This window comes from Pithys albifrons, chromosome 2, assembly GCF_047495875.1.
Source record: "Pithys albifrons albifrons isolate INPA30051 chromosome 2, PitAlb_v1, whole genome shotgun sequence".
NCBI lineage: Eukaryota > Metazoa > Chordata > Aves > Passeriformes > Thamnophilidae > Pithys > Pithys albifrons.
This window is the reverse complement of record NC_092459.1, coordinates 97,300,872-97,445,050: the sequence shown is the minus strand read 5'-3', so window position 1 is coordinate 97,445,050 and position 144,179 is coordinate 97,300,872. Positions and strand designations below refer to the sequence as shown.

General features: G+C 40.5%; 1 protein-coding gene across 1 annotated transcript; it reads right to left on the bottom strand.

The window, feature by feature from the left end:
* Window positions 1–73,508: 73,508 nt before the first annotated feature.
* Window positions 73,509–134,862, bottom strand: TGFB2 (transforming growth factor beta 2). The gene is made up of 7 exons (XM_071578943.1): window positions 134,112–134,862; window positions 95,705–95,868; window positions 81,503–81,635; window positions 81,280–81,390; window positions 79,391–79,565; window positions 78,657–78,810; window positions 73,509–77,008 (listed from the first exon to the last, which is right to left on the bottom strand). The coding sequence occupies exons 1-7, from the start codon at window positions 134,452–134,454 to the stop codon at window positions 76,850–76,852; spliced, it is 1,239 nt and encodes a 412-aa protein (XP_071435044.1). The 5' UTR covers window positions 134,455–134,862; the 3' UTR covers window positions 73,509–76,849.
* Between the last annotated feature and the right edge of the window lie 9,317 nt (window positions 134,863–144,179).

Below are 144,179 nucleotides of genomic sequence, written 5' to 3'. Positions count from 1 at the left end.
CCCTTTTTTTTTTCTTCTTTTTAGCACAGCTGTGCAATTGGCTGCTGGCTTCAATTATTTTTCTATTTTTCCACAATAACTCCCAGGTCTTTTTCCAGAGAATGGTGCTAGATGACTATTTAATTCAGCACATGCAATAGTTCTTGCATCAGTTTCTTGCTTGCAGACAAATTACTTGATGTGTGCTAATATTGAACTACATTTACCACCTGCTGGCTCAGATCATCTCAAATGATCCAAAGACTCTTGAATTCAGTTCCACTGTTTCCTGTATTCTGTCCACTCCTAATAGTAGTATTATAATCCACTCCAAAGGTTTATTTTTAGGATATCTCTGCCAAATTGTTTACACATGTTAGTTCCCTTAACGTTTCCTCATTTTCAACCACTTTTGACCCCAGGGACAAACTGACAGCCTCTGTACATTAGATCTGAATGGTTTGTAACTATGACAAAGTAGAAGTGTGAGTACAGGGCAGGCCATACAAAGGTTCTCCCTTTTGTAAAATTAAAAATGGAGAGGGCACAATTTTCAAAAGGTCTTAAAACCCAGTAAGATGAGTAAGAACAACTGTGAATAACTGCTGAGAGCATGCTGCCCAGTGGTCTCACTGGGAATCCACTTTGTCCGAGTCATTAGGAATAAATGATTCTGGAAGTGTTGGTACATAAAGGCAATCTATGCACGGTTCACTTCTAATGTATTTTGAAATTATAACAGTCTGTTTAAGTACTCTGAAAACTACAGCATTACTCAAATGTTTTCACATGCTAGAGGAATGTTTTTGACAGTTCCTACCCCTTCTTATAACAGTTTATAGTGAAATCAGATCTTATCAGGATGTGACTGTAAAGAGGATGACAGTGGGTCAAAGCAGAAGCACTCTGATAGAAGAGTCATGATCCTTTTTCTCTAGCACACCTGATTTCAAGGCAGCTGATATCAGGACTACATATAAACCCCTTCTGAGTGGTATTTGGCCCTTCTTCAAAAGCTAAAAGTCCCTGTTTGGTTTTGCTTCAAAACAGAACAAGCCAGAATAAGATTTTCAAAATGCCTAAAGTCTGACAGAAGAAGCACCAAGACCAGAGATACAAAACATTCAGTCAGAATGGGGAAATTTATTTTCTAGAATTACCTGGCTGAAAATAAATTTGCCATTTGAGTCAAGGGTCAGTGTTTTAAAAGGTTATGAAGAAACAGCAATCTGTGACTTTAATATCTCAGCCTGTTAGACCTTTTCTGGCAGTGCTGTGAAAACATTTCCTACATACTTTCAGCCTTATCATGCAAAGTCAGACAGCTCAGGATCACATGGGTTGATAAGTTTTCAACCAAATAAGAGACAGAAATGTAAAAGAAAAACACCCTGGGAAAGTTTCCTCCGGCTCACATATATGAGAGAATATAGTGCATTCCCCTGTCCAGCCTATAATTAAGATGAAAGGCATATTTCCATATAATTTGTGATTCAGTGGCATGGTTTGCATTCCATGTGGGCTGCATCATCTTGATTCTTCTAATGCAATAAAACAAAACAAAAAAATGAAATCGGGCTTAGTATTCAAATAGGGTGCATTACTACAGCTCAGACTATTTTTAAGTCTGAAGAAGCAAAGCTATTTTAAATGCTAGCTTTTCATAGGAATTGAAATGTACAGCCTCTGAAAAGGTGTGACTTCTTCATGTAATACTTGCTTATATCACTTTCTTTCCCTACTGTCAGTTGGTCCAAAAAAGACAAAAGAAAATCAGTAAAGATATCCTTACCCTTCAGGTCTCCAGCTACATTTTAGCTCTTCGTAGTTCTCTGTGGGTCATAACATGGATCTGTGAGATTATCTTGCTGAGCTCTACAAACACACATGCATTTAGCTCTGTGCAGGTCTGATTTACCATGCCTAGTGTCATCAAAGTGAGTTAAAGCATTTTTTTCCGAGGTCAGAAATATATTATGAGTGAAAAACACTTGGAACTCCTGAAAAACTGGAAAAGGTTTAAAAAATTATTCTGTCTCTGCTGCAGTTCCACTGACTTTAATGGAGTTCAGGAAAAACTGAATATTTAAGTAAATCATAAGTAATTTAGGACATCTTGAGAAGTTCTTCCTCTGTGAGATCTCTAGTACTTCCTAATTCCATCTGTGCTAGAAGTGGCATAAGAACAGTCTTTCTCATGGTAAATCAGTATATCCATATTTTTTCTAAACTGGGATGAAGAACAGCAGAAGATACACACATGTAAACAACTTAAAAGAGAAAATAAGCTGAGAACTTCTTTTAACCCCAAACACAGTTCCATTCAAGTTTTGAGCTAAGGCCTGTGCTGATACCTCTTTTTATATAAACTTGCTTGTCCATCATTTTCAGAGTCTGAATCCCAAGGAGATATGTGCTTAAAGTCAGATATCTGGTCACAGATCTACAGGAAATACAAATGTAAGGACACGTGGGAAGTAGAAAATATCAGGAGAAACCACAGAGTCCTTCAAACACTGATTTTTCTATGCAGATGCACCATTTTTACCAGGGGCCCAGCTGAGCCACTGGAAATTTGCCAGTACCTTGAGGGCCAGGCCCATGGCAATTTAGCTTTGCCCCAGTGTCCTTAACTTGGCTTAAAGCAGCACTGAGAGTGAAGAGAAATGAGGGGGCTGCTCTTCAGGCTTCCTCTTGCACAAACAGAGCGAGCACTCAGTGTGCCTTCTCTTGCCTGCACAGCAGCTGTTTTGGAGTTTTAACATTGAATTTTGGCTTGACAGCATCCCCAGCTGAAGATATTCTCGTGGTTTTGTTCTTTATAATAATGCAAGAATTTCCTTCCTGTGCTCCCTCAGTATTCCTTCAACTGCAGCTCCATATCAGTGGTGGTCTATCATCACCAGGAGAAAATGTCCACTCAGTATACAGAAAAGCAAAAATGTTCATAAGAGCTAACGCATCATTTTCTGTTGGGTCTGTTCTCAGTGAGCAATTTCTTGTGGTGCTGATAGACCACCATCCACATCAAAGCACTAAGAAAAGTAGTGGGGGGTGTGCATAATACTCTGGAAATTATGGATAACTAACACATCACCACCTGCTGGATCCCAGTTAAGGGTCAATGTGTGACTGCACAGCTGCAAGACCAGGCCAAAGAATGAAAAATTTTAGCACCTTCAGCTCCTATGTCTTCCTGCTGAGACAGAGCAAGTACTGCATTTCTCCCCTCTTGCTGGCTATTGCGGTCAGCACTCTTGTTCCTCATTTCTTTCCTCTCCCACCATTCTTGTGTTTTTCAGGTTCAGAGGGATTCGTGCAAATGGTTTCTACATGCTCCCCTGTGAACAGCAATTTGGTGGGCTCAGGAAGGAGAGGGCAGGCAGGGATATGGAAACAAAGGAGCTTCCTGAAGAAATCTGGTTCCCCACATGAGACCACTCAGGGCACTGATAGCGCAAGCCTGAGAGCCTGAGTCTCACTTGACACCCTCTGTATATCAGAATAACACTTGCAGTCTCTTTGGACTTTTTATGATAATGGGAAAATGAATGTATGAGCAGAGGGCAGAAGAAGAAATGCTTCCATGCCAGTACACGCATTGCTTTGTTCTGTTTAGATTTTACACCTCAGTGTGTGCAACAGATAAATCTGTGAAATTTCAGAGTTGAGATTCAGGTTGTGTAAGTATTCAAAAGTTTAGATGTTTATCTGAACCATACCTAAACTATGCAAAGTAACTTCTTGAGACTGCTCTGTTGGGCTGGAAATCTTGTAAGAACAGGCTTTCTTGTGACATTTCCAACACTCCTGCTTCCTGTCATGGCAGTGAAAACAGCCATCCTCGTGGCATTTCAACAATTCTTCGAAATAGAAACCAGAAGTGGAAGGGGTAAGGGGGTGTGAAAATATAGGAGACATCTCCAACATTTGGTAATCTGCTACTTGAGTTTCTTTCTAGAAAAAGTTAGGGTTCAAAAGCTTTCAGATTTTTCCCCAAACCTGCTCTGTAGAATACTGAGCACAGGCAAGGAACTGAAAGTGCTACTGAAATAAAAGGGTGAATCAAGCCATCTCCCCTTTTGCATTTTAAAAACCCCAGAGACATTTGATGGAGTGGAAAGATGACATAATTGAAACAAATAAAAGTAAACATTTTTCTACACAGCTTATACTTAACTTCTGTAGCACATGGCCACAGGATATTATTGAGGCCAAAATCTTAACAGGATTTAAGAAGTGATGGGTCATTTATATGGCTAATAAAAATATTCACTGTCATTTCAGATACAGTTATATTAAAATATTTGCAAGGGATATAAACTCATCTGCCTCATTGTATAAGCCAGATTCTAAGCGAAGAGCATTAGGGCAAAAAATGTGCTACAAAATCCCTTCTCATTATAGCTCTACTAATGTATATTAATATGACTTATCTGGTATTAGACAAGAGAGAATATTGGATAAAAAAATCCAGTTGCATGATTTTCTATTGCTTTTCATATAATTTCTTTAAACGTGTTGCATTAGTGGACGAAGACATAGAAACTACCTGTGCCAACACAGGGATGGTTTCTTCTATCAGATGGGAGGTAAGACAAAAACACTTGTTTACAATCAGTATAACACTTACCTCAACAGCTTAGTAAGAACTGGAAATTCTTATGTGTTTAACATAGATTTTTAATACCCTGTGCATTTTAGTTCAACTTAGCTCAGTGCTTTACATGAGATCAAATTAAATTATTATAGCAATATTTTCCAGCCAGTAATATTTCACTCCTTGAAAGGGTACTGCAAAAAAAGTAGTTTTTTTAAACTTCACAATAGCCAGTGAATAAAAATATTATATATTATCCCAGCTATACCTGGGGGAAATGAAACAGAACAATTAATACGTTTATAAAGAGCTGTGTGGTAAATCAAAAGGAAAGCAGAATTACAGCTGTGATATTCAGAATTTCTATACTTATTATACACTGAATCATAGTATCTCTTTTCTGTATCCATGGATGTATATAGGTGTGAACATCTGTAACAACAACTCTCAAAGGGCAAATTTATTTGACAACAAGAACTGGTCAGAGAAACACCATTCCTATATCCAGTGGAAATTGCAGTATTTCAAAACTGGTTTTCATTTGATTCAAAAATAGAAACTAAAATATTTTGTGTTTCTCCGTGAACAAAAGTTTGCTTCAAAATCACTGAAGTGTTTCATTTTGATAGCATCAGCTTCATGTGACATTAATTCCCTTGTTAATACATTTTAAATTAACCATGTTGAAACACTACAGTATATTACATTTTAATAACTCAGGTATTGTACATAGTAGTATATAATTGACTAAACATACTGTGTAGCTTTAATATTAAAATTACAATGCTGATACAATTTTAAAGTCAAGACAAAAATCAAAGTATTGTTCCTTATCTAAATGAAACATTTCCAGATGATGTTCCCTGGAAATATTTAAGGCTGGATGGAGCTCTGATCAAACTGGTCTAGTGAAAGATGTCCCTGTCCGCAGCAGAGGAAGTGGAACTGGATGATCTTAAAGGTCCTTTCCGACCCAGGCCATTCTATGATTCCACAATGTTCAAAATTATACATTCTGAGATTTCTCATCAACACGCAATGATGACACTGAGTTTCCTTACAAAACTTAAAAAAAACCCAAACAAACAAACAAAAAAACCAACTTGTGTATTCCACCAGAAATAATTTCTGTGGAAATTTTTTCACACAGCTTTTCTGAAAGTTCTAAGTCACTTTCCTTATGCAGTCACAACTGATATAATTCAGTGGTGAGGAAAGCTATTGCTCTTGTAATAGAGGCAGTAATGGAGAAGCATTCATTAAAGCAAGAGACAAATGGAAATGATGTTTACAGATAACCTCAGGTTACTGTCTGTAACACAATTTCTCTTTGCACAGTAATGAGGAAACCAGATGTGTCCTATAATGAGGAGAGTAGGAATATGGTTAGCTCAGCAAGGTATTAAGCTGACTTTCAGTTATCTAGAAAGTTTCTGAACAAAAATATCTTTTCCCTAGATCTACCTAATTTAAGAAATCTCTTTAGATTATGTATTAACATATGCAGCAATAATAACACTAATAACATTTTGGGGTTGAATCATGTTCTAATCCCTCCCAAGTGTTGTCTGACTCACAGCTAGTTCTGTCTGGGTGCTGAAAAACCTGTAGCTGATGCAAATCTCTATGCCTCCATCTCTTGTAAACCTATGTGGAAAATAAGTATTTGCACCTGTCTCTCTCCTTTTCCCAGTGAAAGGATGCTTGATATAGAATGGGAAAACAGCAAGCCATTTTGAAGACTCTTCCTCAAACCCAGTTTCTGAGGGGTCCTCCTGAGGCAAGGCACAGTGATTTTGGTCCTGAGCTAATGGTCCTGGTCCTATCCTCATGGATAACTGTGAAGTAGCTGCTGATGTTCCATGACCCTTCAGTCTTTTTGGAGTAACCTGAAGGATGTCTCTGCATGGCATCCTTAGCCCACTCACCTCTGCAGATCCAGAGGTGGTATGGGTTGTCTGAGCAGTGCCAAGCTGGGCTTGCACAAGGAGAGGAAGGAAGTGAGGTCTGTCAGCAGTGAAGGAGTGGGAAGAGGAAAATTCTGGGGCCAGAGTCCCCTGCTGAAGTTACATTTCCTTGTGGTCATGACTCTTTTTGAAAAAAAAGAACTGAGGTCAGAATTATATAAATGGACAAATTGCAGTACTATAGACTATTCTATGTATAGTGCTGCACTGCATCTGTAACAACTTGCACCACAGTGAGCCAGAGCATACCTTAACTAATTGTTTGCTCTGTCTCTAATGCTTTTAATTTCGTACTTACTTTGCCGTATAGCCCTGCCATCTGTCACATCAACTGCCAGCCTTCACACCAACTTTTCCACTTGATTTCCACTGGTGATTCATCTTAAACATGTTGTGCACTTGCCTGCATCTACATTTAAACATTATGCCTTTTGTTAAACCACTGTGTTCTCATAGCAACATTTAAAAAGATAGATGATGACCACTGTATATTTCTGTGTTATGTATTGCACAGTAAAACTAATGTGTATCTGAAAACAGTAAAATCCAAATTGGATGAGGGAATTGCTGTTTGAAAGCCTGTGCATACAGATATGTTTCTTTGGAGTTGAACTGAGTTTTGAAGGTAGTTTGATGGAATTAAGTGGGATATTGTCAAAACGGAAAAGGAAAAAATCTATACTCTTTAAATCTGTTATTTAGCAATAGTAAGGGGAAAAGAGTCTATAGAAATCAACATAATAGTGGGGAGTGGGGGTGTTAATGCTATTCTTTGTTTAAACATTTCAGTGTGATAACTCCATAAATTAAAAGACAAAATAATTGTACCAGTTCTTAAGTCTTCAAGGAGTGAGAGCAAGTTCAAGACTGATCTTTATTATGGCAGTGAATAGAGATTTCACAGTTAGGGTTGAACTTGCAGTCAAAGCAGGAACTAAATCTCAAGAAGCATAAAAATGCAGCATATAGAATATCCACCTCAAAATTATATTATTTGCTCTGACTACTGAAGGAGAATTTTCTGCCATATCTATTAATTTTTCATGAGTTATAAATATTTTTATGACTTTCCATTAAAACTGTGTTAGCCTTTCCAATAGCCTCAAAAAATTCACAGTTATGTATCTTTAAAACATCTCCTGAACTGGAGCAAACTCTGGAGCTTATCTTTCCATTTACTCAGGTAGACAAGACAACTCAGGTTCTCCAGAAGAACTGGATTTTGTTCTTGGCTTGCTGGAGACCAACATCCCAGTTTGTAAAGTGGAATAAATTATCCATATTTGCTCTCTTGAAGTATTAACAATACATAGAGTTCTCAAATGTAATTACCAGGACAGGGTTTTTGCAGTCACTCAACATATTTTTTCCCATAGTTGTCTAAATCTATAGCCATGTCTAATGAGATATGTAAGGCACCAAGGGCATCTCTTGCCTATTTACAGATTAACCTTCCAGTTTAGTTCATCCCTAGAGAGCTGGGGCTGTTTAGCTTGTAGGAGAGTCAGTTTTGAGGGCCTTGACAGCAGTCCCATTACCTATGGGAAAGATGTCAAGAAGAGAGGGTGGGGCTTTTGGCAGTGGTCCTCCTTGCATGACAGAAAGGTTTGTGTTGAAACAGAAGACTTTTTAATTATGAGGACAGGTAAGCAGTGAAACAAGATGCCTAGAAAAGTTACGCAGTCTCCATCTCTGTAGGTTTTGAAGATCCTGTTGAATAAAGCCATGAATAACTCAACTGGACTTAATCAATGACTGCACTGCATACAGGTGGCAGAACCAAGTGATATTCTGATCTCTCCAACCTGAGTTATCCTATGGTAGCATGGCAAAGTCTTTTATATCTCAGAACCATTGCCTCCATTATTTAAGAAAATCATTTTTGTAAACCCAGTGTCATATAAATATCTTTGAATAATATGAGACACAGGAAGAAAAGAGTTTTGCCAAAATAATACTGCCTGAGGGTGGACTACACTTAGACACAATGGGAAGAAGCAGTTTTGAGACTTTTTACAAGGCCTGTTACCTTACCAATCCAAAGTCTGCAGCATTCTTCTTCAAGCTCATCTAGTCCACTGACTATGAAACAGGATGATGTGACTTATAATGTATATATAACAACATGCAGCTAAAAGACGTTGTACAACTACACCATATCGGGCCTCAGGGCATATTGTCAAATGGCCAAATGACTTTATAAGAACAACCAATACAGCAAAAAATCAATCTCCTTTAAGTGTCTTTCTTTTTCTTCCTCTCCTATCTGTCCTATATTATTTTCATCTAACAGATTTCCCTGCACCTTCTGCTCAGTAAAATTATGTTGGCTTTAAGGAATAGTAGGTTTACTTTCTTATGTGCTATTTGGCAACTAGCCTTGACGATGTCACATCAGGCTAAAGCAAAACACACTGCTCTTGTCTACTCAGAACACAAATCCTGGAAAGCATCTGAAAACTCCTCTGGGAAATGAAATTATTGTACTATTTTGACTATGCTGATAATATTTTTAAATATTCATTTATGTAAAAGGAAAAAAAATTAAATATGGAACAAAAGAACATATTTTATTTTGATGTGTTTTACTCACATTTCATTTTTTAAAAATACTTTTGTCCTAAATCCCAGGTAGCTCCCCTGCATTCATATTCCTCTCATACATTCACATAGATGTTTTGCTCACATTTTATACACACTTGTGCATAAAAAGGAATTGCATGAAAAAGATGAAGCCATGTGCTGGTTTTGTAGCCATTTTCTTTACATTCTGTCAGGATCACCTAACCTTTATCTGAAACATCAACCTGTGAAGTCCTAAAGCAGAGCTTTGCAGGAAAATATACTTTGATGGAAAGAATATGGTCCCAGAAGTAGGAATATGCAAATAAAACTGTAAGGTTTTTGAGCTTGCAGAGAACAGAGCATCGTTCAGAAATCAGATCTGTTTTCAGTCATGAATAACTTGTAAAACTGGAGTGAGGTATGTTATCTTCAATCATGTGAAGGTAATGATTTTCTAGTAGTTCTTTCTTCTCAGCTATGGACAGCAAACTTGAAAAAGATATAACAAGAAATAATGAAACATTTTACAAGGAGAGGAGGAGAGTACTTGAAATTTACTCATTCTAGCTGATAGCTTTTCTCTCTGAATATGGAAAGGAAAAATGTCTTTCTTAGGACTTTCCCTGGAGCGTAGCTTTCAGCTAAAATAGACCAAACACTAAACAGTCAGAGTATAATTTATACCGATTGCTTTGTAATGTTGCAGTCTATTTATTTAAGTCTAGATTAATATGAACTTATTGGAAAAAAAAAGATGTTTTATTGTGACTTTTCAAATGGAAACAAAAGAGGACTAATTTTCATTGATTTTTGGAGTGGTCTTATGAAACTACACAGACACCTTAAAGGTGACATACTGAATACTGAGGTAAGTGGGAATTTTTCCATTAGGAATGACAGACATTTGATTTGATGCCTTCTCCATATGCACAACACCAGGAAGAAAAGGAGCCCTCCAGAAGCACTCCTTTTCTATGCTTTACAGCTCAGAGAGAGAGTGTACTCCACAGAAACATCATCCATCATCCCTAAGTTCCTGAGAATCTGCGCAGCTATACCATCTACTCAGAGCTGTGGTTATATGAAAGAGTGGAGGCTAAGAAATTTAAAACTTGACCTTCACCTGGTGTAAATTGACAGATTCTATTGAAATCCATGCCAATTTCTTGCCTATGATTTATTTTTTTGAGGCAGAATGTTTAAGTTTAAATGTGACATGTGAAATTCAGTGTTAACTTTCAGGAGCACCCACCCATATGAAAATGTTTGTGTAAATTAGAAATAAACAACTACGCAAACTTGCATATGTTCTCATCTGTTTGCCTTTCCATCTGTGCATTCTCAAATAAACTCTTTGGGATTTGAGGATTCATTACCAGCTGAGAAAAACTGACACCATGAAGACTGGTCTATTTAATCCAAAATCCATTATCCCAAGAATATTTTTTCTTTGCTTGCGTCTCTGCTAAAAAATTGAGTCTCCATGTCAGAATGGGTGCAATGATTTTGCTGGTGCTGGTTAGATGGTTTCAGTTTACAGAGGGTGTTTCTAGGGAGATAGTGCCCTGTATGCTCGCCAGCAGGCTCATTTGGCTCGTCTAACAGCAATTCACTTAGTTCAGAAGTACAAGATTACAGCAGGGGGTAGTAGCAGAATTTAGTGCAGCACAGGAAAGGAGCCGAACTGACTTGGTACCCTAAGCAACACAAACAACAACAACCAAAGAAGCAGAGCCAGGCAGGAATTGGATTGTCCAGGATACTGTCCTGATGTGGTGCATAGCAATCTTGAGCACTCAGGCAGCAGAACAGTCCTCATGCAACCAGGGGGTAAAAAAATAACCGCTTCTGGAAACTAAAGGGACATGCAGAACTCTCTTTCCCATGGTGAGAACTTCTGCCTGCCACACCCAGCATCAAGTGTTTTGAAACCAAAAACAAAGCCCTGCACAACAAAAGAACCGTAATAACACTAATAGTGCTAAAATAAGAAGAGTTTGGCACCTTCCACTGAGAATCTATACAACATGCAATGAGGCCAAGAAACCGGTTATCTTGGCCAAATTAATTGATGGTAAGACCTGAGTGAGTCTTTTCATCATTTCACAGCAGAACAACTTCTGCCTATATTGGGCTCTTTTGTGTGTGTGCCAGTGGGATGCCAGTCACAGGATTCTCAAACACTATTCTGTCTGAATGTAATTTTGTTACACTATCTATACTAATCAATTTTCCTTTAAATTAGAGTTTTTCTGATGCTAGGCTGCTGGGAGACACTGGATTTTTCAATTCACAAAGTGTGCTGTATAAACATATCTGGAGTTTTTGACATATTAAAAAGTTAGCTGATGCAAATATCCACCTGTGTACGTTTGGAAGACTGGTCAGCTCACACAGCTAGAGGGTCATTCGTGTGCAAGTGAACTGCAAGTAAACACAGATAGATGTGACTGAGTATGAAGTGGATGAATTAAATATACAAATGAATATGTTCAGCACAGCAAAAGAGATACATTCTTATTGAAGTTTAACCAACTGTTTAAATTATTTGTAGAACCAGGGTGGATTTAGACTTAAAGCTAAGCTTATGATTCAGTATTTTACTGAGTCTTGGCCCATTTGCAGGAGCATTTAGGGGGGGACATTTTGCTTTTTAGCCAAGTCTACTTATTAAATTACAGTTTCTTCATGGCCATATTTTTATTTTCTTTATTTTTGGTTCATTTTAAAATGACAGATCATAAAAAAATTCATTTCTCTTCAGAAAAGTCCAAACCCAGCAGCTCTCAGAAGCTGTTGATTTATGGTGTCCTGCCTTCATGATCTTGCAATGAGCATTTGTTCTGATGATGTGATGTTTGTGATTTCATATCCTGCTGTGGAGAATCAGTGTGAGAAGGCGTATTTTGGAACTAAGAGGAACTGGAATGTTGCCTCACCTACTCATGCAGTTTCAGGTCCAATGAATTGATTTAATCTCTTGCTCTTAATAAAAAACAGTTGTTATTTTTCTTACTCTCCACTGGATTTATAGACCACATATACAATGGTATCAAGAAAACAAATATGAAATTCAGTGTGTAAGTGTAATTTTAAGTTCTCTGAGGCCAAACTGGCTTACAACGATGTTTAACTACCAGAATATGAAATAATTTTATTATCTAGTCATATTCATTAATTGCACAGAGCAGTACTGCAACTATAGATGATGTCTACAGCTATCTGGTCAGAATTTCCCTTGTTGCACCTTATGACCACTGGCTCTCAAGCTGTCAGTGTGCTCCTCTTAGAAAAGTTGATCCCTACCTTGCCTGTGTCCTCCCATTTCATAGCCGAAGAGCACAGAACAATATTCAATCACACTTTTCCTGATAAGACAGAATGAATGCAGTTCCCAGCTTCTTCTCATACATCATGTGTTCGAGATCCTTTGTCATCTTGATGACCTCCCCTTGCCTTACTACTGTACATCCCTGTCTCTCTTGCAGGGATAGCATATTTCACACTGTCACTGAACAGTAGAGACTATAAATGAAACAAATTGGGGAACTTGCAGCATTTGTTAGGTTTGATTAAGGAGTACTGGCCCTGGAAGCCTCTTATGTCAATTGTCCAGCTCTTTTCATATACCAATATATTTGCTTAAAATAAATCAGGCTCTTCTTTACTTTGCCATTAAAACAAACGTGTAAAGAAAAAATAAAACTAAGAGACAGCAGTGCCATATGGAGACCTTCATCAATGGATGATTCAAAATCATTCAGTTTCTAATCTCAGATTAATTTACAATGCAAGAATTAACATTTCTACTGTCCCAGTATTTGCCTTGTTCAGTAGGGGTACATATACTACTGTAATTCACTACCTGATCCCTGATATTTTCTGGTATCAGGAATGTGTTGCCAAAGAAATAATGGTGTCAGAGGTACAAATCAGCAAACAAGGAGGTGAGTCTGGTGATCACCAGGGACAGGCAGACTGAAACCCTTTCACAGGGTATGGGTGAGTCTGACTGAGCAAACAAGGGGAAAGGAATGAGCATCCTACTGCAGAAAATGCCTCTGAGAAGCAACAAATAATGGGAACAAAGCGTCTGGAGGTACGTTTTTGCAATCAGTACAGAGTTTTTCTGAGTCATGTCTCTCGTTGAGCCACCAGTGTACTGCACTACAATTCCTTAAGCTTGCAGTGGGAATACTCTTCAGGTCCTGGTCCTCCTGGATCAGATATTACCTTTGCATAGTCTTACTCACCCTATTTGGTGTGTTTAGAAGGGAAATAATAGAAATCCTGTAGGTGCAGAAGCTGGCACCTGCAAAGGATGAAGATGCTGTTCTGAACACCATCATGCCTAGAGACATTCTGATGGAAACAGTAACAACATAAGGTGCTATGGAGTGAGAAGAAAAATTTAGCAACAAAAATAATATCTACACCTTGACATATTCTGATGCTATTCAAGCCAGAACTGAATTCAGAACAGAGCACTACTGACCATCCAGTAAGTGATATTTCCCCACTCTGGGATCTGCCAGTCCTTCTCATTTCACTGTCTGTTTCTCACTACATGTTACACTTTTTACTTACTCTCTTTATTCACACCTTTTCCAAAAATGCACTTGTCTGCATTTGGTGGTTAAAACTCTGCTTTTCATGACATACTAAATAAATTCAGGGTAGAGGAGAAAGCAACAATTGATCAAAAATGGTACATGGTGGACTAACTTCACTGCAAACCCATTCATGGCTTGCGGTGTGGCTCCTTTGCCTACAGGCAGAACCAGTGCTACCTCACAGCTTGCCGGCACTGCTGCCTGGAGCAGGAGCTGGCAAAGGGAAAGAGGTGTATCCACTAGTAATGTGACCACAGTACAAATTTATAGCCATTTTTGTTGTTCTCTCAGGCCTCAGTTGTGAGTGTAGGAGCCTCTGACAGAAAGCAGAGGTGCCTATGCCTCTTGACACCAAAAAGTAGCTGGAGTTCAAACACTGCACCATTCTCACACAACTCTTTCTTTGCATTTTACTGTGGGGAGATTAGGCAAAGGGTAGGCAACCCTGCAGAAATAGCTTGCATCATCTTGAATGGCACAGAATCATGACAGACCTTGTCAAGGACACACATTGAACTCAGTCATGGCTCAGTCACGATTTACTTGCAAAGCACTTTCATATTTGTAGCATTCTAGAGATAATAAAATTATTATTTTAAAAAATTATTATTTTAAAAAATTTTACCAGCAAATGAAGCATTAATCATAAGCTATAAATATCAAATGGTTTCCATAGCATTGTGCAAAGATTTTCATAAAAAACACAGCACACAGCCTACCAGCCTACAGGAGGGAAACTGGAAAAAAAAGTAACATTTACTGTGTTTAACACTCAGTGAGATTATGTGAAGCTTCTCTATTACCATTTCCAGAACACTTGTCTTAAATGATTTTAGGCCAATTTTAAAAGATGTAGATTTGACATACATGAATATTTTGACTAAAAAAATAATTTTTAAAAGTTTTAAAATTTCTTAACAGCTGTGGGTCTAAGGCACATATTTACCCATGTTTATTGCACTTGTTTATCATTTTGAATGAGTTAAATATTGTTTTGTTTTACTCTTCTGTGCAGTATAATGAAATTAAAGAAAATTAAAGTTATATTTTCCTATCCTTCTCTTTCAATTATGCTCTCATTATTCTTTTCTCCTTATACTCTTCTGTCACTTTGAGAGACTTCTTAAGATCTTGTTTGCTCCAGCACAGAACAGATAAGAAAAGCAAATGTTTACATTGTAATTGTATGCTGGGAAAGCAGAACTGCAGAAAGCACACGGAAGATAATGGCATCTGAGCAAGTCTTACCTTATCATTGGAGAAATACTTTTGGTTTCAGTGATAGAAGAAACTGCTTATTTAGTTTATATGAGCTGGGATATAGTACTTCTAAACAGAGCTGTCAGTAGAGAACATTTTCATTATGATTTGAGCTTACAGTTTGAAACACTGCCCATTTTTAAATTTGTCATGAAATGCATAGAAATTGCAATCAGTGCTCCCTTTCTATGAGGTACAAGGTCAGTTTGACACTGTAAATAGTTAAATCATCCTTGGCAAGAGTCTTGCTCTGGCATAAATTCTATAATGAGAAATTCAGATTACTAACATCATTTGAAATATGAGTGCCCAGCACTTAATCTGGTACTATTTGGTTTTGCACTGAATAGTAATGCCTTTATCACAGTCATGAGGGATGCCTATAAGCTTAATTGGTTTGACATTAGATATTTGCCTCTTGATTGTGCCTATTAATATCTGTTCTTTTCAATAAACAGGTAATTGCAAAGTCTTCCTAGGTCTGCTTCTTCAGCTTTTTCAGCTCTGCTGCATAGGCGGGAGAGACTCAGTTCATCTGGCTTTGCACACCAATCAGCAAAAATGCATGAACTGTCCCTAAAGGCCTTAAACCAGATTTCATGGAAGAAAACAGAAACACAAGATCTGGCCCTCTCACTCTTAATGGTCCTTGGATTTTCAGTGATTGCCTAATTTAAGTCTTCAACACTAAGATCATCCTCTGATATTCTGACTTAATAAAACCTTCCTCTGAGAACAAAATTAGAAGTGCCACAAGGGACACTTTATGAAGCAGAATGCTACTGACTATGAGTAAGGGTATTAGTATCTGGCGCTGTGCTGTTTGGGCCACTTTCTCATCTATGACTTGTGGTGCTCTCTGTCTACACCTGCAGCTTTCGACTCAGTCATGGCTCCTGTACTACTGGGGAAAGTGAGTTTCTCTACTGCCTCTGTAGCATCCTTAAAGACAGAAGCATCATGAAGGCAGTTGTGGTCCACCTGGTGTTCCAGGTTTGTTGGGCCAAGAATAGCCCAGTCGTGCTGTATGCTTGTGCCAGGTGACTGTTGCTGCCACAGCACAACCTGTTGTTCCATTTCCCAGTTATTTTTGCCCAGAGCTGAGATAACTCTGTGGGAGCTGTGTCCCCTCTGCACAGAGGAGATGGTATAGGGAAAGGAAAGGCCAAATGGTTCCCCTTATAACTCCACAGCTTTGTGTGTCTGGCTGCATTGCCGTATGTGCATTAATCACTAAGAGTATATGCTGGTATAATTAATGCATTTATTCTCAATTAAAAATGGGGACCTCGAAAGCCTTCTTAGCTATAGAGTCTCTTTATGAAATGTCAACATGCTTTAAAGTTTAGTCAAAGAGACATGAAAAGAGCCAAAAGAGTTTATGTCCACAAAGCAACTTTAGCTTAGCTGTTATCCACATCACACTGATGTACTATCTTGAAATAATTTGTGCTATTTTCTTTGCTCTGTATTTCAAAACACCGCTGTACATATTGTTTGGCTTAATGAATAAAATAATTAAATGTATTTATATACTGATAAAAGACCAGTAAAGAATGCCTTTCATTTTTAATTTGACTCCCAGAAAACAGACGCACTATCATGAAACACTGGTATCTAGACAATTAATTCATTTCTTAGTATATTCTTTTAAGTATATGTCTAAAAGTGTTCGAAAAATGAAGGTAATTGCTGACTAGGTCAGTCCTTCAGTAGGGCAGTTAAATGCCTCCCTGACATCCGATCCCATCAGATCTCGGAAGCTAAGCAGGGTCAGCCCCGGATTAGTACTTGAATGGGAGACCTTCTGGGAAATGCCGGGTGCTGTAGTTTCTAGTCCTGAGGGACTTCACTGCCACTGTCCAAGCTCACTCGGCTGTGGCAGATGAACCTCAGGACTTAAATGGTGGGGCCAGTTCTATCAACGCTGTGCCTCACCTAAAAAATCCACTGCGCAGGCTGGAAGAGCACACCTATGTGGGAGAGCCCTTCCCAAATCTGCGTTCGCAAAGCCAAGCCACACACCACAGTCCTTCAGTGTTAAATTAGTAATGTTTCTCAAATGTATTCTCTGTTCAAATTATACCATTATTTTGGGTTTATGTGGCAAGGTTCTGGTTGCAGGTGGGCTACAGGAGTGAATTCTCTGAGAAGATGACAGAAGCCTTCCCCATGTCTGACAGAACCAATGCCATCCAGCACCAGGATGGACCTGCTGCAGCCAAGGCCAAGCCAATCAACAGGGGTGGTAGCACCTCTGGGATAAGCATTTAAGAAGGGACAGGAGGAGGGAACTGTGTAATGGCAGCTGCAGCAGGAGAGAGCAGTATGTGAGAGAAAGAAGTCTGCAGACACCAAGGTCAGTGAAGAAGGAGGTGCAGTATTGGGGCCACCTCCTAGTCCTGAGCAGGGGCACAGCGTGGATGGCGGTCAGAAGAGCTCAAGCACAGCAGACATCAGAAGGTTTAGTTCAGAAGGCTCACAACTTAGAGAGTTTATTCAAGATAGTTAACAGTTCCTCACAGCTCATAGTGTAGTAGAAGTAGAAGTAGTAGTTAGTTCTAGAAGTTCCTATTACATCATCTCTCTAGTTCCTAGTTGATCTAATTCTCATGCAGTAACATCCACACCTTTTATGCCCTCTCACATCCAACAAGCCACTACATAATTGGTTAACCAACTCACCTTACATACACCACAGCCTCTCATTGGTCACAAGCCACCACATATACTCCAGGTAGCTCTGTCCTCTTTAAGGTAGAACTCCAAACAGCTTTCCTTAAGGGATGCACTCACTGTCACCCCCCACAGTGCAGGAGGTGCTTCAGGCCCCAGCGCTGATATTCCCTGACAGCCTGTGATGAAGACCATGGTGAGGTAGGATGTACATATATTCAGATGCAGCCTCTGGAGGACCCTATGCTGAAGCAAGGGGGTGCCCAAAAGGCTGTGACCCTGTGGGAAGCCCGTGCTGGAGCAGGCTCCGGGCAGGAGCTGCAGACTCCTGAAGAGAGGAGCCCGTGATGGAGCAGGTTTACAGTTTGGACTTGTCGCCCCATGAGGGACTCATGATGAAGCAGTTTGTGAAGAACTACAGCCTAGGGGAATGACTCACACTGAAGAAGTTTATGGAGGACTGTCTTGCATGTGAGGGATCCCACACTGGTGTAGGAGAAGGACTTCTCTCTGTGAGGAGGAAGCAGCAGCACAAACAACATGTGATGAAGTGACAGTAACCCCCATTCCCTGTCTCCCTGTGCTGTTGGGGGAAAGGAGGCAGAGAATTGGGAATAAAGTTAAGCCTGAGAAGAGAGTGGTGGAGGGTGTGACATGGATCTGGCTCTTTGCCTTATCCACCCTTCAATTCCATGCACTAAATGCCCTCTACTACAATTTGTGGGTGGGAGAAAGGGAAACAGCTGGAACAGGATCCAAAAAACAGCAAAAGATTATTATACTCAAGACAGTTGTAGTTTTTAAGGGAACTATTTTTTGTTACTCACCTGGTCCTTAACAAGCTACAATATGGGAAAGGCAATATGTTTCTCAAACTGACTATGCTATACATCAAATAGTGCTGATGAAGCAGAAGGTCTTGGGATAGATGGCCCAAAAGTACTAGAACCATGTAAAAGGTCTGGACATATGTTTTATCAACCCTGAACACACAGACTTCTAAATGCAAAGAGGTGGTGCCAGGGAGTTACTGACCTCTGTGGAGCAGCTAGGAGTAATCACAGAGCAAAAGCAGATATTCCATGTGTGCGAGTTCATACACTGAACTATGATACTTCTCAAACATTGTCATTTGTTTTGTAGGGGTTTTTTTACTGCTTCTGCAACACTATCTTGTGGACATTTTTCTGCTTAATGTCTAAATAAATGTCTTTGCTTTGGTTTTCCACTTCTTCTTGTTAATAAAAATTTTGGTCTGAAAAGTTTCTAATTTTCCAAAGTCTTCAAGTGTGAGTGTGTGTAGCAAAGCTGAAAGACTGTGGTAGCATAGAGAATCTTATGAAAGTTCCCTGTAAAATATGTCTCCTAATTCTGTTGACTGTAATATGTATTAAAATTTTACCATTAATTTGTGACTAAATTAGTTCTTCTGCTCAAAACATCTGACTCTGATTCAAGCAGTAAATTTAAAATGGGAGGTTGTTTAAATTATAAATGGATGCTGTCTGGGGTCTCAGCATCTTGGCCCTGTGAATGCTAGTGATCCCCTTAGCAACAAAGACTAAAAGTCAAGATTTCTCAAAAAAGAACTTTGAAAATATTTCTCAGAATAAGAAATCTCTGTACATCCTTCAGTGAAGATTAAGATTTTGTCACAATTTGCTTCATGGTCTCATCAAAATAGAAAAAATCAGTGGAAGAGGTCAGCTATAGTTAACACAGCCACCCTTTGGTCAGTACACAAAGAAGTGCAGAGTCTCTAAGACTAAAGTACACACTGCAGCGGGTGCTAGAGAGCTCTGTTTTTTAAGAATCAGCAGGACCTTCACATTCCTCTGTGGGCATTTGCACAGCTGGGGAGGTCTTTAAAATATGATTAGCTGTTGAATGAAAGCAATATCTTGACACATTTCCCAGTAGGTACTGGTAAATGATGCCTACCATTCCAGCCCTCTCTTGCCTTGCTCCCCAGCTAGAAGTGCTGGGACAACCCTGGATGCAAGACCCTGACCCATGGAAAGCCCCCTAGTTCTTGTGCCTTGGCCCCAGGATGCCACTGGTCCACACTGTGCCCTATCAGCTTTAATCATACATGTTGCTTTTTTAATCCAAGCTCATCTAAACCAGAGCATTTTCACCTTTTCAGGAGCCACACATGCAGAGAGATTTGCCCTGGCTCTCTCTCTTCCCATCCCTATAGAGCTCTCCCACCTTCCCGTCAGCTGCTCACTCCAAAATGTCCATGTGGAAAACGTCTGGAAAAGGCAATACTGAAAGTACTGGTGTTAATTTAAGCCACCATGTATTGTGATTCCACAGGTGGAAATCGGCATTGCATGCTCAAGGAGCTTCAGGCACTTTTCAAGCTGTAGGTGCTTTTCCATTATTTTGGGTACAATTGCTGTCAAACAGCAGGAGGCAAGATTGGGTTTACTAAGCAGTGCAGTATGTGTTCCTCGTTGGAGAATCTCACAGCACGACAGTGAAAATATGAATATGTTTTAAGTATCATCATCTAATTGATGCTACACATATATTACATATGACAGCAGTGGTGTATAAAGCTACTTAAAATCCTTACTAAGGTGGATTTTGAAGCCATCTCAAAGTATTTGAAGGTCATAAACACCAACACAGAGAGACAAATTACCTAAGGTAATGTAATACATTTATAACAAGGAGAACTAGAATGCAATGGAACAAAGTAAAATTCAGGCTGCATATCAGGAAAATTTTCCTAACAGCAAAGTCTATTAGACTGTGGAATAGCCTCCCAGGGGAAATGGTGGAAGCCCCACAGCCTGAGTCATTTAAAGCTAGACTAGAAAACATTCGAGAATAATCCTGAATTGGCAGAGAGTAATCCTACATTGGCAGGGAGGTGGAAAAGATGACCTAATAGGTCTTTTCCATCTCTAGCTTCTATGATTCAACGAAGGTATGTTGCTGTGTGCTATGTATCAGGGCATGCCCAGCCTAATAACTCCAAGTTCCACTTCAAAGTGGAAATCTTGAAATTTTACTTTGGCTGCAACTGACTTTGCCATTTCAGCAGACAGTGAGAGCTTTGTGTTCCTACAGCATTTGTTCATTTTTAAAGCCTGCATAAAGAATGAGAATACGAACAATAAATTTAGAAAAAGTTGTGGTTTCTTTTAAGCAAGGATATTTTCTGTCTCTTTTTATTTTTTTTTTCCTTTCCAGCATGGCACTAAGAGAGTCAATCCTCTGACAAGCTTCCAGGTCTATCTATATATTTCCACATCTGTTCCCATCATTATCACGTTTGAGTATCTGATGTATAAGGTGTTGCAGGGAGCAGCACTTTGTTCACAAGCAGGTCTGAATCTTGTAAATCGGTGAGCATATGTCGGTACACGAATCTTGTAAATCGGTGAGCATATGTCGGTACACAAATCCACATATATGATTGCCATACTCACAGCTATGCCAGTTAAATACATTGATTCAATGGATTAGACTCTCAGCTTGCTGTAAATCATTGTAGCTGTACCCACTGTGTCATTGACCAGTGTGGTTTTACTGTAATAATGTGACTTTTGATGCACTGCTCTTAAAATCCACTGGAACAGATCCTCTAGCTGGCCAGGTTTATCTTGCATCACTCACACAGCACAATGCCAATGTGATCTGCCCGGAAACTGCTTGTAGGGCATATCCCCTGCCAGGAAAGCTCTATGTTTGCAGAAAACTGGCAGATGCCTCACCACTGTTTCCCTAGCCCTGTGTGGAGTCAGGGAAGAGCCAGGGCCAGGGCCAGGGTTGGCTTCAGCAAGCAGAGCTCCTCTCTGGTAACACTCATGTAGCAATCTGCTGTGGAGCGGTCGGGCAAGGAAGGGGCAGAACACCTAGTCCATAAAGTCCTGTTGTCAAATGTGCTCTGATATTGTAATAAACTACCCCTTTAGCATAAGTTCCTAAGGAGAAGGGTCCAATGCCCAATGCTGATTTCAGCTACCACTCATGATTGGAAGGTGATCTGGTGCCCCATAGACTTGACTGTGTTAAGGTTCTAAGTTTGGCAAAGAAAGAAAAACAAATTCTAATACCGATGCTCTATGCTGGCCTTATTTGACTCAATATAGGACACTTGTTTTTCTTGGTGAGGCCAACTCACCATGGGAAACGCTTATCCAAGTGCTGTGGGTATTACTAAAAATTCCTGACATCAAAACTGGATAGCTTCCTAGTTCAAATTAGAGTTACCTCAAAAGTGTGTCTGCAAGGCTGTCTTATGCTCTCACCCTTGTGGAATCCATGAGCTGTGTGAGTGTGAGGACACTTAGCAATTATTTACAAGATAGAGTGTGTCATGCCAGAGGAGTGAATAGCCCAACGCTTCTCTAAGCATTCAGATCTGCCTTTCACTCTTCTCAACCCATATGTTTAACAAGTGACATCTGGCTCTCCTCATCTTTATAGCACACATTTCTCTTCGTCCCTTTCAAAGGAGGCCCTTATTTTTTTAATAGCTTTACTGAAATCACAGCATTTAAAGATCAAAAAAATATTGCTTCTGATATCACATGAGAGAAAAACGTATGAAAGGGAGGCTAGACCAAATTCAAATAACCTTCCTTTTCAGGAAAAATATGTATCTGCTCAGATCTATGCAAGAGCCTCCTTTTCACTTTCTCCTTGCTTATTTCTTCTGTCACAATCCCTTCTTACTTGCCTGTCAGCTTGCATCAGACTCTTTTTCTTTTTGTAGTAGCAGTCTTCCTTATTAATGGGATGCTTGACACCATTCCAGATCCTCTGTATCTAGACAAGGAGAAGGTAGGAACAACCATCCCAGGCATCTAGTTGAAAACATGTATTTTGCACCTCCTATTGTGTGCTGAATTCAACAGAGAGCCATGTGAGGAGTCCAAGCTCATAAAGAATATTTTAAAATTCAGTACATTGTCTGTGGAACCAGCATAAAAATTATACCTGGCTTCCTGTTTCTTCAAAAGATATTTCAATGGCTGGTAATGATGGGATTTTTTTCAACTTCTACTTTGGCAGTGACTTCAATGGGAGAGGGGTTATTTCAGCACTGAGACCATTTGGAAAATCTCACCTTAAATAATCAAATATAAATTAGATATCCAGAATATTATCTGTCATATCCAACATCAGCTACAAATGGATCAAATTTAAGTCCAAAATAGGAAATAGTAATCTGGAGCACTGCTTGCTCTAAAAGTCAGCTTCAGTGCCAGCCCTTGCCTCAACTCCAATTGCCCACTCAGGAGTGGTAACACAATACCACTTAGGTCTCTGAACTACAGAATAAAAGCTTCTCCATGTGTTAAACTTACGTTAAACTCACTGACTCTGGAAATGAGCACTTCTTAATGTTAGAGTGATAACTTGCAGCTTTTGTATGCAAGGAAGTTTAACAACGCTAGCATTTAGACTTTACACTGTTTCTGTGAACTAACAATGCTTTTGGGTGTGAAGGAACTGCTTGAGTTAGTGCCACAACATATACTTTTAAAGTCTGGAAGTGAAAATTCTACATAGGCCAAGAATCTTTCCTAAACTGAGATTAGTTGCAAATATAGTGTTAGCAGCACTAGATTGGACCCTGATCTTGAAACAGGGTAACACAGATTACTTATAAATAATTTTTGAAAAAACAGAATCAGAACAAGGTTTCATATGTTCTTGCTGACATATATTTGCAAAAAATTTTTTTGCAGAGCATTGTGATCTGACAAGACAACTTAAAGAAGAATGAACATAGAGTGTCTTCATTTTTAATTGCAGGACCTACTGTTAATTAAAAACTGTGAATGGTGGTTTCCATAATACTAATTTATTATAGCATGCCTTTATTAACATAAATATTTCATTGTTCAATGAGGACATAAAAAAATAAATTGACATTTTGGCAGTCATTCAATGTTTTTGGGATCTATTTTATAAGATATTTTACTGATGAAAATGTGTCTTAAAGCCTCAGCAATCTGTTTGGCTTTGGTCTTTGGCAGCAAAAAAGCAGGAATCTGAAAGCCAGAAATGTCCCCAGAGCATGCATCTATATTCCTGCTGTAGGTCTTTAGAGTTCTCCTTTTACAGGCAATTGGAAAAATGTTTCAGTGGCTGTTTTCTGATACATTTTGATTTGCATTTGAGCAAATCTCACATTTCTACTGTCAGACATTCCCATGTTTTATCACATTTTTCTTAAATGATTTTCAAGAAATTACATTAACTCTTTAAGTTGACAGGAGTAAATATTATCATGATAAAAGTTAAACACTGATTTCACAGATAGCACCATCTATTAACTTTCCAGGGAGTTTTGTGCTGACTAATTAAAAAACAGGATGAGAAAATCACTTATATTCAAAGAAAATTTTACATTGAAGTGAAGTTTATGGAAGGCATCAGGTACAGTTGCAGAAATTGTTTGGAGATATGTATGCACATTAAACTTTCTTGAAACTTTCTATATTTGAATATGTCTGAAAACAAGAATACATTAGATCCTAGTCAAGCACGTTATGACTAGGGCTTAGCACTTTTTTAGAAGTTAAATATAACAGAGTGCTAGCAATAAATGACAGAAGAGTAATTCTGTACACTGGACGTATATTAAGAAATTTTATTATCTGAGACAGTTCTCCAGTACTTACTTAGGACAATAGCTTTCAGTACAGCTGGTAAAAACTTGTCTGAAAGTTGAGGTGTATTTGCTGTAGTACAAAAATCAAGAAAGAAAACTAGCACTCAAGAGTAGCCAAAGTAAATGCAGGAAAGGCAGTGGGTCAAAAGGCAAGAGAGTTCATCCTGATTTTAATTGTACATTGATGGAGTGACTTGGATTCTCCATCACTCATATTAAAATTTCGTAGGCAGGTTCACAAACAGCAGGTGTGTCAGCTCCCAGTCCGGTAAGACCTGTCACATTTTCCTAAGCGAGAACTACATCTGTGATGTAACTATTCTTTTTGTTTGCTCAATAGTTTAATTGTTAAATTTTGTGGCAGAAACTGTCTCCACCATAACATTAAAGTTTCCAGCATCTAATTGTCTAATATGATTGGACACTGTTACTCAAAATTCTACTTTTAAACTATTTTCATAATTTATTCTTTTTTTTTTCCTGAATAAAAATCTAACTAGCCAATGGCTTAAATGAAATTGTCTAGTTCTTTTGTTTGACTATCTGATTTCTGCTTTCTGACTTCTGCTCTTTTGGGGAAAATAATGCTGAGTAAATTATTGCAAGACCACCTTTCTAATCTGATTTTCATAACACAGCCAACCAGAACCTTAAAGTTTGTCCCATAACAGGAAAGGAGCTTTGTGACATCTCTTTAATTAACCACAAATAATATCCTAACTAATAAGGAGTGTGCTTACTCTTACCACTCTGCTGTCATGTTATAATTTTTCCTCTCACAATTCTGTTTATTTCTTGGACAATATGTTCTCTGCAGCACTGTCTTTTCCTGTCTTTTGAAAGCACCTATGGCATTTCTTTGTTCACCCCTATAAAGTAAAGAATTAATGCTTCATTTTTTCCAGAAGTAAGTAATAAGCAGAGCTGGGAAGACAGGGAGGTGGAAGGCTATTTCTGTATGCTGAAGTGGCTTGCAGCCTGTAACAGATGTTCTTACAGCAGCTGAGAAGAAACCAATAGCTAAACAAAGAGGCATTTAACTCCATACTACAATGCTTGGACAATAGCACCCTAGGCTTCAAGTCTCCAGATACTTGCGTGCATTTCAGCAAACATTCCAAAGGATGCATTGCATACAATTTGAATGCCAGGCAGAATGATATGCAACCCCAGGTTCCCCTTTTCTAAAAGTCTAAGTAAGTATTGATACTCAGGTATTCATGCTAGTGGTGCTGAGGTGAGAAATGGCAGGTGACGGGATAGGTTACTTAGCACAATAAAACCCATTCTGAGCAGAAAAAAAAATAGGCTCTCTGGAAAACATTAACTGTGCTAAAATCTGCTCAGCTTTCTTTCAATTGTTTCTTACAGTGGTTCATGCAGAATTCTGAGGTTTTCTTTCTATTCAAGTGGTAGCTTGAGACAGGAGATTTTGAGCAGCATTGAAGAGGTCACAATTTATCCTTTGTCTCTACCAAATACATTGCAAAACACTTAATTGAGATGTCCCTGTAAAAGAGGTGAAATTCCTCCTCAACCCCAAGGCAGGCAGTGCATGATGCCTGTTTTACCAGGCATGTGCACCAAGCCTCACTCAAAGGTCCTTTGTTCATTGGTAACATAGTTAGGCTGCTCCTTCAGTTTCAGTAATTATTGTGTATTGGATCTCCATACTTGAGGAAAGGTTGCTTTACCTAAGAACTGTGCTGATTCTGAATCAGGTCACTTATTTTTATGGGAAGATGAAAAGATGAGGAGACTCCATCTAACAACAGTAAGAAAGGTTGTTCACGTGATTCTATGGTGTTAAGCATGCTGGTAAGACAGTTTCTGTTTTACTCAGTCAAAGAGCAGAAGTGAGGGGGGAAATTAAGAAGCAGAGCTGTATGCCAAGAAAATCTTTAATATTCTTCAACATACATGATCTGAAATATGTCAGTCTGGCCTGTGTCATTAAGTGCTTGTGGGAGATTGCAAATCTTCAGGCAAGTGCTAAATGCTGTTTTCTATTTTCCTCTAAGTCAGTTATAAGAATTCTCTGAAATGCAGTAAATATAAATTTCATTTATGGATGATAGGAAAATTTGTTTTGGCTTCTGTTTCACAGAACTACAGAATTACTGTGGCTGGAAGAAACTTCCTAGGTCATCCAACCATCAGGGCTCAGCTGGAACAGGTGGCTCAGGCACACGTCTGATCAGATTTTGAATATCTCCATGGAGATATTAATTTAAATAGGAACAGCTATAAAACAAAACAAGCCTAAACAAGTGGAAAGCAAGACACCTGCCAGGAAATACAGTGAACTAACAAAAGAGTGAAAATTACTATGTGCAAAAATATATGTGTCTTATCATCATCTCTAAGGGGAAGGGTGGGCATGTGACTGAGAACAGCATCTATTTCTGTATGGAAAATCTGCCAGAGAAATATCCTTCATCTCTTAGGTGCTCATGGAACAAAGTACGGCATGGAACAAAAGCCTCTGACACAAAGCCTGGAAATGCCCAATATCATAGTGAAGGCAGGAATGTTCTCACCAGTGTTTCTTGTTGGGATATCATATTGCTATTAAGAGAGCTAGTGTTGTGTCCATCCTCTCTCCCAGAAGATGCTTCCTTTTGCTTATCTTCCACCAACAGCATGGACCTCTCACAAATACAGAGCAAGGCAGTGGACAGAGGAGATGACTGCAGCTGTGCAGAAGATGGAGTGATGTTGACAAAGTCTACAAGGTCTGTGCCACAGCATGAGGCTGGGACATTGTCCATTATTCCCTGCATGAGGATTTGGCTATGTGGGAGCCTAGTTAGCTGTGAAAATGTGCATCTGTGCAATGCCCTTTGCAAGCAGCAATCACAGAAATCCCACTGTACCCTGAACAGGTCCTTCAGACAGGAGTAATCGTGCTGGAGTGTATTGGAGGGTTTCATAATCTGAATGTAAAGCCTTCTTCCCTGTGAAGGACATTTTCTTAGGAGAAAATTCTTCTTGTATTTTACTAGAATAGAAATAATCCAAAAGTACATGATTTCACATTTCTGCAGATATACAATATAATGATACAAATAATTTTATGGAAGCAACTATTTTGACAGCAAAGTTTGCTTGAGGGCACACAAAGGGTTACAAGCACAGATCCCTACTCATGTGAGTGAATAACTTGTGACATTTGACTGAAAAAATGTGAGTTGACTTAATACCTAATACTTTTATTTACTAAAGCCAATAAAATTATTGACTTTCAAAATGTACAGGCTGGCAGTTGACATCTGAGGGGAATCCCAGAGTCCCATTATGCCTGAAGAATGTTTTCCAGCTGGAGTAGTGGCATCCAGGACATGACACTTTCTACCTGAGAGAAAAGAAAGAACTAAGAAAGGGGAAATAGAAAGGTTCTCTTTGTAAAGTAGTGAAAAAGGGCAGTGTTTCAATAGAAAATAATATCAAAGTGGTTAAAAAAGAACTAAATTTTTCCCATCACACAGATTTCAGTAATCATGAATCATACTATTGTGCAAATACACATCTGGCATTATTTCTTTCAGTATTGAGTGCCCACATATGTTTGTGTATGACACTCTGCTTGTCAAAGATCCTCAAATTTTTTCTAACACATCAGTTCAGTGACAGCACAATTGTCTAAAGAATAAGCATAATTAACACTGGCATGTTTAATATTGTTTTGTGATTGCCTTCTATTAAAATAAGATCTTAAGAAATCATGGAAAAACTAACAATCATAATTACCAGCTTAGCTGGACATACTACAATTCTTGGACCAAAAAGAGAGATCACTTCCAGGTGGGACAGGGGATTGCATTTCTTGCTGACTCTGGGTGAAGAAAATTGAGGTTGCATGTGTTTCAGAAATGTTACATACAAAAACTATAGTGAATTTTCTGAAATAACACTGAAACAAAATGTCTTTGCAAGTCTATGTCTTTAACAAGTACAGGAAGGTATCAGCAGCAATTTCTGTAAGCATATTGTCTAACTTATTCTCTACACAGTGACACAATAAAAAATGGAACAGCTCTAGCCTCAGCAGAGGTACTTCAATAAATTGGTTCCCTGGAATTTTTCTGAAAACTTCTTAATTATAGACAAGGACAAGGGTAACCAAAGGACTTACAGTCCATTTAAAGGTTAATACCCAGCTTCTATATTCTTGTACAGTTTGTGCAAGTTTTATGGGCAAGAAGGACTATGGGGAAAATATAAACCTCATGGCTGCATGTCATAGTAAATAAAATTGGCTTAGAGGTGAAGGAGCAGGATGGAAATGACACAGTCCTATTCATAATATTTTTATATGTGTATGTCTGTCAAACAGAAATTACGAAATCAGTAGGGATGACTGGAGGCGAGGCTTCTCAGTTGCATGAAGACACTCAGGTTTCTGTTGGTGGCCCAAGGAGGAGATGGATGGGAATGAGGACACTGAGGAGAGAGCTGTGGTTCACAGAGGCATGCGGGAATGTGGGTTGTAGGAAAGCTCTCTTTTTCTCAGATTTATTCTTTATTTCTCCTTGAATCTGGAGCACAGATCTTTTGGTCTCAGCCTTCTTCTTTGCATGGCCTCTTCCTTACCTTGTGGCCTACCACCAACCCTTCAATACTGTCCCTTACTACAAGTTTTCTTCTGCCTGAGCTTGCTATGCAGCCCATAGGATAAAGAAGGAAGTGAGAGAAGAAAGGAAGGAGAAAGGGTGCTACACAGCCATGATTCCTAAACACCACTTGGATTTAGGAAAGGTGAAAGGAGTGTGGGTTCAGAGGAAAAGATACCAGGGGAAAGGGAAGGCAGGAGAGCCATGGTAATCCAACCACTGCAGGTAGAAGTGCCAAGTCACCTTCCCTGTCCTAATTGCCGCAGCCTCTGCTGTGCCCCACCCTGTCCCTTGGATAGGCTACATCATGGTGCCACTGTTGGCAAGCACCTCCTTCCTATACGACAACATTGCCAAGTGAGTTTCTTGCTGTCTGGGAGCCTTTCAGGAGTGTTGCATCATCCTGTATCCAAAGAATAGCAATCTAAAGATCATGTCCCCTTACCTGTCAAGGAGTCTGGATATGAGCTGTAGCTTGTCTGCTGGGCAAGTCTCTTCACACTTCTGTTTCCTGTCTTAGTTTTCCTCTGCCAAATCTATTAAAACTGCTGTGCTTCTGAGTCAGGGATTGCATGCTAACACAGTCATCTCAGTTCAGGCTAGGACAGCATTGGAAAAAAAAGATTTTATAGAGCCTGAATAAAATACAGACATAGCGTGTAGATGTAGTGGCCCCTTCCTGTCACCAGTCAGAACTGTGGTCCATCAGTTAGAGTCCTTACAAGTTTAGCAAATGCAGGTAGGAATTAGTCAGTCACTGAGATAACAAGGATTTAGCCCTTGTAAAAGGAGAACAAAGCCTCTTGAAGCAGATCCTGATTGCAACAGCAGGACAATCATGGAATGGAAAGAACACTTGTGTGTGATGAGCTCCTGTCACAGGCTCTGCTTTGACCCTTATGGCCACACTTGCAAGGCAGAATTGATCAGGGTGTGTATATTTTACACATTAATCCAATGCAGGAACAGCCTGTGTTGTGTTCCAATACCTCAGGAAATAAATTATTACTGCTACCAGATAATCAGATAAAGCAGGATGCCTTAAGTTACAAAAGATAATTGTGTGAAGCAGTAAATCATACATACACATATCAGTTAAAATTAAACACCCGTGAACAAGTGTATTTGGCATCAACTAGCCAATTTCATTGTTCAGATACAATGTCAACTTTATTTACAGCCATAAAATGTTATTTTCTTAATCAATATTGACATGCTGTCTGAGCTTTACTGACAGTTGACCAAGGATATGAACTCATAAACTCGTGCATGGTAAGCTACCGGATTTGTCCTGTGCATTGTCCCAAGAATGTTTTAACCCCTCTTCAGTTTTCTCTTCTTAAAGAAAAAAAAATATAGTCATGAATTGCCAAAACTCTGTGTATTTCTGGAAATTCCTTACTTGGAAAACTTTCAAAATTACACCCATTCCCAATGAAAATACTTCTGAACTGAGGACAATGGATTTCCCTAGAGGTAACCAATAATGGGCCAAAGTCTAATTCTACGAAAGAGAAGGCACATTAACACAAGTCTTTCAGACATTTTTAAATGAAGAAACATACCTGATGTGTTTATGTTGAGAAATTTATGTCAAAAATAATTACATTTGAAAACTTTAATAACTCTATAAAAAGAAATTTTCGAAGAGCAAATTATGGTGTTGCAGAAAGGGGTATATTGTGCACCAGCTCCACTCTGCAAGACATAGCCAGGAAAGGTCTACATCATGCCGTGAAGCCCATATTATCAGCGGTTTCTGAAGGTTCCTAGTTAGTCAAAGCCCTAAATTTTTGGAGCAGAAGAATTCAAATTTTGTTGCTTATATTACTGTGAAATGTCTCTTGTGTACAGCGCAGTAATAACAGAGCCACAGCTTTATTAATTGGCTGCAGACTTTTAGATTTTATTCATGCACTTTTGTAAATGTTTTTAATAAACCTTAAGGTCTGATTCTCATTGCTGTAACAGCTCTGGTATTAAGCAGACACACGGCATGTCTGTGTACCTGCTACAGAGCCAGGAGCAATGGCCACAGTAACCCACCTCTGAATTTTGGCCATGCTTGTGTATCAGTGCATGCATCTGCTTGTGCCTCTGTCTCTAATTCTACTTCTATCTCTATCAACTTTATATCTCTCTGCATCTGTGTATCTATCTATCTATCTATCTATCTATCTATCTATCTATCTATCTATCTATCATCTATCTATCTATCTAAGCTGCACCTATATCTAATCCATGTATACCTTTGAGTAGATTACCACTACATGATTTGCAAAAGTGAGTGTGCCTGTGCAACTACAGTGCTGAGCTCAGGCCCACTGGGTCTTCGGAAGGGTCCAGATGAAAAGGTCAAGCACAAATGTGCAATTCCACTGACTCCTTAGACACCACTACCCCAAACCTTGAATGTTGTTTCACAGCCCAAAGAAGTGGTTTTGGACAGTCTGATTTTAGATAGAAAAATGTAAATACATGAAATGTAGCAAAATCAGGACACTTATTTTCCTGAAAAAAAGCAAGGGCTACATATGAATGGTTACTGGTCAGGATCCAGTTTTCCATGACGTGAGCATGATGCCTCTAGCCCTACGCTGTGTGCTTTAACACTACTCTGGCACTCATTCATCAGTGTCTCTGTGAGGTGAATGCTGAGCGGTGAGTCACCAGCAGACAGGGCTTCCTCCAGAACCTTCCTTGCAGCCTCCCACCCATGCCCTGACCCAGTTGCTCCATCCTGTCTCCCCAGCTGCTCTGGCTGTTGGTCACCCACTTCCTTAGGAAATGCAGGTTTGTTTTACAGGAGGTAGATGCCTGTCAGTCACTTCATGACTTTAAATAGCCTCTTTAATACATTAAACAGTCTGAAAATTGCAGAATAATTTGCAGACACCAAACTTCATGACAGAAAATACAATACCTTGTAGAGGAAACTATATGAACCATTTGCTTAACTAGTTTAAACAACCAACATATAAAGGGTTAATAGAACCAGCCAATAATTTATTAAATGTTATTTGCGAATTCTTTTCTCTTCAACTTTATAAAGAATTCCAATTCTTCAGTTGCCTGGCAGACACCAGACAGAGTTCTTTGTATATATTGTTTTGTACTCTGAATGTAATACAAATTAACTGTTAGGTGTTTAGAACTCGCAAAACAATCTATTTGAATGAGAGTCTGGCAACATGAAATGTGATTTGTGGTGGCGGGGGTGGGGGGGGTGGGTAGAGGAAGTTATGAATATTATGTTTTTAAACTGGAATCTTGCTGGCTTTTCTTTAAAGTCAGATAGTCATAAATGACTTGACTGAAAGGATAAATAATATTTGTACTGCACATTTGGATACAGAATGCCACCCACAGATCAAGGATACATTCACACACATTTGCAAGCCAAAATATGGAGCTATATTATGGTCGAGAAGCCATTCTACTCACATGTGTGCTATTCATATTTTGTAGTTATATAATATCAGTTAGATAAGTAATTTTTTGGGATGAAACCTTAAAAAAGACCCTATCAAAGACATTGCAAGTCCTTAAACATACAGGACAAAAGAGTCACTGGGCTGGGAGAGGTTTTGCCTCTGGCAAGTTTTGTGTGCATGAGCAGATCATGCATTCAACCACTGGGATGCAACTGAACTGGAAAAAAAGATAGAATGACGGCTTGCTATGCAGCCCTGTAGTAATCAGAGGGGGCTAAAGCTTAGCCTTTCATAGTATTCACAAATTAATTGAAGTCCGTTTGTACTGAATATTGAGTTCTCACCATACATTCTCCCAGTGTGGAAACATATGATATAAGTGCCAATGATTGATGAAACCTGCAGATATACAAACACAAAAAGTAAAAAGGGATGGTGTCCCAAAGACTAGAGTGTGATGACTGAGGGGGAAAAAAGAAAAAACAACCCAAGGATATGGAATTCCCTTTCACATACAGTATGGATTCTTGAAGTACTCCCAAGCTGTCCAACTGGCTGAAGATTAAAGAAGACTGGATGGAAGCTCAGTCTCTGCAGACTTTGCCTTGGGTATTGTTTACTTCAATCTGTGGGAGTTAAAGCCACAGCAGACACAGACACAACAGTGTCCAGTTCACTGGCGCCCATTAAATGGAATGTAATATGAAGGTGCGTACTACTGCTTGTCAGTTTGAGATTTGGATAAACCACATGATGTGTGATGGCAGCAGGGAGTCTGTGTATATTTAACATATATATATTTAGAGCTTACTACCAGAACCAAGACTCCTTCTGAAACTCCTTCTGGAACTGGCAGAAGAATAGTATGAGATGATTTACCTAAAATTCAAAATTCATTTGGCAACACTTCCCAAAATGAGGGGGAAAATTTTTCCAGTAATTTGAATCTTTTGTTTCATAAGCAAAAACTTTCAATAATTGTTAACATAGATAAAACTCCAACATTTCTTGAACGTTCAAAATTAAGATGGAAGTTTCTTAAGAACAGTACAGAAATATTTCCAAGCTAGCTTTTCTTATGAAATTTCAGTAACTCTGTTCAATACAACTGCTAACCCTAGCTAGAAACAGGGATTAGAGTTAGTTGCTGCAGAATAGAATGACAAATGGTTTCATGGAAAAGTATTCAATCATGCTTTAAACTTCTTGGAGGATAAAGGTGGGATATTTTAATACAGGATAAGAATGATCTATAAAATATCTATGCATTAAAAATCAATTCAAGAATCTGCTGAGTGGTTACATTGTGGCAGTGCATAGCCAACATCATTTCTGTGCATATTTATTTACTTACATTAAAGTCAAGCTTGCTTTCATGTAAAAAGTAACAGATGGGGATACTTAGACCATAATGGATAAATTGTCATCCATTTCTAATAATTTTATTTACTACTCTTTTGAGTTTTTGACATTCTTTTATTTATGAAGCATGGCAAAGTCATCCTCAATGTCTTTTTTTTTTTTTGTAAACTGCTACATGTTTATCTATTACTTTTGCAAAGGTTTGTACCTGCCAGCTGTTGTTTTGCTTTTTTTTTCATTTTATCTTTCAGCTTGTGGGCTAAAAGCACGATCTAGCAATAAGCAATTCAGATTATGACTTTGTTTTCAAAAGAGCTAGCTGCTTCCCCAGGTAGCTCTTAGGTTTCTTGATTGGAACTAAGAACCCAAATAAGACTCATTGTTTCATGGGGATGAGAGTTGGAACACATAGAATTGGGGAAGAGTTCCCAGAAAGCCACTCCACAGAAAAGGACCTGGGAGTGTTGGTTGACAGAGAGCTGAACATGAGCCAGCCTGTGCCCAGGTGGCCAAGAAAGACAATGGCATTCTGGGCTATGTCACCAATAGTGTGGTCAGTAGGACCAGGGTAAGGATAGTCCCCCTGTATGCAGCACTGGTGAGGCCACACCTTGAATCCTGTGTCTAGTTCTGGGCCTCTCACTTTAAAAAGGGTGTTGAAGGGCTGGAGCATGTCCAGAGGAGGTCAATGGAACTGGTGAAGGAGCTTGGGGCACAGGTCTTACGGGGAGCAGCAGAGGGAACTGGGTGTGCTTAGGCTGGGGGAAACAAGGCTCAGGGGAGACTTTATCAGTCTCTACAGCTGCCTGAAAAGAGGATTTAGGTAGGTGGGGCATCAGTGTCCTCTCCCTAATAACAACCTACAAGATGAGAGAAAATGGTGCATGGAGCTATTTCCAAATTACTTAACTAAGTCATTGCACAGTGCTTTTTTCTTGAGTACTTGCCTCTTAATTACTGGATCCAGAGCAGCCTGGGACAGAAACCATCAATACATGGAGTAACTTGGAATTGTATCTACTCTTGGGTCTGAGTTTAACTCTCTCCTTTAAATGTGCAATGGATAGGAAATAACTAGCAGCAATATATTTTACTTAGGTGAACAGTGAGCATTATATATAAAGGCTTTGAGCAGGCACAAAGGCCTTGCTTTTCGGATACACACTTCAGCTGGCTGCAGATATGTAGCCTAGCACAACCATTACCTGGAATGAGGCAGGGAGGGAGATGTTTTGACCATGTCAGAAAGCAAATAGAGTCCTGTTCATGGCCACATCAAACACTGAGAAGCTTCCACACAAACACATGCATACACAGCAATGACAGGGAGTTCAAAACTTTACTTAAACATTACCAAAAGATAACACGTTAATGAATAGTAAAATACACTATTCCAGCAATATGAGGACATTAAAAATAAGTAGTGAATGAGGAAGACGATGTCTTATGAGTACATTCCAGAGTTTTAAACACATATTTTATGATCACTAGAAAAGCTGAGACCTAAACATTTTATATGCTGTTACTAAGAGATGTGAATTAGGCTGTGCACAGCCAAATAAATAAATAAACAAACAAACAAACAAACAAATATCTTTTCACTGTGGTTCCTGACAAAAAGAATTGCTACTCCTATGTGCTCTGACAATCTGGTGCAGTGCCTCTAATGAGTCATTGGTATTAGCTCCACATGCAGAGAGTATCCACACTGTCTACACCAGGGGACCGATCCTGCAATAGCACTGCACATCTGTGAAGTGTAGCGTGCCTTCCATTAGCATGGTTTTAATTGGCAGTTGAAAGCACACAATTTCTCACAAAGCCAGACACAAACAAGTGTTCATAATATAAAACATGGGAAAGCAATTTGCCTCCAAAACATTAGTATGAATTGCTAAGTAATCTATTACAGCAAAAAACACAGAACATTAGCACATGTTGGGAGGAACAAGCCAAGTACACCGTACCTTTTAAATCAAAGCGATAGGTTCCCAAGGAATGGTGTACACATGCAACAAAAGTCATCACTTAAACCTGTCATCTCCCCAGACATATGGCTATCCATGGATTACATGGTTCAGGCTGTAACTCGTTAAATAGTAATTTTTTTTTTGTGACCATATTTTAAAACACTGGACATACTAAGCCACTGGAGTGAAGCTGTAATACAGTAAGGGGTAAGAAGATTGAGGGAAAGTATGGTGCTCATAAACTGCTGACTGACAGTATGGATAGACCAGTCCATTTTTTTGTGTGTGTTTGTTGTTATTGCTGCTTCTAACCATCAGCTCGGAATCAAAGCAGTGTTGGTCTAACAGCAGGCATGTCTGGGACTTGCTTGATGGGCTAGTGCCATTTCCCCATCCCTGGTCCAGTCATGACCCTGCAGAAGAAACAATCAAATTTTAGGCTGGTGAAGAGCGATAGTCAAGTGGTTAATGAGGAGTTGATACTTCACTAACTCCTCTTTTTCTTTTCTACTCCATATTTAAAAGCTTGATACTGTATTCAGTGTATTGGATTTGTTCTTGTAAAAGCATACAGGGGAGTAAATCTCAGGGTATATAATGAAAGAATAAATACTGTCAGCTTTAAAAAACCTGAAAATTATAAGTTGAGCCCACAAAATCAGTGATATCAGTGTGAAAATTACAAGGGCTTTTGTCAGTCTGTTAGTAATATGATTGAGCTCATTGCATTGATATCTTATTTTTGACATTTTAAAATTACTTTTTCAGACAACTCCTCTTCCTTTGCCTCCTACAAGCACTCAGCTCAACAGATTTTTCTGTGTTGTAACATGCATAAGGGCTCAAAACTACAAGCATGTTAGTGAGGAACAAAGGCTATTGTTAAAGTAAATCTTAACCCAAACGGGCTGCTCAAGCATGTACTTCATCACAACAGCCCCTTGCCTTCCATCCATGGCTCCTGTAGCACCATTGCTGCTGATCACACACCCATTTCACATAATTCTGCCTGGTAGGTACTGAGTTTGCTAGGATGCTAGGAAACGGAATCTCAAAGCACAGATAAAAAGACAGATTCCTGTCTGCTTCAGCAGCTGGGCACATGTTTTGAAGAGTTCCCTAAGAAGAGAGAAACAGGGTCATTCCAGAAGTGTTTATGTTGCAAGAGATGGTTCTGACAGGCTGCCCTTAAGATACTTCATGTTTGTGATCCACACCCTTAATGGCACAACATTTGATGCAGCCTATGGACTATGTAGACTATGTGCTGGAAATGAAAGCAAATGTTCTCATGCGACGCCACAATACCAGCATCTGGAATGAGTGTCAGTATCATGAGGCTCCAAATAAAACTGGGAGTAGAAAACAAAGCAATACAGGTTGGGATTGATCTTCATCAATATTTAGTCAGGGACAGAACAAAACCATTAGAACCACATTGTGACAGCTAGGGTTGCAGAAATAGTGTGCTGCAGTTCCCAGGGATACATGCAAAGGGGATATTTCTCTGAGATGCCACTGGCATGAACTGCTCTTTTTCTTCTTGTAAGGGTGGCCCTTTAAATTAAACATGTACTGGTGGTTCTTGACCTTTGTAGGGTCGGCCGTGATGGCCAGAGGTTGGGAGAGGGCCAAGCCTACACCCATGCCCTGACCTTGCACATCTGCTGTAAGAAGTCCTCTCCCAGCAATCAGGGTCCAAGGCCTGCTTTAAAACACACAGCATAATGAGGAGATTTCCTAATTTTTCTTACTCCTGCAGTCTTTCAGTCCAAATCACAACTGAGTCCCAAGAGTGATCTTATTAGAAAGCTGGACTTATTACTGACATTCCCTCCGCTTTAGAAGTCTAATTCAACTGGTCCTCTGCAAACAGCAAGTTTTCTCACTTCAGTATAAAAGTGATACAATGTGCAGCAGAACAAATTTCACAAAATTAAACATAAGCAAAGACTCAACCACATGACTTCTGCATAATCCTGTACATCAGCATGTCCTGATAAGCCGAGCTGTGATCTTAGGTTTTAAACCCATTCATTTTAAAGACTAAGCATTTGATTCCTTCTCGCTGAGCTCTGTGAAGAGATAACAGACATCAGTTTTCTTTGTATTTTTGCAGTTGTTGCAACCTCATTATTCTTTGAATTATCTTGGCAGTTATTCATTTTCTAGGTTTAGTTGGTGCCATCTTGTCTGTAGAGTTCTACGGTTGAAAGTACAACAAAAAGAAAGGTCACAGCATGAAAGCAAGTCAGTCTCCACCTTCTAGCATTTGTAGGACTTCTTTTATTTCATAGTTGTTCCTTTTCTACTTGCTTTTGTTTCTTGGCAATTGCATGATTTCATCCTGCCCATGCAGCTCATGTGAATGTCCCATGAACACTAGAAAAGTTCCCCTTTCTTCCTTCATTCTGCCTGTTTTTACCATTTCTACTGGAGTTCTGTAATTGGGGTGAGGTAACACACCCTCATGACTCAAAACAGCTAAACTCCAAAAGCACAATAACCAAAAAGTCCAGCATACACTGGCTTGTCGCTAGAAGTTGATATTCAACAACGAACTATGAGAGGACTTCAATACAAGATTTTGCCCTCCTCCCCCCACCCTGTCTCCCTTTAGAAAATAAATGTCTGATTCATGCAAAAATAATGTATGAACCATTTGCACTGCTTTAAAAAAAATTCTGCTTGTTATTCTGAGACAATTCTGCTTTCTTCTGCCTGGAATCACACTGCTCTGCTTCAGATAACTTAGGGGTGAGCCAAAAATATATGGTGGTATTTGCCAAAATGTAGAAGCTAAAATTACACAAATGTCAGGATAAAAATGGGAAAACACAGTTTCTAATAGGCTTTAGAGCAAGTGTGAGAGCAGGAGCAACATTCTTACAACAACTGCTTCCCAGTGGCCAGTATCATTTCTATACATGCAGTAATTGTCATTAAATGTTATGCTATCACTTGCCAACAGTGTCTGCAGAGTGGTATCAGCATGACTGCAGCATTCCACTGCACTTAAAATAGAAATCAGCAGCAGTAGATTCGTTCTTATGGTCTAAGGGTGGGTAACAATTACTGGCCATTGCAAGGTCATTCGATGTGAGATGGCTTCTTTGTTCAACGTCCACTGTAACAGGGAGGAGGTAGCTGCATTTGGGCTGTCTGAGATTTGTACCCCTGCTCCTCCTTGCTTAACTCTGTAGCCTCTCAGATCGAGACTGTACTGGTTAGTCACCAATATTTGTGAAGCACCTTTTTCTCATGAGACGCTAGGGTCTCCAGAAATACAAACTATTAGTAAGTACACACATTAGACCTTCTCTTGTTTTCTGTGTTTAATTTCCAGCTGAATGCAGTGGGTTTTCAACATATGCTTAAGGTTAAACAGGCTCAAAGGCCACTTTTGAATTGTGATGCCTTCTAAATTAGGAGCCCCATTAATTGCTCATCTTGCAGAATGGAATTTAATTTATTTGGCATATTTTAAATCACTTTCCAGGAATAAGTTAAATTCTGATTACATGTATTCCCAACTTCTGTAAAACGCTTTTAGCACAGATTGCTTTCTTCTTTCTAAATCTCTACTGGATTCATGAGCTCTTATTTCATTTCACTTCTCTTCATATATTTTTAAGCCTCTGAGGTCTAAGTTCACTTCTGAAGTCAAATGGGTGAAATGCTGTTGACTTTCTAGCAGTTTTGAAAGTGACAATTTTCTCTGTCACATAAATGACCATATTTCCTGTTATTTATTTTATGATACTGGTATTTCACTCACACAATTTTTTCTGTACCCATAAAATTTTCCAGCTGCGATATAATTTTCTAATCCTTCTGTAAGCCCAAGAATTTTGTTTCACCTTTTAAAGAAATTTAATATTGTCAATCTGTCAATTCTCTCTTGGAGTCAAATGATCTAAAGTTTACTTCTCAGTAAAGAAATCATTGGCATACAACCCACTTGCATACATAACACCTGAGAATGAGGAAGGTGCTACAGTTTCAGTTATTCTCATATGAAATCATCATCATATATGTGAACTCCTTGCGGTTGAAAACAGCTTTTTTTTCCATGGAAAAGAGGAGAATGTGGGTATCCCCAGAGCTCTTCTGCAGCGCTAAGAGCAAAAGTCAGTCATGGTCTTCCTGAGGGAAAAAATAAAAAGAAAGAAAGAAAAAGAAAAGCCAATAATTTTATTTTCTAAGAGCTGAGAAAGTACAAAGTTTGTGTTTTTTCCCAGTGGAGCAGTGAAGGATATGCATTAAGAGGCCTTGCAAGAACAAAACTAAAGGCATCATGTGGATAAAGTTACATGCTGATAAAACTCATGTGATGCTGTTTTACTACTGTCAGATCAAAATGAGAATCATTTCTCTTTGTTAGGTCAGTATGTCTCATAGCTTTATGACATAGGCCTTATGCTTCCATGAAATGACATTACAGTTCAATTTGTTCTGCGTATGGTGGAGTTTATCTGAAATTAGAGTATCTTTTTTCCACTGACAATAAATTTCTGGATTAATTTATCTTTCTTTCTGATTCTTTAGAAAATACTAACCATTCTGTCATTCATCCTTGAAACTTTATGTCATCCTGAGAAATTTTTGTTTGGAAAAGTTACTTAGTGGTGGTAAATTTATTAGCTTGATATTATAATACTATTTGAGACCATTTAGTTAACAGTGATCCAAACATGTTCTTTGTCAAGGCTGAGGCAATGAAGAGGGAAGGCAGGGAGTCAGAGTTAGAGATTAAATGTGTTCTTGAAAGGGCTGCCTACCTCCAGTGTCTCCTGGCATATTATAATAGGGAGCTGTGATGGAAGTGCCGAGTGCCATAGCAGTGATATATTTCCATTTCACCAAGAAGTATTAGGTACATATGGTGCCCTTCACTTTGAGACTTTACCCATAGATTTCAGAAATCTTGAGCCAGGTTTTTTTCCTCAGAGAAGATATCTCACACTCTTTTTACTGTACTAATTTCAGTGGAAGAATTTCAGGTTGTTCCAGGAGTAAGAGAAGAGGATGAAGCCTCAGCTTGCTCCCCAAATATTTTTGCCTGATGGACTATGGAGACACGCAAGGCTGCTTTAATTGATTTTACTCAGGTACAAAAGCAATGTAGCCAGAAGAGGCTGCAGTATGGTACCGGCTAATTTACATTTGCAAGAAGCAGTGGTTATTAACTTTTCTTTAGCATTTTGTATCTATCACTGAAACATTTTGAAACTCGAATTAAATGGAGCAGTTTAATATTATTCTAAATGTTTTCCTCAGAACCCTGAAAATGTGTTTCAGCTTTCAGCAGCTTATCTAAAGACAGCAGTGTGCAAAACATAAAGGTAATAAAATACTGAGTTTCAGGGGATTGAAAATACCCTTCAAATCCATGTCCTTGTTGATAACAAATTTTAACAAAATAAACCAGGAGTGGAATTTTGAGGAATCCAAAAGATTTAATTCTGGATTTTTTCCAACTGATTTTAAATTTTTATTTATTAATTTATTTACATTTTAAGAATCTGGTAATTCATTGGAACACTTTTTAAAGCTGCATAAAGTATTTCCAATAACCCGAAATATATTTCTTTTCTTATTTTTGTGTGGGATTCACACATCATCAAAATATGTCATCAATAACAATGAATTGCTATCACGGAGACGCCCAGCTCAACCCAAAGCCTTTCTCACCTCAAGCAGCTCTTTGAAGACAAGATGCAGAAGGATTTTACTGGAGAGTGGGAGGGAAGCACATGGGAAAGTAGAGCATAGAGCTTCTGTAAGACAAAAGTCAGTCGAAGCAGAACAACAAGGGTATTTCACCAGGTGAATATCACAGAATATTTTCACTTGGAAGGGACCCACAAGGATCATCAAGTCCAACTCTCAAGTAAATGACCCATAAAATGGATTGAACCCCTGATCCTGGCATTATTACCACCAAGTTTTAGCCAAAAAGGAGGAGCATCATGATGCTCTCACTAAATCCATAAGGAAAGTTTGCAGTACCAAACATAAAAAATAAATAACAATAGACACTGCTCTCTTAAACTGCTCATAAGGGTCACTGTGCCAATTCAGTTGCGAAATGAAAAAAGCCTTCTGAACTTGCAGCAAAGAAGCTAAATTCAGGAAATCTTCCCAAATTCTATTCTTTATGGCAGGACTGTACAAATATACATTTTTTCCTCTGAGGCATTAAATTGTCTTTTGAAGAATATTGTTAACAAAAGGAAATCATCTGTTGAATGACTTATAATAAAGCAGTATTTGGGTTGTGCAGTATTCTCAAAGACTTGTAGACTTTTCATTGCAGTCAGAATATTAATATATGAAATTGTAATAATGATTTATTAATTAACTGAGACTGTCATCACAATTTTCTATAGCTAATTTAAATGGCAACCATGCTGGAGTCTGTTTTGTCTCAAGTTCTCACTTTCAGTTAATTCAAGCAGAGACACTTTGTTGGCCATCTGAGATACTTTTATCTTTGCCTTCAAGGACCCTGGGGGAATGGAAACAGGGAAAGAGGATTTTTACCTCATGACTTTAAGACTTTCCTTCAAACCCTGCATATTTCCCCCCCCCCCTCCCTTTTCCTGTTCAATAAGATACCAAGAAAGAAACTGAGTAAGGGAGGTGGAAAGGGAAAAAGAGAGAGGAAGCAGCATTGATTTAAATATTTTCCAGTGTCTAAACACGCAAACTAAAATAACTATCTTTTAGGGTTTCCTAAGCCAGAATTAGAGATGGATTTTTCAAACCGTAAAATGAAGAAAGTGACTCAGGTTTACATGTATTTACAGCCATCACCTCCAATCAGTAATTAAAATAAAACAGAAGAAAAAGAGTTTCAGTACACAAGGAAACAGTGTCCCTAAAAACATCCAGCTGTATAGCAAAAAATATTTGAAGAAACAGAAGCTAAGGCAAGTAATACAATTTCCTCCAAAATACCTACCATGCTTGCCAAGGCAGAAGACAAGGAGAGAGATTATGTCCCATTTCATGCCTAAAGTATATTTTTAAAATTTTCACTGTTCCTAGGAGACCCAATAGTGACTCTTCTCTTAGTAGTTACTGAATATACATGGAGGCAATGAATGCTGAATTATCAAATGGGATCTACTAAAAGCTGGTCTATCTTGAAATAACTCAATAGTCTTCATTTAAGCCAAAATTCTCCTTTAATTTAACTCTGACAGGCTCAGCGGAGAACTGGAGAACAAAGCAGATAGAGAGTAGATGAGTGGGATGAATAGGGAAAACTCACATACCCTCACAACTGCATCCATAGGCTCCTGCCTTCAAAGAAGGCAGCAGCTGGGCTACTGGAGCTTGTTTTTAATGCTTCATCTAACCAAGGAGCAGAAAAGGCAAATATTCATTTTTGAAGAAGGCACTCCGTGTATTTTTCCCCACAACATTCAAAACTATGTTTACTTATGATTAAAATGAGGGACTCCACAAAACAAACAAGATAACTGAAGGAGATTTTAAATACATATTTAGTTACTTTGCATTATTGAAATATCCTGAAGTATCAGGGAAAGAATGTCACTGCACCATTCCATCTTTCCCCTGATAGGAGCTATCATCATAGATGGTTAAAGCATCCCACAGATTTGTATTTTGTCCATAACCTCTTTCCACATTGTAACAATTCATTGCTCTAGTGCAAATCTGATACTTTTGGCTTGAAAAAGTGTTAGAAAATCGGCAAACATGAGCTCATTACTTTGGACAAGGTGAAAAGGGTCTCTGATGTGGGTTACTCATCATCGGCCCCCAGATATTAGTCAAAATTCTGAAAGGAAATCAGTTTTTAACGTGGTTTCTATTTTCCTTTTTGTTAGCCTTTTGTCTGTCTCTGAGTCTTTCACACTTTGTTATGTAGCCACTCCTTTTTCTCTTTGTGTGTGTCTGTGTCTGTGTGTTAAGATTCAGTATGTATTATCAAGCAGCTGTGTCTTATAGGGAGTATGTGGCAAATTTGAGTGAGGAGAAGTTCTGTTTCACCATTTCCCATGCTCTACCCTTGTCTCAAGTAGTGTTTTCTAGCAAACATTTACAGAGACTGTGAAAAATCCTCAAAAAATATGGAAGTAGGAAGGAGATGAGCAGCACTGAACACCCTATGTGTGTATGTAGGCAGGCTGAGAGTGCAGGGCACTCAGTCCTTGTGGCTGTTGAGTACAGCTCTTGAGAAAATGGGAAGACAACCCACATTCCTTTTGGTTTTTTAGGCTTCCCTTTTGGCAGGCACAAAGTCTTAGCTCTTCATTATACTTGCAGTCTGTGCAGCTCCTGCACTCTGTATGGCTCCACTGAGTTAGCAGAGAGCTCCTGGTGTGTGTGCTTGCCACTGGCAGGAGAAAGCTGCTGTTTCAGTGCCTCACTTCAGCACTGCACATTTTAGCTTCGAAATGGTGGTGTTATTCACGCCAACCTTTTTCCTGAAAGGGACAACAAATTCACCAAACCTAAAATTCCTACCAGCTGCAAGAAAAACAAAAAAAATATTTTCTGAACACAAAAATTATGGTGAAACCTGATTAAATTCTCTTCAGATGATCTACTAGGACTCAAGTGTTTTTTCACACATCAGACAGTGCAAAGTGTAATATATTTTGAGGCACTGGAACAGGTTGCCCAGAGAAGTTGTGTATGCCCCATCCATGGGAGTGTTCAAGGCCAGGCTGGATGGGGCTCTGAGCAACATAGTCCAGTGGAACGTGTCCCTGCCTGTGGCAGGGCAGTTGGAACCAGATGATCCTTAAGTTGTCTTCCAATACAAACTGTTCTATGATTTATTCTATGATTCTATATTCCATCTCCAAGAACAAACAGTACAAGTTTTTTTTTAAATCCTCCTAAGGATAAAAATAGAGGCGCAAAATTCAGGTATCTAGGTATAACATGGATTTTGATCAAAATCCCGCAGCAAAGAAACTTCTTTATTCATAGTTTCATCTGGCTCTCAGTTCTGGTTTGTTTTTGTTGGTGGTGGTAGTGGTTTTCTTTAAAAACCCAAACAAACAACAAAACAGCAAGTAAACAAATGAAACCTTGATATGAACTTTAAATATTTTTTTTGTTTAACTCATTAATTTCATTTTCCTCTCTCTTGTTAGACACCTAAGGATATTTTTTTCCTCACAATATAACTGTGAAAAGAAAGTCTAAAGTCATTACTGGAATCCTGTTAAACAGGACTACTGCCTCCCTGCAGACTTGTTACACTCAGGTTCTTTCTCTCTGGATCCCAGGCTTATCAGGTAGTAAGGATAGCCAGAGCTGGCCAGCCTAAGGTAAAACAATTAGCAAGACATCTTTTTGACTGACCTTCAGGTTCTTCAAGCTCAGAATGAAGTCATCATTCTGGCAAACTGAGGGAGAGAGGAGATCCTAGTGTCAAAAACATTCAACTCTTACTATGATTGGAAAAGTCTGAAATAAAGTCCACAAAGCCACAGATGCCTTCCATGGACACCGCTCAGTAAAGAAGGCTGCTGAGGCAGAACTGCTGCACAAGACATGACTCCTCCTAATCAGGCAACCAAAAGCCAGTGAACTATCAGAAGCTGGCAATAGAACCCTTAGACATTAATTATTTTCCAGCACAATAGCATGTCACTAATAGCACACATGCCCAGTATTTAGGATATTAAAAATAGGAAACACCTGTGGTAACTCTTGGACTTGGCTCCTGTATGTGGACTGCTGCAATAAAGAGCATTGCAAAGAGCAGTATATTGGTTCCCTTTAAATCCTGTGGGTTCCAGAGGTCTGCTATCTCTCTCTGAGTATCTTCTGCTTAAAAATGTGTGGTCCTTGAAAGGATAGAAATGGTAGGATAAAAAAAGGGAGGAAGATGGGAACTTGAGCTGTACAGCTATCATTAAAGGACTATTTTAAAAATGGCCTTAACATTGTCAAAGGAGTGTTTAAGATATAGTGAAAACTATGATGAACTGGAGTTTCTTCAAATCCAAGTACAGCTTCAAGAAGAGTGTGGAGACTCTGTACCTATGCAAGTAGGAAAGTGCCCAAGATATCAGTCTGGAAAGAGACTTGGAGAAAGGTCCTCCCTGTCAGGCTTGGGTTCCAGACTGGGAATGTCATGGAATCCTAAGAACTGGGGAAACCAAAAGAGAAATGGAGTTTAAATGGAGCCTTAAATCCAGGAAAAAGGGTTTAACTTATGGAAAGGGATCAACAAAGAAATGGTCTTTTTATGCAAGCACATTGTTTTTCAGCTGCTCTATCTGCAGAGATGCTGAAGGAGAGTCGCAGTGCAGCACCACACCACAAGATGGCAAGAACCAGAAGCTGACCTCAAACCAGAATTCAGATAGAACAATGCAACTACATTAAATCCAAACTACCAAAAATGTAACTTTGATGAAACTGGGGGGTGTTTCAGAAGATTTCTGAGTTCTTTCTTTGCTCTTTGGCCAGTTGTTACTCAGGCCAAATCTTAGCCTTCCTCCACGTCACACACAGAAGTGACAAATACCCTCTCCAACACAAACCCCTCTATGTCCTCCTAGTAATCTATTTGTTTGTTTGGAGAAAATGTTGTTTTCTCTGTCACTATTTGTCATCTTAATTTCTTTCACTTCCACTTTTCTTTTTTTTTCTTAATATCATGCCATACTATTTCTAGCTCTCACCTGAACTATAAATTTAATAAATTCTCATCTTTTTTAAACAGCCTTATGAAATCCCTGAGCATAATTACTTGCTGTGTCCCAACATTTTGCTTTTCCTTTTCAAGAACAGGTGAAAGCTGCTTTGGTCTTCAAGAGATGCTGAGTCCAAGCTAAGAGCAATCATTTGTTGTCAGATTATTATCTAAGCTATGAAAGCTCCAGGAACACCATAAAGAGCCACAGATCCCTTCATGGTTTCAGTTTAGACTTTTGGGTACAAATGTCTACATTGCAAACACAGCAAGCCCACACAGCATTAAGATTCTTGGTCCTGCCTTCTATACAGCAGTTGCATTAGATCATCACTTGCATTCTTCTTCCAGTGGTACTGTTCTCTGGTAATTAGCAATTGTGTTGATAGATTCAACACAGAGGCCAAACACCACGAGGGAGCTCCGCAAGGGCTGGATTGTGGCTGAAATGAATTGACAGGCCAGTGTTAGGCAGTTTGCACAGTTGTATGTGTTCTACAAATAAACAAAGACAGGAGACGCTTTGCAGCCAGCAGAGTTTTGCCAGCTCCACATTTACATGCAAAATACTGTTCTTAATGAGGTTGGACTATATGACCTCCCGAGGTATTTTCCAGCCTCATTTATTCTATGAGTCTATGAAAATGACATTAAAATTACATTAATAAAAACAGGGATTCCACTGAAAGGTTTCATTTCATTCAAACAACTTGATTTCCTCTTAATAGCCTCACTGGGGAATTTCTGAAAACGTTGAGAGCGAAACTTTCCCCACCTCTGCTTCGGCAGGTGACGAATGCTGGCGAAATAATCCCCAAGCAGGAACAGCCTGCAGCTCTCACCGTGCCTGACTTTGCAACCCCGAGCTCCCGCTGAGCGGTGCTTGCTCCTTCGAGCCATCGCGTCGGGCCCAGCGCCATTCCAAAGCACACTGCCCACGCTGCGGGGCTGCACTGTGTGTAAAGGCTGAGGAATCTGGCACCGGCACACGCGCCCCGCGCTCCGCCCGCTCCCGAGCCCAAAACAAATACAATTGGTGCACTTGAAACATCTCGCCCCCTTTGTGAGCATCGAGCGACTGCGGCCTTTCTTTGTGTGCCAGCCTTTTCACATCGCCTGAAAATTTCAAACGACTTCATAGCCATGGGAGTGCTAATTAAAACATTCAGCAGTTTTACTGTCTGAGCACTGTAAATATGATGTAAAAAGAAAATTAAAGACCATTTACACAGATGCATACTTGTTCATTGTAGCTATAAAATCTAGCTGCAGGGACCTGGCAAGAGTAAGAGTTTCTTATTCTTCAAAACAAGTTATTCAGCAAAAAATTAGACACCAAGCTTTAGCTTGGAAGACATTCTTTATTAGCTTCATTTTTTATTCATTCCTTCAAAGCCACACTTCCCTATTTTTTTCTTGGTTTGTAATACTGGTCACTAAATTTACTGCTAAAATGGGTTAAGGGATGATTTGAATCAAAATATTTGTTTCACACTCTTGAGGTCACAGTCCACACACAAAACTTTTTCCCCTTCTACTCATGTAACAGCCTCTTTTAGACAGTGAATCCCAGTCACAGGGAATTAAATCCCCTGAACCATCAGCCACAGGTTATGCCTAGTATAGGGAAGGCATTCTGGGGAATCTTATTTTCCAGCATTGGTTGATGTTTCAGTCTGGGATTTCAAGAACACGACTACAGTTGTTTACACTGCAAAGAAAGGAGCTTTTTGATCAGGGGAAGCTGAGTCACTACTCCCTGTTAGTTTTATCATTTTGCAGAGGGCGAGAGCTGATGTCTGATCTTTCTCTGACCTTCTATTCAAACGTTTTTTTTTCTACATTCCCAGGCTGTTCTATTCTGTTTATTCATGTCTCTTTGATATTCAGAAGAATCAGATACATTTTAGTTTGGTGTTACATGATGTCATAGACAAAAGCAGCATAAATCCCATGAGGTTACCCTTCCCCCCCCTCCCCCCGCCCGGGTTAAAAGGGTTCACTGAGAGGATGAAACTCAGCCCTAGGGCTTTTTCTGGACCCTGAGCTATTTTCAGGACTGGGGAGGGGGGAGAGGGGTGAGAGCTGGTTTTTGTTTTGTTTTGTTTTGTTTTCCCACAGACATCATAAGGCAAACAGACCATGGGTCAGGTAATGTAAGCAACAGACTGCAAAACCATTGCCAAAAATTGGAACCAGCCAATCATTTCTTAAGGAAAAAATTCATTTAAGTGACACATGTTAATAGTATTGAATTCAAAACACTTGCTTTGACATCCAGATGTTGGAAAGTGCCGTATCCTGATTAACAAAAATATTTTCTGGTCTTTCAGATCTTCCTTCCTTATTTTGATTGCAATTCAAGTTTTGGAGAAATTTTTTCCCACTACTGTCCACTGATCACATCACTGAAGTATTTCAAAATTTTGACTTGTTTCCTATAAGGAAAAAATGGGAAGCATAACCACAAATATTTATGTTAGTGTCAGTGCTTATTATTGGAAGCTTAGTTCAGTCTGCTGCAGTGCCATTGCAAGAGCATACCATCAGATATGGCATCCAGCTCCTCCAGGCATTTAACAACAACATCAACACACACTATAACCTGGAAAAGACAGAGTATCCCAAATGGAAAAGTGGGAACAACATGCAGAAACCCATGCAATTGCTACTAATTTTAAAGCTTTGGAAAGGCATGGCAGTATTATCAACAGGAATGAACACTAGGCATGAGTTGGCTTTAGAGTGTCTGGCTCATGGGAAAAATGAGAGCCCAAGATTTTGATGTTAACTCTTTCAGAGCAGGCTCTACCACTAGTGATGCTCTGCAGCTAGGTGGTTGCTTAGCTGTCTGCTGTCAGATACTGTATTGGGATCCAGAATTTTCCTGTAAAATGCTAGGGATGGAAGGGGAAATTTCAGGGAGAGGGAATTTAGGCCACCATACTGTAAAGCCTGTTTGGCTTTCACTACTTTCTAAGGATAGAGCAGGTATGTGGTGAAATTCCCAGGCTTATAGCATTTTATTAATTGATAAGATGGGGGCTGTCTCTTTAAGAGGAAAGAGTCCACAGTGATTACGATACCAGTGTAGAGTTCCCTTTCCATAGCAGGCAACCTGTGTTTCCCTAGCTGAGTTCTGTATGCATTTCTTGTGGTTGTCCTTCGTTGTGGGGCTCACATTACTCGTAGTAGTGATAAGAAATGAAAGGCCGTTATATTACTAAATTCTACAGTGATAATGGGGATTGTAATTATCTAAAATAAGTAAGTTTGGGATAGAAGGTTCAGTAATGTTTCAATTAGCCTGCTTACTTTTCTCTTTTCCTTTAAATATGGTAGCCTAGATCCCAGTGTTATTTCTGTGACAAAAGATCCTCATTATAGTTTTATTGCTGTTGTTGTAGTCTTACTGATAACTATATTTGATAAAGAAAGCCTTACAACAATAGTGAGGTTTTATTCACTGTCCCAGACTACTTTACAACAAAGGCACACAGTGCAAAGCAAGCCTCCCACTTCTCCCTCCCAGGTGGATAATCGCTTTTCAGCTGGAAAAATAAAGACCCTTTTTTTACCAAAGGTTTTTGAATCTACCAACAAAGGGAACTAAGTGCCATGAAATTATTGAAATATAAGAGCAATAACAACAACAAAGACAGCATCTCAGAAGCCTAATCAAAAATCAAAAGAAGTTAGAGGTGTGGCCAAGAAGACCATTCAAGTTCTCCCCATCCCCAGATCAGAGCCATAACTACAACTATATTCAAATTCCCTATATATTATATTTTGGTACATTTTCACCTATCAACTAAGCAGCCTCATTTTCTGGAATTTTAAGGTTTATGACACATTTCAGTCTCTTCTTTTATGGGAAAGACACATTGCAAATATTGGGCAACGTCTTGCAAAGTCTTGTCCTAACCTAACAGGACTGAGCAGTGTGGGAGGAGGAAGTAATGACTTCCCCCTGACCTGAGTAACTGACATGAAGTCTGCCAAGAATCACAGCCTCTTTGCTCCAGGGAACACAGGAGCAACTCTTCAGAGAGGAGGCGGGAAGGTGGGGGGCAGAGGGGGAGTCAGAGGAATGTCTCTACCCCCCTCTGTGCTCCATGTGGCAGAAGAGATCGGTTGCAACACTTAAAGTGAAGTAGTAAATTCCTCTCCACCTTTCCCCCCCCCATCGGTAGTTCACTTGTGAAGGGCTGGGCAGTGCAGCCTTGCACTGCTGCTTCCTGGGTTGGTGCCATTTTGCAGTGCCCACGATGTGGGGTAGCATACAAAACACAGAGCCTAGCCCACTTGGGAAAGAAAATTATTTTCTTGCATGGCCAGAAGGACAGAGCTTTAAGGATGGAATTTCACAACAGAACAAAAATAAAGCACAGTACTGTTCCAAAATTTCTCAATTCTTATTCTAAACAGTAATAAACCCACCTCCCAAACCCCAGTCTGGACAAAATATTAGCATTCCCTCCACTCTGGTTACAGCTCACATCCCTCTTAATACCTCTTGCTCTGCCATGAACTATTTGTATAAGAAAGGCTTATGTTTGAACTGGAATTGGCACAAATAGTTACCCACTGGATATTCCTTTTCTGCAGAAATATGATCTCTTTCAGTGCTTCACAAATCATAGAATCCACTGAGGACAGAAGCCTGTGTTTTTTTCTTCTCCAAAGAGAATAAAGAATTGTCAGTAACCCTGACAGCTTCCTGTAGTGTGGCTCTCACAGCTTATTCCAGATGAGCCAAACATTAAACTTGCCATAAAAATGTTATGATGGGAGGATGTATCTCCCACAGTACTCAGAAACTATGTACTGAGTTTTACCATCATCACCCCCAGGTTGTAACCTTTTCCCAGCTCTACTGAGAAATGAAAACAGTAAGAATAAACTTAAAAAACAGACCATAACAATGACAAATAACAGCAACAATTTTCATAGTTAGAAAAAAGGAGCTAAACAGAACCTAGAAACAGGTATTGCTACTGTGTGCTTGTTGAACAACTTGACCTCACCTACTTGGGCACAGGGAAACCACCACAAGCAGTTTGCAAGGATTCACCCAAGTCTGTGTGCCAGCAGGACTAAGCAGTGGCACAGAGGTTGGCTCTGTCCTTTTAGCAGGAGGGAGGATATATTTTATCCCTTCCTCCACCACATACTTGCTGTGAGATCCCAGTGACTCAGCTGGCCCCAGGTACCCCACTTTGTAAAGGGAGGTGCACTGTTTTTACCCTCTCTCAGCTCACTTTACAGTGGTGTATACAAAATGCCCAGCAGAAAAACAAGTATTCATAGCCTTTATTGATCACTGTGAATGTTCAGCTGCTGACATCTGTCAGGTTGCCTCTAATTTCATCAACAATTGCCAGCAGAGTATCTGACCCCTATGGTTTTCTTCTCACTGAGCAGCTGCTGTTCCTTTATAGTCTATTTGGTTATGTCACCATTGGCTTTTTAAACCTTAAAAATGCTTTATGCTCTCAAGAGATCTGGAATTTCTCAAAAAAAAAAAAAAAGAAAAGAAAAGAAAAAAAGTTCTGATGTTCTCAAGCCTCCCTCCCTTTCCCCTTCTGAAAAGGCTTAAAAATGTGGAATGTTGTGGGAAATTGCTCAGAATGCAATAAAAAATGTACATGTTAAAAAAAAAATCTAACTCACAGCTTCCTTGGCTGGAGTGATGTCTCAGGGCTGGATCCAGCTCAGCAATGCTCTTTGGCCTTTCTCTAGTTTTCTCTTTCCAGGACCACATCCCTCATTTAGTTTCTGCTCCAAGACCCTCTCTCTCACCCACACACACCACATAAATATACAGACACATACAGCTCTGACATACATTTCTTTCTATGGCACAGGATACCCCCAAAGCTTCTTTTCCCTTTTACAAAGTTCAAGCAGTCCCTGTGCAGAGCACCTCCCTCCTCTGCTCTGTAGTCTCCAGCTAGATACAAAGTCCAAAATGCAGTTTATTTACGGGATCTGCTTTTTTAGACATTTGGATACTGCAACATTCATTTCTCCTCCAAGAATATCTTACAAAAAGTAACAAAAGCACTTCTGGAAAGTACCTGCTATTCAGGTTGTTATGCATTTTACAGTGTTATTTTATCACTGCTCATTTTACACACACATGCTTATAACTCACCACAGTTTTTCAGACAAATAACAATCGAAAACAACTCTAAAAATGTACATGTTAACTTTACAAAAGGTCTTGCTAAGGATTTAAAAACATTAAAATATATAAAAAGGAATTACTTCAAAGGTTTTCAAAATAAAACCAGTCCTGAATTTTTTGGTTTGGTAACAATTTTAACTTTCTTATCCACAAGTCACTTCAAAAAGTACAATGTTCAGAGCTATGCATATATGAGTCATATTCTCCAACTCTTTTATACCTCTAAATATTTCTGCCATTACCATTTACCAAACTAAATGCTGTTTACACCTTTCTATAAAAAAAAGCAGAATACTTTTTAGAATTGAAAGATCTATTGAAGATTACTATTCAAATGAATATTACAGACTTAAGCTTGCTGACTTGAGGCTCAGGCTGAATTAAATGACTCACATGCTATTCAGTGGTGTAGAGATGGACTTTTCAAAGCCAGTTAAAAGCATGACTTGAGAAAAGCATTTCATGGTGAAACTCAATTCTGACCATGTAATAGGAAGTTGATTAGAGTGCTTGCATGCTTAAATATAGGCTGTGGTACCTTGTCTGTTCATACCATAAATGAATATAGCTTAGATACGTAAATAGTTTAGAAAACACTATGTGCTTAAAATAACATCTTACCCTTTAAAAGTTCTTGTCCCTTTTCAAATTTTCCATCTCAAGCAGTATTGCCACGGAAGGACACAGAGTTGAGAACGTTCAGTCCCTAGGACTGCCCAGGTAGGTCACCTCAGCTCCTGCAGTAACTCACCTCCAGCTGGCCTACGTGCCCCTTCCCAACATGGCACATCACCTGGACTTGTTTTTAATGAGTGAGATTTTCCCACTGCTAAATTTCCACTCACCTGTGCTCTGAGAGACTTAAGGTGTGGTAAGGAGGGACCCCTGCAAAGGATGAGTTTCACCCACCAAGTGCTTTGGTGTTGCCATGGCTGCTGCAAAGGCCATCTTGCCATCACACATGGCCTGAAGCCTGGAGAATGGAGCTCTGCAGCTGGACACAGCAGTAAAGGCAGAAGGTCTCCCAGTCTTGTAAGTCTTATTGTTTGCATCATTCATTCAAATTTTGAAGGTACTTCTTGAGGTAACACACTCACTCCTGGATGCCCTCATAAGGTCTTAAAATTTTCCCATGCTGATGGGAACTGAGAAGGGGTCACATTTTTTCTGCAGTGTGCTGGTTTTTCCAGGTTGATGGTCAACACCGACACGATCTTGTTTTCCAGGACAGGTGTTGTTCAGATGAACAGCTCCTCAGTAATGTTACAAAACCAGTAGCAAGGAGAAAAAGCTGCAGTATGTCTCTGCTTTCTATCACATTTTAACACCGATATATTTATAAAAGTATGGTGTTAGATACAAGCTCAAAGTGCTGCTAGGCATGCTACCAATTTGAGATTAATTGTCTGCAGACAAAAGGGAGCCAGCAACTGCATGGCATGTTTTTAGAAGAAACTCTCTTCTTGGCACACAGGATCTGTGTGAGGTACAAAGCCAGGGGCAAGCTGGGGTTGAGATGGTCCAGGGTCACACTGCCCTCTGCCTCTCCTGCCCTTCAGAGTGTGATGAGCTCTGTGCACAGAGACATGATGGCAGGGAAAATCTGTTCATCACTAATATGTAAACTACAACTTGTACAGAGGCTGTTTTGTTGTGAAATGCAATAAGGCTACACTTAATGCAAATCTTATACAGTTTCCCCTCACTTAAGAAAGAATCCATATAACTAGATGCATTTAGAGTCTTACTGGAAAGTAGAGGAAGGGTGTTGTAACTCAGGATCTTTGTTTCATGGGTGCATTGATGATATGAGTGTTCATACCAGGTGCTTCTTTGCAGGGAAGTGTGACTTTTCACTTCGGTGTGGCAGTGTGTTCATTACAAATGCTGATGTGACCACGGTGGACTCAGAGTAGCTATGCACAGGCGCCTTCTCAGTTCTGACCAAAGAGTAGTTTCCAGAGCTCAGAAGAGAGGGATGTAAATGGCTCTTTTCAGTCACCAGTTTTCAGATCAGCTCTCATAAATCTTGACCTGAATAACTGCTGCAGCAGTGGAAGGTAACCAAGGTGGTTAGAAGCCCTCTATTTTTGCATCTGCTTTCAAAAAATTCCTCCAGGAGAAGGGATCTTCCCAGAAACAGAGCCATATAGGTGTAGTAGAAGTGGAAAATGACAAGTAAAAAAGTACAAGATCAGGTGTCCCAGTACCAGAGGAGTAATTTCAGATCTACCCATACACCTGAGAACAGCAGTTCACCCAATGGCTTCCTGATTAAAAGTACTACCATCGATTCCTGAAAAGCTGCAGATGCCTTAAAGTTCCAGCTGCAGAAGTCCTTTGCTCATTCTTGCTGCCAGAGCAGAGCGAGCATTTGTGTTATGGTTGCAAACCCAGGGTTATAGCAATGAATATTCATACCATTATGTCGTCTGAAGAGGGCCATCCCTCCCTCCTGCCACAGGGAGTTGAAGGAGAAGAGAGAAGAGGAATTTGGTGCAGGCCAGAGCTGTTCCAGTTTCTCAGGAGCTTCTGGAAGTGGTCACTCTGAGCACAAAGAACAGCAGAACAAACCCCAGCAGAGCCAAGTGGAGCCCAAGTCTAGCCAAGCCAAGCAGGAGCGCCAGTGCCGAGGGGAGCAGTGAAGACCCTCCACCATCTCTGTTTCCCTTTTGTTCCTGGGCAGGGGTCGGAGAGGGGACCACATGGCTGGTGGATCCTTCTTTTTTGGGTAAACCATTTCTCCCGTATTTTTTTTAGTTACTGCCATTTTCTTTTTAGCAAATTGTTGTTTTTTTTCACTTATGCCTTCTTCCATTTTTTGTCTCTTTTGTATTGAGGGGAGGGAATAAAAGGGCAGGGAGTTCTTTCTGTTTGAGTTCCTGCCCCAATATTTTGTCTTTAAACCAAGACAATTTGCAAAGCAGGTTTTAGGCACCCAGCTCCTACTGGCTTCTAGGGACCTTTGAAAGCCAAATGCTTTGAGGCATTTCTTCTTTAAGACACCATGGGATAATTCCTACTTTCTATACCAAGTAGGAACAAACTCTGACATCTCTACTCCCTGTTGTAATAGTGCCTTCCTGAGTGCTGAGGAGTACTCTGACATCTTGAGCACTAAAGTAGTAATGCTATCACAAAGGAGGTGATTTTTCTAAGAACACTTTCTGAAGTGCCTTGCAGAGAAAATGTGCACTAGGGCCTCATCTGCACTAGAAGCAGTTGGCTGGCTATGCATATTAAAAATAAAGGCTTTTTCTGCCCTCAAATGATTATGGTCTGAGTAAGAGCTGCTTTACAAAACCCATTTGTACTGACAAGCTTTTGTGTTTGTACAGCAAAATAATTCTCCAGGTTTGACTGGAGCTGACAATTTTAATTTTATCTAAAAAATATTTGTAGATGAGAAAACATGCAACTACACAAAGAGGTACTAACAGTCTTTCACAGAGAATTTTTAGAGTGGTAGCCCAAAACGATCATGGTTTGTTGGCAATGCCAAGCATGGTTTGGTAGTGCAAGTCTGAATACAATATTGGTGGGCATTATTCATCTGCACAGCTTGTAACTTCCATGATATATGACACAGAAATCAAAACAACAACTCTGTACTAACATCCAAATACCAGCTACATCTCAGATATATAAAATGCTCAAAGTCTCCCAGAGTGAAGTGGAGAACAACTGTGCTTGCCTTTTTTAAAATTACAAGTTTGAATTTTGGAGCTCATCTGAAGGAATGACAGTAAGTAATCAAAGAAAAAGGTGGGTAATTCTATAGCTGATTGTACTGGAATGTCTTGGAAAAAAAAACTTGTGGAATCACTGAAATGTCATTTTAGTGCCAGTGCGAAAATTACATCCAGATTACTTTGCTTGAACATTAATGACACTGTGGAGACAGGCAACATTAATTGCAGTTTGTGCTGTAACCTAAGAAATTAGTGAGTGCACCTGCCTTGCATAAATGGCAGCACTCTGCCTGCTATGAAATGGCCTCTAAAACAAACAGACAAAATTTATTAATGCTGCTTGCATGTCAGAGAGAGCTGCTCCACATGGCACAGGGAATTGCAGCACAGGGTGGCTAGGACTGCAGCATTTGAACTTTATAGTGGATGGCAGACAATCTAATGGGTAATTAAGCAAAGGGCTGTTCTACTACTCAGTTTTAATGAGAAACGTATTTCCAAAGTATGGAAAAGTATTTAGATACAATTTGCTGAAAGCATTACAAGGAATCTCAGTGCACACATAAGGACTATGCTGAGATGGAAGGATAGCTGACCATTTTGTCTGAGTAAACTATTACATAACAACTAAGCTATAAAACCCCCTGATTCCAAATCAAATAAGTCTCCCAGACTGCTTAAAATGAGTCACCAACAGCTTTATAAACATACAAAATACTTGACAAGCGAAGTCTCTGATAATTTTTTAGTAATTATGTCTGTGAATTGTTCTCTGTTGACATCACTATTAGAAATGGTTTCCCATAAGTTTGCACTGCTTGTTAACATCTGCTCATTAATCACTGAGGTTTTGAATATTTCTTTCATTACAAGTTTATTAGAGAGTTTACACCATTTATTCAAATAGATGTTTAATTAGAACAGAAAGAATAGCTGGAAACAATGCAGTTTTGTTTTGTATGGATTTTTATGGCTTCCAAAGACTCTCAATAAGACATGAATTCACAAGATAGTCACAGATGATAAAATATCTGTGCATCTCAGAAATTTGCAAGAAATAGAAAATAATTCTTCATGTGCCACAAAACACTTTGAAACCTTGTCTATCATCAGAACAAAACATTGAAGTATGATTTTGAAGCAAGTGCAGAGCCAAAGCTAGGAGGTCAAGCAGTATTTTCATTAGACATTACTGCAGGGCTGATATAGTGAACAGATAAAATTGGCCTAAAAATGAGCATGAAAAAGGAAGGATATAACCAGGGTCCAAGGAAAGAAAATCATCCCCAGGAATATGATTTTTGATGAGGGAGGAGAGTCTGACAGTTACAACACAGTGTTTTGGAGGCAGGAAGGTCCTAAGTTCAATGGCAGCTAAAGTATCACCACAGGCAGTTCACTTGACCTCTGTGGTACCTCAGTCAGCTAAGCTGTAAGACTGGCTTTCATGGAAATCCAGATGTTGCCTCTGAATTAAACTGTCCTGAGTAAATAAGTTACCAGAAGAATTGCATATCTGAAAAATGCCTTAGCCAGAGGTTACTAAAGGGTATTACTAATGACAGACAAATGAGGAACATCAGAGACTGCCATATTTGTAGATGCTTCAGCCAGGGATGCTTCTTTATGTAACACTTTGAGGAAAATAAATAGGGAGTTTTTTACACTTTTAAGAGAAAAAAAAGCCACACTGCAGATGCAAATGCTACTGTTTATTGAAAGTTAAAATGCTTTCAGAAACAGCAAGCCTGTAATGGTAAGTCTCCATCACTTTAATAGGTCATAAAAGTGCAAATGAAATTCCATGCAGTTTATTTTGCAAGATACAAACCTAGGACCACTCATGGGCAATGCTTGTGGGAAAAAAGTATTTCAGATGCCCAGAAAACTCTTGTTCTTCCCTAGATAGATGCCAGACTGCTCTCACACAGACAAAAAGAATCAGTGAAAGAGTCTGTAAGGAGCCAGGCAGGATATAATGGTGACTGTCCCAAGGCCCTGACCCCAGCCTAGTCCAGCTCATGCTGTGAGAGTGTGTGTGAAGCCTTCTAATAGGCAGGTCAGGCTGTGTGCAGATAACCCCACTCAGTTTGCATTTCATAGTCCACCTAGCCTAGAAATGCCAGCATAGAAATCATGGGATGGCAGCAGCTATCTTTTGTCGAGTCCTGCAGGAAAACACAAGGAATGTTTCAAGCAAGTGGGAAAATGAAACTGTTTTACTTCCTTATCTGTGACGTGCTGGGTGGAACAAAACACAGATTATGGCACAGTGGATCCATTGCTCTCCTCATTAGCACAACTAAGTACCGAGCTGAAATAGGTTCCTAAATAAATAAAAGAAACACAATCTGCAGGACAGCAATGAAGGCTGTCAATAGGAAATGTTCCTAGTGGTAAGCTCTTCATTCTGATGTGGATGCACTGGTTTGTGGCTCTGGTAATGGAATGGGGGCTGGGACTGCCTGCCATTCACTTCCTCTGAAGAACAGTTTTGAAAGAAAGAGTGGAATAGAGGGGAATAGATGATGATAGCTGAGTGCAAGGCATAACTCCTATGACAGTCCATTTTGCACTGTCCATTGCTGAACACTGTTTATAATGTCAGAGCATGGCCATATGTAAGACCTGCATCATGGACTAAACCACAGAATGAAGAAATGCAGTCAATGGTGATCATAATAGACACATCACAAGTCTTATGATTATCTTTTTAAAGTCCTCATGCTTGCTTAATTTTTCTTTTCTTTTTTTTCCTTTCTTTTTTTTTCCTGTATGTCTTTCCTTCTACAAGCAGAGTGGCAAGAGCTGCACCTAGGATGGGTTGCAATACTGGAGTGGGATGGACTTTGGCATTTACACCTTTCTTCGACACAAACAGCTTTGGTTTGAAAATAGTGTCCAGAAAGGAACAGGGGCTTTGCCATTTTTTTTTATTATGTGCAAAATGCTAGGAATGTTTAAAAGTAACAGTAACCAAAGTAACAGGGAATAGGAAATAGGAGAGACATTTATCCCCTTAGAAACAGCTTTATTCCCCTGCATTTTTACAGAAGTATGGATGTTTTCTGTCTGTTTTGGCACCAAAAGCAACTTTTTCAAACATCAGGAATTATTCTGTCTTTTACAAGGGCTGCATATACTGAATGCAAGAGCAAGAAAATGGACTTGTTTTAAAACACTTTATCTCTGCTACCAGCAAGACAGTGTAACAAATACAACATTCTCTTGAACAAGACAGGTTGTTGAAGAAATACACAGTTTCACAGCTCTCCAAAGTCTTTTCTTGCTATTGTTTTGTAACTTAGTTCCTTCTTCATCAGATCCTTACATCTAAAGACATCGAAGCATCTGAAAAATGTGGAGTAGATTAAGATGAATATATGTGTCAATTTGTCCGGCTTCTCTGGTTGGGAGAAGTACAGTTCAGCATTAGAAAATAGGCGTTTTTATTGCAACAGTGATCCAGCAAAATCAGCCACAGTGGACCTGAACTAAAGTCCATTAACATCCACAGAAGATGAAAGTCTTTCCACTGATTTAACAGGCCTTTAATCAGACCTACTGCTTCTTCTACAATATCCATCTACTCTGATCTTAGAAAGAGAAGATTAGTACAAAGCAAAAGATATATACGCTACAATGAAAGTCATGAGCATTGATCAGCTCTAGCACATGCCATATGCAGAATTTTCTGTACCCCGAGTTGACATCAGGAGCAATTCAGAGTTAGAGGAGAGTATTAAATAACAGCCTTTTAAATACAGTAATTATAAGGTCTTTGAAACAAATACTGGAGTTGTGATTTGGGGAGCCTGAGGAATTTAATCAGCCATTCTTGATCTAATTGCCAGTGTGATTTTCACTCTATCAGATGTGAGTTGTAATTGGTTTTGAAAAGTTTGACATATGATAGGCTTCTGGGTTCTCCTTACTTAAAAGCTTCATTTATTTTATCAAACAGCTTTCTAAGCAGAATAGGTACTCTGGTCTGAAACTCTCACCCTCTTTCCTAGGACACAGTGAAGTAGATGCTGAAATGCCTGGAAGAATAGCTCTGGAAAGCTATCACAGCTAGTAAGGTCTGAGGTTTCGATATTTACAAAGGGCCAGAAACCACTTTCTGTCTGCTAAAATCCAGTATTTTAATTTTAATGGAAAGAAAAATGAATCTTTGTCTTAAATCCCACAGTAGAAGGACAACTTCAGGAAAATGAAAGGAAATGCTTCTTCCCAGAGTGGAATTCATTGCTGCAGGAAACACTGGAGTCAAATAGTATGTCTGGATTTCTACAGGACTGCAGTGGCATTACTAATAACAGCTGTAATTTCAGTTCATGAGCTCAATCCTGCATCGGTGGAGTCCTTGCAGGATCTGGGCTTAGATCTGCAGACTTGCTGAAACAGGAACCTGTGTTCAGAATTATCTGTGCATACAATGAAAAGGGGTGAGAAAGGCTGACCTGCCACAAACATTGTGGGAGGCTCCAGCAAAAGCTGATGCTTTCCATCAAAATATCAAGGGGTTTTGATACTGGTCTCAGGTGAAAACACTTCTTTTCAGGTACAGAAATTACAAGCATAATTACAATTCAGGGGTAATGCATACCACAGTCTTCTCCTAAATTCAGCATGCTGCAGGGACTTTGGAAAGAGCAGCGAGCTGGTTCCATTATCTGGGTCTGATTATGAGGCTGCATCTCTTCCTATATGGCAGAAAATGGGCAAATGCTTTCTGTGAATGGAGGAATGCAGGAGGCTGTAAAGAAATGTGATGCAACACAACCTGGGCCTGATCCAAAGCTCAGCAGAGCCAATGGAAAGACTCGTTACGAGTCCTGGGTCCTGCTCCAGAGGGATTGTAACTCTGCTCTGCCGGGAGCCCAGGACCCACCTTCACCGGCTGCATAGCATGCCCTTGTCTTCATGCCAGGCAGAGCCAAAACCTGCCAAAAGGTTGTTTGTTATGGTTATTGTTATTGTTATTGTTATTATTGAAAGAAGTATTTTCGCAGCAGTGAAGGTCAGCTACAAATGATGACTCACTTGCACCACAGATCTACACAAATAGCATGTGCTAAGATTACCATCTGGTATAACAATCTACATCACAAGACACCACATTTCCTGTTACCCAGGGTAAGTAAATTTCAAGCATGAGGGAAAATTTTACCAAGTTTCCCCAAGTACCTTTGCAGAAAGAATAATGTGGCTTACACAGAGGGGGGAAGAGAAAGGGAAATTATGAGGTAAATGCTATTCCCCTCTCTCCTGCCCCCTCATCTCCCAAGAAGAAAAACATATTAAGTTTGCAGTTCTCATTTCTATCATATTTAAAAAGTCAAATCTTTGTAATGAATACCTGTCTGGAGAGAGTCCAGTGGAATGCTGACAGCCAGGTTTTCTGGACACTGTGTGAAATGGAGGGTGTACATTTCACTCCCTCCCTCCCTCTCTCCATCTTCTTTTTTACTATTTATTTAATGTCAGGACAGTGCTGCGCGTGCCGCTGCAGTGAAGTGTGTTGGATCTCAGTGATGCTGACAATGCTCTCCTCAACACCTTGCAGGTCTAAGCCTGTGGTGGGAGCAAAGACGGGGCCATGCCAAGCTGAGCCACTCCAAAAATGGAGGAAGGGCCCACTCCTTCCCCACTGCTGCAGTCTGACTGCCAGAGGTGTACTGGCTATTGGCCCCTCTTGTTAGTTGCACTAGATGGGCACCTTCCTAAGCCAGGCACAAGGAAAACAGAGAGATGAATCAAACTGGTGTATTTCCATGCATGACAGTGGCCTGCCTGTGGCAGCAACTATGAGTCTTGTCCCAGCCAGAATGGCACAGCCTGGCACTGTGTCTGCCCAAGCAAACAAGGGGAAAAGAGGTTTTCTGTGACAGGGCTTAGTATACACATTCCAGGTGCTAGAGGCCATATTCATAGCCTGACAAAGCTTTCTGGTGCCACTGAGCATCACTTTTCCACCTCCCTCCATCCTATTTGCCTTTCCCATCATCTCTGTGTGAGAAGGGGCTATGTCCCTGCTGGAAGCCCAGTCCAGGGCTAAAGCCACGTCCTGGAGTCATACTTCAGCCCCACAGCCTTTGCAGGTTGCCAAACATCACAGCTCCTACCCAACATCTTTCTCTCTCTAGTTAGGGAACCACATCCCTCTCCTCACAGGTCCCAGTCACATCCCATGAGCTGGCTGCTGACCAGCCAGACAAGGGACAAGGGAGGGCTCCTCCTCCAAAGAAGCTCGCAAAACATGTGGCTCTAGGATTTGGCAGGGGCTGAAAGAAAGACCTGAGCCGCAGGAGGAGAAATAGATAAGCCTTTTCCAGACAAAACAGAGGTGAATTAAAAAAAAAATAAATAAATAAAGCTGGGCAAGTCACCAGATGCCAGAGGCACTGCATGAGTGAGGTGGCTGGGAATCCCCTTTGGGATGCTGGCAAGAGTTTCTTTGGCTTCAGGGAGTTCATGATGTCTTTTTCTGTGACTCAGTGCCATTCAACATCAGCTGCAGAGGCAGGCCTCAGCAAGGATCAGAGAGATTTCATTTCAGATCCTCATTTCAGACAAAATCCAGCACTCAGGAGGAGGTGTCTTTCTTTCCGATTGTTTGTTTGTGTGCTAAGGGCTGCAGCCTCTGCTGTGGTGGAAATACCAGGAGCCAAGGAGACAGCAGAGCAAGAAACACAAAGATACAGAGCCCATAAAAGTGCCCTTTCCCAGCCGTGGGCACCTTTCCTGCCTGCCCTGCCCTGTCCTGCCCTACCTCAGCACATCCCTTCCAAATTTCTCATCCAAAACTCTCCTTTCTGTGACTCATACATGTTTTAAGCCATCTCTGGGTCAGTACTAATGCCTAGCCATGAGCACATCGTTTTAAGCCATCTCTGGGTCAGTACTAATGCCTAGCCATGAGCACATCTCCAGCCAGCATAAACTGGTGCAGCTCTGTCAAAGAAGCCTGACACCATAGTCACCTGAGGAGAAAATCCTTTTAAGTGAGAAAACCTGTCTTGGTTTTCTCCACAGCTTTAGCTATCTATCCTTCAGTGAAAGGGCAAAGATCAGGTCTCCCTCTTGCTCTGTGTAGGACTACTATTAATGCTGGCAAAATAACTGCTGCTTTCTGAAGTAAAAAAAACAGTAAGCAATACAAAGATCAGGAGTTGAGAACTGCACAGCCTGCTTGCTCACCATTTTAATCCATGGCATCAACATGACTGTAACAAAATTGGGACCTATAAACGATGTAAACTGTCAGACCTTTGTATATCACCTTTTGAGTCTCCATTAAATCTGTTGTCCAATGGTGCTGAGAGACCTTCAATTCTGCATTGATCATTCAGTCCAAACAGCCAGGAAATGGAGGGACTACCCTTGAAATCATGTAAGGGATCAGTTAGCAAACAAGAGCAGAGACTCAGTTGCTATAATCGGATTAGAGAAGGCCATTTTTTTCCACCCTGTGATCTAAGAAACCTTTAGAGAAATTTCAGAGAGAGAAACACTCTCATGAGCTGGTAATATACACAAAGCACAGCAGTGTTTCCTGTGATATGCAGCATCTATTGCATGTATGATGAAATATTCTAGTGCCCCAAAGCTACTACCACCTAAAGTCAGGGCAACAACACTTTTGTTTCTCTTTCTGTTTCATCAAGGCCTGGGTCAGACTTTTGCTGACATAAGTCAGACCTCCTTTAAAATCACTGAGCTGAACGAATGTAGCAAATTGAGACCCAGTGTGAAAGCTCGGTGTCCATCAGGACAGCTTGAGATATGACACAGTCATGTGTAACTTCACATCTAAGTGAAACAAAAGCTTTAAAATCCCCACTTAGTTTCATATAATTTCTTTAATGGCTGATGCACTGGACTCAACAGATGGGGAAAATGTTAAAGTAGGACAACTGAGATGTTACATTTGCCTTCAGACTGAAAACTGGGAATGGGGGCTGCATTTTTAAAGGTATTTTCTTAGTTTGTAAAAACATTGCCTAAACCCATCTCTAAAACCTCAGTACCAAGAGCACAGATTTCAATAGCAACCCTGCAAGAATAAAAATGTGACTTCAGCACTTCTGAGTTATTCTTAACATATGAGCCACTTTCTGGAGAATCCAAACCTTTGATCAACTTTATGAGAAATACCTGTGACAGAAAGAAAACATTTAATGAGCCAGAGATGTCAATTATGAGCTTTCAAGGAATTTTATACCCTATATAATGCATATAAACCAATACAGTTTAAAACATATTTTATCATTCTATAAATGTCCTAAACTATCACTTTTAATATTTCAACTTTTTTTTTCATTTATTTGTTTGTAAAGCATGGAAGATAAACCCTTTTCACATGTTCATGGTCTTTCATGGCATAAAGCAAAACAAATTGGGAACAAACCAACAGAACGGCATGGAGATTGTAAATTTCAAATAAATGAAACACTTCTGCATTTTTTATTTTAATCAAAACTTGTTCAGATGGATATGCGGCTGAGGTTGATTTTGTGCTTTTTATGATTTGCTTCTTTTTTATATAACTCTTTTCTGTCCATTATGCTTCAGGAGCCAACCCTGAATTGCCAATGTTAAGAAGGAACTTACCACTGACTAGAAAAAATGTGTTCATTGCTCACCGTCTTTGAAAGATGATTTTAGACATCTTGATTGATTGTTGGTGCCTATTATTAGATGTCTTACAGTGTCTTGGTTTTTAGTGAATGCTGAATTCCAGTCTTCTGAACTGCACAACCATTACGAGACTTGAAGACAGTCTTCCCAAGTATCTGTTTGCTATGGTAAATCTTGCTCTTTAGACCTGGAGTTCTGCAAAGCTGTCCATCAGAATGCTACGAACTTCTGATCATTAGTATAATAAGGAGTGATAAAATAATTCTACTTTAGCCATCCAAAGCTCACACAGACCAAATTCTACCTTTTACTATTAGTACACTTTGACTGAGAAAGAACAGGATATTTACCTTATACAACTAGGCAAATGTCCTGGGCAGACAAAATGTTAAAAATTCCAGTTTAACTTAGGTGCTCAACCAACAGACAAGTTTATAAATCCAGCTGCTTTAAAAGGGCTTTCATTCCTTCATAGTCTCTGGGTCTATCTGTAATACCTTATCCTCCCATTTTGCGAGGTTTCTTGCAAAACACATTAGTCTCAGTAAGAAATCTTCAATTCCCACGGAGAATTACATTTCAAAATGATGCTCCGTGCTAGTAAGTAATATTTTTCCTGGGCTTCCACATATGGCAATATTTATCTTCAAAGTTTTCCTCTTTGGCTCATAGGCTAGTTTGCAAACCAGATGGTCTTGTGTGGCCTAATTGTAAGATGATTTGTTGTGTGATTCAGTAGCATTGTTTATTTGTACAGTGGTTTGATGGAATTTGTAAACTGCATAATATTGTTTTACTCTGTTTTCTTTTATGACAGAGCCACATCTTGCTCTGGTATTTGTGGTGATGATTATAATTAAATGTAGTTCTCAAGATTCTTTGATCTCTGTTTGCTTGCTGCATTAACTAGTAACATAAAAACACAATATTTCTCATTTAAGCAAGGAAAAAGTGCTGGATTTGAAGGCTGAGTGAACGTTCCAAATTTTGTCTTAAAAAAACCAAAAATACACTAATTAAACAAATAAGGTGTGAATTGAATGCTGGAAATTCAATGGCTTTACAGCAGTGTCAACTTTATGATTTGGTTGAAGTTAATCATAGAATCGCATAATGTTTTGGGGTTGGTAGGGATTTCAAAGATTGTCTAGTTCCAATCCCCCCACTGAGGCCAGGGATGCCACCCACTAGACCACGTTGACTTGGGCCCCATCCAACCTGGCCTTCAGCACCTCCAGGGATGGCCCCCTTTTCACAAGCCTCTTTCACTATGGGTTCCGCACAGATGTTTCCTTTGCTTCTTTGAGACAAGCATAATTTTGACCTACCTGATCATTGCATATGGTTACTTGTATTCCTATAAGTATTCCTTAGCTGTGAACATATTTAAGCTTCCGAGTCTATAAATAGATCTAAGAACTTTCTGGCCTTGCTGCTCTGTTTTCATCATGAAAGGTACCTGGTAGGCAAATTTGTGGAGGGGTGACTATGACTAAAAACTCAAAAAATTCTTTTGGGAATGGGCTCCAAGCTTTAGGAGATTGGGAGACTTTTTTCACTTTGAGGAACCAACCCACTTTACTCAAAGTTATTTGTATGTCTCCTAGCTGTCAATGGTCTATATAGGAAACTGATGTCCAAACTTCAATGACATACACTTTTGCAAGAGATGTCAACATCAGATGCAAGAAAATCAACACCATGCACTCATGGCATTGATACAGCCAAGCCTCAGAAGACAAACTGCAGAATGACAATATACCAGAATCAGATTTGTCCTTTAGCCTCTGGAAGCAGTTCCCTTAAAGCAAATTGAAAATACTTGGTATGGATTGGGAATTAGTTTAGCACAAAGATGGTGAGCATGTAATCTCTAGTCAGTAATTTACAACAGATTTGGAATAAATCAGAAAAATCATAGTCTTCTAAACAAACTTTGCAGTTATTCCAGTAGGAAATATGGGTGCAATCATGATTCACACAGAAAGTGGCTGATTGACCTTTATTTTTCATTTGGACATTTGCTACTTTTCAACCCTTTATACAAACACATTCTGTGGCAAATTACTCTTGAAAATGTTTCAAAGGAATAAATCAAGATTCAGACACATATCACCAAGTAACCCAAGTGCATGAGGAAGCTGAAACTAGACTGCCATGAAGCTACTCCCACGCACTGCCTGGCCAGCCTAGGGATGTGTCATCAGTTTTTGTAGTGCCTTGAAAGAGATAGTCACTGCTCTTACTTTCCTAATTAGGTCTTTGGTATAAAACCTTCTGCTTATAAAACCTTCTGCTTCTGCCTGTTTGTCTCTAGAGATGCAGCTTACAATTCTTGTTCTTTGTGGTCATTTTTTGCTGAATGAGATTCCTTCACGCTTACATTTTCTCTTAGGTCAGACTGGTTGAACATCAAGACGTGTCTGAACACAGTTTGTCTTCTTATCGCTTCTACCTTACCTCAAAGGGCCATCACAGCTTTATTCTCTTGTCAAATTGCACAGCTCAGCAGTGAATAAAGGCCCAAGTGAGAACTGCAGTTAAAAAACTCCTTTAAGAGGCATCTTCCCATTACCTGGTGGAGAGTGTATTTCTTTTATTTCTGGAAAGAATACTGTCAAGGCTGAAAACAGTTGAGATGACTAGCTATTTCCTTTTTCTAAGATCCTAAGAACCTGAAATCCTGACATTTTCATTTATAAATACCAAAGAAAGAAGGCGATAACTGGTTCACTTGTGAGACTTTGTTGCTGTGTGCATGGGGTGGGGGAAAGACCATTCCTCTGAAGAGAGCATATTGTCCATTGAAAAGCTACAAAGAGCACAACTTCACTCAGTCCTCTGCTTTGGTTATGCTGCAGCCCATGGTTTAATGTATTTTCTTTAGAGTCAGGAACACTGGTAACTTGCTTTCATGTTTCAAAAGAAAACTGACATACTAATCTGACTATGACCCCAACAAACTAGAGTGTGAATGACTGAATTCAACTTGCAAGTTGAGCTCTGAGTGCACAGCTTTTCTGATTGGAAAGTATAAAGCAAATATACTTACCTGTTCTTTCAGAAATCAAAGATAACTGAACAAAGTCTGATAAAACTTTGTAGACAAATTTATCTCTGGGCTGAATTCCAATATCAAAAGTTCAGACTGAAAAGCACTTGAGAACACCATAAGCACCTGGAAAGGATACCAAGCTACAGTTATATATTACACCCATGCAATAAATACAGCACAAGTACTGAATCCAGCATTAAACAATTTGATTTTCAATACTGTTGGATGAGATAAAAATGGCAGCAACACCTTGTAAAATATACCAATTTAAATTATAATAAGATCAATTTCCTTCTCCAGAATATTGTCATATTCATCATCTTTCTAGATTTCAAGTATAAACTCAAATATGCAATAGAAATGCCTTCTATTGCAGACTACTGTGGCAATCAGCGTTCAAATACTTGACATGTGCTTTGTGTGAAGGCCCCAGTAAAATGGCAAATCAAGCCTGACTGTTCTTAGACAAATGACTTTAGGGTCTGGTTTGTCCCTTGTTGAAATAGTTTGTGCTGGAGTAAAGCTGAAGTAAAAGACTTGGGAATAAGACCAGTCAGTTCAACTCTGTTGCCTCCAAAAGTAATTTCCTGCATCCAGCAACGCAAGTTACAAACCCAAACTGCTATCACTGGAGTAACCCAGAAGTGGAACAGTCTCTGAAATTTCCTTTTTTTCCTCCCTGGGGTCATACAGTAAGACTGCTAAGAATATAAGCAGTGAAACTGTCCAGAAAGTGCAAAGATACTTAGCAAACAGAGGGAGAGGATTACAAATACAGAAAAAAAAAACATTGCAGCCCAATGCAAATTTTAAAGAGGCCTTTAAATTTATTTGCACTGCTTTAATCTATGTATCCACAGAAATGAATCAAGCATGACTTCTTTCCTTTTTCATTTATGTACATTCTTATTTGCAAGTGTGTAGATGGGGTTTTCCCACTCGCAACCCATGACACATATTTTTGCATATACATATTCATCAGCTTCTGAGGATAAATTTCCCCCAGCATGGGCAAGACTGACTGATTCCCATTGTGCTCCTTAAAGCAGGGAAGGAGGTCTGATCAGTGAGATAGTTTGAATGAGTCCACGAGGATCTTGTGGAGGTCAAGACAGAATATTTTTGCATTTACATATATAGCCCACTGTTGAGAGTGCATTTGAGGTCCTGTTTTGTGCACCGCCCGCAGAGCATCTGGAGTGTTACAGCACTGCTTTAAAGGACCAGGAACCAGAGAAACCTGGGGGTTTAATGCTTGAGATCTCTTCCTCAGTCCTTGCAATACTCGCTGAGATTTCATATACTTGATAGACACCATCTGTTACCACAAAGCAGAGGAGGAACTTTTAACACTAAAATAAGAGGTAGAGGCCAGGAGAGCAGTAAGGGGTGCTTAGCTACAAGGAAAGTTAATTAAAGTCTTGTTAACAGCTCATTTAAATTATGTCTCCTGACTGATAACGATCTCAAAATGTATCAGTGACTTTCAGTTTTTCCTAGGTAAATTCCTACCTCCCTAAAGACGCCCCTTTTCTGAAAGCATGAGAAACGGGAATGGCCCTCTGTGCTATGGAAGCAGTCCAAAGCAAAAAGTACAACAGAAACCAGTCCAGTTTTCCTGTGTTGCTATGTAGGGCCTATACTTATGCTGACATAAACCTTCTGTTGTGTTCATCTTTCCTTCTCTACCTTCTGTGACCCAACTGTGTGTACATCAGTTGGCTGTATTTGACAAAATCTGCAGTGATTCACCTCCTGTGTTATCCATCAGAACTCTGTATCAATGTGAAAAAAGTTAATTCATATGGTTATTTACAGTCTTTTGGCTTTTTTTTTGGTAATTAATTGTTCCATCGAAGAAGCAGAGGAAACAATATATTTCCAAGTATCTCAAAATCCAGCATTCCTTCCCAACTGTCCACAAATCGATCCAGACCACCTCTTTGAGAACAGGTTACACACTGCAGAGGAATGCATAACTTGCCCATGAACTGCTGCATATTTTGTCTTGTGTATTTACATTTTTCCAAAGGAAAAAAAAGTTTTTTTCCGGATAAAGATATTTTCTGCTTTTGATGGATGAAATTAGTCTGTAAATCCTTGTAGACTGCCAGCAAGTTTACACTAGGAACTGGAATGAAGCCATCAATTAATTTCACAAGGGTCCCATCAGATGGCATAAACCCATCACATAGTCCCACAACGCTGGTCTTTTAATCACGGAAGAATGAGATGACTGGTAACCCTACCAGTTCTCTGGGAAGCACTTTGATGTGTTAGGGACATTTTGACTGTTTCCAACTGCCATTCCTATGAATGGCAATTAGACTTATGCATCTTTGTGCTTGGGAAAAAATACTCTGTGAGACTTGCATCTGGAATGCTCAGGGCTATTCGAGTGCAAGAACTTTTGACGTCTTAAGCTAAAAGCCTTACATACCCCAGCAACAAACTTGGTGATTACTGTTTTGTTATAAACCAGTTGTAGGGATTGGACCTGACTGTATTTGATAAAAGTGGCTCAGGTTTGAATACTACATCAAGACCTCCAGTCACTTGGGTTTTATCTTTAGTAAAATGTGTACTAACATGTTAACATTTTGGTTTCATCCCTCTCTAATTAAATGGATTGAATAGTATGTAAGAGCTCCTTTCTGAGCCTCATGGTGTACTTCACTGAACAGAGACTTCAGTCCCATTTTTGTCCCTTGTATTCCCCTGTTCCCCTTCTTGTGACAAATGCTTTTGGAATGAGTTGCATGGATCATTAAATTAGGACCTGCTTATAGTATGCACAAACAGTGCTGAGACCCAAAGATCAATGATTACTGACCCTTCCTCCTGCCATCATCTTGGTTTGGCAATAAAACACCCCATTCAAAGGAAATATTTGTTTCTTGGACCACCATATGTTTTAAGAAAGGTTTATACCCTAGAGGTTCTATATTAGATTCCAGCAGGTTACTTCATTAAATGAGCATATCAAATTTGATTGGAAGTTCTCATCAGCTTTCTGTTCCATTTAATTTTATTTTTATACAGATGAAGAAATTACTGCTACACCCATACCCACTGACAAGCCAACTACATTACTTCACATCTACTTTATAACCACATATAATTACATAACCGCTTGGTTTATTTTCTTCCAGAACTCATGGCTCCTCATAGAATCTGTTCTGTCTGATCTAAGAGGCAGATTTTGGCCTAAAAAATGGGTTTCAAGACATTTACATGCATTGGTTTTTTTCCTATATTGAATATTCCACATTTATTAACCACAATTACATTCAAGCAGAGCAAGGGCTTCACTGATACAGTCTGGAGACTGTGTTAACAAAAGGAAAAGACAAACCCAGCATCAAAATATTCTGCATAAATCTCACTATCATGGGAAAGCTTCCATCTTTTCAGCCCCATGCTATAAAATCTCTTTTAGCACACTGTGTTCCCTGCACTTTATTCCTCTTTAGTTACAGGCACCATGACCACTTTCCCATATAAAATTTCCAATCAGCATTCCTCCTCAAACCCTCCTGTTCTTCACTGATTTCACAAATAAAGCAAATAGGGCAGCAAAATATTCTCACTTCAAGGCAATGTGAGGACTTCCTCAGATAACAATAAGGCTGGCAGATTGCATTCGCATTAAAGAACATAGCTGGGTCACTAATCATTGAATAAAAGTTGGTATCTGCAAATTTTTGCAGGACTCATTTTATGCCTGCATGAACTCACTGAAATCAATTAAGACAGATCAATGTAAGGCCGGAGCGTAACTGTGGTGAAATCACCCCTAAGATTGTTTTTAATGCTCATCCCAAGTTGCATTCTTAAACATATTGACAGACCACATGGTCCATTTGTTATAATTAACCACAATAACCCTAAACAATCTGACATATTCTTTCATTCATGCCAAGAAATTCTATGCACTCCTTAAATGCCAGCAAAGGGACCAGGAAGAGCAGTTCCTCATCTCCTCATTAGTCTCTGGTCTGGAGTATTTTCATATTTTAACAACTTTAAAAGTAATGATTCCATCCTGCAGTCCTTCCTCCCATCAGTTTTATTTATTTGACTAGAGCCTGATAAAGAAAAGTTGCAATACCAGGCTCCTTAATTCTTATTTACTTCGATAATGCAATTGCATACTGCAGAGACAACAAACTAGGGAATCCTATTTTCTGTCCAAAAACCCACTTCCATTTGTCTGTGTGGTTATTGATGGCAAACTGAAATAACTGAGGCAGTTGAGCACCAGTGCTTTTTGTACTCTTAGCCCATCACAGAAATAGTGGTTGGGTTGGAACATGACTGTAGATTCATGGGTGTGGGCAGGGGTCTATGAGGTCTCCAGCTCAAACTCCTGCTCAGAGCAGGCACAGTTGAAGCAGGCTGCCTGGAACCTTGCCCAGACAGTTTTGAGCATCTCCAAGGATGGAGAAATCATGCCCTCTCTGAGCAGCCCATTCCATGGCTTGGCCACATCCACTGCAAAAATACTTTCCTTTCACAAAGCCAGAATTTGCCATGTTCCAACTTGTGTCTGTTGCCTCTCCTCCAATACCCCATCTCATCCCATTGTGGACTATTCTGCACAACATACAAACCCAGCAATTTCACTGTGCAGTCCTGAGGGATGCAGTGGCGTGGGATCATTTAGTGTATGTATGTATGTTATGTATAAATGTGTATGGCCAGACTTCGCAAACAAAGAATTTGGGAAGGGCTCTCCCCACGTGGGTGCCCTTCCAGCCTGTGCAGTGGATTTTTTAGGTGAGGCACAGCGTGCACAGAACTGGCCCCACCGTTTAAGTCCTAAGGTCCATCTGCCACAGCCGAGCAAGCTTGGACAGTGACAGGGAAGTCCTCAGGACTGTCACAGCACCCGGTACTAACCGGGGCTGACCCTGCTGAGCATCCAAGATCTGATGGGATGGGATGGCAAGGAGGCATTCAACTGTCAGGGGCGGTCCCCACTGAGACTCAAACTCAGGACCTTGGGATTCAGAGTTCCGAGTGCTCCCCTTTACACCACAGGACCGCCCTTCATTTAGTGTACAGGCACCAGAAAACAAATCACCCTTCCACCTCCCACAGCACTACAGAAATGAGGAAGAAAATACTTTGAGATCCTGTATCAGAGAGGAAAGCCTCCAAAACTAATGTCAGCTGTGACAGGCCTGCCAGGGTATAGTTCTAGTGAAGAATCAAGCACAGTGGGGCTGTGGAGTAACACAGCTCCTACCCAGGGCAGAACCTGCCCTGCACACGTGGGGGGCAGTGCTGCTGCTCAGAGCAGTCAACCAGAAGCCATTTCTTGTCTATAGACCAAGACATACACTGCAGCACCTGAGGGGAAAGCAATCCTCAAAGCAGATGTTATTTGTGCTCATCCTGGACGGTTGTTTTTCACCTCAGTCTGTGCTGGACCACATCAAGGTTACACACAATAAAATCCCACACCCAATCAGGCTTTGCAAGGATTAAGCTGAGCCACAGCTAAGGAATCCCATGCCAGAAGAACACTGCCATAGAAGAGCAACACCGGCATATAATTGAAATAATTTATTTACCACTAGAGCACCACAAAAACAGACATACAATGTGTTAAAATACAGAGTAATCGATCACCAAAGTACAATACAGCTGTCCTTTAAGTTCCTTTTTCTTCTCCTTTAAACCGTGTCAACTTACAACACATAAGAAATGCTGTCCTACCCCACCCATCCTTATAAGTGCTATTGATTCCACCTCAGCCCCTGTCAGCCCCTTGGGTCTGATCTTTCAAGATGCTGACCATTTCCCATCAGTTCTCAGGGTTTTGCTCAAGCAGTGGTAAATACTTCACCATGGTAAGGCCCACAGCAAAGTCCTTGAGCTGTTGCAGACCCATCTAAAGATCATTTGAGGGGTATTTCCATCAGACCTGAGTGGTGCTTAGGATCACATTTCCTCACTCTGTAGAGGGGAATTTCATCCATGAGTTCTGCACATTGTAGGATCATCCCTAACACCCTTGGTAATTAAAAGGGAAATACATGCTTCATGAATAAAAAAATGGAAAAAAAAAGGTAGGAGCTTTATAATAGAGAATTTGAAATACAATCAGTGCATTTTGAGGAACAAGAAAAAAGAAAAAATCAATCTTGGGGCAACGACTTATAGTGTTTTAAACCTAGAGAAAATCTCTGAATCGAAATTTTCAGCTGCATCCAGCGCATAGCAAGTATAGTTGGACAACTATGGTATCTTTTATTCCACTTTTTCAAAACTGGTTTTGAGCTGCATTCCTATACCAGAGAACTGCAAAAACATTTTTAAGTTTTGTAAAATGTTCATCCTTGTCTTCTTTCCTGTCCAACAACACAGTTCTTAAACTGAACCTGATAAAACTGATTTTGCTGCAGCATGCAGCAAAATCCAGAGTATGTATTACCCTGAGGAGTTTCACTGAGTTCAGTGCATCTTCTCACTGGAGTTATTCTGGCTCAAGCAAGTGTTAGCAGGACAGATTTTTTCACTTGTTCATCTCAACACACTAAATAAATCAGAAGTCTAACATACCTCCCTCCTCTGCGCTGAATCAGTGGGTGGGCTTAAATCATCTCTGGGGCTACATTTCCATCTAGGCAATCAGCACAGGCTCTACAGAAGTCCTGAGGAGCTGCATGTGCAAGCCACTATGGTATGTCATTTTTGCATCAGTGTTCAGCTGAAGCCAAAGAAATTGCACTTCTTAAAACTGGAGCAGACAACATCAAGCTCAGGAGTGTCCTCCCAACACCGCTCAGGACAATGACAGAAAATGTCCTTCTCATCCAAGTAGCATTCTTGGTATTGCATTTTCCAGCTTTGATGAGCAAAAGCATTCATCATGTGAAATGAAATGACTGTACGTTCTTCATGATGCTTTTTTCCTCTCTAATTTATGTGGGGCTTTTTTAAAATGAAATATGACACGTGATACTTTTTTTTCTTTTTTACTCCCTCTACAATATTAAAATGTGTAGCATCAACAAAATCTCAGGACCCTCATGTTCCTTTTTCCTTCTCTTTTTTTTTTTTTTAAAAGAACCTTTAACATGAACTCAATTGAAAAAAAAAATTGGCAAACTTGCAAAAATCAAGGGTCTGATCCTGCAAAGCTTACACACATACCAACAGCCCAAAGGGGCCTGCTGTGCCACTGCAGAAGTTAAAGGCAAACCTCTGTTACCTCCCGTAAGAGCAGGACCAGTGCCACAGAGTACCTGCAGGACTAAGTCCCTGCTGCATGCCAGGCTAATGCCTGGCCTCTGAATGCACACCGATCCCAAACATCGCTGTGGCAGACCCTTCCTACCAGCCTTCTGCACAGTGGTGAATGTCATTCTCTGCAAGGATTTTCCTCGCCTCAGCCAGGCTGGGACATCTCTTCTTTTGACATCTTGCTCCCTGCCCATCTGTTTGAATGCCAAATGAAAATTAAAAGGCCTAGAAATCTGAACCGCATCGCGATTCAAGTGTTACGAACAGGGACAACTGAAGAAGGAGGGGAGGAGTGGGGGAGAGATTGCTTTCAAACATCCTTTTTATAAAACAGAAAAACAAATGGAGTCAGGTAGCTTATGTCATAATGATGAACAATATACAAAGCACATGTATAGCAATTATTATAAAACATGTATTTGTAGTGCAAGTCAAAATATAGGGACTCTACTCATACTGGCCAGCTAGAGGGAAACACATGATTCTGAGTGATCAAAGAGAGCCCCAAATCCAAATTCAAAGTCATGACAGCTGACAGTATTACAGAGTACAAAAATATGGTGAAAATTTACACATTACACATAAAGTATGTAATTTTTTAATAGTTTACAAATAGAGATCTACAGATATGTTTCCAATTAAGCTGGCTTTTACTACCCACCTATTGTAATACTCTAGGTATGGTTACATATACCAAAAGAACAAAAAAAATCCCATAGCATAGCTATACAGCAACATATTAAGGTCTGAAGATTAGACCAGTACATGTTAAATATTTCACTGGTTTACTAAACTGACATTTTAAATCATTTACAGTAAAAAAAAATCTTATAGACTTGTCTTTGAGACTGAAACAGTGTCCTTTATTAGTAAATTATTCGGTATTTAAAACAAGGGCTTGAGACCTTACAAGAAGTCTCTCTAGGCAGCTGGCAGAAAAAATAAGGTATTTTAAAGGCAGAGTTTGTCAATAATGTAATAACTGATTTCTAAGTGAATCAAACTAAACTAACCATTACTTTTCTGATTCTTTTGCACTTGTGTTCCATTAGGCTTTATATATATTTCTGGCAGCTTATTTGGTCTCCACTTTGTCCACATTGGTTGGTTTTCTTTTTTTCCAATGGCAATATGGAAATGTTCTTTTGATAGTTTTTTTACACACAAATAAATAATGCACTGTTAACAGCTAAGAGGAACGGGTAGGAGGCCTATTGCATAACAATACAGAGAGATCAAGTAAGGCACGGGACAGATACAGCAACTCCACTTCATGGGATTTTCCTGGTTTTTTCCTTTCACATAGTAACACTAACAAATTTCTTCCAGTGTTTATTTTTAAAAGGTTTCTTTTTTCTTTAACTTTGCTTCTTGTCTATCTCACACTATGTGTAGGTGAAATGTAGGAAAAAAAGCCTTCAATGTTTTGCTTCAGATGCCAGTTTAAAAAAAAACAACAAAAAAACAAAACAAACTTTCAAACAGTTCAGACTAGTACCGCTTTTTTTCTTCTTTTTTTTTTCCTTTTAACACTGATGAACCTGGGGTTTTATTTTTCTTTCTTTCCTTCTCATTCTCTCATTCTTTTTCTCCTCTGTTATTTTTTTTTATAAACACACATTGTGCTGCTTGGGGAATATCCTTTAGCTGCACTTGCAAGACTTTACAATCATGTTGGACAGCTGTTCAATTTTGGGTGTTTTGCCAATGTAGTAGAGGATTGTGAGGGGTTCCAAATCCTGGGACACACAGCACGGAGAGGCAGAAGCTTCTGGATTTATGGTGTTATACAAGCTGAGTACCTAGAAGGAGAGAGTAAAAAAAAAAAGAAGATTAAGACAGCTAACTCTAATGAGCAAATTACTTTCTGCATCACTTCCTCCCACAGCATCTGAGAGAATGGTAACTGAAAGCAGTAGGAAGATTCCTGGATTTTAGTATTTTTTATGCTTCTCCACTTCAATCTGGTGTCACAATGTGTTTGAGTTTCCTAAGGTTTAGTACTCAGTCTTAAACCTCAAAACAGGTACTCATCTTGAGGCCCTTTGGAACATAGGCACTCCTCTGCTTTTATCCTCTGGCTATGTTAAGTCCATTAATGCCACCCCGCAAGCACCAGGACTCAAGATACAGTTAACCCTGTTGAGAACCAGCTGTGGTGCAGTTATCACCTATGTCACCTTGGATTCCTATGCATGGTTCTGTGCAAGGGAAGTATGTAGGGTTAGCTGCTGCTGATGCATAGGTATTCCTGAGGATGCCAAACACCAAGTGACCTTTTCCTAGAACTTCAACACAACATTTGCAGCTTAGAGAGACAGAAGATCTGTTCAGGACAGCAACACTAACTACTTTATTAAGCAACTTCTGGCTCCTTGGGCAACTATCCAAACCACATATTTATGACCATGACAGTTATTATTCCTCCTTCCTTTAAAAACAAATGCTGCTCCAAAATGTGCACACTACTATCCCGTATGAGCACGGAAACATACTTACCTTATTTATACCTCTGCCTGCTGACATTGTACTGTTAGCAATGTCACAGCCAGTGACAGCTACAAAAGATTCTGTAAGTTCACATGCTATTGTGGTTTTACTGACCAAAAGGAACACAACCTGTCCCTTGGAAATGGAGAGTTCTCCCTGCTGATCAACACTGATCTGGTATTTTAAGGGAGGCTTGAAAAAGGAGAGACATCACTCTTAGTATGGACCTGAGGGTGAAATTCTTACTTTATGACAAGTGCAACACAAATGTCTGCCTCTTGCATTTACTGTCTAGACATACTTATTGACAGCTGAGAGAAATAAGCACTTCGCAGCAGAATACTACTCACCCTAAGACAGTTGGCTAAAATACCACATCTAATCCCTGAAAGTCCCATCTCAGACGACTAGCAATTGGTTCTTCAACATCCCAGACACCAGGTTTCTGCTTCACATATAAATTTTCAAGGTACAAGAAAGAATACATCTTTTCAAGTAAAAGAAGGACATCTATCAGTAAATTTTCCTGAAATTCGGCATGGGAAGTGCTAACCTTGAAACGGAAGGTCATAAAAGTAAGTGATAACTACGTGGTACGACTCTGCTCTTTTGTTACTCTGATAGCGCCTCCATCAGTGCCCTCAGCTGATCGAACTCATTATGCCACTTTCCGCTTATGATCTATAAGGAAAGGCCCTTCCCAGGCCACCTTCCAAGAAACATTCAAATCCAACTACATGTCATATTGATGAATACACAAAAAAAAATCTCTGGGCCAATACATTCTTATTGCTTCAACGCTAGCTTGAGGCCATGTATGAGCTTCACCACAGGGCCACATTACATCATCCTTAGTTATTGAGACAAAGTTTGAGCATTGGGGCTGATGTCAGTCCCAGAAATATAGTTCACTCTGATGTTATAAGACAGAAGCTGAAAATTAGCAAAACCCTTACTTACTCTGCTGTGCTGAGTATCTGAGCTCCATAAATATGGGCAAGCTCCTGCACAGAAATTGGCATGGTATCCTTTCGGTTCATGAATCCATTTCCAGCCAAGATCCCTCTTGAAGTCAATATAAAGTGGACGCAGACAGCAATTATCCTGCACGTTCCTTGGAAATAAAGTTCAAACACATTGGTCATAACAAAGGTAATATAGGAAATAAAAATAATCCAGTTCCTTGCTCCGTGAGTGATGCTTTACAGGCAGGCAAGTCCGAGTCCCAAAAATTCTCAACCAAATCAAATAAAAAATCAAATCAAATAAATAGCTTGTACTGTAAAAGCAATTGGATGCTCAGACATGGCAGGACTTGCTTATACAGACAAAGCTAAAAGAGGACTTAGTCAAGTGTTTTTCTCCAGGTCCTACAGAGAAGACTCTCTGAGTAGGTGAGCAAAGTGGAGGTGATAATTTGGCTGTAATTACTGTGGGGGCTAATGCATCTGGGAATCATCCCAGATGGAACTCAAGTTCTGTTGTCTAAGGTCACAGCCTCCCTCATCTGCCACTGTCCCCGTGGGATTAGAGACCACTGGGCAGACACCTGCTGCACAGACCCCGTGCATCTGCAAATGAGGGTCTGCATTCTGTATAAATACTAGCTGTAAAGAAACAATGATAAGCAACTGCATGACACCTCAGAGGCTAGTATGATTATGTAAGTATATTGAATATGGATGCATAGTTACCTAAAACAATAGGCAGCATCTAGAGCACGCTTCTTCCGCCGACTGGGCTGTTGCGACTCAAGTCTGTAGGAGGGTAATAACATTAGCAGAAGATGTGGGGTCTTCCCACTGTATTTTTTCCTATTGGACTTTAAAGCTTTCACATCACCACTGGAATATGTGTAGTCATCAATACCTTCAAAAAATACATTTTGGTGATAAACATTGTGTTGCTTTTTCTGCACAAATTAAATAAACCATCTCTTAAAAAATTCTCTCAGAAACTGGGCCATGATGGTGTCAGCTGAGCATATTTACTGGGGATGTGGGGGCCAATTTCAACCCAAGATCCCTAAGATATTCACACTTCTCATGTTATCTATTATATCAGCCCTCCCACATTCACAGCTGTTTAATGGCATTTCGGCACATTTACCAGAACTGTTGAAATGAGTAACAGAAAAGAGAATTTAAGTCATTGCATCTGCATTGCTTAGTTTCAAATGCCCCAAGCAGTGTTGTTTTGTCACTCCACTTAAAGCAGTATAACCAACTTTAAACAGCTATGTACCTTTTAAAACATTTTAACATTATTAAAGCTGGTCTGGATATTTCACCTTCATTTCCCACAGCTTACTCCTATCCCGTTAGTTTTCTCTATCACATTCACTCCTAATATTTTCAAATTCTCTAATTGCCAGTTTATTTAAATCTGATAATTTTCCCCAGAAGTCAGTTATTCTAGTCCCTTCTTTTGTAAGGCAATGGCAAAGACATTGATCAAAGTATTTCTTCTTTAAAAGGCAAACCATGACCTCACATTTTGCATTTTCTCTTTTAACATTAACTAGCTTCTTATCGTGACAATAGCACAGGCAAGAGACTCCAGGCATTGGCCTTTCATAGGAGTCGTGTTCTGCCTTTTGCTAAGACCCTTTTGACAATTAACATCCCCAACCAGATAATGCTATCTGAACAGAAAAATATACACTTTTCTTTTTTGCAACATTTGCAATTACAGTGACCAAACATCATACTAACAATTTTTTAAATACACACAATGGCTTTAATCATATGTACAGTACATGTACTTACAGAAAAAATATCTAATGCAGTGAAACAACAGTTAGAAAACTTAATACTTGACAAAGAATATAACCAAATCCTTGGAACACAAATAAACCAAATCATCATAAACTTTAATAAATGAGAACTGTATAAACAGAATTTGCATTATAATTGGTTCTAATATAGCTATAATTTCATATATACTAGTGAATAATAGCTACAGCACTGTCAACTAAATACTGTTTCCCTTTTAGATATTGAAAGTTTAATGGCTTAAAAACACAAGGGAGTTTATACACTTCCATATATTTACTCCATATTACCTTGTCTGTTGTCCAGAAAAAGCACATATATCCATAACCCTCCCTACACACTGCTTTTTATTTTTAATGCACTCAATCTAATCTTTTCTACTAAGTCTGACTCATTACAGTACTAGGATGGACAGCAGTCAAAGGTTTTTTTCTGAAAATATTTAGCATGTTGTCTCATTACTATCCAAGTATGGCCTACTGTGTGACAGACTTCACTAAACCCTAAATTGTATGTGTATCCTGTGTGCACACTATAAACTGTAACACAGACCCTTAAGGACATCAAAGCTGCATGCATGGAATGAGATAGCTTATTCATGCCATCTGATTTTAGAATTCGTTAAAATGATATAGTTTTACCCTTGTGCCTTTAATACCATTTCCGACCAGCTGAGAGACATGATTCTTAAATGAACAAGTTTTCAATCAGATGAATGCCTTTTAAAAGGCAGCAACAGCTTTTTGTTTCCTTCCTCAATTTATTAAGTACCACATTTTGAAAAGTTGGGGGTTTTTTCCTTTCATTACCTGCAAATCTTGCTTCAAGCTCCTCACTTTTATTTGGGATGATATAATTATTGGAAGGCACGAAGGTACAGCACGGACAATGTAAGCTTATCTTAAATCCAAGATTCCTGTCTGCAAAACATAAAAGTAAGTGGAGTTGGTTTTTACACATGGAATAAACCTGAAATGCTGTTGAGTTAATGGAGAAGTTGGGGCAGGAGTGAAGGCAAAGAGTACTTGTCACCTCTGTGATGAAGCCACTCATGTACAGCCTCTGTGACATCAAAAGACAACCATTCTCCTTCAGCTCTTGTTTTAACTACTTTGCTGTCAATGTAGCGCTGTCCTGGTGATGATAATTCTTTAGATTTTAAAACCTGCAAGAAACAACAAATAAGATTGCCTATAGGTTAACATTTACCTGGTTGCTATTAAAATGGATCACTAACAATATAAAATAGCAGAAGAAACTATTACAGCTCAAGTCTATATGCATCAGATGTACATTCATGCACATTTTCAGAAAGAATTTTCTTGGGGTTCGTAAGGAGAAGAAGATCATTTAAAAACACTCTAATGAAGTCAGTTTCTGGTCCCAAGCAAAACACAGCATCACATATTCCTTCATGAGAGAAATAACACAGAAAGAACTGCCCTGAAAACTCATCCTGTAACTCAAATGGTTAGGAGACCAAAGTAAACATCTTCAGTAATACTTACTTACCTTCTTCAGTAATACTTACACTGGCTAAAGCATAACATCAGATGCTAAAGTACCACCTCTATAATGTAGTCTGTACACTGAAGATATTATATTGCTCACCCACAACTAATCTGTATGGTATTGCCTTATTCATGCTTCCAGCCTTCCCTTTGATTTCAGGTACTACTCATACATTAATTAGATGGCCATACATGGGGATTTGTGCAACAGGTGATGCTGCTTCCATCTGAACTTTGATGCCAGCAGTATTTGTATTTGTGTCAAATGTTTCAGTAAAGCTTGCTACTGACCATGCAATAAAAAACACCTGTACAAAAGACACCCAGGCCCTGCATGCCAAGAATTTCAAGTGCCCACAGTCTTCCTCTTAGTCAAACAATTCAGCAAGTGCCTTCCCACATACAACCATAGCTTGCTATTATTTACCCTAACTCTAGGATGAAAAGAGTTGCACTTTTGGCTGCTAAAAGGCTTCTGGTTTCCTGGTTATTACTCTGTTGGTAGTTTTGCAATGCAGGGAGCTGGAATGCCATGCAACGTTAAGTCAACACTAATCAAGATATCACATGATAACATCACTTTTTAACTTTTGGCATGCCAGCTGTGCGACTTCATATATTGTTTGGGGTTTTCCCTCTCTTTAACTATCCATGTCCATCTCCAAATGAGTAACTGACAATGTCTCCTTGTTTCCTCCTATTTTCTCAGCTCAGAACAAACTGATATCCAGCAAACACTCCTGTAATAAAGCCATGGTGAAACTGCATAATACATGTAAAGAAAAATATTTCAAAAGAGGTGTGAAACTATGTCATCATGATAAAATTGGGCTTTTCATAACTAAACAGAAAAGCAGGCTTGAAAAAATCAGGTTCTGTCCAGCATGTAGAATATGCATGCAGTCTCTCTGTTGATTTCAAGTCAGTGCTGGACCTCTCAAAGGCCAACAGCGTGACTTGTACAATAACATCTGTCTTATGAAAAGAACAGCAACATGACAAGCTCTTTGCCTTCTTTCTGATCAACACATTTAGGAAAAAAGCCATGAGGAGATCTTGGTTCAAATCCGGAAGGTTACTAAGTGCCCCTAGTAGGCAATGCCGAGGTCTCCAGTAGAATCTAAGGGCACGCAAACAGTGAACAACGGGACTCCTTTTTATGAGGCAACTTTCAAACAAAGTGTCTGAACAACTGTTTACAGAGAGTCTGGCAGCAATAAGGGGACTACCATTGCTCAGAAGTGCCAGAGGGATGAGAGAATCAGTAATCAATGCTGGGAAAGTCCCAGAGAAGTACAAATATAACTTTGCCTTCCCTTTGGTCTTTATCAGGTCAAGTGTTTCTGAGGATGTAATGCAGCTGTCACTCTGCAAAGATGTTTTGGGGCTGGGGAGGGCAGGGTGTGGGGGTGTGAGGCAAATGGGACACAAGAACTTGGCTCATTTCTCTTCATTTCTGCACAGTCATAGCTTTCCAAAGACTCCAGCAACTGCATACCTCAGTCTTGGCAGTGATGTAAGGACTAAAAAGTAAGTAATGTGCCAAAAGCAATCTCCTGACGTTCACTATAATTGGTCTTAGACATATTCTGAAGACTCAGCTGTGCCTTGGTATCAAAAATAGCATGTATTTATCCCATTCTTTTACCCCAGTTGCTACCAAAAGACAAAGTCAAGGGCTGGGAGTGTATACCTGGAATGAAAGGCATTTGTAAAAGTATAAGAAATCAGAACTGCACATGTCCAATGGTACAAGGAACATCCATTCTCACCAATGACCTGAATGACAAGAAAAGTGTTTGCAGATTTCGGAACTATATGGCATTGTGGGAGAGGATGGACGCCGTGGATTAGAAGAGATGGATATTATCCTCACTATGACATCTATGATATACAATAGTAAAGTTTCTCTCCATGTTGTTTATGCCACACATTCAGGAAGAAAATTTGGAAGAATGAGCTAAAAAGTCACACACTAAGTATGGGATAATTTCCACAACTGACACCATGGGCTAAACAGGCATTGGTGGTTTTTAAGCAAAAGGCTATTAAGTGTGGTGAGTGCCACACTTAGTGGATTTAGCTTCAATCTCCATCTCCTGGGTTAAGTATCTTTACAGTGTTAGGGTGATGTATGATCTTAACAACCTGACTACTTGTAAGCAAGAATGATCCAGCCTCTCCATTTCTATTTTTCCTTCTTTTTCTCTTACATTGCTGCAAGTGTGGGAAGTTAATGGATGATAAAATCCTAGGCTGGATCCTCAGTCTATTTCCTCCCACAAAATAATAAGAATTCTTCACTTCTTTTCCTGAACTGCATTCTATGTTTCCATCCACATTGAAGCAATCGCACTCTACATGGTGGTAAACAAAGAGGCCTTTTTGTAGGCATCCCTCAGAAACTTTCATGGATACAATATGTTCTTTAAATGAGTCTTCCAGAAACTATTACATGAAACAAGCATTTTAGGATCTTGCTGCCATTTCCCCCCAATGGTTTGCTTCTTTTTACTTTACATTTCTGATCTTACCTTCCCCAACAGCAACACACTTTTTAGTTCCAATACAGCCTCAAGCCTATATCCTCATTGAAAAACTTCTTTCTCTATTTCCAGTCCTTTCTTCCTACTAGATCAACTAGTTTAGTTTAAAAAAAGAATAAAAGCCTTTTCTGTGCCTTGCAGCTTTAGCACTTGAAAGCTTGTCTACTTCTTCCAACTATACTGATTGGTCTTAAAAGAGCTATTACCTTTACTTATAAACATTGCCTTGCCTTGCCTATAAACACCATCTTACCTTTATGCTTATCCCACTGCAACCACATCAAACACTGTTATCAGAAATGTTGCTGCACAGCTTGTATCTGCAGGAGCTAAATGAAAGCCTTTGTGCAAAGGTTTTCAGTGCACTAAAAATATTAACAGAAGACAAGGGGCAAAAAAACACCTACAGAAGAGAAAGTCAACTGAGTTAAACTTCCCCTTTAATCCTTTCTCATTTCCTTCTGGCACCTTAACCAAACACTCTCTTTTCAAGAGGCAGAAGAGGTGGAAAGTTAGGGTTCCTGGGTGGGGGGAGAACTGTGCATCACCAACTGCATGAAGAGACACAGATTCCATCAGTTTCCACACAAGCAGCTCCACCTCCCTCACTTAGGAGGGACACATTCAAATACCTGCATGCACAACCAGCTGCTGATGCACAAGATCTGTGCACATACAGGTGAGAGCACGCACACCTTCACACACACCTGACTGAAAACTCAAAGTCAACAAACTCAAAGCCCAGGTTCTGAATATGGGGATACTCTTTCAGGTATATCTGTTTATTTGGTCTTGCTTTCAACTGAGTGATAATGTAACACTGCCTTTTGTAATAAAGGATTGTGCAGGGAACGTATGCACATGATAACATTCTGTGGGGATGAGCTGAATCGGTAGAAGTGCTACCAAAAGATTATGCAGCAGACTTCTAGCTCAGTAGACAGCAATTTACATTCTTCAGTAATGCTCTAAATTCTAAGAACAATTTGTTTTTTTCCCCACCCTCTTTTTGTATGATTGCTCCCTTCACAGGAAAATAAGTATCCAAAACCATTGTTAATCTCTTCTTGACCAAGTGTCTTGTACACTTAAGCCCTGCCTTCTAGCTATCTTTTTCTATGGCCACTGCTAACCTTTCCCTCATATTTTTTTTCTATTCCGAGCCTTCTGAAAAACACCTGGGGAAAAAATTAGCTTACAAATACCCATGAAGAGTATTACATACACGCAGCTATGGCCAGTACAACAAGGTGACAGAAACACATGAATATATGAACAATGCAGTTAATTGCAGGAAATGGCTCATGAAGATGCCAGATGCAAACAATTGCTCTTGTTTGTACAGCTACATATGTTTAGGAAGCCCAGCTGGGAATCTTGGTGATGACAGCACTCATATGCTACCCTATCAGGCCTGCTAAATTTCTGGTACTTTACAAATCCTGTTAAAATCTACACTTCATTGGTTCTCCAAAGGTGTTCTGCTCAGACTTCGGGGGAGACACTGTTTGGCTGGCAGGTATTTGTCTGTGCTCCTCTTCATCCTTTAAAAGAGGCTGATCCACGATGTTGTGTTGAAAGCATATCCCAATCACCATGACCAGGGCATTCAGCAGTGAAAAGTTTTAGTTTTGCCACAAACTGCTTTCAGAAAAATGACAAGTGAGTTTCCAGAAAATACTGATTTCTAAATTACATCTGCCACCTGCCATGCTTATTTTTCAGGTCAACAGGAGATTTTAAAAAATGTACATATCTAGTAGCTGAAATCTTCATTAAAATACTGGAGAACAAAACTGTTTATTTATAGGCACACATGTTTATACCCTTAAGTAAGTATCACACAGTTCTGAGTATAAAAATAAGGACAAGGATTATCTTAGTCTGCATTTTATAAACTGTAAGTACACTGAGAACACTATATAACTCATGATAACAAACAAAGCAGACTGTTTGCAAAATTTGCAGAAACATGACTTCCTTAAAGAATGGGGCATATCAGAAGCTGATACAAGCAGAACAGCAGCATTCGGCATCAGTGTAATTATATTGGTTCAAAAACAAAACAAAAAAACCTCCAAAACTCAAGACTCTGTTAAAAAGAAACATAATTATTTTGCTCAAATTTTCCTTTGCCTACTCCTCTGCTCATATATTTAGGCAGCAAAGTAGGGGATAACTGAATCAACACATTAGTGTATGTATTCTAGACAATAACTACAGACAGCAGACGCCAGAACAGCCTGTCTTCATGACTCATTACAGAGCTAAAAGGAAAAAATTTGACATAAAGATACACTGGTTCTTTCAAATAACTAGATCTCCATAACAGCAACTTGCTTAGTTTATTTCAGATTTGATGGTCTGGTCAATAACTACTTCTAGTCTTCTATAGTCACCACAATCAGACACAGAAGAATGGGAAAACTACAATTAAGTATAATTTAGTGAAATAATTTTGGCCAATAAATTCACCACCTTCTCAACAAGCAAACAAAACACTGAATGTGGTGGTTCACCAGTGATGGCACACAAGCTGATGCATCAATGACATACATCTGCCAAAGCCAAGAAAACCCTGAGCATCCACCAAAGTCCAAGTTTTAGCAACAACAAGGGCATCTTATAGCTGTGTTTGAGAATTACAGTCACCAGCTGTTTAGAAATAATTCCGGGGACTTACAATTTCTTACAACAATTTGTTGAACTTTCAAAACATGGTAGTAAGATCATATGGCCACTTAAAAATATCTATCCTCTCTCCTGCATTGGCCTGGAACTTGAAATGCTCACTGCTGTCAGCCAGTGTATGTTCTGCAATCACTGAGTAGCAGTAAATATGGCATTATCTTGTAAAAACCTGCTATGAATCTGTTTTTCCTCTCCATTCATTCTGGACTGTCTGATCTCCTCCCTCCAGATGCCGTTGGCCCCCTGATAATTTCTTCCTTTCTTTTCTCTGTCATTTCAGGCTCTCGTGGTGTTCTTGTGTATTAGAACATCTTGGCAGGCTCACTACTCTTTCTTTTACTTATCAGCCATTATCCATGGTTTCTATTGGAACTTCAAGGCCCTTTTAAAATAATGGAAATAACCTGACATGTACTGGTAAGCTCAAAGGAAATAAGCCCAAACAATGAGATCCAGTGGTAAATGATGTGCTAATGCTGCTTAACACAGAGCAGAGATACGTTCAGCTATGCACATCATGGCTGAAAACTGCCACTAAGGATAACTTTTTCTGAACTAGAAGAAAGCTGCAAGGGGACTCCAGCCTAACCCTCTATACTGGAATAACCAGATTCCCAAGGTCTGCATATGCAGCTGTTTGTTGTTTCCAAATGCTTACACTCTATTCACCCTACTGAAAGATTCACTCACTGCCTGGTTCCAGATTTCAATGGTCTCCTCAGACAGCTCCCAGGGACTTCAGCCAGCCCTTTCTGAAACTTAAAGTTAAAAAATGACCATGCTAATTCTCAATCCTTTCTCACTCCCTGGTTGAACTTGAGGCCTTTGATCCTGCCTTGGACATAAGGAAAAGCAAATCTTTAATTCTGTTGCAAACCTCTCCAGTTTCTTACTCATTATATGTGGAAACATATGTTGTAAAGTGCAAAGCCTCCATACAGTGCCTTTTGCCAGATAATTGGGAATCTACTGGCTATCAAAATCTTAGCTGCTTCAAAGTGCATGAGACTGACTGTGTATTTTTTTAAAAAATTGTCAGTGTGAATTTTCAAGCTCTTCTTGTAACCACTTCTGCAAAGGAGTAATTCAGACTCTGTCTCCAGTGCTATGGAGTTAAAAGGGCTTTACAGGCCCCCTGCTTATCAATGGAAGTCTTTCCATTACTTGCAACGGTCTTCGACTCAGGCTCAAACTGAGGGCAGAACCTTTAGAGACTCATATATGAGATGCAGAGTTCCTGCCAAAATACAAAGGTATGGAGTACTTGCCAAAGTGTGTAAAAAAAACATAGCTCTCTGATCCATCTGCTCAGAACTTGCCAGACACGTTCTTCATGCAAACTTGCAAATAAAAAGAACATATTGCACACATAACCCAAACTCTTTTATATCTGGATGGGCTACAGCTGAGTAGGATTCTCTTACAGTGTTGGCTGATACTCAAAGGTAAAAGAAGGTGAAGCGAGAGGGGGGTAAAGAGACGAGTGTTTAAGCAGGTCAGAAAGGGAGGGGAAGTCAAATATGACATGGAATCACTGTCACAGATTTATTGCATCACCCTGCAGTGAGGGGATGAGCTCTACGAAGATAATGGATCCTGAGAGAAGGGATTTCCTCATCGTTTGTTCCCCAAGCAGGGCCTTCCTCCCACTACTGAAGATACATGTGCAATGCAAGCTGAGGACTCAGCCCTGAGGCTGTTCAGCCTGACTTATGCTTAAGCAGGCAGGAAGACTCTGCCTTGTATAAGCAATAAACAGAGGGTCCGGGGTCCTTCTCCAGGAAGACTCTGAAATATTGAGGGCAATTTCCTGCCATTTAGGAGATTTTAAGATAGCTCCAAAGAAAGATTTTATATAAAATGAAGCAAAACAAAAAAATCCTGTAAACTTATCTAGCATTTAGCTTTAACTTGCTAGAGGCACATTATGTTTTATTAAAATATCAACAAGTAGGAGCCAATGTCAATAAAAACAGAGTGAGTTCTCCTGTCTTCAAGCCAAATCCCCCAGATCCTGCAGGGTGCTCCTGCATTCATTCCTCTTTAGGCACAGGTCTCCCAAGACCTTTCCCTTTCTCAGTCCTGTCCCTGACAGCCATATCTCATCTTCGTGAGATACAACATTACCACAACATTTGGGCATGCAACTTTCTTGGCTATCTGAATATTTGGACTTAGTACTACTTCTAAGATGTTGTCTTCTTACACAAGTCAGTCCTCTTTCTTCCCTTCCTCTTGCCAGCCTTGATCTCCATAACTCACAATTCTCCTTGTGGTTTTCTCTTCCTAGCACCTACAGGCTTCCACCTAAACCACTCCCATCCTCTTCCATTTTCTCCCATCACCTATTCTTCTCCATACAGGCTTCTCTCCAACAAAGCTTCACATTGTTTCCTCTACTTCCCCAGAACAGAATCACTACCCTCCCCACTTCAACGGGCTCCCTAGCACAAAGCCAGCAATGCAACCTGATGTTCCTCAGCTCAGTAACCACCACGCTGAGGTGCTTGGTTCAAACTTGCTCATGTCTCAGCACAACGTAGGCTTGCCTACCCCACCAAAACCTAGCCCAAAGGGCAGGAACCCAAACCTAGCAGTTGTTTCCTGACCCATGGCCTACATTCCTACACCTCCTATAAAGTACATCCACCACCAACGTCAATAAATCTATCAGCTCAGTGCCCCATATTTCTACACATGGCAGTGTCGAGCTGGGAGTGCACACTGGCTCTTGCCAGGAGCTAATGGGGGTATTACATATTTCTTCAAGTTGCATTCACTAACTGCTCTGTTCCTGGCAAGAGGTGGCTGCATACGAAATAAGCTCTCAAATTGCAGTGAAGATGATGCAGTGATAAATACTTCTCCTCATGCTCATAGATTATTTGCCAAAGGTACTCTACATACGGTCTTCAATGTATTGACATCTTTTTGCAGGGGATACAGTATTTGGAACCAGAAAAAGGGATTCTGGAACAAGGAGAAAGCAGCAATTCAACTGCAATATACTGCAAATTAACTTCCTCTGGTCCACAGCCGTTGCTGAGGGGGCCAGGGAAAAAGAAGGAGGTTGGTAGAGTAGAAAGTTATTAGGTCCATGCTTTAGACTGAGTTTGGTACTTAAAATAACACTGTACACTTGCCATTTAACACAACCTTGCAACCTTTCAGATTGCAAGTGTCTGGTTTCAGGACAGCAATGCATAAAACTGAGACCCAAATATACTACTTTAGACGTGGGTCGCAGCAATGGCAATCAGTTATAATTAAATGCCCCAGGTAATACAGACATTCTGCACCAGCTCACAGCCACAAATCCTGCTTCCTGGTATTTTCTTCTGTGGCATTACAGACGGCACTTTTGGCAAGAAAAGAGAGCAAAGCCCCTCTGCTCCTGATTATATGGAGATCATTCTGAAGGATCTCTGCTGTAGTCAGTGTGAATTGCCTCAGATTTGCACCACAGAGATTTGGCCCAAATCTCACTCTAAAGGTATTCCCCAACTGAAAAACAAGACAAAACACTGTCTGAATTGAAAGTACTTGAACAACTGACTGCGGTTTAAATTTAAATCTGACTCATAATGGGGTAATATGTTCCATGGCATCTTCCTACTCATACCTCCATGCAGGGAGAGAGGCCCTTAAAGAAGTGGGGGTTACCAGTGTCTAAAGGGCAAATGGTTCTTCCTAGACCCTGAGAAAGCTCCACAGGAGCTCTTGGCATGGACTAGCCCTCTCCATCAAGGAAAGATCAAAGGTCTGCTTCTGATTTCTTCAAATTCTTCATTGCAATCTGATGTCCCACCTGGGATTTAACCTGGCACCATTCACTTGCTCCAAACCTGTGCTCTGATACATCCCATGGTACATCTGCCCCATCCACAGCCTCTCAGGTTACCCCAACCCAGTGCAGTCTCAAGTATCGATGACAATAAAACACAGCGCTTCAGCTGCGTGTTTCATGATGCTTTATGATGTGGTAACAAAACAGAACTGCTTCCATAGGAAGCAATTATTACTTGTTATTGTTTGACTGCCTGTACATAATAAAAGTATCTTAAAAACAATACCACAATGCTCTCTGAAGGATGGCTTTTCACCCTGTGAGGATTTCCACTAGTTCAGTTTTCCGGTGGTGCCTATTTATTTTTTGGAATGCTTATTCATAAAAGACAGGGGGTTTTTTGAAGGGTGCAGCGACTTTATTCATAAATACAGAAGCACCTTAATAAAAGAAAGATGTGATGAAGTCTTCAAGGCAAGCAAGAAAACAGATGAACAAAGACATTCCCATAACAACGGAGCTTTATCTGATCAAATTCCAATAAAGCCTGCATTTGGCATAAATCTTTAAAAACATAGCAAGAGCCACTGGAGGATGTTAAAACTTGTTTATTTAACATTATTCCTCCTCCCTTCCTCAAAAGCACTTTATCCTCTTAATATTTTCTGAAATCTCGGTGCACATTGAGAGAGCGTGGCACAGTGGAAGGATGGGAAGAGAAGCACTGGAGAGCGCTCACTATGTCTCTGAGGTCATGCCACTTCCTTTCTTCCCTTTGGCTTCCCACTCTCCAGTGTGCTGATGATCAGCAGTATAACCATCAGATTACCCCTCACTTTTTCACAGAAGAAATAACAGAAAAGATAGTGCCTTTAAAGAATTCAATTATCTGTGGCTTCACTTTTCCAGAGCCAAGAAGAGACAGAAGCTTTTGTATCAGCCTTATAAAAGTAACTTAATTCCTACTTCCATGATTTTTATTATTTTCCATCCTGAGACTACTTAGTATGTGCACTGCGTTTCCCATCTGTGCAGGAACACACAGAAGTGTCTGACTAATCCTTAAACACAAAGGGAATTGTTCTGCGTGAAAACAGACTTTCTGCTCACGGCAACTGCCACTTTCTCATTGGCTTCTCAGATGCATCTAGGGCACCTTCATGAGAATTCATCTCTAGGACTCACTGCCTGGAGAAATCCGGAGGGCAGCAAACCTGCCAAACAGATCCATAATGATTCACTCCCATCATAAATGTGATGGAGCACTCTCTGCTCCAACCTGGACTCTGGGGTGAGAACCGGGTCCTGCTGCTGCTGTGCCAGGAATGAGGGCCACAGCCCCAGCTCGCCATGCCAGGCAGCCCCTGAATGCCTTCACAGAGTCAGTGCAAACAAGGGCTGTAGGAAAACACAAGGTCTCTTTCTGATGTGGTTTTGAAACAGGAGCCAAGTACAGCCTGGGGAAAGCTTAGTCGAAAAGGTGCAGTCTTGCATTTCTTTTTTCATTTTAAGGGGAGATCTGTAAGGTCAGAGGACCACACAAAGAAAGAATCAGGAGGAGAAACAAAATATTTATATTCTGCTTGCTTATTTTTTCAATTTACCCTGCACATCTGTCTCTAGCTGTTCCTAAAATAGTCCTTTAGAGTAATGCTGTCCCTTCTGCACCAGTGGTATATACACTACTACTAAATTTCCACTGGACTCAATCACAAAGCTCTTGGAAACCAGTTAGGAGACTATCTCAGTGAACCACAAGAGAGCTGTATGACTCTTATTCAGGAGACTTCTGCCCTCTCTTCCTGCTTAACTGAGAAAGACTAGGGGGACAAAGGAACAATCATTCCCTGAAACTGCAGGTATGAGAGGAATTTCAAAAACTCTCATCAAGAAGATCTCCACAACAAAGCAAAACACTAGGAAACCTGAAACTTGGTTGAGAAGAAAAAAAAAACCCTAATAATTAAACGCTGCTTATGCAAAATGAAAAACCACACTGTTCCTTCTGGGCACAACAGCCCTGGAAAGCCCAGCATGTATCTCACAAGACAGGAAGCAATGCTTATGCACAGAGGACGAGCAACAGCTCCACATGCCAACTCCACTAGCAATCTCCTCTGCAAGGCTCGCTCTCCATGCATGGCTTTTCATGCTGAAATCAGATACTTGACAAAGTCTTCAGCCCTTACAGAAGGTATTTGCCTCTCCCACTGCCATTGAAATAGCATCTTCCTCACTCTCCCCTTTTACCTCTCATGTTTGTACCTTTCTTCAGTTCTAGACAACCCGATCTGCACTATCAATAAATCATTACGTAGCCCTGAAACATCTCTAGCATCACTGTGGCACCAATGCTTCCTAGCCATCCTTCTTCACCTTCATCTCCCCAGATTTTCTTCTTTCTAACCTCTAAAATTCATACATGAAGCTTTAAGATGCTTTCCATAGCACTGTTCTACAATACATCCAAGAATCATAGAACATCTCAGGTTCAAAAGGATCCTCTCCTATTTCTCCCAGTTTTTGCTTTTTCTGTTAAAATACTGCATGCTAACCTCATGTGTTGTGATGGAGATTAGTTGCAGTACTATTTATGGACTTCTCATGCTCCTGCAGCAGAACTGCTGCCAAGGAACCCATGCAGCTCAGATTGGTCATCACAGACCTACAATACCTCCATACAAGAACTGCATACAAGATCACAAGAAATAAATAACCGAAGGGAAATGCTCTAGAGACAGCTTGCCTCTCTACGACCAAAGGAGCAAAGTAACATGCCTAAAATATGCCTGGCACAAACACATGCTCAGAGCTTGCTGCCTCTGGCTTGCCTGTTACTTGGTGGAGAAAAGACCTACCTAAATAACCTGCACTCATAACTCACCTAACACTTCACTCAGTATGCCCCACCCAGCCTAAAAAAGAAACTGCCTTACTCACCAGCCATATATTTATCCAAAGGACCCAAGTACCTGCCTTGGATGCAGGTGTCAGCCATTTCCATGGGCACAGGCTTGCTGGAGTCAGGCTCTCTCAAATAAGCCCCAGCTGTTTCTCATCACAAGGCAAAATCCCAGCCAAGCAAAGGCCCTTTCTTCCATACCTCTGCCAAACCCTTTGTGTCCCATGTTCCTCAAACACAGAAAAGCAATGAACGCAGCTCAGGCAACCACAGCTGTACTCTTTTCAAGTGGCCGACTAACATCTCTCAAAAGTAGAACAACAGAAAGCCCAGAGATGCCATCAACTCCTTTTAGGATGTCTGAACAGTGAGGTCAAGCCAGAACATACAATTGTTTCAACAGGCTGGTGTGGCAGCATCACAGGGACTCAGAGTGTATTTTAGTGTGATGGCTGTTACATAAAGGCAACACCAGTGACTCACAGTGAACATTTCTAGCTTTCTTAACAAATTACACATTATTTGCTCAACTTTTCAGCCAGCCTTTCCTTGGGAAGGAAGGCAGCTGGATCACAGTTATGAAGCCAAGCCCCGGTGACCACCTGTGGACCTAAACCACATTCAACAGAGAATCATGCTTTTCCTACATTTATACAATATCTAAATATACAGTGTGCCTTTTCCTCCTGTCAGCCTCCATGATGGGCTTATACTGTCACTTCAGCAAGCATGTAAACACAAATTGCCCCCCTCTGCTCAAAGTTTGCCTTCCACTTGACCAGACAAAGCAGGAACATCAGAGGTGAGTGAGATGACTAACTCAAATATGCACCCACTGGATCTGGTAGGGTTTTCAGCAGAACAAGTCACAGATTGCCAGAACAACCATGAGTTTTACTCAGTATAAAACTGCTGTGAACTGGGCCCCTTTTAGTTGCTGTGTTTCTCAGTAAAGTGAACTATGCTTTAGATGAAATACGCTCTAGACAATATCTGCACAAATGCACAGACTATGTTAAGTGAGGTTAATTTCTTTGAAGTCCTTGCAGACTGAATGACTTCAATCTTGTCAACACACAGGAGAGTTAAGAGTCACAGGGCATTTTCTTCCTCACTCCTCAATACTTGACAATTCTTTCAGTGAAGCAATTCCTTCTGATGTTCATCCTGAACCTCCTGTGGTGCTGCTTGAGGCCATTTCCTCTTGTCCTGTCACTAGTTGCTTGCGAGAAGAAGCCAACCCCACCTGTCTGCAACCTCCTTTCAAGCAGTTGTAGAAAGGAAGAAGGTCACCTCCTGAGCCTCCTTTTCTCCAGGTTAAACGAGCCCAACTCTCTCAGCTGCTCCTCATGTAGCTTACTCTCACACCCTTCACCAGCTGTGTTGCCCTTCTCTGGACTCGCTCTGGACTCAATGTGTTTCTTGTAGTGAGGGGTCCCAGAACTGGATGCAGTTTTTGAGATGTGGCCTCACAGGGCTGAGTACAGAGGGAAAATCACTTCCTTAGTCCCACGGGCCAAGCTATTTTTGACTGGCCCTCTTGGACACCCAAGCACACTGCTGGCTCAAACCCGTAGAGCCATGAGGCACAATTGCTAGGAAAAGTTTGCACATTTCAGCTTCCTATGACTTTAACTGAAATCCTTTCTAGGGAAGGCTTGGAAATAAGAGGCTACTTTGGAGAGACAGGACTCAACTATTTCTCCCCATGGTTTATTCTGCTTGCTAGATGGGTACAAAGTGGGTTTGCTGCAGAAAGATGGGCGAGCTGATGTGTTTGAGGGGCCACCACCATACCTGGTACAGCTCTATCCGCTGCTCCGAGACCCGTGCCTTTGAGTTCTGCAGGCGAAAGACCCTAAACTCGGCCTTCACCAGGTTGGAGGCATTCTTTTCCATTGCTGAGACATCAAATCTGACAATTCGGAAGTACAGGCTGTAGTAGTTTGGTGGGATGGCATCTGCAAGAAAACAGAGTGATTTTATTACTCTGTTTAATAATAAAAAACATTGTTCCTTCAAACACTGGAATACAAGACAGCCTCAGTAAGGGAAATACCTAAAGTATGATTCAGTTTCCAACGGTCAATTTAATATTATTAACAAACTAATGAAAATTAAAAAATCAACCTCACATATGTTCCTTCATCTAGAATACCATATTAATAGATATTAACAACTACTTCCAACTGTATTTCAGGTCATGCATTTAAACCTCCACTCTTTCAATCTAGTAGTACAAAATCCTGAATGCTTGTAAATTGGGAAAAAAACATAGCAGTTGAGATGTGGCAAATGCCTTCAGGCTTGCAGAGAGTTCACAGGGATCTGCTAAGACAGCAAGTCACAGCAGCTTATCTGATCTATACGTTCTCTGAAGCCCATTTCCCCCCAGAATATGGAGCATAAATTAGACAGCTTCAGATTTTGTTCCATATTTAGTTAAGAAATTATTTTTGGACCAAAGTAGTCATTCTGAATATAGTAACAAGGGCTGGAAGAGAAGGGGAAGAAAAAACAAAGGGAAAAGGTAAGTAGATAGTAGACATTATAAAAAGGATTACATGAATTTTGAACACTTGGAAGCAGTAAAGGCATAAACATAAATACCCCTTACTATATACTAGAGAAAAGAAGAAAACCCCCACCCAAAAATGAACTCAAAAGTTCAATAGCAGTAATAGACATCTCAGTTTAGGCTTTAAATCAGTCTCTTTGTCATTTCCCAGCTGTAAATCCTGACTAAGGCTATGGAGCAAGGCACCTCTGCACAACTCAGGTAACCCTAAAGGGTTCAGTTCAGTCATCATCTGAGGCTCTTTTATAGCCTGTCCAGACTAGAATTGCAAAGAGAAACTCACCCTCAACACCCCTGTCTGACACCCAAACTCCTCAGAGAAGAGCCAGTGGAAGTGAGTGGATGGAGAGAAGGAGACAAACTCCTCAGAGAGGAGATGAAATCACTGTAAGGCCTGATAAAAATATCTGTTCATATGGAGAGAAGTGCTTCCTCTTCTCTTACAGTGTGAAGACTGAAGTGGAAAAAGAAAAAAAAAAAGGAAGAAAAAAGAAAAAGGAAACTTTTATTTGGGGGCTTAGGGGGTGGGGGAGAGCATTTTCAGCTGAGCAAGCACAGCTATTTAACCTCTCTGGAGTCTGTTCACTACTGTGAGGGTAGTGAAGCACTAGAATAGGTTGCCCAGAGAAGTTGTGGATGCTCCATCCCTGGGAGTGTTCAAGCCAGATTGGAAGGAGTCTTTAGGGTCTAATGGAGGGGGCAAGGAACCAGACAGCCTCAGACTTCCTTGTGATTTCACTTAATAAAGAAACAAAAAAAATGATTCTCAGATTTTCACATTTGCAGTGCTCAAAAATAAACCCCAAGGCATCATAATCACTATTCTTGGCTACCATGCTTACTGACAGAAAACTGCTACATTCTTATGGTGGGAACTCAGAGGAAAATGGATGCAAATTACCCCTATACCCAAAACTGCTCCTCTAGCCCATCAGCAACACAACAGTGTTAGTCTCTCTCAAAATACCAAATAAAGGTCATCTGAAAAAAGCTTAACTTTATGCAATGATGATCTTAATCCTGATATATTTTATGAATTTTTATAAAAGCCACTTGGTTCAGAGATTATATCCTATTTAAGAAAGACATTATATCTTCAATTTATTTTTCCTGCTATAGGAAACTCTAAGACTACTACTTATCCTTCAGCCAAACCTAATCCTACTGGGAATATAATTTGGCACAGTAATTATGTATATATAAGATTGATGCTTCCAGGATGAGTTGTAAGTTGTCCTTCCCTGTCATTTATTTGTGGCATCAACCTACCATTTTGTTTGCTGTGGACAAGCCAAACTAGCAGCCATTCACTTGCCCTGGCACAGACAAACCCTGTCCATCTTGACTTTATTTCAGATTGACAAGTCTTACTTAACTGTCAATTGGGTTTATGTTTAGCTTCTTCTTCCTAGAACTGTCTTGTGCTATATTTGTAGTCCTTCTTTCTGCCTGCATTCTATATTTTACATACTGTGTATTACAAGTCTGTGAATATGTATCTGAAAGGATCTTCCTGAACCATTCCTGCATTTACATTTTTTGTTCTTTCATATATAAAGAAAACAGAGAACAAATACTCTTCCAGGGTTTTTTTTGGCACATGTGCATTTATATGCACTACAAACAAGAATTAACTGTCCACTGGAAGGCAGGCATGGGACACTCTCTATGAGTAAGAATGAATTGCTGTCTTAGAGAAGTTTCAACTCTCTTATAAAATAGTTTTACATCTTTATATAAAAAAACCCATGCTATTCTGTCATTCATGACAATATTCACAGGAATTCAACAGAAGAAAAGATATAATTTATGGACAGTTTAAAAAAAGAAGGTTTTTAATAGCTGGAACTCTTCATCTGAAAAAGAAGGGCTGACTGAAGAATTGGGGTTTATGTAAAAATTAATCTACATTAGGACTGAGAAATGAGACTTGCAACTTTCTTTAAGGGAATGGAAAGAAAGAACCCTATGGAGTCTACAAGGTTTTAGATTAGCCTTTAAGTGATCTCAGATGCCGCAATTTATCTCTCTTTGTGACTCGACCTTAACCTGACAGTTGTATCAATTCTGACTCAGTTGGATACTCTGGACTCCCCTCTGGTTTTGGCTCAATAACTCCAGTAGACGCCAAGATGACTCTGACTAAGTTAAGTTTGCAAACACAGTTACCTTGCTGCAGACTAGACTCCTTAAGTATTCTCTGAACCATTATCATTAACGAGAGAAACGAAATCAGTATGTTTCCTGCAGCTAGGAAAACACAAATTTCTTCTGTTTCAGAGAGAAAGAATAGTAAATGCAATGGGAGATTCAGTTTTTATCATCTTTAAAACATTAATTCAACCCTCAAAAAAACCTGAAGACTTCCAGCTGTAACAATCTTAATCATCACAGTACAGTTGAGACAAGAGTTATAAAACACAGTTGGAGAACGTGAAGTTAAGCATCCCTCCTCCTCCTCCCTTTAGGTTGCTGAACACTGAGCATCACAGGTTTAGCCTTTTTAACAAGCTGCGACTTCATCAGCTGCTTCACACAGGACAGTCCGAACTGCCAGGTTAAAATGTACTCTGGTATGTGAGTGATTTAGTGCATAAGGATACTGTGGTTTCTGTGCTTCTTACTGACTTTGTTCAATGTCCAGCATCTTCTAAGCTTCTGTGCCAGCAACTGGGACAGAAAGCAGCCTTGCTCTGACAGAGCAGAAAAGCACCAGGGGAGTAGTGCAGGAGACCTATCCCAAAATAGTCAACATTCTGCAGTATCACTCCAGGTTGGAACACTGTCAACAGGAGAGAGACTGAACACATTCTCTGACCGACCATCCAAACCAGGACACAAAGCACCAGGAGTGCCTGGGAGGAGAGCAAGATGTAGTCAAGCACCCTTAAACTCAAAGCAGGAATAGAAAGTTTGTTTTATGCTTAAGATATTCCCCAATCAGGAATACCCTGCATAAAAGGATGACACTTCTGCCTTGCACAGTTGTGGTTGATGAACTAAGCCCTGCATTTCCACAGTTTTCCGCACAAGTACTGCATGTACTGACATTTCAGGAGAAACAAAACACTCTGTTTGACACAGCTCTTCTGAGAGTTGGGCTTTCATTCTGGCAAGGAAAAAGACCTAAATTCAATTGTGTCCAAATGAGGCTTTTTTCCCCCCCTCTGAATTTTCATTTTTGCTATTGAAACAAAAAGAAATCAATTACATGCACAGCCCAAGTTTGGAAATGTAAGCAACTTTTCTTTTCTCATTGGAAGAGGCCAGACAGGCCGACTTCACACATACACCCACACTGGAAAGGCTGAGAGCTTCAATCTAATCCTTCCATCAAGGGCTTGTAATAAATGCTCCAAAGATTTATTTTTATTCCCTTTTGTGTTTATTAAACTTTGGAGGGTTTCTTTTCCTTTTTCTTTTCTTTCTGGTGCTTTGCCCATTCTTTATTATGGCAGTTACAAAACATGGAGTGCCCTTTTCTTCTCACTTTCTTTTTTTTTCCCCTCCTCATCTTTCTAACTGCAGTACATGAATGACCATGTAGTAGGCTTTGAAGCAGCACATGCAAATATTTATAAGAGTAGCTTGATTGTTATTAAATGCAGTTGTTATGCTTTCCATGCTCTGGCAAGCTTCCCTAACCTCTCTAACTATTAGGACCATTTAGGCTGTTTAGATTTCAGCTCACTGATAGCAAATTCTACATTTTTTTTCTTAACAAGCAGCATAATATGACATGATTTCTCCCCCTGTGTGAATCTGACTCACTGCTCAACATATGGGTCCCTGCCATGAGCTGGGTCAGGCTGCCTTTAAGGACATCCAGATGCAGCAGGTGAAGCAGCATGTGTGAGACTACTGGAAGGATGAACAGCTTCATGCTGTGATGGCGCATCTTTCCAGCAGGATCCCAAACCTCCTGTCAGGCACACTCAGGTGACAAATCCTCTCCTCTTTTCCAGGGAAAGTCCCTCCATGAAATCAGAAACCTGTTTTATTGCATCTGGGCTCCCAAAGCTCACAGATAATTACTCTGCTCACTCCTCCTGATCCTGACCTGACTGCAAAATCCTGCTGGGAACTGCCTCTTTGCAATGAAAGAGGACCATATAATGGAAGCATATAATGGTCATATTCAGGAATGGGGACTGGCCCTCAAAGGTAAATCGGTTGTATATTAGCTTTCCATTAGCTCTGAAACTCTGCCCTGCTCCAACACTATTATGAGCACATCCATTAGATAATCAGCCTTCATGGACAAGAACACTTGCACCATACACCACTCTGACACTGCTTCCAGGCTCTTGCAGAAAGGCTTCAAAGTCAGATGGTACAAAAGTAGTGTAAGAGATTTACTCCAATATTCCAGTTTTTACCTACAAAGCTGTGTCTGAGCTATTATCTTTATCTGCCATCAACCATTTGCTACTGAGGAGGGACACTGCACCAAATATCAGAAAAAAACGGCTGGCAACACAGTGGGTAAGGCTTTCAGCTGAGGCCCAGTGGCTGTGGAGCAGCTTAGAACAGGGGACATGCGCACCTACACCACAGTATAGGGCACAACGTTTGCCACTGCACCTCTTTTTGGTGAAGCATCCATGGCAGAAACCAGCAGGTAAGAATCTTTCATTGAATGATCCACAGATAGATAATTTATTTGTGGCAAAGGGGTATGGATGGCTCAAAATTCCACACTCTCTGGTAACTTCAGTGTTGGTATTTACTGCACACAGAGATAGTGACACTTAAGAAGAGAAACAGATAGGCATACATAAAGGAAGACAGAGCTTTCTTCATCAGAAAGACAGACAGAAAGAGAACAAGCTGTGGATCCAGTTGCTCTATGACCCATTTGATCATCAGAACAACTGAAGACTGAAATGACTTCCCTCCTTTGCCACCAATACTGATCCCTGGACCTGTCCCTGCAGTCATATCAGGAAGCCTCAATACAGCTTCACTAAACAGTGCATTTTAAAGTCGTGAGGTGATTCCTCTTGGAGAAAAATCCCAAAGAAACAAAACCTCACTCCTACAGGAGTTACTGATGCACCTCTTTAAACATGATCACCTCTCACCAGCTACAGTAACAGAAGCCAGCCCTGATGATGTTTTCTTATTTCAGTGATTTCTTACATTAGTGAACTTTTCCTTTCTTTGTAATGATGAAAAACAGAGCTCCGATAATGCAGCAGAGAATCCATACATGTAACTATTATGTCATAAACTGGCTACAAAGACTGAATAGCTATTATGAGCACACTCTAGAGTTCTCAGAGCAAAGACACTCAGCAAAGCTCATACAGCATAAATGCACGTGTTGTTTTTTTCCTGCCTACACTGTCTCTGTCAAGCTCCATGTGTCCAAAAATTCTACACCAGTGAAGGTCTAGGTAGGCATGGGTTTAGAAAATAATTACCTAACTACCAGATTTTGTGACATATTTTTCACTGTTGATCCACTTGCTATTTCATCTTTTGAAACATACTAAGATCTGTGACAATACTTGAAAAGTAAAACACCCCAGGACATTTCAGATTGGAAAGATAGGTACAATGAGGCAAAGATGGAAATTGCTGAAGATAGGTTTATGAAATTATGTGTTCCTTACTTAAAATCTGACAAGAGCCTTCTGGTTCTGCTGCTACATCCTCATTGCTTCACCAAGCCTGAATCAAAAGATGACTAGCCAAAGCAATGACCTCAATAGCAAAGTGATCTGGTAGTCTGGTTTACAGTTACTCAAATAATCCATTCCCTCAAGGTACTCTATTGCTCTGGAGTTCAATGGACTTTGGCACTCTCACATAACTGTCTTTTCTACTCTTCACTTCTGTAATGGTGAAAAACATCCTGCAGTCATCTTTTACTGCATGTTCCCTAATTCTTGTCACTTCACCTCTACTAGCAGATTGGAGCTAGATATGAGTCTCGCAGTGGACATCAAACCCTGACTACCACTGCTGTTTTAAGCCTGTAACAATACAATTAATTTCAAACTTTTGTTCTCCCTGGGCTGGGTCAAAATCATGTTCCAAGGTGAAGCTCAACTGTATTTACATGCTGCAGCTGAAACTGACTTTGGATGTTCCTTAATTTGGTTTGGAGACCATCTTAAGAAGGGTCGTAATTTTCCTGTATCACTGAACTATCTGATTTATGTGAATCTTATCAGCCAGAAAGCCCTTACTGAAATCCTTTTTATCACTGGACTTTCTATCTCTGCCACCCTTTCACAATTATTTTCATGAAGCTACTACTCTTTGTTTACGCAGTCTGAAATTATATTTAGGATGAAAAAAAATCCGTACTACTCACACCAGCCAGAAAGAAGGAAGGTAAGAAAAAACATCTACCTTGAACAACCAGTAATGGCTTCTTCTCTTCTCCCTCTCTTAGGAGTACCATATGAAGCAAAATCACTACGCCAACATCACATTTGGTCACCTCCTATGAGACGCAACACCAAGAGCAAAGAAGTCTGTGCTTCAACTGATGCCCAAAATGAACCCTTCTTGAGAAAGGTTCCCAGCTATTCCATACTCAAAATGTGAAGGGCAGTCAAAATTTAATACCAAAGAGAAAAGTTGCCTGAGAATTCTGCTTTATTTGAGATGACCAGAAGCATCAGACAAAGTTCTCACCATCATCCTCCTGCAAATGACAGGGTGCCATTGCTGCCTCACACACTCTTGCTGCAAGGGGATGGAGAGCTAGGGTGGGTGTAGACTCTCACAATAAAAACCCCTGTCCCTCATCACTGCTTGTTTTCAAAGAAGATTAGAAAAACTGAATGTTTCAGGAATGGGAGAAAAACATCCACAGTCCTTCAAGACAAGCTACACAATTGGTTTTGGAGGAAACCAGTTGCCTGTGCAGAATGTCTTGAGCAAAAAGGAAACACTTGTGGAACATACAGGAAGATACCTGCAAGTAAAAACTACAGTAGACTGCATGCATGAGTTTACATCTTCAGAGGTATGCTGAGGCAAATCAGCACAGACTGCAAAAACTTCTGTTATAACTACTTTACAACCACAGGTCAGTGCCGAGGCAACTACAAGATATAGTCCTGGTCCTTTACAAAGCCTCCTGTCCTGAGAGAGCAGTCTCTTGAAAAACACTGAATTCCTCTAAGAAAGTACACTGTTCTTCTGCAACTTTGAAGAAAGCAAGGACTGTTCAGAAGATTGATTCTGTTATAAAACAAAACTCTCTGAGCATTAACTTACAGAAGAGTCTGCCTGAGCACTGAGCCTTGAATCAACCCCCTGGCTCCCAACTTGTGAAGCTGGAGGAGGATCAAAAGCCTGTTGGGACTGCTGAAACCTCTGGCTAAAATGGAAGTCTGGTCCCTTTCAGGCACACAAAAGCAGAATTCCAACCCAGACAGACTTGGTGTGACCACTGCCAAATACTCCTATTTCTTGGAAAGAAGCATTGAGTCTCTCATGGGGAATGGTCCCTCTCAGGACAAAGCAGCACAGGTAGTACTGCCCCAGGCCTGGTATTTCTCCTCCAGCATGAAAGGCTATCTGCCTAGGGGTAAACTAGCATCTCACATGGCAATACCCACGAGTCCCCCCAAGGTGCATGCTGCTTGCTCAGCACATACTTTCTGCCCCTGCCTTTATGAGTGCTTGAATATGAATTTCCTGAAGAAAAATTCCCTCATGTGAATTCACCAGACCCTCCTCCTCTTGCTTGCCTTTAAAGCTTTCCATGCTGCTGGTTTGTTTTCTCTCATTCATGATGAAATGCAGGGGTTGGGTAATATGAACAACACTGATGCATCACATGACAGCTATTTTCAGGTCTAAATTTTGAGCCATTTGAACAGTGCTTAATTGGGGTAACTTAATTACTCTAGGGAGCACCAAATGCTGAATTTTCCATTCAGGACCATCTTTCCGCATATAGCAATCTCCAGGCATTTTAGAAAGTCTGAAAGGTCTGACCTCAATTCTCCTCAAAGTCCTGTTTACACATCACCTGACATGGAAGAAGTCAAAGAGGGAATGTAAAAACAAACCATACTGCTATCTTTGTTTTTCAACAAAGTACTCTTAATCTTGTGGCAGGCTAAAACATATGGGATAAAGAAACAGCACAACAGTTCGCTCTCACACCAACCCCCCTCTAATCTCATTATGCAATACTGCAATTTTAACAGTGAGAGAGAAAAACACATCTTCAGATGTGTCCCTTGCTCCTGGGTTGGATGCCATCACAGCAAGCCCATGACCATGCATTCCCAACACAAGCTGAGTGATCCTTTTCTGCTGGCAAGATGTGCGACCAAGCTAAGAGAAAAGCTGCTGTGTCTGTCAACAGGCATTAGCACAAGTTATAGAGTTACCAAAGCCCCTCCGAAACCTGAGTTAAGTTTTAGTCCCATTGAAGTCATGGACCAAACATTCCCACTGCTTTCAAAAGAGCCAGGAATTTACCCCCACACTTGCAAGCACAGAGATTTTCAGCACAAGAAAACTGTCTCCAGCCTCTCTGCCTCCTGTTCTCTGTGAATTTAGCGTGCCAACAAAAGATCCTACAGCTTTCAGCAGTTATTTTGTGAACATTCAGGGAAGAAGAACTCCTTTCAAATCCTCATCAGGATCCTTTGAATGAAATCCCAGGTTATCATGTATCACCACTGAAATCAAATATGTAAATAGATGTGTGTTGTGTTTGGAAACTTCTCAGGTATGTACTTCGCTATTCTACTTACACTGGAATGTAAGAAAAATACTCCTAGTGTCTTTCATCTCTCTCCATAAAAAGCTGCTCCTCTTTCAACTAGGAATCATAAGCAAGAATTGCAAGTACAATTGCCTAACTCATCTTCAAAAAAAAAAAAAAACAAGAAAGAAAAAATAAAATAAAAAAGGAGTGGCAAAAAGAAAAAACTCACCAGGGAACACAAAACCTTCTCACTGGCAAAGTTAAACTTGACTTGTTGGCACAGTTCAGGCTGAGGTTTTCTGGCTACAATGACCTCAGCGACTGAAAACAGAGACAACTAACCTTCTGCCATTCACAAGACTGACCAACAGTTTGCCTCGTAACAAAGATGTTTTTTCTCTTTCCTTTCCCAGCCTCCTTGTGGTTGCATGCTTCTGAAGTGATACTTTCAGAAGCAACCTGTAACAAGAGACCTCTCCCTTGGCAGGCTGAAGAGGCAGACATGATCAGAAGCCCAGCTGCTCTGCTGTCTATCACACTATTTTACGTAGAGGCATCAGGATGCTGACTGCAGTGCCTAAAACCCCCTAAGCAGTCATGAAACCTCCAACCACCCCTCAAACTCAAGTCACCTTGAATAACTTTTTATCTAAGCAAACATTTTACCTCTTCTGTTATAAATCTATTCTCCCTGTCAGTCCACATGAGGAGGTTGGCATGCAGCTCTGTACGTTCTGAATCGCTCCTTCCTCCCAGCTCCAGGGTTTCCACAAGCACTGAAGCCAAGGTGGTTTGTGGGATGGAGGCATCCTGCAATCGTGAGGGGACCTGCCAGCCATGGACAGGATGCCCCTGCACCCATGGTGCTGTGCAAGTCAGGAGGAGAAAGTAGCATTCCTTCAGCAATGCCAAAGGCAGAGAAGTCAAACAGCCCTCAGAGTCAGGCTGCTTGCAAGAGCCACAGGAGAGTGGGTCTGCAGGGTCAGCCCAGGTCAGATCCCCCTGGATCTGGATTCCTGGAGGCAGCAGCTCCAGGAGGATCTTAATTAAGCCTGATGGATGGACAGAAGCACAGGCATATACTTTCAAGGCTAGAAATCAGGCTAGGACGTTTATAAGACTAACCTCTCCAAGGAGATGGATGAAATGCCTTTTTTAAGGTAAGCTGTGGTTACCCATCATATGTCTATGTCAGTACAATCAGGCCATTCACTAAATGTCAGTTCGATACAGCTTGCACACTGACAGAACACACGCTCATCACAGGCTCCAACTTGTGCCCTTAGTGCTGGATGACTTGAGATGGGTTTTAAGCCTCTGAATATGCATCTCCATTTTAACTTTCTGTGTAGAAAGGCTTCCAATTCTAAGTATTGTTATGAAATCCAACAGGATGGCTGGAAATCTCTTGGATATGTCCTAAGGGTTATCCACTGCCACAGCAATGCAACTACACAAAAATATACAAAATATACAAAAATATACAAAAATCTACCACTGCAGAACAAAACTGCACTGAAGAGAACAAACACAACTGGAAAACATTTTGGATTATTTGAAGAATTAAGAAAACTTTCCCCAAATCCAATTTTCTCCAACAGTGTCACAACAACCACAAAGCCGTCATACATGACAAGCTCAGTGGTGTTGAAATCAAGGAAATGGCAGGGAAAAGACATTCTCAGGCTATTTCACAATTCAGTTTAAGCTGTTCTTACTGTTGTGCTTTTGTGTGTCTCTACCTTAGCACAGAATAATCCAAATATAACTTCTCTTGTTTTCAAGTCCAATGTTTTATTTTTCCTCTTACACATCTGCAAGGTGGTTCATTCAGCTGGAATTGAATGTATGTGACATAAGTGGTAAAACCAGACTGAATATTTAGTAGAATAACAGCACAAGAAGCCTGCCACTCTGCTTCAGAGGAAAAGCACAGGCATGGGCTTCACTTTAAACACAATCCTGTCAAAGTCATCCTATGAGCTTTTCTATGGAGCCATGTCCTTGAAGATTTCCTACCTCAGAGGCCCTAGCAGTGAGGGAGAACAGGTTGAATCCAGACCTCATGAAGCTCCTAAGACTGAGGAGAGCCTACAGGACCAAATTTTTCATTTACCTGACTCTTGGAGTGTAATTTTTGTTACTGCTTTCCCAACGTATCCAACCTGTGTTTTCAAAAGGGCTCCTCTGTCCAGGAGCAATAGTGGGTGATAGCTTTCCTGCCTTCCAGTTGATACTTCTGGTGAGAGAGATGAAAATGACCTGCAAGCATACAGACATTGCTTATCCCATTCATCTCAAGCTGGCCAGTGGACAGCCACCTGCTACTAAAACTCTGCAGGCCCCACCATCTAGGATGACATTCCAGTCTCGATAGAGCCATCCAGTCTCCTCAGACTTTTTTTTTTTTAATATGGGAAGACAGTACAGTTAGTGTAGGTCCCTTGCAGAGAGATTAAATTAAACAGCGCATCCCACAGAACACAGTAGGGCAGCAGTCTTTGCTCCATCATGGATGACTACCGAGTAAGAGTATACTACAAACCAAGTTGTCCTAAATTGCTTTTCCCATTGACATGGACCTAGGAAGGCTAGTGTCCTACTGCCAAATCTTTGGAGCACCAAGTCCTGCCTGTTACCTATGGCTGCATGTTACAACACATAAGGTGATGTACCTTTGAACTGCTGCCTCCCAAACAAACTGAGAATTATCTTTTTCCTCCCTCTGCCTGCGTACTTATGCAGCCCCATGACCACAGTTTTTAAGTGCACATCTAGCATTCATCACAGCTGGTGGCAGCTCTTTTACTTTTGCTGCCTCATCTCACTTGGAGCTCTCCCACAATTTCATTCCTTTAAACCACTCAGGCATTTTCCCTCTTCATTAGTCCCTTAAAACTTTCCTTCCTCTTTAAGCTTGTGATCATTCATTAGTGCATTTTGTGGTGCCCTTTAAGGAAAATAAAATTAAATAAACCTCTTGCCCCCCACAATTACACTGTCATGTTTTGAACAGTGAAATAAGGTACAGCTTGTAAGAAACTGAGCCAATGCACAGACTGATAATGAAGGTAACACCATGAAGTTTCCCCATCTTAGGGAAGGAGAGTAAAATTGAATATACAGTCATAAACTATAGGAAATTAAATAGGTCTCTGCAAATGAAAGCTGCCTGTGAAAATAGTTTCCAGGTCCATGGTTTTAATTACTACATAAATGAATGGAAAACAGGATTAAGGAATTTGCACAATTGTTACACATCGTATTTGGAATCATAGCATTTTTTTTCAGATACAATAGCATGAAAGCATAATCCAATAAAGTCCAGCTGAACAAGATCCAGCTTCTCCCTGATATTTCAGCTTCGTAGGCAAGAATCTGAAATCCTTCTTCAGCAGCACTCACATGGGACTGCAACATGCAATATTGGGGTGATTTTGCAAAGCTTCTTCATTTGTACTCAGGCTTTGGATTTTATGATTTGCACCCATTAAAAATGTTTATGAGTTCCAGTTTTTCAGCTCTGCTCATTTTCCAGCTCTGTTTGTAAACAACATTTCAAGACCCATTGAACCATGGACCATGATCTCCTCTAAAGGAGAAGTCCTCTGAGTAAATAAAGCCATCTGGGAACCAAAGAACATGACCAAAAGTGTTGTAACCTCTCTTGTGCCCTTGTAAGAATGCATTTATGTTTGCAAACATAAATGCTTGGGCATTTTCATCCACAGCTAGAATAAGGCTTTCTTTTTTTCCCTCCTTCCTTTTTCTTGTTTTTCTCTTACTGCAATGCATGTTGATTTTAGCCTGAGCAAACTGCCCATGAGAGACTGTTCTTTACATGCCTTCAGGTACATCAATTACCCAAGAAAAATTTAGCATGCTGTACCATTCAAGCTTTCTTCCTCAAGCTTAAAACGTCCCTACCTCTCTCCTCTTTCACATGCCTGCTCTTCATCTCCAGCTGAAATGAAATCCAGTAAATACTACATTTACAAGGTAACAAGTCTGAAATGTGACACATGTAGAGCTCAACAGAGGCTCTTGCCATTTCAATGTATGTACCCTGTTGCTCAGCTCCAAACACATTTGACTGGCTTTATTCAATTCAAATAAAGATACTGAATCCCAAGACTGCATAAAGATCTTTACCAAACAAAATCATAGTTAAGAGAAATGCCTTCCTAAGAGAAGAGACAAGTGCTACCTGCCTTTTTATAATCTCTGAAAAGCAGAGTGTCTCAAGTAAACCATTCAATCTGAAATATACATTTTTATCATCCTTCATAAATTAAAGATAAGAAAGAAGATAATGATTATTTTGTCATGCTTTGTCCTCCTTCCCTGTGACATAATCATCTGCACAACAGCAAGGACCATCATGTGCAAACCTCTGGCATTTTATAACTGGGTTTACGGAAAGGACTGAGAATCAGCTGAAGGCCTTTCACTGACAGAGGGTTCTGGCACATGTTTGACCACTGCCCTGCTTATAACTAACTCACCCTACCACTGAATGAACTAAAGAAGCCAAACTGAAGGCATCTGCTCACAGCTGCCTTCCAGAGCTACAATGGCAGAAGATGATGCATCTACCTGGCTTTTCCTTACATGCAAAAGACACTTCTGATATTGAACAAAATTATAATCCAGCATTATTGATTGGCATCACACAGCATGGTTTGGGAAGAAAAACTCCAAGCATTTCTTCTAACCCAGGGCTGTGTCCATACAGGCTCAGTCTTGACAAATACTAACTTCCAAGCACTCTGTTCCGAACTGCAAGACCCTCTAAGGCTGAAAAGAGCTCTTCTGAATTTAACATTTGCTTCTACTAACATAACTGCATGGATTAGAGGCTTTGCATCCAGCACAAGAAGTTAGAAAGAGATAGCATTCTCAGATTAAAGACTGCTATCTCATGGAAATGCAATGGCTGACCATGCCAATAGGTACTGAGCTCTGAATGGAACAGCTGGCTACATTGTAAAGCCTTTTTATGTGGGATGCACTATCTTGTTCATGAAGTGTTTATAGATCAGGATGGGGACAATTGATAACAGAGTGCAGAATTCAAAATGCAGGTAAGGAAAAAAAGCCATCTTTCTCTTTCCAGAGTAGCTGGTGGTTTCAGAACTTTCTCAGTGGCACTACAACTAAATGTAAACGGCTGTCCTCTTATTGCAAATTAGTGAACTGCCCACCTAAAATGTTTACCTGGGTGAAGCTGTAACATTGTTGAATTAATAGTGTCTGTGAAAAAAGCAAAGAAAGTCATCTTACTTGTGGATGGAAAGTTTACCTCAAATATAACTTGACTAATTTACATAAAGACTACATAGGGCTTGATCTTGAGGCAGAAGGTTTTGCCTTATTAACCTAATTCTCTGGTCCTCATGTGTAAGGAATGCATTTCTCTACTGAAGGCTAGGAGTAAGGACCCTTCCAAAAGGACATGCCTTAGGACAGATGCAGTAGGGCTGAAGAGAATACTAAAAATATCCATACATTAAACCACCAGCTGAAGAACACTTTTACGATTACAGTTGGCCACCCAACCTGCTCACAGGTAACAAGACCCTACTGGCAGGTAAAGAGAGACTGCCATGAGTGCAGAGGACAGTATTTTGCCATTTTTCTTATTGCTATTATAAAAATGTGCTATTTCCAATATTCTTGGAAAAAGAGAAGAAAAAAGAAGACAAAAGAAAAAAGAAGGAAAAAAGAAAAAGGAAAAAATAAGAAAAATTAAGGAAAAAAGTGAAGGGAAAAAAAAGGAAGCAAAAAAGAAAAAACAAAAAAGATTGTTTTTCTGAATCTTTTCAAGCTAACACAGAAAGATGTCCTAGACAGTTTTCTGAGTTTTAAAACCATACCATTTCAAATGTTGGTTAATGTACATCTGGAAAGTTGCCTTGTCTGGAGTAAAATCATATACAGATTGAAAAAGAATTAAGTTTTTTGTTACAATATATGCACTTTTCATATCTTAAGCTTCCTGCATCTGAGATGGAAGTGAATTGGGAGAGTTGGGAATAAAGAGAACAAAGCAAGGAAGCTACATTGCTGCTGCAGGTACAGACTCTGTTTTTTTGTTCCACAGGGTAACATGGGACATTGCAGACACACAGCTGTTATTTTATAGTGTGGCCCCTCCTTGTGACACGTTAGCACATAAGGAAATGGCAGAAGTTCATATCATAGCAGGCACTCGGTTCTTGTCTGTGCTATTCATAGCTGAGTGTTCAGGTTTACAAGGCTAGTTTTCCTGTGTCCAAATAAAACAGCTAGATGGATCCAGCTGGAGCTTCCAAAGGGCAAAATAAGCATCTTTCCTTGAGATAAAAGTATCAATAAACTTCCAGTGCCGTCAACCAGTTCAGACTCAACTGCAGAGAACTGGCTTTTAGATAAACATCACCAAGACTGTTTCTGATTCACCTTTTGTTGGTGAGTTCTGTCACACTCTGAAGGAGACATCATAGTAACAAAACCATGGTGCAGGACAGCTCTGCACCAGAGGTATCTAAGTGACAGGGCTATTGGCATGCGAAACGAGCAGGCCCACGGTATTGCCACAACAATGGAACTACACCCAGGCGTAGCAAATGATGGCTTACTGCCTTCTATTTAATGGCAGGTCTTGCTCAATTAATTTTGGCCCTTGGCCTCTACTTGAAGTTTCACTCATTTTGTTTTAATTTTTTACAATAATACCCCCCAAAACTGGCTTCATATTTGCAACCAACTTACTTTCTGCTTTTTTGGAAACACATAAATGTTTGAGACAAAATTCTCTAGAGCAAGAGGTGTGCATGCAAACAGACATACATATATGCACATGAAGAAATGAAAAATATAAAAGAATATGTTTCAGACTAACAAGATGACATCCAACTAAATATTAGAAAAAGATGTTCTGACCATTTATAATTCAGGAGGATCCAAAACTAACGCAGACTCCAGACAGGGATCACATTCAGTGAAAGAGCTCCACAAATTGCATCATACAACACCATGACTGCGATAATCAATATGGATAGCAATTACAGGGTCAAAGTCTGCATTTCTTAAAGATCAAAACAGACTAGGAATGCATCAGCGGCTTCTTGGAATACACTAAAGAATGATTTGAAAACACATTAGTTCAAAGGAGCATGAAAACCATGGTGGCTCTTCACAGCAAGTTTTGAATTTTCTGCTCTACATGCATTATTAGTCATACTTCCTACTGGTGGGGCTCTGCAGGTATTCAGCTGGGCTGTGCCTACAGAAGCAGGGCTCCAGAAATAACTCTTTACTGCTCTAGTCATGTAACACTGATACCAATTACACAGGATACTTAGGTTTCAGGACCGTATCCAGAGGGAACATCACACTAGAAAGTGGTTGTGAAACAGGGAACTGTCCAAAGAGTTTGTTGTTGAGTTGCTGTTTTGTTTGAAGTATTGGTTGCATACCCGGGAGGCAGAGTCCTTTTAAACACTGATACAAAAAGCATGTGACAGTGAAATACCATACCTATTTATACAAAACATAGCATGCTTCAGGACTGTTCTAGCTCTTCTCAACCCAAGGCAGACCTATCAAAAGGAAAAGCTCCACATACCAGAGGTGAAACTTCAGAAGGAAGTTGTTTTCAAAACTCTATGATTCTGTGAAAATGCACACGGGAATTACATCAGTAGTGAATGACATCTTTGTCCTGGCTTTGTATATTTGATGCACAGATACTATTAACACTACAGGATCAGAGATTCATATGAGAAGCATGGGACACTAGCTAACCACACTGTAGTCATATCAAGTAACAAAGAACAATTTTTTGCCATTTTCAAATGTATAGAATAGGTTATTTTACATACATGAAAGCACTCCTGGAAACTAGAAAGAACCAAACTATTGTAAGAAGTAATTATATATATTACAATGACTGAGAAAAATAATCGTAAAAAATGGTTCAACTGCAAGGACATGGCAAGACAGGAGTGCATTGTCCACAGCAGATAAATGAGTTCTCCCTGCCCCACTGCAGCAAAAAAATGTTTCCTCAGACTGCAAGGAAAGGTGAAGTCTTTTACTACAGAAATTAACTAGGATCACAAGCACAAAAAATTCTTCCTTTCAGTCCTGCACATCTCTTTCCAACAGAATTGTGTCAAAATGGAGAGAAGTCAGAGTTAAGGAAGGAGATCTAGTGGCTCCACAGTGTAAAGAAAACAAAGACTGAATACACATAGCTCATTTTGGAAATAAGTTACAAAAGTGCTAATCTAACAATTAGGTGAACAGCACCTACTTATGATAAACCATATCTCCAGTTAATCTACGGCACCACTTGCCCAAAGCACTGCAAACACATAATACCTCCTTCTTCCTTGCCAGCTACCCCAACGGTGGAGGGAAGGGCACCTGGATACAGCAAGGGAGCCACTCAGACTCAAAGCAAAGAGAGGAAATGTAAAAAAGGGTAAGCTGTGTGCAAAGTAACATAATCCATGACATCAAATATAGGCCACTGGAAAAAATAATACTCAGAAACCTTTATTAATCAGAGGAGATCAAGTACCACCGTCATAGAGATCTGGGCAGGGTACTGTGCTGGCATGAAACTTGAGTAGTCCCTATCCAAAGAACAAAAGCCCAAAGAACGTAGAATGTTATGTTTCTCATAAATATCAACTGTATGCTCTGGAATAGCAAACCTAGCCAATGTTGTACACTCAGTCAGAAAGATGATACAGCTTTATTTTGATTTCTTGAAAAGAGTATGAAAAAGTTACTTCTTAATTCATTCAGTTATTTCAAGAGAGGTCTGAGAGAAAATGCTTAGAAAGTTATCAATCCATTCTTTTCATAGTTTCCATTTTTGAAAGGGCATCAAATCGTAATTCTACACGGAAAAATGAACAATACTAATGTGACATGGGAGGGATCACAGCTGAGCTCTATTCCTCCCAGTTGACTGCCTCCTGTAAGTACTTGTGGAAACCCTTGACTAAAAATACTACAGAATACTCCTGTAGATGCTCCAGATACTACTCATCATTCCTCAGATTGATTTGGGAAAAAAAAAAGTTATGATCATGACCCTCCTCAAATTTGACAAGTGACTTTAACACACAGCCAGTAACTCAGTTGGCTGTTTGCAATACACTTCAATAGAATTCTCAAACTCTTGTCTTGCTGCTAAGTATGTAGTAAGCTACGAACCAATTAAAAGACCAGTTGGTGAGCAGGGGCCACAGCACTATGCAAAAATCCCCAGAAACAGACCATGAGTCGAGGCAGACACCCAGGCACAGTCTCTCTGATAGAGACATTCAATCCCTCTCTCTCTATTCTTCTACCTTTCTTATACAAGCAATGCAGCTTTAGTGCACAGCCTTGCGTGCAAAAGAGTGTGGACACCTGCACATTATTCTACACTTACCTAAATTTTTGAAAATATCTGCCACATATTAATACATTACTCCTTATCTACTTTGCTGTTCCTTATTGCTTCTAGTAGCAATTACATTTACATATAAGAAAAGACAATTTTAAGTAAACTGTCAAGTATCAGAAGATTGGAATAGAGCAACCTATGCTACCTATTAAAAATAAAATAAAAAGGGACATGAGCGGAGTAAGAAGTTGTGAGGAATTAAAGACAGAACGAGAGTGGAAAAATATTCAAACAAACAATTTGTTAGCACCTGGAAGAAAACAAGGAGTTGAGTAACTCCTCACATGGCCTTGCCAGAAGCAATTAGTGTCCAAACCACCTGAAGTGCCTTCAGGACTGTATAACAAACTTTACCAATACAGGAGAAACCACAGATGACATTGATCCTGACTTCAGTACGTTTAGACACTGACAAGCCTGTTAGCAAATGAGGGAGATAGAGTCTAGACAAAGATACACACTAAGTAGGCTGCAAGACTGGAAAACTGCCCCAAGCAAGCAGTTATCAGTGGTTCCGAGTTAAAACATTAGCATCTACCCAACCAGGTGCTGCAGAGGAATGAGGTTACTACAGAGCTATCAAACACGGACTAATGAGTTGGGTTGCTCAGCCAAAAGAGACTATTGGATATGTTACATAAAACCAGTCTTCAGGTACGTAAACAGCTGCCACAAAAAGGAGCAGAATGATCCATTTTCCATGTCCATGATGGATAAATTACAAGTAGTTCTGAGCTCCAGTAACGAAAGTTTGTGCTAGATATCATGAAAACCTTTGGACAACAAGAGTAACAATGACGCATGAGATTGCTCAGGGAGGCTGTGGTGGCGACAGGAAGCCTTTACGAGAAGGTTACACAAACATCTATCTGGACTATCATGGCTACTACAGTCCACACCCTTTTCTAAAGCAGGCCCAATTGCGCAGCCTCTTCCAAGTCCCTCCAGCTCTGTTTCTTCTCTGATAACTGTTGGCTGCATTAACTGTTGGCAAGCAGCTCACATTCTTGAACAAGCTTTATGAACACATCGACTAGCATCTATATGTGTCAGAAAATATTTATACAAAGTAATTCCAGAATGTATGTCATTAGGTCAGGCCCCAGAGGGTGCAGATCAATACATGAACCGTATCAACATCAACAGACCTGCCCTCCAGCCAGCCAGAGCCATGCCTGGGATGCTGCAAGGTAAGAACAGCTGGGAGCACAGAGCTGAAGCTGCACAGAAAACTCCCACTGCAGCCAGAGTGAGTGGCAGGCTTCAAAAACCCTTCCTGTGGGAATGATTTTCACACACTAATTACAGACATTCAGAAAGTTAACTTAAAAATTTAAGAATGTTTCTTTGAAGCATTCCATTTCCTTGGTAATGGACTTGGAAGCCTGCTGCAAGCAGCTATCCTGAAACTAATTAATAAATATCAACAGTTTCTTAAATCAAAGAGATAAGCTTTGTTTTAAAGGAATTCATACCAGAATACTTGAAATGTATAATAATGCCAGTATAATTACTAAATTCTCTGTGCTATTAAAACCAAGTTCATGCTTAAAACAACACAGTAAGTAATTATAACTGAGACTCCATTCCCTCGTCTTGAATTCCCCGAAGTAGGATGCTATGTTGTATGAAATTTTCCTCCACTGGTGATTCATTATCTTGGGATTGCTTCTTATATTGCTTGAGAAGTTATATTCAGTGTGAAGAGTGATGGCGAAATTTTAGTAAAATTACTATGATGTGTCTTTTTCTCCCTTAGTTTGGCATTATTTCATGGTAAACTTCGAACTTGCTGCTTTCATTGATGTGCATTTCAAGTTTAAAGCGAAACAGTCCAATAGCTGAAGCCAAAAGTTTGACCTTCATTATAACTGTTGTAATCTTCTGGGAAAATATCCTCTTGACTCTAATTTCTCATTTCAGACTCACCATGCTGCTGATGAGAAATAATAGTTATTGGGGCTGTAAGGCCAAGATTAATGTCTGGCCCTGGAAAAAAATACAACTCCAAACCAAAACAAAAAAACCACCAGTAGCACTGAATGAACACATGAAGTTTCTCCATTTCTCATGTATGATCACTTCATAGATAAGCATGCTGGATGAGATGATGACACTATCATACAAACAAATATTTATGATCACATGGAAGTCTCTGGTTTCGAGCACACATGCCTTTAGTAGTGTAACTGATGACACCACCTGACTTTTCAGTTTATATATGAAGGTTTGTAGGGCTGACAAAGTACTGTGAGATCAACACTGCCTCACGCAACAGGGTCCTGATCTCTCACTGGGACTTCAGCAACTACTGTAATACAAGTATTGCAGCATTCTTCACTTTGCCTCAATTGGATAGTGTTGTTAGATGGATGCTGCATGTTTCTATCAAGAAATATTTGGCTGCGCTTCTAGTAGAGTGAAATGATCCCTGTAAATACATGGACAAATTGTGGTTGGCCCTTGGCTCCACACATCAGAAAACCTCTCTGTCAGCAGCTGCAATACAGGGTGAAAGTTGGCTGATGCACTAGAAGGACCAGAATGGAAGCAAAGAAAAGGATCTCTGTTACAGGAGCTGTGGAGAGCCCTGACTCACTAAACATGAGCAGTTACAGCCTCCCCAGCTGAACTGTTCCTACCCATAGATGTTTTACTTAGCACCTTTCAAAAACATGAAATGGAAAAAAAAAAGGAATATCCATAGTGACCTTCTTTCTCTATTTTTCAATTTTTCTGGCATAGAAGAACAAGACTGCTTTCACGTAGATTTTTAACTTTGGTGACAGCAAAAAAAGTTAAAGTTCCTTGTCAAAAGTGATGAAAAAATATAAACAACATAGAATAGCTGCCAATGCCCTTGAACTAAGGACACTCATGCCTATCAGTGCCGCTGCTTCACAACGCTGAAAGTAAGATGGGCGTTTTGGTATTTACTTGATGTTAACAAAGTCTCTAAGGCAGAAGGATCCCAGGCACTCACATGCTTTCCAAATTCTGGTCAGAGACATGAATTCTTACCAGAGAGATTCTGGCGGAGCAAATGCCGTTTGCACTGCACACATGATATATTTGCTCATGATGCTATTGGCCATATTTAGCCAAGTCAGCCACCGGCAATTTTTGCGTCCAACCAGAGGATCATGATTGCAACAATCCAAACTAGAAGTTTGTAAAGCTCACCTCGCCATACCCAGATTTTCACAAAAGTAGATAAAATGAAGAAAATTTTTTCTTCCACCTTAGAAAACCACGTGGGAAGATGAGAAGTTTCCTCATGACACCAAGGCTTCATACTGCTTTGAGATTTCCCATCACTACTGATGCAAGTGCAGCAATCCGCTCCTCAGGTGAGTTACCTTTTGTCACCAATGGTTAGGTCAGTTGTGACCTTAGGTCAAGCCAGGAATCCCGCACAATACACTGACTTCACTTTAAGTTCGTAGTACAGGCTGAACTAGTACAGATGCAGAGGAATGTATCACCTAAACAGGTGGCATGAGAATCCATGGCACCTCCACGTATTGGTGAAGTGCCATAGGAAGACGGCAAGCAAACAGTTACAGATTTCGGCATGTCAGACTTGGATGCAAATAAAAGAAAGCCTTCTCCATGGGAGTCCATTTCACACTGGGACTTCTTCTGAAACAGATCTCTGATGAAACAAGAAAGGGGATAGAGACTTCCAAACTTTTTCCCGGAGGCTTATAAAAGAAGCCTTCTGCACTTGTGTATTTCTGACAAAGGCCCCAGCAATGGAGACCAAGGAATTAAGTTTAATTAGGTTTTACCAGGAAACCTGCAAAAGTGTATTTCAAGGAACAGTCCAGGAAGTAAAGCATTTGCAGTGTTGTCAACAGCAACTTGTCTGCAGGTGTCTAAGGCCAGAATGCAGTGCTGAAGCACTTCTCTTACCCAACACCTCACCTCTGCAACGGGGCTGAGGTACTCTGCAACACCCAGGGCTCCAAACCAAACCCACAAATTCAAACATCCAGAAATTTGGAAAAAAAAAAGAAAAAACCCCCAGGAATTAGAACATTACAGCACATCCATCCCTAAATATGCTAAATATAATGGAATAGGATAAACCATAGACTTACATCCTATTCTTAATAGAAGAAACATATGTGGATGATTATACAAAACTAGGACTCATCCCAAGTGATAGTGAGGGTGGCCAGGCACCTGAAAGCACTCATCTTCTCTTACTGAGTATTCAAAATCACATGGGTTGGACTGCCCAGCACAAATTAGCATTGTTAATCTATTGCTGTTTAGAAGAGAAAGCTGGACTCTCCTCCTTTATATATACATATTTTTTTATAAACGAGGGGACCTCACTACTCAGATACTCTAACTGGAATATCTAATAGTGTTCAGGAAATTTTAGGACTGCCTTGCAGGGAGTGGAGGAGATGAAAGCGAGTCCCACGGCACAGCCTCTGTTCCTCTCGCCCCACCTCTGCCAGGAAGCGCTCCTGTTCCCCCAGCAAGCAGCACAGCTGGCTGCCTTCTCCTGCTCAGCCAAGGGTCCAGAGAACAGCCTTTCCAAACTATTCCCTGGCTGGAGGAGGAAATGAAAGCAAGTTATTTTCAAGAAAAGCAGATTGGATTGTCCAACCCTTTCACTCTGGGGAGGAAAAAAGAAGAAAAAAGAATTATACAAGAAGTAGAAGTGTAATGGAAAAGGAAAAGCAAAAGAAAACTACAATTTTTTTGCATTGCAGAGAAGTCAAGATTCACAGACTCAAAGCATAGGCAACACATTAAGATAAAGACTGCAGACAACAGATGAATGCTAGAGACAGAGTGAAGTGAAAGTTTTAAACCACAATAGAATCACGCAATCTTTCCTGCTCTGTAACAGTAATTACAATTAAAATTATTTACACTCTGGTGCAGTGTAAATCAGGAACAGAAAAGCACTGTGATTTTAAACCTCTCTTAGGACAAACTGCAGGCAGGAGTTAGTGACACTAGCTGCCTGCATGCAGGAAACACACACCTGCCTGCCCGTACAACGTGCTCAGCTTTCAACTTCTTCCTCTATTTTTAACCACAGCTGGCCTAGGAAGCTCCCAGACCACTCCTGAAGATCCCTAAAATGCTTCATGTACTGCATGGAAAATGTGTCTGCTCACTAGCCCAGAAACTACTACAGAGATGGATATGGAAGAATTAGGAGCTGCAGAGCAGACTGTACAGTACAACAAAGCTTGCAGAAGCTCATCTGCAGAGCCTCACCTGCAGCTAGCCACAAATCATGCTATCATGGAATCATGGCTATCACAGAGACTGACGTAGGGTATCCGGTCATTCTCTTCATATAGGAACTTGTAAAAAACAGATTGCTCCCTGAAGATACTTGCTAGAGTTAGCTCCAATTTAGTGTTGAGAGGATGGACTCAATGACAGTATCAACTCTTATTAAGTACAGATAATCCTAATATCAAGGTCCTTAGACTACATCGCAATTATGAGGATGATTTATGACCCATCGTGCCCTCTACACGATTTTTAACACAAATTAATTTCTTTATAGGTTGAGTGTTCAGACCTCTGGGTGGGGTAGGAAGAACATATCCACTAACTACTTTGCACATGGAGTCACCAACTGAGTCAGTCACTTGGAGGTCTCCCATGTCTTGTGCTATTGAACATGGAAAAGAAACCCAAAAATATTATTTGCCTTCCAAAATTACGGTTTCTGGCAAAAGAATTAACCTCACAGCTGGAGTGTCTGGCCCTTTGCTTCTCTGAGGGAAGAGCTGCCAACAGTGCGAGCCCTAGATAACCCATCACCACCTACTCTGTAGTTTGGAGCTGTGGGTGGCACCACTTTCACCATCACAAGGGCCACCAAACTCAGCCAGGCCGTATCTTTACATCTGGTTCCTGCTGAGATATAGACACTCTCTGATGAGCTGGTTTCTACAGAACCCTTATTTTAGGTCCCTGGCATTTAAACAGAGAGCCAGATGGAGGTACTGTTTTATTTTGAACATGAAAGTGAGGTGCTTGACAGGCAAGATTCATAGCTTAGGCAGAAGTGATTCCCTCATGTTCTGCAGTAAATCAAGAAGTCTCAAAGAACTGAATGCATATGACTTTAGTATTCCGAAGGAAACAGCCTTACACAGATAATACAACCATAAGCGGACTCAAGAGGACAAAAGTGTTTACAGAGAAAACTCAAAAGCATAATGAATGAACACTTAATTTGCTAAACAAATAGAAATGACACAGTTCTCCATCAACAAATAAGACCACTCAGGTTAGAAAACTGAACAATGAAACCATAAGAACGCAACCGTAAGAAGATAAAATTTAAAAATGCAACTATCTATCACCAACAAAAAGTAAAACTGAAACTAATAGCGGCTGAGAACTACTATAACATCAGAAAATAAGAACTGCAGATAACAAGAGGAAAAACAAACATGCACACAAGCTTCATGGCCAAGAGACTTAAAGATGAGATTTACTTAAGTACTAAGGACGCTTAACAGTGATGTTCATCCATTACAAGATAAAAACTGTTGAAATAGTAATACAGAAATATGAAATATACTTCTATAGATAGAAAACCAGGCAAGCACAAAATGAAAATATTTTTTATTCCAGAAGCAACTCACAAGGTCTTAAAACAACACTGTAAAACAAGCAAGACCAGATAACTTGCATAAAGACTTTTAATGAGCTGTCCAAAAAACTATCTAAATTATTAAAACTAGCTTTCAATAAATCCTAAAAACTGAAAAATATTTTAACGATTTATGGTAGAACATAATTGCTGATATATAACCCTAAACAGGCAACCTGTGATAACACACATATACCATCAGCCTTATACTGACCCAGGAAAAATAGGTAAAGCACGGGAATGAGAATCAGCTCAGAGGACCTAGGGGAGTATAATCCACACCCGCTCAAGGAAAACACTAGTCCAGTACCTTAGTGAGCAGCATGTGTAGACCTGTTGGTAAGACAACTGTTTTAATATAATGTACTTGGGTAGCAGCTGCAAGACATGTAAGCTGCATAATGATTTCCTTTGGAAACAGGAACAACAGGACAGCAACGTGACCAGGCAGTAAATGAATAAAAACCTTTTGTTTTTATGAAACTCAAAATACAATGGCAGACAGCAAACCATTATTGAGAGGTAAACTTCTACCAAGGTCCCGTAAGGATCATTTGACTGTACTACTTAATATTTTTATCCATCATCTGGAAGGAAACTAAGCCATTGCTAACTGCAGATAAAATAATGACATGGATGTGTCAGATAATGAAGAAGATGCATCACAAATACAGTGACTTGAATTTTGAATTATCGAGATGTAAATGTCAATAAAATCAGTATGAAAATACAACTCTAGGACAGAGGAACTGGACCACATTTGCAAAGTGGAGACTCCATCGTGAGAGTCAGCACCCTGAAAAGAACCTGGGGTAGAGCAGGGAGAGACCCTGGTGGACAACTACCCAAGCATGAATTTTAACTACTCCTTGCAGAGCTTCTGACAAAATTACTGACAAATTTAGATACACAGACTGTGTAATACTGAATTAGAACAGTCGGCAACATGCATGTATTTTGATAATGGCACAGCCACTCTTGAAAAAATGTCCAATACTGTTGTCCACAATCTTAGCAGAATATGAATAAAGGAGAGGAGTTTCAGAGGAAAACCATGAGAATAACTGAAAAGGCTAGGAAGTATCTCAAGGAGCACAGTATACTAAACTTAAAAGAGCTACGGCTCAATCACAGCCCTACAGACCTGAAAAACACTGGAAGCCAGATAGAGCGGCCCATGCTGAGCTCCTGGCTGATAACTGCAGGGTCTCCTAGCAGCCATGCCAGCTTACTCTCAGCTAGATCAGTTCCCCTCTGCAAAACTCCATTTCCTGTGGGTGCCTACACATGCCCACAGATTTGACAATGGCCCTTCAAAATAGCATGTGAAGTTTAGTCTAAACCAGATTCAAATGCTAGGATTTGAAGCTAAACAACTTAAACCACAAAGATACTCATTTCTAGTGTGTGTAATTAATCAATGGAATAATTTACCAAGTGTGCTGTGAGCTCTTCTTCAAAAAGGAATTAATTCTGCAAAACTTGATGGCCTTGAATATGCAGGTAGGGAGACCAGAAGACCATAGTAAGGCCTTCCAGCCTTTTTAACCTCTCCAATCTACCATAATTCAAAGCTGCAAAGAGCAATGTCTGTCTCATCCTTTCTAAAGTACAGTATGATATCAACTATTCATTAGCTATGAATGTGAACAGACCTGGAATGTTATACCCTGAGAAGAACATCTCATCCTTGCAGAGATGAGCACTGCGTTCAGTTGTAAGGCAACATTTGTGCTCAATCAAAGCTGCCTGTAGGTCTGGTCGTCATCACATTCAGGCCCTTTATCCTCTGTGACGTTATATTGCCTTAGATTAAACAAGAACCAAAATATTTGATTTCATAGCCTGAATCAAACGTCTTGGGACAAAATCTCATCCCACCAGGACACAGGACAGAATACAAACCAAGCTTTTTTTCTTTACTTGTTTTTAAAAAACAAACACACAAAATCCCAACAGCCTGTGGTGGATGTTGAGTCCCTCCAGGCTTTGAAAAGTATATGGTGGTAGTAGTACAAACACAATACAAGACAGTATTCAGGACATTTCTAATCAACAAAGCAGATTTACCTGACTCAGGCTTCACCTGAACAAAAGGCTGGGATTCTCAAAGGCTACAAAGGAACCACTCCTTTAGATGCTGCCTAAAACCCTGGCCACAATGACTGTTCTGCCTCCCTAAATGATCACTGCACAGAAGTCAGTTTCAACACCACCAGAAAAAATCTGGAGTGACTTTACTGACTCAAATTAAATTGCTTCAGCTCTTCATCCATCTAAAAAATGTATCTCAAAAGCTAACTCGTTCTTTTGTGAGACACTCAGAAACATACCAAGTCAGAGAGGCTTTATGTTAAAACCACGTGCACTTTCACCCTATAAGCACAGCTCTTGTTCCCAAACTACTTGGCTTTCCAGCTTGTAAACTCAGCAAATATCATGCAGCAAGCTGACTTTCAGAAATGGTTCTCCTGGCTCTAGCTCTATGCAGAACTGACTTTTACGATTTTATTGATAACATAAAAACACCTTGTTGGCTTAGCCCTGACCCATCTTTACAGTCCACTGCACAGAGATTTGTCACATTCTTATTCACAGTCTTGAGATTACTCTCTGTTTCAGGCACTGAGGTCTGATTTTGCACATGTTTCTAAGAAGCATCTGGATGGGGAGTGATGAGCTTCTAGACAAAAACTCACTGTAGAGAGTATGATAAAGACATATTATGACATGTTTATTTGCCAAGACCTTTGCAGTCAGATGGTCATTTATTTTAGACAGAGGGAGATGCAGAATACCTAAAAAGTACAGGACTCTAACTTATTCCTCCTTCTCTGCATTCTGCAGTTCCTGCCATATTGCTGCCATATGCTGTTCTCAGATGACATCAACCATCAAATGGTTCTACCAATAAAGCAAACTGTGTTTATTTTCAAGTCAGGTTTGCTTTTTTTTTTCTTTTTGCAGAAGAACACCTCCAGTGACAGCTCAATAAAAGAGAAAGCATTGCATTACAGTAATACATCCCAATGTATCTTTAAGGTGTGGCCATTCCCTGAAACAAAGGAATGGCACTTAATACCCAACCAAAGACTTTTGCAGTCAATGGAAAGACTTGCAGTGTTTTCAGCATGCTTTGGACCAGGGCCCTCAATCTGGGGAACATACTCTCAAAAGGCAGAAAAATGAAAAGGTTTGACTGTATCACATGTATAGCTGGCCTGGTGGCAAGCATACATGAGGCAGATTCCTTTCCAGACTCTACCTCAACAAATACACTTCCAGCCAGACGAAATTAAGTCTCCCAATAAAGTGAGTAAATAATAGGACTGCAACTTGGAAGGAGGTAAGTTCCTTCAGACACATGATATTGTTATAACTCAGTTGCTGGCCACCTTTATAAAGATCTCTTACTCGATTCTTTTGGGGCTCTCTTCTTCTCTGATGAACAAGGGAAATGTGAAACTTCAAAATACATGGCTCCTAGTATCAAGGAGAAACACAAGATGGATGGGGGAAATCCAGATTCAAAGAGGGAGAGAAATCTCAGGCCCCCAACAATCTGTTCCGAGTCCATCCAAACTGGGACAAAGCTGCTTGCTTATCTCCCTTAGTTTCCAAACTGTATATCCTGGCAGGGAGCCTCTCAGTTCCTATCACATCACCAGATCAGAACAGCAGATTTATATTCAAGAAAGCTGGAACTTGTTCCCCACTCAGACCTAAAGATGTATGTATGTCTGCTGCAATAGCCTGTCATTGTAGGCTGCATAAACACGCAATGAACACAACAAATGAAACGAACAGACATCTTTCAGCATACCTCAATGTAGAAATGTGGCTACTTCACTTCCAAAGCACACATCAAAAAAAATTTGAGCATAAAGCAGTGATTGGCACAAGACATACACAGACCTTGCTTTGTCAGGGAGGGCCAGAGCCAGCTGCAACAGCCAAGAAAAATGGGCTGGATCTCTCTGAGACTGGGCGAGAAAGAGAACATCAAGGATCTGCATAGATCCAACACATCTCCAGACTGTTTACAAAGCCCTATCAAGCTGGAGAATACAATTTATAGTTTATACTTCCCTGAAAGCAAATATCACTTATACCTCTGGTGGGAATTTGAACGAAGAAATGAACTGCCAGTACTGCACGTGCCAGTGGACCTGAACCCTGGCACCTACTAGGCATTCATTAAGTGCTATGTTTCAGCATTATCCACTCAACTGGATCAATTCCTGCACCAAAACCTCAATGCACAAAGGCCAGTAACTGTGACGCAAAGGGCAGAGCTGCCACTCCACAGTTACATTCATGGGAGAGGAGAGATATCTCACAGCTTTGCTAGTCTGGGCCACCCACAAGACCAAGCAGAGGTGAGACAAGGAGCAGCAGCATTCCACAGGCTTTGGTGAACACTAGACCCTGACTATGCTGTTCTTGATCACCACTTCTGCCATTGTTTCAAACCACTGCTGCATCTGAAGAGGCTGAATTTGCAGCATGGCTTATACATGTCATTTGGAAGATGGAAAATTTCTTCTTCCAAATGTGTATCTTGGTAGTCCTGGAGAAGATCTTTATGATTGTTTGCCCAAAGCCCAAAAGAAGTAATTTTATACACACTGGACAATGCCCACTCAAATAAGTAAGGATCACCCTCTGATCAATTTGAGGTACTGGAGAGCAGCTGTAAACACAACTGTGGGCTCAGGGTTAATAAGCATTATTGTACAGAAGCCTTCATCAAGTATGTTATTGTGAGGTACTCTCTGACTACTTCATAAAGAGTCAGTGCTGCTATCACCTATTCATTTTTTAGCCTCCTGAATAGAAAGTCCACCCACAGGGTTGGGGATTTCTGTGGATTGGGGTTTTTTTCCACCCCAAGGAATGAAAACCAACATGTTCTGATTCCTATCTTTCAATCATCACTATGGTAAAGGTATGTTACCATCACTATTTCAGCTGAGCCAGCTGCTGAATTGCAAATGCTACATGTAAACAAAAGTAAGAGAAGGAACTTCAACAGGCTTAGCTCGCCTTTTAAAATTCAAAGCAGAGGTTTAAAAGAGATGAAGCCAGGGAAAACACTGCATACTAACACCAGCCAAGCAGGGAAAAATAACGAAGTTGTAGGCCTGAAAAACTGAAATGGAAAGAATGACAGATTTACTGCTGCATTTGATGCACATAACCACTGATAGACTCTCCCCAGGAAGTGTTGAAATTACCATCACTGAAATGAATCCAGAAGCTAAAAATTAAATTATCTTTCCCAGAACATTCCAATTTGGGCTTTGGCAATAACAGATGTTTTAATACTCTTAAATATATGCACGCGCGTGTGTGCACACATGCACACACACATACACTTAAATACAGTATCCTCTTTCACGCAAGACCTCCCTCTTAGTTTTCACAAAGTTAGACTGAACTTACGGTCAATTCTGCAAAGTCTTTGCTTCAAAGTCTCTGCTCAAATGCACAACTGTCAGATTAAGCAACCCATAAGGAGTCTTACAGCAGCTCCAAGTTATGAATGAATGGTTATTTGTGAACTTGCCTGTCAAGACAGATGCGGTATTTGTCAGTGCAGTGTGGGTTACATATGATGAGAAGGTGCCAAACAAGCAAAGTGAAAGGTCAGTATCACAACATTTCCCTTCCCCGCCCCTCCTCAATTTGCCTAAAACTATGCCACAGCTTTTGCTGAATCCAATACAGTAGTCTATTTTCATGCAACTTACTATGCTTACTTGAAAAGCAACATTCACGCAAGAAAAGCAAAAGAAAAACATGTGAAGGAAGAAAAGAACAGGAACATTTTGGTGCAAGGTTACAGCAGAGGGACAAACCCAAGACTGACAGGAAAGAGGACATCTTTAGAAACGCGGTGGTACTTGAACCCAGACCACCCTAAGGAAGATGAAACACAATAACGTGTTTTCCTTGTATTAAAGTGTAGTGCTATGAGATTTACAGGTTACTTGATGTTGGAAGGGACATCTAGTCTAACCTCCGGCTCAAAGCAGGGTCAGTTTCGAGGTCAACTTATCTTTTATAATTTATACAGTTGTTTTTAATAACCTGAAGCCAGCATCACACTGTACTAGATCTTACATAACAAAAAGAGGCTCACTCCCTAAGGGGGATTCAGTGGGCAAAAGCTCAGCTCTGCAATGAAGACCCTGAATAATCAATGAGCATCACACATGAAACAAGCATGAATCCTCGCTCGCTGTCCAAATTAAAACCTGAACAAGGGAGAAATATTCTAAAGATCCCTTCTACGCTTTCTGCCATAAATCTGCTGCCGGGATGCCTGTGGGGTCTTACATCTCCTGGAAAACAAACACAGATGCCAGGGAACCCAAACAACAACACAAGACATATTTAAGTGCAGCCTGTCTCTTCATAGTGAACGAGCAGTCTCTCTGCACTGCTGCCTAAACTCATTCCACGTGACCTCCACCGCAAGCAGCCAGCAGCTTTTCCAAGCATAATGAACTGCCATGCGGTTCCCTTTGGAAAACTTGGCTGGTTTAGAGAATCCTATGCTACCCTAAGATGCAACGACTCTACTGTGCACTAAGCTGCAGAGCACCAAGAACATGCGAAAACTTGCTCACCAGACAGGTCTAACGAAGTCAGGTCTAATGAAGCCAGGTCTAGCACTTCGTTTCTGCAGAGCCAATCCTGAGCCACTCAAGCTAAGAGAACCACAGTACTAAACAGACTCACGAGTCATTCATAAATTCAAAAACAACTGGTCACACTGCCAGGAGATAAAACATAACCCTTGACACTAAGGTTTTTTTCCTAATATTTTATCCTCTTATTACAGACAAATCTTTTTGTTTCTTCTCTACACCTTGTAGCTGTATGTCTTGTACAGTCGGGTGTCCAGCTGCAATCACTTAACACAGCAAAGACAGCAAGGACAAGCATGGGGGAGATGTTTTAAGAAGAAACATAGCTGCTTCAGATTGACTAATACAGGAAGCCAGCTAACAGCAATGCTAGGCACCTACTAGTCCACATCACTACTGAAGGGGAAACAAGCAACAGTGGTGGAAGGCAGGGTGCAAGCTTTCCCTAAACAAATGACCAAACCAACCCTTTTAATCTAAACAAATCAGCAGAACATCTGTAACACAGTGTTACATTAAATAATACCTGGGGAGCATATAATTCTCAAGCTAAAAACTGCCTGCTTGAAAACGTGCTGCATGTGGTTTCACAACAGGAACAGAAACATTTGTGTGTCTTCACTCATGACTCGTTTTGTCACCATACCCTGGGGTTCCGCTCTTTATCTGTAACACAGAAGCAGCCTAGCACATCAGTGCAAAGGCAAAAGAAGCCAGCTGCCCAGCAGGGTCAGCCTTCTTCAGGATCATAGGAGCACTGAAGAGTTTCTGCTTTCCTCTCTGAAAAATCTGTAAAGCATTTTCCTCTCATTGGGCTCCAGTGACCAAATGACAGATTTCAACACAGTGAGAGGCATTTGAACTGTCTGGCTTTGTTCATCCCTGCAAATGTGCCATAAACCCAATTCAGGAAGTTAATTAGGCATACACGGAGCCTTAATGCTAATGAGTCCATTCATGTGTGTGAAGTTCCGTGCATGTTTCAGAAATGTGCTGAAGAAGCTCACTGAGAATGACAGCCAGTTCTCATTCATCTTTTTGCTCAGCTCTGGTGCAGACAAGAATCTCAAACTGACAGCAAAATGCTGAAAGTACTAATGCTGAAGTAACACAGCCATCCTGATGACCACTATTCTTCTCGCATAGAGCATCAAGGATGCACCATGTTCAAAAGCCATATCTAATGAAGATGACACTCTGCTTTCTTCACTCAATCACCTACTCACACCCAGTCCTGCAAGTGGAGCCAGCAAGAGCATCAGGAGCTCTGGGCACTTTCTGAACATCTCCAGTCACAAGCAGAAGAAAAGAGCATATTTTCAGAAAGGTTTCTGGGACTATAAAACACTCACACTGTCAATAAACTGGAGGATGGGAAGCAGCAGAGGCAGTGCTGCATATTCACCAAAATGGCTTTCAAGCATTGGAACAGGCTGTTCAGGGAAGTGGTTGAGTCACCATCCCTGAAGGTATTTAATAGAAGTATATAGGTGGCACTGAGGGACATGGCTTAGTGGTGGATTTCAAAACACTAGGTTCAGGGTTGTACTCTGATGATGTTAAAGGTCTTTTCCAAGCTAAGTTATTCCATGATTTTATCTAACCTTCTCACTCACATTTCAGTGAAAAGGGCGGCCTCTTTAAAACAGACACCAGAGATAAATACAATTTTGGAAAGGATGGAATATAGCCCTGTATTTCTGTCTTGAAGTTCATCTGACCTTGCAGTGTTAAAATTCAGGGGTCATGGGTATTTAGCTTTTCTGCAGGCTCCATCCTTTGGAAGAAACTCAAGGACCATGTACCATGCCAGACTGGCTCTTGGACCTCCTCCTTCCTCCCAGCTTGGCACCCTGCTTACAGCAAGTGGCTGGTGATTCAGAAGCCAGGCAGGAAACACATGTGGAGCTGCCCTTCATTAGTGCACCAGAGCATGCTATTTTATTATCCCTGTTAGTATGGAGACAACTGCTGTCTAGAAAATTACCCTGTCCCTTTTTAAATCCATTCGCAATTTTCTGGGGATTTTTCATCACCGCCTAGGAAGATGGCAGTAAGTGTCATTCATGAAAAAGGAGTAAGGAACTGTTCTTCCCATGTCTCTCCTCAGGAGAGCTTTCCCATTGCTGCAGGTTCTCTCTGTAATCCAGAGAGTACACCTGGCACCAGAGGTGCTCCAAAGCACAACCATAGGTCCAGCATAGCTACAAGGTTTTAAAATAAGGTGTTCCCTCTGTTTCCATATCATTAAGAACATAGGCAATCCTGAAAGATTAAGCTCTGTGTTACGCTAAATACAAACACAGGTGAGCTGCGCAGTCGTAGCTGCTAACATCGTGGCAATGTGGTCGGTGCCGGCAGCCATGCATGCACAAGTAATTCTGGTACCCTGAAGACAAGGAACACCCATACGTATAATTGCTGGTAAACTGAGTCCTTGTTGATAAAGTAGAGAGCTGCCATTGTGCTCTGCCAGCTTATAATGTTGTCTTTCATGAGGCAAATGTTCTGCAGAACGATGGCCTATGTAAAGCAACATTTACAGTACAGGGCCCCTAAGAAGACTAATCCTAGCACCAAGTGCAGGCTGGAACCCATGGAGGCTCCTTCACACTAAAAATGTGGCATGGGTAGTCTAAAACGCATGCAAAACCAGTCCCAAAACCAAAGAACAAAGATTTCTTAGGATACTGACTACTTACAAAGTTATCTTGAAGAATGCAGAAAATTAAAAAATTTACCTGCGTCGGCCTTAAGCCATCAGTACCAACCAGTTCCTTGACTGTGGCAAAAATTGATTTGAATGAAGATGACAGAATGGGCCCCTGCCTCCACATACATGTATGTGTTGCCCGTTTTTCTCAAGTATCCCAGTTATGCATTATCATTACAATTCACAAACTCTAATTGTATTGGCATTAAATTTCTGTTTTTATCAGTGCAATGACAATTATCTCCTAGTTTAAGTATCAGGCCCTAGATATTCAATGACAAACTGGTAAGTAATAAACTTCTAATGTTATCCAGCTACCATAGGATCAGTTTTCAGCATTCACTCAGGTAACTGCCTAGGCACAAAATTTCCAAGAACTCTTTGATGCTGTGCTCAGCTTCCATATCCCACCTTCCTCTTTAAACCACTCTGTAAAAAACCTGAAATTCTGACTGCCAACAGGACGCAAAAGAGTTTCAGTCTTTCAGTATCTAATGCATGCTGTTGTGAGCACAACGCAGGCAGGAATGCTTTTCAGACAAAAGCTTTCTGTTTTTTCCATATGTCTTTGCAGTATTTTTTCTGCCACTTTTTTCCCATTTCTTGTTTATGGGTCCAGCAGTCCCTGACTCCTTGAATTTCCAGGTATATTCCAATGTGTCCTTAACCTCAAGTGGACTGTCAAGTCAGATGCCCCCTTACTTTCTCAGTGCAAACTATCAGTAAACCTTAGCATAACTTTAGTTTGAGCCTTAAACTAACAGCATGTGAAAAGATTAATATGAATAATTTCAAAACTAATCAGATCCCTTCTTTAAATGTTGACACAGTATTATTTATATCCCATAAATACCTTCTTGACTAAAATTCATCCCAGGAGATTGGCACCTTGCCAGTTCTATTCATATTTACTGTATTTATACAGTACAGTTGGCCAAGGATAATATTTAAGACAAAATATGCCTTAGGGTATATACAATATCTCTTATAGTTTTCCTTTTAAATCTCCTCATTGCTAAAAATATTTAGTCTGAACTTTGCAAAATGCCCCACAAAGACCTATCAGCGATCTGTAGTGATATATTGCTGACTATGAGTATAATTAGAGCATATTTGTAATACTTGGGTTGTAGTCAGTTACTGAACGCTAACAACTTGTGGTAAAAATGAACCACTGATCTTTCCCATGCCTGTGTTCCAGCAGCTTTTGACCTCCGGTGCATTCACACTGATCCCCTTCTCTCTCCTGCCTCCCTCCAACACAGCAGAAACCATAGAGTTAAAAAATTCACTCCAAGATGCCTCGGAGAAAGTGCCTGTGGCCACCAGAGCTGTGCTTTCAATCTCTCCCTTTAAATATGGTGGAGCAATTTCTTTCTTACTTTTTTGGAAAGGTTCGCTCCATCCAGCATAACTAGAGAGCAGTGGAAAAACAGTTAACCTACTTACTCTGATGTTAGCGACAGCCCTTGCACAGTAGTGCCGGATCTACTGCTCACTGGCCCTCCGATCCCAAACGTCTGATGCACTCTGTTGGTAGATACCTGCAATCTCCTCTGCTCTTCCAAAACCTCTGTCGATACTTCAGAACAAATCTGCCCTCTGACAAGGTTTTAAAAATAGAACCTCTTTTGTAAAGACCATCCAAGTCACACACCACAGATATTTTAGTTTTCTGGAAAGTATGCAGCTGCATTTTGGACTATTGGTTCTTTGTAGTTTGTTCAAGCAAGGAGAAAGGACCGATGTGCTCAGGACAGCTGCATTTTACAATTCTAAGAGACTCTGTATTACAGGATCAACTCCACAAGCCAAGGCACTGCTATGAGTCTTCCTAACCTTTGCCCATAGGTGTTCCTCTCCCCTGGGTATGATCTGATAGGCCTCAAAAAGAAGTGCTGACTTCCACCAAAACCAGCAGCAAAATAATACAGTACGCCACCGTGGAAAACAGGCATGACTTCTGTGTTTTTGCTACAGCCATGAATTATACTGAACCTCTCTATTCATACCCACTTGGCTCCAAATACACTTTTTTTTTTAAAGAAAGTATTTCTTCCCCAAGGGTAACAAGGGTGGAGTGTATTTATCATGGCTATTAAGGATGGTGCCATAATTACAATAATAAAATGGCTCTGAGTTGCCAGGATGTCCTGTACCTGATGTTGTCATTTAAGACTAAAGGAAGAAAGGGAGGCAGCTGCACAGAGTGTGGGGTTCAGATACCTTGGCTGGCATCCTAAGACTATCCCATGCAAGACAGAGCAAGCCTCAAAGCTAAACTTGCTAAACTAAAAATAAATAAGGGGAAAATGCAATTAGAAACTCCAGGATAAAGTTACCAAGATGGCTGCATTATCTATTTAAGCAAGAACTATGTGCTTTTCAGAAACAGACAGCAAGTATATATATAGGGCATCAAGTGGTGAGGGAGGGGAGGGAAGAGCCAGAAAAGCGAGCTAAATGAAAGGACGAGGGACTAGGGTTCAGATATGTGAATGGTGATGTTATTTTCTGCTTCTGGTATTCCACTTTCCTCGGTATGATGATGATCTAGATTCTTTTAAGGCACTTGTAGTGCTTTTGCTTTCTGTTTTTTCTTTTTTTCCTATGCACTTAAGCTTCACTACCAAAACAAAAAGGCATGTCGTTATGATTATTAATCATTCTAAGTGGATTTGGTCAGCACAGAGCATTTGTATCAATTTTTTTTTTTTGTGCAAAACGTGGCATGGATCACCAGAAGGTCGTTAAAAACAGCAAAAGGCAGACGGGCTGAGACAGGTTCCAAGAACCGAGGCTACCCAGAAGGGAAAAGTTTTTCTGTACCTGAAATGAAAAGTGCCCATGAACCGAAAGGGGAGGCTAGTTCAAGTGGGAAGAGGAGGGAGTACGTCTCTGTCTCTGCCCTCTTCGAGCACCAATCTGAATACGAGTCTGCGGGACAATCTTCTGGAGGGACAGACAAGACGAGCCGGAGACTTTTTTTTTTAAGACCTCCTTTTCTTTTTGGTTATGGAGAGATGGAAACCTGCCCGTTCCTGACACTCCAAGGGAAACAAGAGCAGTGGAAAGATATTGGTTCTTTCTGGAGGCTGTACACGGGGCTGCCAGGGAGCTAAACCCGGTGCGGGGAGGGCAGTGGGATCCCAGGCGGGGGGAGCACTGTTCAAGTACGTGGTGCTGGGCAGCAGAGGCGCTCTGAGGGATTCCTGCCTGACTTCAAAGGGGACTGGAAACCTCACGAGTCTGGGGAAACAGGTGACTACTACCCCCAACGCATCCACCCAGGCATATGTATACCCCACCACCTGTATTAAACCCTAGACACCTCCACCCAAGAGATGCTCAGGAGGAGAACAAGCCGAGCAAAGAAGGCAGGTTACGATGCTTGGAGCTGCTATTTAAAGGTGCTTGACACCGCTAAGCCTCGGGGGCGAAATAACGCACACATGCACAAACTTTCTTACTTACTTTCGGGGTAACCAGGCTGCATATCTATTTTGTAAACTTCTTTGGCATAGTATTCCTCGTCGCTCCTCTCCCTCTCGCAAGTGGCAGCTCTGTGGTTGGCTTTCTCCTGCAGCAGGTCCCTGGTGCTGTTGTAGATGGAGATGACCTCCGGGGGCACCTCCTCGGGCTCAGGGTACTCGTCTGGGGGGCTGGTGAGCTTCAGTTTGCTCAAGATCTGCCCCCGGATAGCCTCGATCCTCTTGCGCATAAACTGATCCATGTCGAGGGTGCTGCAGGTAGACAGGCTGAGAGCCACGGTGGCCAGATCCACGGTGAGGAGCACGCTCAGGAGATAGCAGTGCATTTTAAGTGTTTAAGTACAGCGCCCCCCCCCCACCAAAAAAAGAGTGACTTTAACAATGAACGACCAGAAAGAAAAAAAATCAAAAAATAAAAAGGGAATCTGTGCAAGCAAAGTGGTGATCTGCAGACAAAATGCTGTTATAAACCGGGCTGCGAGGGCGGCTCGCAATCGGAAAACGGACGGGAGGCGCCAGTGAAAAAATATCAGTAATAATTTAAAAAAAAGAGGAAAAAAAGGAAGAGGGGGGGAAAAACAGCAAGTTGCTACAACTAGATAAAATTCGTGGGTGGAGTGAGCCGGACAGCACAAAAAAAGAGGAGGAAAAAAGCCTCCAAATGGATACAACAAACCTGCGAATCAAGTAAATGGAAAAGAGGCTGCTCTCAGCGCGCTGGAAAACAAAAATCTGAAGGGGGAAAAAAGAAAAAGGGGGAGGGAGAAGGCGCAGTGATGGGTATCACGGGGCGCTGCCGCAGCCGGCAGAGAGAGGGTGCCGGCGCGGCGCTGATCGCTGCCGTGCGCCCGCGGCGCTCGACGGCTCCCGGCGGGCAGCGGCGGCACCGCCCCGCGCCCGGCGGCGCTCAGCCCCCGCGGCGGCGGCGAGAGCCGCGCACGTGTGCGCCCGGCGGCGCCGAGCCCCGGACCCCGCGCCCGGTCCGGGCGCAGCGCAGCGGCAGCGGCGGCCCCGGCCCCGCCTGGCCCCCGCGGCGGCGGCGGCGAGCGGCGATCCCCCGTCCGGCCGCGTCCCGCAGGCTGCTGCGTGCGCCCCGCGCCGCATGCACCGACCCACCCCCGCCGCCCGGGCCGCTGCGCGCCGCAGAGCTCCTTTCCAGCTCCCTCCTCCTTCCTCCTCCTTCCGAAACGCCAACCCCGCGCCGCAGTCAGCGAGGCAGCGCCGCCGCCCCGGCAGCCTCCCGCGGGTCGCAGGCGCGGAGCCGGCCGCCCGGCGCTGGCCGCAGCGCTGCGCCGCTCTCCCCCCGCCGCCTCCCCCGCGGCGCTGGGGCTGGAGCTGGCCCCGTCCCCACCGCCTCTAGCGCTCCGCCCGGCGCCCCGCGCCTGCCGCCCCCGGCCCCTCGGCTCTCCCTGCGCGGAGGGGACGGGTGCCAGCAGATAACATCACGGCCGCGCAGGGAGAGGGAGATTTATACGATCTCCCCGCCCCACGTGCTCGCCTCGCTGCGAAGTGACGTGGAGGGGCTGCGGGAGCGGAGGGCTCCGCGCCGCCGCCCGTCTATTTATTCCCCTCCGCAGCCCGGTCGCCGTGCCTGCCGCTGCCGAGGTGCCTCACCCCGGGCGAGGAGAGGCGAGGCAGCCCGGAGCCGAGAAGGAAAAGCAAGTCCTGCCAGGCTTTTATTTTATTTTACTTTACTTATATTTTAAATAAAGGTTGTACTTCTTCTTGTACCTATTATTAAAGTAATTTGGGCCAAATACCACTCTGGCTGTAGAGGAAGAACAATGCGCCCCTTGGACACCACTCAAATGCGTTCCTATTAGTTAGGGTTGTGGGGCAGCAATTAAGGCTTTGCCCACTGCACCGTCACAGAACGCTGTTCGCGCTGCCCCTGAGTTTCACTTCCAAGTGTGTTTTGGGCAATTCTCATTGCTCCCCGGGCAGTTTGGTAATCGGCCAAGTAGGGAGAGCCGAGAGATGAGGAGGATTTTCTCCTTCTCCGAGGTCTCCTTTCCTGTCAGAAGCCTGCAAATACATCCTCATCTGCACTTGACAAAAACTCTCAAGCCCCAAATGCTTTGGCTATCCCTGTAATTCAATTTTTCCGCTGCCTCTTTTGGCCACGACAAACATCACAGGCTCTATCCCTACCCTTCTCTGCCCTAGGGAAATCACTCTACAGTCTACTAGGCATCCCTCAATGCCATAAAGCTTTTCCTTTACAGTCCATTTCTCACCCCTGTACCTTAAGTTTAAAAAGTGATCAAGTAGTCTATCTCTTTAGTCTCACCCACTTTAGCCTTATATTCCCTTCTGAATTAAGTTATTACTGGTTTTACTTATCAGAAGTTTCTAATTACAACTTTCTAGGTGGGTCAAGGCTGTTTCTGAAGGAAGTCTACTTTACAGAGATGAAGAAACATGTAGAAGTGGTACTCAAAGGGCCATAGGTGTTCCAAAGAACAGCTCGGCCATTGCTGATGGTATTATGGGTAAATACACATACAAGTAAATGAGAGGCTGACTGAGATGCATTTGCAAGCACAGTGAGAGTCATGTAAGACATAAACCAGCCGAACACCACCAAAGACTTCCTCCAGCTGACCGCATCTCTGGAACCATCTTCTTTCTGCAAAATGTTTGAATGTTTTCCAAAGCTGCAGAATGGCAGTCGCCAAATTAAATGCAAAGTTTTCCTTCCCAGTGAGGAAAAGTTCTTCCTTGGAGCAGCTGTGGCTGGTGCTGGGGTGATGGAGGGACTCAGCAGCATGGTGCTGCTGCATACTGTTTGCCTTGGCAGGGCCCTGCTGCAGGGAAACCTTGCACCAACATGGCCAGCTAACCTCATATTGCTGTGGAGACCAGCAATGATGAGATTCTCCAAGAGATGAAGGGGTAAGAAAATATATTTTTGAAATGTATGTGTGCACATGCAGACTCTGAAAGTAAGCTTAGTCTTTATTCTTTAACAGCATGTGGGTATGTACAGCATTGCAGACAACCAAGACTACACCCTCCTAGTGCAAGAGTTAATGGTGCTTTCCACTTAAATCCATGAATTCTTGCAAGGCCAGATTAAACGTCTCTGCCACAACATCACACTTTTACTGCTGTACATGTCAATGTCCTGCTTCTACTGACCTCAAAAACACAGCTGCAGTGTCAGGACTGGTAATGTTTCCAAAATTACTCAAATAAACAAGCAAGCTCAACATGTAGACTCAGCTGGTTTCACTTCTGCAACACACCTGTACAAAACCAAGGGGACAGTTCCTCGAGCTGTTACATCTCACAGCTCTGCTGCTAAGCAGCTGAGGAATCAGCACTGTTACACAAGGTACCTCAACCGCAAATAGTTCTGAAGAAAAGGGTTATTAAATTATTTCCTCCAAAATCTACAGCTGAAACCATGGAGAAATGCCTTATATAGCAACTAGGGCCCTTAACCCTTTGCTGCTGTAAACGCATTGCCTGCCACTCACCTAAAGGGCTTCAGAGCAGTGACTGGGACAGTGCTCGACACTATCTTTCTGCTGGGAACCTCCCACCATCTCTCAAGACACCTCTGCAAATACAGCCCTACCAGCTGGCAAAGTGTTTTGATTCTTGAGATTTTAATATTGGTGAAAAAACCCCAAACAATCAATCAACAAAAAAATACCACCAACCCAAACTTTGCAGTGACTTTCACTAGGGATGCCATATTGGAGGCCATCATTCCCCATGTACCTGTCTGGCCAGGCCGCCCATGCAGCCACAGGAGGTCCAAGCTCCAGAGGAGCCCTCCAAGTAAGCCACCAGAAATCCAGCCAGGGGGACAGCAAACCAGTTCAACTAGATTTTGAAAGTTGCTGAGATTCCTTCAGATTTGTCAACGATTCCTCGGTGTCTTTTAGATGAGCTAGGAAAAAAAAAGGAATTAAGATAAATCTTGAGTTTGTTTTCATTTGAGGCAAACCCTTTGCTTCTGTTCTGACCTTTTTAGTGTGATACAGGGTGTCAGGCTTACCCAGGTGCATGTCTCTGTTTTGCCTCACCCCTGCAACAAAACTTGGTTCCCTGAAACTTTCTGAGGTCACCATGGTGATGTTTTTGCCAGGCACAACTTTGCAGGCATAGCAGCATTCTTCATTCCAAAAGCCCCAGCCACTTGAGCTAAGTCCCCAGCAGCTGCAGAAGCCCACCACACATGCCTGAGCTGCTCCAGTTTGCTCCAGGAAGGGACACCTACCTGCTAGCCAAATCACTCAAATATATATCCACATTCATAAACATCGACTTTCCATTATGTAATCTAAATGGAAAATTTCTGGAATACATACATCATGATATACCTGATCTTATTTCTAAAATCTCTCCCCTGCACATTTAAGGGGTTTTTGCCGCAGAAGTCCTGCAAACTAGACTCAAACAGGTGCCCTTTCTACCTTGCTAAGTAAGCAACAGAGGAGGCAATCAAAATTTGTCAGAAATGACACAGCCAAACTGTGGGCACTCTACAAAGTCAGATAAAGAACAGTATCATCAGAATTTCATTAAAGCATGATCTTCTACCCAGGTAATCCAGCTTCAAAATTCTACTGTTAGTTTTCTGGGCTGATACATCTGTCAAAATTATCCCAGTTATATCACTGTATTTTAGCCTGAAAAGCTGTTTAGTTTTGATTCATTCTGAAACAGTTTGTATTTGGTGACTACCTGTTTCTTTCAAAAGCTGCTGAGATTATCAGACACTGAAGTTTAACTCAGCTTACACTTATCTCTTCCCTGTGCCTCTATGAAATGGCCTTGTCCTGTGGGGCAGCTGTCAGCAGAAGCTTTGTAAGTCAAAAAGTAGGAATGGGTCGTTGGCATGCATATAGGGAAAGAACAGAACTTATCTGTTTTGGAGCTTTTAATTCAATACAATACTGTCTTTTTACATATTTTTTATTTTTTTTATTTTTAATAAACAGTAACTGTTTATTAGAAAAACAGAGACACCTGGAAAGTTACTTCACTAAAAGTAAAGGTTTCATATTTCCTATTAACTTAAAAATTATGTGGTCAGGATTTTACAATTTGTGGTTTCTTTTTAGATTGTTTTGGTTATACGCAAATGTGCTGTGCAAAATACAAAGGCAATAATCTTTCTAAAACTGCTGACGACCAGGTCATTAAGTAAGGTGGCTGGCCACATTTCATAAACTAAAGAACATTGTTGGAAGAGGAATAACTTTTAAAAGTTAAGAGGTGACTTTTGTAAATTCTCACACTGATGACGAGTGTAGGATGATTGCACAATTAATTCTTTGTGGCACACACAGAAATCTGCAGCCGTAACTGTGGTCATGTAGAATCTGTTATTCTGATGCAGGGTGCTAGGGAAAAAACTTCTGAATTCTCCTTTTTATAAAAATACATGAATAAAGGTTCAACTCAGAGAGCCAAGGTGGCACCTAATAAAGGTGAGGCAAAGAGGAGATGACAAATAATGGAAAGTTGTAATATATACTATAATAAAACCTTAGATTTTACTGTTTATTATCCTTAGTGAAGTAGAAGTCCATACTTCTGTGCTGCACATTTCATTAGTGTGTGCAGTAACGCCTGGATGAATTTGAGAGCAAACCCTGCTGACCTTACTAATACAAGCAGCCCCACTGCCCTGGGATTGCATTTCACACAACCACAGCCCATTCCTGCAACACTCATGTTCCAGAAGATAAAGGCTACTTTATAGAATATGCTGTTTGACACGCAAGACTGCCATCCATATATACATATACATATGTAACTACTTGTCAACTTGCAAATCAAAGGCTTCTGGTACATATATAGAGAAAAAAAATTATTTGCATGAACCATATCTTATTTTATATATATATAGGAAGAAATGTAAAACATATAACAGAACTTTTATTTATATATATTTATAGATATATGCACACACTTTTAATATTTATAAATATATTTATACATGCATATCTATATATAGAAAAAGTTCCCATTCCCACAAATAGATTCAATAACTTCAGTGGAAACAGTCACAAGTCAATAGGATCTGATAAAAAAAAAGGTGTCACTTCTGTGATCTTATGGAACAGTATCATCTCCACCACAGAGTGAGAACACAAGTTGTGATGTCCACACAGCAGTGTATAGCCTGTGTGCTTTAAACTGGACTTTAATAAATGACATCTAGAATGCAATTACACCCCCAAACCCCAGAAAAAAACTCAAAAAAAACTCCCTCAAAAAACCAAAACAATACTGGAATTTTAGCCAGGACACCTCATGCCAGAATGACTAAAATCTGAAGGAAAGGGGAATGTTCAGGAGGTGCAGAGATATTATGGCTATCCCTTAGAATACTTCTCACCACCACCACCTTCCCCCTCAAAAAAGTCTTCTGGATAAAAGGATGAAGAGAACAGAAAGGAACATCACCATTAGTCTGTATTTCATTGCTATGTTATTATTCACATTTTACATAGATTGTATTTTACAACTCATAAATTAGCTTCCCTGTAGTAAACTGGCACCCTGTCTCCAAAGAGCACAGCCAAACCCTAGGGGGTCTAGGAAGGCAAGGTAACAACCAACGGTGTAAACTCCTTGATCTAAAAAGATTAATTTTTCCTATAAAGGCTGCACATATCAGTGCTGCATCCAAAGTGGGTTCTGCTTCTAACAGCGGATTTCCATCTTTGAATCAGTTAAGACTCAAGTCTTCATAAAAACTTTGTGTATGCCAGAGAGGTTCCCCCATGGTTACACCTCCCAGTTTGATCCCTCATTTGCCTTCCCAAATCTGCTTGTCAGCCCTGAGGATGCCACACTAATCTTCTCTATATCATTCCAGTTTTAGTCTCTATGCCACCAAAAAAAGGCCTTCCTTAATCCTAGCACCTGTGGCTTTAATCACCACAGGAAATCCTATTTCCACTAAAGTCAGTAAGACATATCTCAGCAGAGGAAAATCATCAGATTCAGTAACTAAAAATAATTTTAAAAAGACAGAGAAATATAAGTGCAGTGGTTTATACACCAGAGGGTCTTGGCATCTACTTATAGCAAACATGACAAAGTCAAGACAGTAGGGTAAAAGTCATCCCTTTAATCTCAAGATTTGAACTCATGACCTGCATCTCTTTCTCAGTATTACAGCTGTTGCCTTCTATTTCTGAACTGCTCAGTGATGATTTGGGTTATACCTCATTAAGTAACACACGAATGGTATCTGTATATATTGTCTTCCTAAGAAAGCAATAAGAAATAGCACTCAGATCACACTATTGAAGTTTTAAGAAAATTACATATATAGCAAGATTAATTGGTAGCAACTTCAAAAATGGGCAAGCCAGTAATGCCATATTTTAAGTCATATTCTGCAGCAGCAAAAACCAAATAGCTCTAGGTCTGGCATCCTGACTTCTTCACAAGCTGCCTGTTCAGTCTGCACCGATGAAAAGCTCTAACCTAACACAGCTTCAGAAATGTTTTTTCCTAATGGTTTTTAAGCAACACATGTCCAAGATGATCCTAGAAAGTTCACAGAAAGCAATGCAATGTTTGATATTACCTCATGAAAAAAACACAAACCTACAACCAAACAAACCTCACGCAATACCCAAGCTTTTGTGCTGCACTCACCAGATCAGTGCAGAGGTCTTTCTGTGGCGTCTGAGCCTTATATATTTTTAAATGCATTTTCTAGGCCTGGCTACTGAAATCAATGAAAGCAGTATTCTTGAATGGCTGATCAAACTACATCCTTCCCCAGCCAGATAGTTTGAGCGTGTTGACTCAATCTAGAATTAGAAAAGATCCATTTCTGTGTAATAATTTTGACCCTTGCCTAGATTATTTTAAATCTGGAACTTGAACAGGCAGCCTATATGGAGCAGCAAAAGTGTTTGGTATCTGCTTCTAGTGAATCAGTGATCTTTTAGATGGGATTGCAGTTAGAGAAACCTACTCCCTTGATTTTCAGCTGGACCGTCTGGACCCAGCGGGCTACGATATTTAACACAACTGCTCAGCTTTGCCAGCAACAGGGCCCCCAAGCCCAGTATGCAGAGAAGAGATGCACTGTGCTTTCCTGATCTGTGCCACCCACAGGCACCAGCTTGGGTCCAGGCTGCCCCAGGAAGCTGAAGAGCAGCTCCACTTATACATCTGCCAGCCCCACCCTGGAGCTGAGCATGGTGCCCTGTCCAGCCATACACCACAAAGAAGATGAAGCCAATTGTAGTGTTTTTCCACAAATTTAAGAGTCCTATATTTTCTAGAAAAGTAAGTGAAAGGTGTTGTGAAAACAAGTTGTAAGAACAACAGATACCAAGAATGGGAGAACTATCTTCATTAAACATAGCAAAGTCCAATCTGTACTTGGACATCAACTTCTGAACTTCCCCATCATGGCCACAGAATGACAGCTGAAATGGCTCCTCTCATAAATTTAGGTGTTTCGAACAACCACCTTATTAACAGTTAAATCAGAGTGCAAAAATGCCTAGACATTGGTTGAAAACGCAGATGTCAGACCCAGTATTGTCTCACGTAAAGGCCCTGACTCCACAAGCCCATCACTCCAGACTTATGAAATTAATTCCTCATGAGGCAGATAGTCCAGCAATGTGTTTCAGCGGTGATTGCAGTGAATGAGAATCAAAGACAATGGTTTGTCTCTGGGAAGCATGATATTGACATTATAGACAGACGCATGGGTAATAAATTTCCCTTCTATTTGAATTATCTTCTTCACATAAAATAAATCTCACTTCTTCTTTAATTCCAGGCAATGACACCAAAACTCAAAATAAAAGAACACTCCAATAGTTTTTTTAAAAAAAGCAAAACATTGCAGATGGAGGGAACAGCATTGGCAATGGCAATCCTGACCTGACATGGTGGTTGCACTGGTACAACAGCAGAAAGGTGTTCAATATCTTGCAAGGCCTGACCGGTCCCTTTGCCAACACAATCTGCACAAATGACTATCAATATATCATCCTCTAATGCTGGATTTGTTTGATCAATGTTCATACTGGAAGTATATTTATACGTGGATCTAACACATTGTTTTAGCTGAGTAATGTGTCCTTAAATCCAGGGTGATGTCTGAAGGTTCTGAAAAATCTTTTTCTGTTATCATGGAGAGTCACTTGAGAATTTCATGAAGCTTTTTCTTAATAAAAAATATTTCTTTCATAAACATGTAACAAATGTCAGCAGGTGCTGTCAAGTATTTCACTCCTCTAAAAAACAACCATCACAATCTCCAAGATTATATTCATAATGCACTTTATAAAGGGCTCAAAAATGGCTAGTGGAATCTTTTAAGTACTTCAAAACTCACACAGTCTTTAAAACTATGGCAAAGAACTCTGTTACCTTCTACTTGTGATCACATAGGTCTATAACAGACAAGGTTAGTATACAATATCAGCAGGTTTTATATCTAACCATTTCTAAATTATGCATGAAGTTTCCAATAAGTGTACCAGTTTATCTTTTAAGTGAACTACTATTAATTATTTAGCTACTTCTGAGAACACTATAAGGAATCTTAGTGGTATCAAAACCTTAATGCAAGTCTGATCCTGGGTAGTAGTTTAGAATTAACACCACATATACTGAAAACAGAGTTAAGAAACACTTAAAAAAAAAGTTATAAAGTAATGCTCCAAAAGTTCATGCACTGGTGTAAGAGAATGGGCTATTGAACCAACTGAGGCACTGTGAAGAAATCATGCTTTTTATGAGCATTCCTAACATCACCTTCCAAAGAGCCGCTGGGAAGACACTTGTGCTCATGAGTTCACATCTGAAAGCTTGATGAAAGTGCCCTAATTAATTTAACAATTTGGAATCCAACAGGGTAAACGCATAGATTTAAACAAAACCGAACAACTCCAAGGGATTACACAAAGCATTACACAAACACAAGCATCTTTGGTGTTGAGTTTGACTCGAGTTTCATTTTGAATATGGCCATTAAGACAGAAAAGGAATTGAAAAGATGCATTTGAAAACAAAATGCTATTTCTAAGAAGTATCACCCATC

Coding starts and splice junctions, on each gene's coding strand:
- TGFB2 (XM_071578943.1), bottom strand. CDS start 134,454: ATGCACTGCTATCTCCTGAGCGTGCTCCTCACCGTGGATCTGGCCACC. Junction 81,636..95,704: donor AGCGGATAGAGCTGTACCAG/GTATGGTGGTGG, acceptor TGTTTCTTGCAG/GTTTTAAAATCTAAAGAATT. Junction 77,009..78,656: donor CAGATACTCAGCACAGCAGA/GTAAGTAAGGGT, acceptor CTCTCCTTCTAG/GTACTCAGCTTGTATAACAC.